The sequence below is a fragment of the Micropterus salmoides genome, unplaced genomic scaffold, assembly GCF_014851395.1.
Source record: "Micropterus salmoides isolate LMB-PRFRI ecotype aquatic unplaced genomic scaffold, ASM1485139v1 Ms_hic_scaffold_18, whole genome shotgun sequence".
NCBI lineage: Eukaryota > Metazoa > Chordata > Actinopteri > Centrarchiformes > Centrarchidae > Micropterus > Micropterus salmoides.
Genome location: NW_024040928.1, coordinates 12,537,237 through 12,647,514, shown reverse-complemented (window position 1 = coordinate 12,647,514; position 110,278 = coordinate 12,537,237). Strand labels below are relative to the sequence as shown.

Genomic DNA, 110,278 nt, shown 5'->3' with positions numbered 1-110,278 from the left:
GAAAAAACAACAACCACCATAATATCCATGTAATCCATACAATTTATTAAAAATACAAACATTTAACCTCAAGGTTTAGTTTGTAGTTCTGTTTCAGTGCGACAGCTCTCTTAGCACTCACTATTATACTGCACTGTAGGGCTGAAACGATTCATCGATTAAATCGATAAAATCAATTAATTAAATGCTTCGACCCAAATTCTTTGCATTTGTTTAATCCATGTAACTATACAGCACAGTATTTCGCAGGGACATTTGTTACTGTCGCACATCGTGCTTACGCTGTAAACACGACGTGATTATGATGGAGCTGTTTGCAAAGTGGAGGAAGAGAGAAAAAACAGCGAGGGACAAAAAAAGAAAGTGTCCAAAGTATGGGATTATTTCAAGCTAAAGAATAAAACAACTCTGTAATGTCCGTCCACCGTAAAACAAAATTTATGTCGCCTCAGCAACAGCACGACGGTACCTGACCAGAAAGAAGCCGGTGTTCTGCCAGCGGACCACAGACAAGTTAACAGTAACAGCAACTTTAGCATTTAACTGAAATCATGACTGACTGTTGAGTTGACGCCAAAGTAACAGTGCTGACTTGGTTACGACATCAAGCAGTGGCCTGGTGGACTGGCAAGAGCTGGAAGAGGTTGTCCCCTTGGAATCAAAGTGTAGTTCAGGAGAGAGAGGGAGGAGAGAAGAAATAAACACCATTTGTTGTTTTTTTCACAACTAAAGTGTAACTGGGTCTTAGTCATAATCCATGGACTACGGTGAAAGAAATGGGAATCAAGTTTACCGTTGTCAGAGCTGATAAATACACCAGTGTTGGGTTGCTGTGCTACTTCTTCAGAGACGTCTGCATCCACATTAGTTCCCATCTCATCATAAACTCTGATGCCTCTGCTGCCAGCTGGGATGGAGAACTCGATGAAACCGTAGGGAAAAAACACAAACTGAGTCATCCCACATGCAATGCTCAACATAACCAAAGGATATACCCCGAAACACACTCAGCGATACTTTTTAACCATGATACTAATCACTGGTCACGTCAAATCAGTGGTGAAAACATGATATTGCCATATAACTCACAATTAGTGTGGGAATTATTATATTAGAACTTCATATTTAAATTTCACTGAATAAACTATTATTATATACTAATATATCACTATGTGAAAGAAATTGGGCTCTGTAACAAAACAAACATGACTTCTTAAATCTCAAGAACAAGATTTGTAGGCCAGAGCATCTCATAATGCAGTTTTTTGACATTTCACCTTTATCAAAAAAATAAAAGGGGGTGACCATGACATGAACCGAACCGTGGCTCTCTTGTTTTTTTGTTCAGCCATCCTAGCAAGCAACAGACCAAATAAGAAATTAAGCGAACGAGGGCGCGAGGAAGGCCTGAACGGTGAGAGGAAAATCTGCGATAAAATTGTTATATATTCAGATGATGATATCACTTGCCATAAATAAAAAAAACATTGAAGTGCACATATTGGCTGCCTGGTTGTTTTTAAATTCAATATAGGGTTTGTGTTGTATATTCTAAATACAACAATATACAACTAAAGAGCAGCAAAATTAATGTTAACAACAGCAAAGTCAATATAAAGCCAACATCTGACACGACAGTACTGAGTGATGTATACAAAGAATGAAGAGATCAGTCTGTTTCAGTCTTTCCTCCTGTTCTCTCTGCAGTCATTTAACGTTACTGCCAGTGTGACAGTTTAACTGGTGGAAATTAACTGGTGATAGTCGCAGGCGTGAATTTTAGGATCCACTGACTGCAAACGTCCCGAAAACTTTATCTACGTAATGTATTGTGATGTAGATATATGCTTCTGAGTGTAGTTTGTAGGCTACATCGTTGGTCACAGGGACCTGTCCCACCTGCAGATTAGTTCAAAGCGAGGACTGTGAGCGTGATCATGGAGGTAACTGTGTCGCTGTTCAAAACACTGCAAAACGTCAATAAACCGTCCAAAAGTGCAAGCTGTCTTTCTGATTTGTGCTACGGTCGGTTTACATGTGTTCTTAAAGGAAACAGGCTGAGGTGTTTTTACGCACAGATGGACCGCAAAGTGGAGACGCCGTTAGCTGCGGCAGAGCGCCCAGATTAACCTGTGGATACAGCTTCGTACTATCGATCACGTTTACATTCCGCTATCTTTGCAATCGTTACCAACATTGTCTTGCCAGTCAACATTTGTATCATGTATCGTTATTTATCTGACGTCGAGTTGATGTGAGAACAGTTTGTCAGCTGTGGCCACGGTACATGCTCAAGTTAACTTGTGATCCAACAGCTGTATCTACCGTCGCTCGTGTCCAATATCACTCCTTTCACGTTCCTTCAGCTGAGAATGTGGGCTACGAGGTAGCACGGTCTGTGCTCACTACTGGTGTGGGAGTAGGTTGAACAGTGATTACAAATACAATGCGAGTGAATCGTGTTACTGTAGCCAGACAATATAAAGATGGACAACATATTTCTACTACTGTATAAGTTGTAGGCTACACTTTGAAATACCATCAGTACATCATACAGCAATTCTCATACCTAAAATCCGCTGAGAATGTGGGCTACGATGTAGCACGGTCTGTGCTCACAGTTAATTTAGCCACCACTGTCACACCAGCAGGTAACCTTACCTGGTAAAGGAGCAGCTGGTTCGTTTCAGCCAGCAGCTGAGTTTACAACAGCGTGCCAAATTGTAGGGCAAACTAAGATAAACAGTTAGACAAATGTTACAGACAGACCGCTTTCAATTTAGCTTGTTTTTAACATTTGGCTAACTTTAATTGCCAAGCTAACGTTAGCTGTGCTTGTAACACACAAGATGACAGACTGGAGGAGAGAGCAGATTAAAATAACGCTTTCTACATTTTTACACTGCACACAGGTGGATTTGTAACGTAATATAATTTTAGTCGCGAAGGTTTTATTGCACATACTTACACTAACGAGTGTAGCAGTGGTAAACTAGTGTAGTTTAGAGCTCCCTTCCTAACACGGTGTACACCGCGGCCTCGCCCTCTGCTGGCCGCTGTGTGTGTGTGCAGGAGCCGACACAGAGCAGCAGAGGCTGCAGCCTGAACGGTAACTTACGCTGGAGCCCCGGTGCCAGTTCAAGACCGCGTTTCGGTGCCATCACTAATAATATTAGTGTTCTTATTCATCACGTTTCAAGTTAGATCAGTTTTAAATGACACTCTTGGGACATGAGGTCTGAATTAAAGCACAAGCTAGACTGGATAATGTTACCTGTATTTAATGTTATGAAATGCTCTGAAATTTTCAGGTTTTGAGAAACTTGGAACCTAAAGTCATTAAGGTCCTGCTGCTGGAGCATCAGTTGTCATGTTGCATTAAATTATTTTTTAAATTGAACTATAGTTTAGCAGGTTGGATTAAGTTAAGGCTTTTTACTTTTGCGCATCCAATAATGGCACACTGGAGCTAACATTAGCCATCAACTCTGTCAACTCTGTCAGCCCTTCGGAATTCTGTGTTTTCAGACATACAGCCAGCTGCAGTGTAGGTGGACATCAATATTCTACATTGCTGCTTCTATTGAAATGCAAAACAATGATTTAATAAGTCATTTAGAGACACTTACCACAGACATTCAATGAGGAAAATGGCGCAGTAAAAAATCCGGTTGGTTGAAGGTTGAAATCCTTCCCGGTGTAATTCTTTCACTAAGTCTTTTAACTACGAAAAACTACACCAACAGTGGAAGAATCTTAATCTAGCTGTAGTTGTAATAACCACGGAATAATCCATGTACATGGACACTGAATATGTCTGACTAAAGGAATCTACTGTGTAGCTGGCTTGTGTCATGTAGATGAATCGCTTGCTTCTGTCTGGTTTGCAATGCGGCCCCCAGCTAACCAATCCTGCTTCAGACTGATGTTGGCACCACCCACTCTATTAGCATACAGGTGCAGGGAAAAATAAATGTGGAAATGTGGAAATACAGAAATAAATAAATGTGGAAATACAGAAATAAATAAATGTGGAAATACCGAAATAAATAAATGTATAAATATATAAATAAATGTATAAATAATATATAAATAAATATATAAATAATATAAATAAATGTATAAATATATAAATAAATATAAATAAATAAATGTATAAATACAGAAATACAGAAATAAATACAGAAATAGCATTTTTTATTACTAAAATATATTTAATTTGAATTTATTTCTGCATTTATTTATTTATTTATTCATTTATAGATATGTCATTTTTAGTCCCTCATAGAAATAGTGTTGATGCATGGCTGAATGTTTCATTTTATCAGTGGTGAACCTATAAACCCCTTAGCCCTTCAATTGCAGATACAAGTTGCCTCATCTGAAGTGGATGTAATATGTTATTTATGAAGGAATATTTTTCCACTGTGGTAATGAAAGTTGGTGAGGAATGTTCAGTTTTTATTTTAATTTAATGTTATTATTTGTTCATTTAGGCAAATGTAGTTTGTGGTCTGGTGAACGATATTGCTTTATAAACAACTGAGTCTCTCTTATTTAGCATGGCCTCACTGATATAAATGGGATAGACAAAATATCAGAAACACCGGTCTATGTGATCCAAAACGATCATACCAACAAACAACAACAATGCAACAAAAACTGAACATTGTCATTTTTATGGAGGATTTATTGCAGAAATGTCTGATTAGACTGCATTCAATTTAGCTAGATGTACCAAATAAACTGGTAACTAAGTCTTAAAGACTAAATACATTTATCACAACAATAAACAATAAACCCATATCACATGTTGAGAAGTCATGTCATGAGAAGTGTTTAAATGGCCTTTATTTTGTAAACTAATCAAAAGTCGGTGTTCATACATTGTGTGCCCATTAAAGACTGTAAAGAGTGCTGCTGAAGGAATTTCATCATGCCCATAATCACCTGACTTGCAAAAACAGTTCTGATATTGGTGAGTCAGATAAATTATAAAATATAGCATTTTTTCAGAAAATCAGCATTTGATGCTCTTCTTGCAGACTGGACTAATGGGAAATCTTTATATTGTTTGTTGTTTATATTTGCTCTCGCAGGATCAAACAGAGTATTGAGTGGCACTACAGCTATCCAAGGTATGTTATCAATTTGCATATTTCTGCGTCAATTGCTGGCTTGCTAATCAGACATACTGAGGATATAAAAAATACTACATTGCTAGAACAGGAGTCAGCAACATTTCACAGTTGATGACATTTTAACATGAAAGAAGATATTTTAGCCCTGACTTGAGACATAGGGGGGATATTGTACTGTTTTTAAAAAGTGCATTAGTCCAGCTGTGACTGTGAAATTTGATAATGAATATGTATATTTAGCAATTTAAAATTCTCATAGATTTCTTTCAGAAATTATTGGCAGTGATCAAAAGCCGAGAAAACTGTAGATCTATTACAGCATTAAGGGTAAACATTTTTCACTATAGGCTCTGTTAAAGACTATTATAAATTTATGATGAGATGGTTGAATGACTCCATTATGGTTCTTAAACTATTTAGTACCTGACTGAAATTCTGTCTCAACCCTGTTCAGACCAAAAATGGCACATTTGAGAAAAAACACAAGGGTATGTGTTGGTGTGGGAATTTTGCTTCAGATAGAACCTAAATGATGACACAATACAACTAGTCTAGTTTAAATGTATATATTGATTGGCTAACTCAATTCATACCACATAATCTTTCATTTTGATGCAGCAAAATCTAAGTTAGGTTAAAGAAATTTGCAGGATGACCCTGCATTTTCTTTACTTGTCAGTGCAGTGGTCCATGTTCATTTCTCAGGTAAAAACTATATTGTTTCTGCCATATAGTCAGCCATCCAGCTTAAAACAAGTAATTAATGCATTATGTTTTTCTGTCAAGGCCCAAGTTGGAAACCGTTAATTTGCATACATTTATGTGTTTGCAGGTTTTTGCTGAGTTCATCGCTTTACAAATGTTGAACCGATGCAACCAACTCTACTGCGAGCTTAAGAGATACACACCACAACTGACTGCTCTGTACAGGCATAAGGCCAAGAGAGTAGAGGCCCTGCAGAGATCCTCAGGATTTATGACCTTCAGGTGAGTTTAAGATTACCTTTGCCATAGCAACAATGTTGATCACATAATGGTCAGTCAATACAGATTGGGACCTCTCTAATATAATAGTGAAATTTGATTATGATATTGTCTTGTGATGACTAGAAGGATAGAGCCATCTACTTTCAATTGTCATTTGCATTTATATTTGAAAGTTTTCCGGTACATGATCACTTTAAAAGCCGTTTACAAGCTTATTTAAAAATTCTTGGGCTGCCCTGAACACATAATCCAAGACAGAAAATCCTCAATTTCACTCAGATTTTATGTGCTGAGCATGAGTCTGTCCAAGAGACCAACTCCATCCATGACCGCTCGCCATACAGTCTACTGACAGTTGCAGAGACACAAACAGAGAGAGAAGTACTATAGGCCTTCTCCACAAACAGCTGACCTGTGGTTGTTACTACAGAATCGTGGGTGAAAGTTCAAAACGCAAGAAAGAAACTGAAAAAGTTGCTGACACTCCTCACTGTGGTCACTGACACTGACGCTACTGGTGCAGTCCACTTCAGCCAAAGTGAAAGGTAGCTGTGGATGGATTTGTCTGTTTGTCTGGGTGTGGTGATGGGACAGTGGATAAGACACATGCCTTTGGTGTGAGAGACCCGGGTTTAATTCCCCATTGTGACACGTCCACCAATGTGTCCCTGAGCAGGACTCTTTACCCCTAGTTGCTCCAAGGGTGTGCGACCTCTGTCATATATAGCTATTGTAAGTAGCTTTGAATAAAAGCGAAAATGTAAATGTTAATGTAACTCATGTACAAACTCCTGTAAGCACTTCTGAACTGGCCATTCAGGCCAGCTGTGACGAGGTCCACAAGATGAGGTACGCACTCACACACACACTTACGGGTGACATCACATTGGCGGCTGATGATATCACTCCCTCCTCCTGCAGGTTCAGCGACCTGTTAGCCCGGGCAGAGGAGTATGAGGATTCCCAGATCAAGCCTCCCAAGTCCCACCGTAAGGCTTCGGCCTCCTCGCCTTGCTCCTGGAAAGGAGCGGCTCCGCCCACCAACAACGAGGAGGAGAGCACCTCCAGCAGTGCCTCGGTACATAACCTCACCTCCACCTGCTCCTCTGTGTGAGGACAACCTGAATCTGTGTCTTGTTCTTTAATGTGACCCAAATATGGTTTCCAGTGGATGTTCAGTCTGTGTTCAGGACAGAGCTGAACACCTCTTTTCTCTCAGCTGGACAGGTAGGCTGGAATAAAATACAGCTGTTCGTTACTTTCTATAAATTGAAGTAAAAGACATTCAGTTAGCTTCCTGCTCAGCTTTATGGAGGGGAGATGTTTGTTAACCTGCTTCACTTCTCCAGCTGTTTGGGAACAGACTTTTGTTGGTCTGGAGAAGCTGGAGCATTTATTACCTGACACACTGACACTGTACTTTTACTGCCAGAATATTTTCCTCTGAGATTCAACGTCACTTTCTGTCACTCACACAATCAAACACTCTGAGACCTTCAGATTAAAGGAGCTCCTCTGATAACAGCACCTGTCAGGTAGACGTCCTGCAGGGTTTCTGCGGGGTCTTAAAAAGTATAAAAAAGTATAAAATTTCAAAAAACAAAATTTAAGGCCTTGAAAAAGTCTTAAATTCGCTGAAGTTTGTGTTCTAGGTCTTAAATAATTTTAAAAGGGTAACGTCCATTTAACGCTACCTCTAATGCTCATTGAAATGGCCATGCAGCGCTCAAGAATGTTTTTTCCTCCCGTGGTGTTGTAGTTCTTTCTGTCGCTAGTCAAAGTACAAAGACCAACAGGCAGCTTTCGTGTTATTGCCGCAAGTATCTTTCGGATTTTACCACATATATAAAACGGATTTATTCTTCAGCTGGGGAAGTGCAACCTTATCGATTCTTGGATGGAAAAACAGTCTCTAGCAACGTATTTGAAGCCTACTGTCGCTGCTTAATGAACGAGCGCCGCTATTAAAATTTCACACAATCGTTAATGATTTTCAGTAAACTACAGTAACACTCAACACATGGCTGTCTCCCTCTCCTCGTTCTTCAAAGGATGAGCGAATGTGACAGAGTGGCAGAAAGTGAAGGTTAGCAGACGAAAAGATCAACATTCAGTTGTAAGGTTACAGCTGTCCTCTACTGTACATCTCGATAGTTAAATTATATTAAAAAGAAAGGACGGTATTGACCACGGAGCTGAGGTTAGAAACGTAAAATTAGGGATGCAAATTAATGTTAGTCCTTTTAAGATCATGAGGGGATTATTCTATTGGATTTTGATGTAGAAATGAAATGCTTGTAATAATACACAAGGGGTGTGGTTCTCATATTGCCTATTATTTATGTTAATTTCTACAAATGTATAAAGCAGTAAATTAAGACACAAAAGGCAAACATGAATTGTCCTATCTTTAATGATTCTGGGGTCATGTGTTTTCCTGCCATTATGAAGTGGTGAGGCTCAAAACAGCTTGGTGCTGTGCAATGTAAAATCATTGTGGAGAGAATCAAAACTAATTTGAATACACTGATTTACTCTGTAAGCTGTCTTTTATTTTGCTTATGATTCCATAAAACTACACCCTTTTATATTTAAGTAAAACTGCTGCTGATGGAATAAAATTATGCAGTTGCTTTTTCCACAAAGCACAGTAAAGTAGAAAAAGGAAATTTTATTTAGCTCAAGATTCAAGTTATTATCACTTAACACCAAAAAATCTCATTAAGAATCTGGAAATAGAGAATGTTCAAAATTATCGCAAAAAAGAATGAAAACAAACTCCATCCATCCTCAACTGCTTATCCTGTGTACAGGGTCGCGGGGGGCTGGAGCCAATCCCAGCTGACATCGGGCGAAAGGCGGGGTACACCCTGGACAGGTCGCCAGTCCATCGCAGGGCCACACTGAAAACAAATTGACTATCAAAATTGTTGCTGGTTAATTATCTGATCAAGCAGTCAATTCTTAGTCTATTCAGCTTTATGCAAGATGTGCCTTATTTTGTATCAAATGTAGAAAGGATAGAAGATGTTGTGAGAAGATGATACTAATAAAGAGAACTTGAATTATAATAATGGAGTTGTATTTGTATTTTTGAAGATTACTATCTGAAAATGGGCATTTTGTAAATTTTAAGTTTACTAGTAGGCTAATAATTTTGTTGAGCGAGTTTCCATTAGTATTTGAGTCTAGCACAATTAATTTCTTTGAGTAGATTTCTCTCAGAGTATAAGTTCTGCACAATTACATTTTTTGAGTAAAGAATGGAATTTAATTTTAATGAGCATCAGTGAATCAATGTAATTTAGAATGCAGAAATTAAAGTTTAAAAAAGTATTATATTTAAGTTAAGGTTTACTCAAAAATATTACTACCACTAGCCTACTTAAAAAGTTTGAGGTAATCAGTTTCCACAAATATTTTGAGTATTCTGAACTTATTCGGATTTACAGTGTAAGAGGCAGGCAGTGCACCCGAGGGTCAGAGTGGGGATATGGCTACTGCCATGGCTCTTCTGGTAAACTGCAACCTGACCTGGCTGTTACCATGGCACTGCCGTAGAAAAGCAAAGGTTGATGGGAGTTTTGGAGCGTTAGAGGAGCATGCAGTTCGTTCGAGGCTGTTTCAACTCTGACACTAAATACTTTGTTTCTTCCTCGTGCTCTCTAGGAAACATTAACCTCGGGGCAGGGAACAAGACATGGGGGATCTAACCTTCTTTCTTAAGCGTCTGCTCATTTGTGTGCTGTTGAAGAGGGCAAGTCGGCAAGTAAAAGCCTCTGATGTAAAATATTGATGGGGCGACAGGTGTGATCCTAAACGCCCGGCAGGTCTTTGCCCATCTGATCGATGTATCACACAGCGAGGGGCTGCCAGCACCCCCACCACAGGCCGAACCACGGACCTCAGCACTGGTGAGTCTCTGGGTGGACACACTTCTCTCTAAAACTACAAAAAAAACATTTTGGACACAAATAGGTTTCTGCTTTAGAGCTTGTACTGGAACGTGCCGGAAAGGAGCACAGAATAGTGGCATTATTACACACAATGAACAGCACCATGTTGCCTTCAGGGTCCATCAATATATAATCTACCAATATACACCACAGAAGGAGCCCAGAGAAATATAATGGATAAATGTGACTGATTAAGGCGTGTGGCGCTATTTGCAGGCAAGGTCATGTGTCCTACACCAGGATAAAGTTAGTTTTAAGTTGGATACCCGACAGATATTCACTCGGGATCCAGTAGCGTCATTTTACTCAGTTTCACCCAGTGTTAACTCACCTCAGAGGGCTCACTTTTAACCACAGGGGTGTTGCTTAGGGACCATAAAAAAATTACTGCTGGAATGACAAAAAAAAAAGCAAAGTTATGGAAAAACCTTTCCAATAGCTTCCATGTCATATGACCCAGGGACTCCAAACCAAAGCCGAATTGTAGCACTACACTGGACAAATGAGACACACCTCCTTTTATTGTATTTCAGTACTTTGTCTATTTTCCATTAATATTTTTATTGTAAATCTGCTATTATATTATATTAATATTATAGGCTAATATGGAAATGCAAATAAAGGAAACTAGGAATGTCCTTTGCCCAAATAAAGGTTTCCTTTGAAATGTGCTTAATGCTGTGGGGGGAAAAAGTCTTACATTAAACTGCCTATGTGAAGTACAACTGCAGTTGTACTAAAAGTGTGTACTATTTGTCCAGGGTCGTAATATAATTTGGATTTGGTTTGGAGTCCCTAGGTCACATGACATGAAAGCTATTGCAAATAAATGCAGATTTTTCAAGCACTAAAATATAATAAAAGGAGGTGTGTCTCATTTATCCATTGTATTACTACAATTCAGGAAAGGTTTGGAGTCCCTGGATCACATGACATGAATCTATTAAAAAAAAAAAAATTCACAACATTGCTTTTTTATGTCATTCCAGCAGTAATTTATTGATGGTCCCTAAGTAAAAATCCCTGTGGTTAAAAGCGAGGTGAGCTATATGCCTTGTTCCTGCTAACAGTGGGTGAAACTGAGTAAGAAGACCCCACTGGATCCTGAGTGAATGGCTGGTGAATATCCAACTTAAAACTAACGTCACCTCGGTGAACAACCGTGTCTCCAGTTACAGGTTATCTCTTCTACAGTACATGTGTGATCGTCTTTCTTCCTCTCAGTGTTGTCTTGTGACATACTCCTATCAAGTGTAAACCCAACAGAGGTCTGTATAAATATAGGGAGAAAGGGAGGTTTTGACAGAAAAAGAGTTCCTCATTTACCCAGTAGACATTTCGAGGAGCAGGTTACATGTTCTAAGGGGAAATGAGGCTCAGATCTAAGCCATTTTTTAAAAGTAAATGGCAATGCACAAATTACCTTACAGATATGTCTACATATGTGGTCTGACAAATTTCAGTTAATAATTGGATAATTGTAAGGAGATAAAGAGAAGGGTGTCAAAAATGCAGTAGCAGATACAGATCAGTCAGATACTAACAGTGCCACCATGCTAAAGACAACAGAATGACAGTAATAGAACAAAAAACTAGCATGTGTTTAAATTGCCCCCAGATCCACCGAGCTTCACTCCTCCTGGAGGAGGAGAGGGGGGCGGTGAGCGGGCAGAAGGAGGTCAGGGAGGCCAGCCAGTCGTCCGGGAACTGTGGTTCATTGTAGTGATGGCAGGCATCGCCCTGCTGCTGCTGGCCGTCGTGTTAGGTGTCATGCTTCATAAGGTGAGAGACAGACGTCTTGTGTTATATAGTTTATCAAGAGTGACAGCCAGAAAAAGGAATGATCCCAACATCACAGGTCAGTGTCAGTGATTGGTAAAAGACTTTTGAAATTCCACTCAGGTGACATTACGTTGCACTGTAGTGCAGCATGACGTCACTTTTGGGAGCCTACAACAAGGTGAAATTTTCAACCCCAAGACAGTAGCAAAAAGCAGGACTTTCAGCTTGTATGTAATAACTCTGCCCTCTCCCTGTAAAGAAACTTCAATGAAGTTCTGTCTCTCCCTCCCACGACCCTGCATTAGGTCCTGAACAAACCGCCCTTAACCCGAGAGAGACCCCCGCTGGTGGCACTGACCATGCAGAAGAGGAGCCCCATGGCTGTTTATCCACATAGCAACTCTGTTTTGGTAAGGCATTCATTTAATAATCACTATTCATTATGTGGAGAATAAGCCTTTTTCACCTTTAACTAATAACAAGTAAACCAGAATACACAACAGTAGGGCTTCGACTGGGAATGGAATGCAGCCATCATTAATGTTATTAATTACTGCTGTGACTTTCCTGCTAACATGAATGTGAAAAGGGCCTATTCTGTGTATGCAATGATAAAGAATTCTCTTTTGAGGATAATTTAGTTGCAGTATAAATATTTGTATTATGCTGTGCAATGTGTTTTAGGCAGGTGTGGAAAAATGCAACCACACCTTGTTAGCTGAGTTTGGCTGTTCCTCACCCAGCTGTATTCCTCTTACACAGCCGTTTCTGTTTGTTAATGATTGTGTTTCAGCCTACATATTGAATTGGTGGTCATTTGCACCTGTTTGGTATAATTGTTTAATCATACACCTGACGATAGGCCTACAAAATCCCTGACTTTGTGCAAGTGTACCTAGAAGAACTGGTGCTGCATTGAAGGCAAAGTGGTCACACCAAATATTGATTTAATTTGGATTTTCCTCTTTGCATTTTGTTAATTGGTAAATATAATTTATTGACATATCTATTTTTTGAAAGCATTCTTACTTTACAGCATTATCCCCACTCCTGCGTTACACTTTTGCACAGTACTGTATATATCTTTTAATTAAAAAAAGATATGTAATATGTGTTATATACTGTGCCCAGTTTGTCATTAACTAGATTTTCAATCTCAAGGAACACTAAATGAAATTTAATATTAAATAAGATGTAGAAAATGTGTGATGCATAGTGGTTGTAGTTGGTACGTGATTATGGATCTGGTTCCGGTTTGTTAGGGTTTATTTTGAATTGTGGGATAATTAAATCATCTATATGGAGCTACATTTGTGCTTCATTCCTGAGCGCACCATAGGACATTTTGAGCACAGAAAAGATTTTTGTAAACACGGTAATTATATTTTGTTAATATAAATTATAATCATGCAAAGAATCATTTAATTTGAGCAAACGAAATTTAACTTGTGTACTTGCAAAAAATGTCCCAGGCACAAATATAATGGCATAAATTACAATTAATAAATGGTAGATAAACTAAACGATGGAATAATTAATTGTGAATAGTTTCACACTCAAAGTCTTACCCACTCTCCTTTTCAGTTTGACACTGTACCTGACACAACAGGATTCTCCAACAGTGTGACACTCAAGGCCTTCACCATGAAGATAGAGGTAAACACCCCCCCCCTCCACCCACCCACACACACACACACACACACACACACACAATGCCTCACCAGCACATACAAAAAATTTGGTTGCACTTGGGTATAGTACAATTGTCTGTCTGCCCTCTTACCAGGAGGTGCTGGATGCTAAATGTGAGCCCGTCGATGAGGTCCCACCGCAGGGTGAGCTGGGGATCCTCAGCGTGAACTCCCTGAGGCGCAGCGTCAGCCAGGTGATGGACGGGAAGTCCCTCACAGGAGATGACGAAGCGTGGGACCCAGACATCTCAGGCCATGACAGTGGGATGGTGAGAGACCCCAAAAACGTATGCTGAACCTGTTCAGTCCACTCTGGTGTCACAGTCACATCACAAAGTGGACTGTTATTGCATAGCGTTTTCTGACACTTCAGGTCTTCGAGAAAAGAATGTCTTACTAACATCGAACACAGGCATGAAACACATTTTCAAGCTGTGCACCAATATACCAACACATAGGTGAAAAAAGTAGACATCAACACAGATGCAGGGACCTATTTAACAAGCCAAAACACTTCAAAGTGACTTATCCTCCATTTAACAACCTGTTCTTCTCCCTTACAGTTTATGGACGATGAGGAATTTGTTGACACCGTCAAAGGTTTCAGCACTGTGAGGAAGGAGCACACGATGTTCACTGACACCAACGTGTGACCTGTGGATGACCTTATTTAAAAAAACAATCTGGCAGGACCACTGGCCGTGGATGTTTAACATTTTTGAAAAGCAAGGCCACTCATTCACATCAAAAAGTCCCGACCACTGTAGCTGGTCAGGAGATGTGAAGAGGTCAGAGGAGCCAAACATGACTCATTACAGGATCGGTGGAATAACTGTGGCAACGTGGAGAAGAGGTGTAGCAGGAATGTCACAGTTGTTAAACGCAACTGGACAAGATACATTTTGAGTGGGAAGGATGAAGTGTGAAAGGATATGCTTAACATTGAAATTCCTCATCAGTGACTACAGACTCAACGCACGTGTTGAGAAAAAGACAAAACAAAGATGTAGTTATCCATTTCTATCTATATTCTGTCTAAAGAGAGGACTTTAATTTGGTAATTTTGTAAGATGCATCCTTGTAACGTTTATTTTCAATCTGCTCTCTGTGACTGGAAACATCTGTAGTCTTCACGTCTTTGGAGGTTTTTTGGTTAATGGAAGAGCAAAACCTGTTGTGAACTTGCATTCTGGTGAATCCAAGGAAACACTAATTGAACTGGTGGATGCAGCTTGCAAGTGCCATTAAGTCAGTCAGCAGAGGACCATGCACAAAAAAGACTTCCTTCCCTTCTGTGTTTATCTTTTTCCCCCTCAGTACTCGATGTATTTTGAGACATTTTGCCAGAAGCTGAGTGATGAGGTTAACAAATTACAGTGAGCAGATCTGGTCTGGTCAGACTTGGTAAGATGGGAAATATTTGGTTAGCAAGGATTTCAACAAAAACCTGATGGATTGAAAATGGGGAGTGGAAATGGTTGGTTGCTACTTTATTAAATAGAGTAAATGATTCACACCACCTGCTTCAGGCCTCATCGTCCTCACTGCAGAAGTTTAACCTCAACATCCAAACAGTCTGGGGAATTCTGCAAATATTCACAAGTAGTTATCAAGACACACTTACATATTAATGTATTTGAGTTTTAGCAAAGGGAAATATATCAGAATCATTATCACATTTAATTTTTCCATGTTCTTGTAAGGTATGTGAGACTTTGTTGTAGGAGGTACGAAAATAAACTTTTAACCCTTTCATGCATGGTGCCCACATCTGTGGACAGTTATTTTAACTCCAATTTGGGTTACTATATCATTGTTATGTTTTCCAAGTCATTTGAGGACAGCATCAGTTGACTGATAGCAACATGGATACTCTGTTGTTACTCTCTGTGAAAAACTTCTTCAAAGAGGTCAATCAAGGTAAAAAACAAAAAATATTACAGTAACATATTAGTTTATGTTTTATAAATTAAAATTTTTAGTAAAATGTAGTTTTTGTACACCAAAATCCAACTGTCCACATATGTAGACATCATGCAACAGTGGAGTCAGATTGCATTATGTCTGATTTCTGTAACATGCTAGTATATCTATTCTACTTTTTCCAAGGATGTGATGAACTGTATATTATTTATAAAACAGACATTTAACAATTATATACACATAAATATAACAATGCAAAAGTGCATATTACAGCATTAAATAGTAACTTTTGACTTTTGTGGCCTTTAAGAAATAATAAGTATTGTACTCACATAATGTAAAGAAATCAATTTTAACAAGAACCATCTAATCTGTTACATGTTGGATGTTGATATGATAAAACAGACAATTCAACATGAAGTTAGATAAGGATAAAAACATGCAACTGGGTTTCCGCATACATCTAACTATAGTTATAAATACCACCATGAGTGATTTTCCTCAGTTTGTTCCTAAAATGTGTTTTATTGTTAATTTTCAACTATTCAGCTTAAATACATAGCATAGCATGACATAAACATATCCCACATTGTCAGGTGCGGCATTTTACTCCTCAGTTGCATGTTGTCTACATACGTGGACAGTCAAATAATTTCAAAATATGTAAATGGATTTGTATTTTAGCCCAATTTTGAGTAAATAAAAGAATCTTAAAAAAAAATCTATATAATATTAAATAATTCATGCATGAGAGGTTACTACTGGTTTTATATTGTACGTTTGTAATCGCTGTAAATATTTAATTCAAATACCTGCAGTATCAATTTCACTGTTGCACAACTTTGATGATTTTGTTTTGGCAGGATTCCTTTATAGGTTCAGACAAAGATTAACTAACCATAATAAAACCTATAGACAATGTTTTTTTTTGATATGAATGTTTGCGGGCACAGAATGGATTTAATGAAACAACAAAAAATGATGCGTTTTACAATTTCTGCACACACATACACACCCCCTCACACTGAGCCGAAACCACATAAAAATCTTCACATATTAATTTATTTAAAATGAGTTGCAATGCAATGTGGGCACAAAACACTTGTACCATTACAGTCAAATAATATGGTTACAAAACAAACATATACATAATAAATTAATATACTGTACTGCAGTACCACGTGAGACCGTAAACATAAAACCCCAAACTTGGGAATTATAATGCATTAAAAACAAAAGGAGTTGGTTTAATGTACAAAAAAAAAAAAAAGTCAGGCATTTACAAAGGCAGCCTCTTTTCCTGTTGCTCGTTTTGTTGCACATATATAAATATAAATCTCTACTGATATGTCTGCTAAGAGACCAGAGGAGGGGCTCTGGACTGAGACGAGATCCTCCAGCAACCGCCATTTCATTATTAAACAAAATAAGGTTTACATGGTTGCTGTCGTGACCATTTTCATTTAACCTTTTGTAAGACTATTTTTGATTATTTAAGGGATGTTTTCTTAAGGTGGCTCATGTGTTTCACTGCCACAAGACTTCTGATGTTGGCCCATTTGATATCTTTAACAGTTAAATTTTTTATTTTTATTTTTTTAAATTAAGTACTCATTTGCTTTGAGTTTTCTGGTTTCCATTGCAACATGCACTCGTCCCTTTAGTGTGATATAAATCTGTCAGTAAACAAACAGATTTTTCATTATTAGAAATGTGTTTGCAGCAGTAAAGTGCCTGTAGCACATGCTAGGTTGTGTACGTTTTCACAGCTGGGAACAGTAAAAATAACAGTTACATATAAATAGTTAAATATAGCACTAAAAGCTTTTGAAAGGATAAATAGACCCCTCAAATTTAAGCAACCTTTTGTGCAATTTTCCCCAACTTTATCACACCCCTTTTATTCCTCCAATGCTCGTTTTCTTCTAGCCATACGCATAAGAGACATGCTTAAACAATGTAACCAGTAAAAGTTATTTCCTTTTTCTCAACTGCATCTACATTATCGTCACTAGACTGCTACACCGAGCGGATGCTACTGCAGCCTCTACAGAGGGTTTCGCCCATACCATTTCATTGCTAGCTACTCCTACTACCATTAGTGGCGTCTCAGACTTTAAACATCAAATTGTGTTTTCAAAAAAGTCACGACATTATCAACATCTGTAATGCTACCCTGATTTAGTCAAGAGGCTACCATTTTTACCTCCACCGGCTCGTCCGGGTTTAAGAGAAATTTGTAAAAAGATAAAAGTGCAGCAAGTTGAAGTCTAGCTGATAAAAATGTTACCAGAAACATACAAAGACTCAGGAATGTCAGTACCTTTCAGGACAAGATTTTAAACTACTAACACTGATGAGCGTACCTGAGAGCTAGACTAGACCTGATCCGACAGAATGTGGTGCACCTGTGGTCGCTGGTGATCTGAAAGTTAAGTGTACCAACTTGGCGACAACGTGTAGTGTTAGATTGGGGGTGTGTGGTTTTAAAGGGATGCTCCAGTGATTTAGCATTGCATTGCAGGCAGACTCTGACATATTCTGACTTGGGCCCTCTGGTGCGGGGTAAGCTCTAAAACCACCGGGGCCCGGGCCATGCCTCGAGTCTGAACAGGCTTTCTCTGTCTTAAATGTATAGTCTCAAGCCCAAACCGAGATGACCATGACATCATCAGGGTGATTCTCTCAACTTTGACAAAGCTGCTGCAGGGCTTAGATCACAAAGTGTATTTTACAGCATGACAACAATCCTACATGTTGGCGTGCTTTTGGCACCACTAGCTTAAGCTCCACTACGCTAATCTAGTGAAGACGGACTCTTAAGTACATCCACCACCACATATTCCACTACTACATGACCAGATCACCGACAGACTAAAATGCTACCACAAAAATTACGCGACAGTTGAAGGATGAACGGATAGAGAAAACCCACATCTTATAACAGAAGCTTAACCACACAATTATCAAATCTAACATAATCTTAACGACACTATTTATCTAACGATAAGACCAGTTCAGTCATTTTCTACTGGTGCAAAGAAGTTATGCAAGGTATTTGCAGACTCGGGCAATGATGACTCCCGGGGAAGTGATAAAGTTGCTGGGGATGGCGGTCACTATTCGAAGGTTCAGAGGTCAATGGACAGCATTTACAAAACGATGTTGCAGTGTGGTCACAAAACTGGCAATTCCCTAATCTCACAAAAAAAACCTCCAAATATATTCTTTTGTTCATCCAGCTATTACTTTCTCATGTCATTACACTTTTTTTCCCCCCTTCCCTTTTTCAAAAAGTAAAAAGTTCCCAAAATCTTGCAATTTCTGTTCGTATACAAAATATTTCATTTTAACATTCAACTAATGGCAAATATTGAGCATAAATCCAAAAGCAACATGCAAAGAGCGGTGGGCCTATGACTTTGGATTTTAAAATTAAAGGGTTTTCAACCCCAAATGCATTATTATATGCAACTAATCAACACATGCCATCAAAGCAAAGGTTTCCCTACAGGAAAAACAGGATTTATGCTCAATACCACAACCAGCCTGGCACTATCAGATTCAGAGATTCCGCCAGGATTTGTTTATTCTGTCAGGCATGAACTACAAGGATGCAAATGCGTTTGATTTACAAAAACAGACAGATGGGACTGCATCTCCCTCTCATGGACCTGCCAATGAAGCCTGTGGAATCAAAATACACCTCACCCTTCTGCATTCAAGAGCCACTAATCAGGAAGGTAGGTGTTTGGACTAATACTGATTACAGGCATCCATAGACGAGTTATCATGCAGTCAGGATATACAGGGTTTTAGCATTCGGGCATTAAAAAATTAAAACATTACAAATGAGAAGAACTATACAGACTGAGGAGTTATAGCTAGAGTTAGTGGAGTAAACAAAAAAAAATGCCACGAGGAGAGAAGTCTATGTGTTGAAAAATAGAGAGGAAGGAAGATTTGGAGATATCCGGGTTTTTCCGGATTACCAGAACCCTCTTCTGATAGTCCAATGGATGGTTCTGGAAACAGGAGGCTCGCCTTTGGCTTTACGTGGGACAAAGAACTGTGGAGACAAGAGCAGATCAGCTGGTTACCAATGCTGTTTTGATCCCCAGCCGTGGCACAATGAAGATAGAGCTGTCAATGATGGAAGAGCAACTACCACGGGGAAGAATGTGGGGTGAGAGAAGAGAGAGAGAAAAAAAAAAACAGGTGAGAAGCAGACACGTGAACAGCTGCTACTACAAGCTGGCAGTAAAAGGGGAGCGTGTTGCATGTGTTTCAGGGTAGGTGTAGTGCAGCCACAAGCACTGCACAGCACAATGGGCACTACAGCGCACAGCGAGCTGGGGGAAGCTGCTGTTGTTGTTTGGGGGAAGAGTGTGACACTACGTGAGCGTACTAAGAGAAAGAGAAAGAGAGAGGGGCGTTTGACAGGGCTCAGAAGAAGAAGGCTGGAGGTGAAGATTCTGTGTTAATGTGTCAGTGCCTCACGAACCTCAGTTTCCACTGTTCTCATACCAGAGCTACCCAAAGGGCAATGCAGCACAGACGAAAGACAAGGAAGGTACAGGTCAACAGTGTAGGCTGGCAAGAAAAGCACTTTCCCACTTCCCTTTATTTAATATAAGTGCTACTGTTTTCTTTTCTCTGCAGCATCCTGTATTTCTACTATCAGCTCCCCTTAAAAAGAGGAGAAATTAATTTTGTACTTCCTCTTTCAAGCAACAGGGGGGAGTGTGACTGACTAATTTTTGTTCCTCCCAGAGTTTCAGCATCTCTCATATGACAGACACCAGCTCTGCGGCAAGTCCTGCCCCCTACTCTTCCTCTGATTGGCTAACGCTAACCCCAATCCCACCCTTTCCCTCACCTTAACCAATCAGAGGCAGAGTTGTTGAAACCCTGGCAGGAAAACTAAAATTAAAAAAAAAAAAAAAAACTAAATACATAAGTCACTTTTGGGACGCGGTTAGAAAAATCATCTTTCAGGCTTCTTACATCACTGCAATAAACTTGATATGACTAATGTTGCCGTTCACTTAAATCAAACGTGTGGGAAAGCAGATAAAAGTGATCAGAGGAAAGGCTGTGCGTTTACCTTTGAGAATGTAGTCTGTTAGCAGGGCAGGGACCTTCTCGCTGTCATCCCTCATGGCGTGGAGGACTAGCAGGGAGAGAGCAGCACATTGCATTGTGAAAATACAAAGAAAACTGCTACAAACCCAAAAAAAGCTACAAGCTGCAGAGAATACCATATCTAATTGTGTCATTAATGGTCCACTTTGTGTGTGTGTGTTGATACACTCACTCTTTGTGAGGATCTGGAGGTCTTCTACAGGCGGGGAGCCCGCTTTCTTCTCATAAGGGATTACCGTGGTCAGGTACTGAAAAAGAAAGGATCATGTAAGACACAATGGGAAAACACTGACACATGCAGGTGGATAATTATATTAAAAAGCAATTATTGCCAAATTTCTTTGCATTGTACAGTCTCCTACTTTGATATTAGATGAAATCAACTTCAGCGTTGTGATTAAATATGATGTCGACATGTGAAAATAGGATAAGCAAGCATAGACTTGTATGCAACTGGTTTCAACCTTTCAGACTTACTAGAGTAAATGTAAATGTTTATGATCATCTTGGCTTAAAACTAAATAGACAAGCTGCAAAATATGATCAAGTAAAATAAATAAGATGACAAGTGAAGGACAGAAATCAAGTTAAGAAAAAAAAAGATAAGACATATCTGAAGAAAAAGAGACAATTCAAATCAACCACAAAGAGAAAAAATAAGTGACCAAACACCAGTGGTGGCTGTTGAGGAGGAAACGGACATGCCCGTGGTAAAAAGATGAAATAAATAAGAAGACAGAAAAGAGGACAGAAAAATGTCTGCAAAGAAAAAAAAAAAAAAGTAAAAAAAAAAAGATGCGAGTTGAAAGAAAGAGCAGGGGCACCTGTTTGTCCCCTTCTGTGTTGCCAAAGGTTTGACGGAGGCCATTTTGAATGACATTGGAGAGTCCCTCCAGAGTGAGGAGCTAAAAGGAGTGAGAGGAAGGAGGAAAAAGAGCAGAGTAAAGACAGATACAGAAGTTTCTATATTAAAGGGAAGGAAGGAAAAAAGGTTTGGCACAAACCCTTGGTGCTAGTATAAAAGCAGCTCCCCCATCAAACCATCTTGTCATGCATTTCCGCTTATAAAGTGCATGTCTACCTCACTGACAGTCATTAGAAACATGCTTACAGGGCGTGTGTGTGTTTGTTGTTGTTTATGCCTCCCACACCGTGTCACCACATGACTCACCGTGCCCGGTATGTGTGTGCTGGCTGTCCTCTGGCCATTGGGCCCGGTTGTAGTTGTACTTCTGATTTTCTTCTTCTTCCGCAGCAGCTCTCGGTGCTCCTTCTGTCTGTTCTGCACCTCGATCAACAGCGAGATGAAGCTGTTCTTCACCTGTTTGATTATTTATACAAAACTTTTAGGATCAAACTGCAATTTACTTTTTTTGTATTGCTTTATTTATATTATAAATGCAATTCTCTAAGAGAAATCTATTTTTATCTACTGTTAAAAATAGACAGAGACAGAGTCATGACATTGAAGCAAATTACATTGTGAAAATAAAGCTGCAAGCGATTCACTGCGCACACACACACACTCTCTCTCTCTCTCTCTCAGGCCTACAGAACACTGTGACCGCTGCAGTCTGTTTGCTCACAACTAAAGCCTGTGATTGGGGGTACATCAGTGGTCGATCGGCGGTTGCCAGTTCTTATGTGTGAACTACACAAGGACGCATCAAAATGGCTCCCCGACACATTTCTGACACATCACCGACATTTGCCAGATATCTAGCATGCCAAATATCTGGAAGAGTTGGCCGAATCGATGTCCACATCCAGCCAATGAGAGCAGGCAGCTACTTTTTCAACTGCAAAACACATTTTACTCACCTCCAGCTCTCTGTAGCTCAGACAATCCGTGCTACCTGCGTGTGTTAATCCATTCTGTCACCCATATTCTGTCTTTATAATTGGTATCTCTATAATAACAAACAACAGCTGTTTCGTGTGTAGGTTCGCGTTATTTCCCGTTTCATGTGTGTTTTCTTGACAAAATGTGGTTTGGAGACCAGCGTCGGGTGTCAGAGTTGCTGTCAGCTCGCGCAGTGTGCGACCCCCTTTCACCGATCAGTCACGCAGTGTGAACGGCTTCAAGACTCCCGTCACAAGATGGCAAGTTGTGTAGTGTGAACAGCAGGGCGATCGGCCGATGCTGAAAGTCGTGTAGTCTGCACAAGGCATAAGGATGATTCAATCGATTGGTCACCGATTGAAATTGGCCGATAATGGATTTAACTAGTTTGATCGGTGGTCTCTAAAACAGCCGATCAGAAAAGCTGATCAGATGATGCAATACTCGCCGGAAAAATTTTCAACGGCAGATACGTACGTTTTCAGTCGTTTTAATATGGACAGAGATCAACTCTGATACGCAGCTAAAACGCTGCTGTGGACGGAGAAGATCGTATTCGTTATAAAACTGTTTAAAAAAACCAGAGTAGTGTGGATGAAGCCAAGTCAATGGTGACAGTTATGACTCTGTTTTCATGTTCAAAGTCAGCTGGATGGAACTTAACTTGGTCATTTTTGGACTGGTTCTTAACTTTTCACAAACTCGGCAGGCACAGATGCAGTATATACTGAGGGAAAGAAAAAACATAACAAAACAACACAAATAAGAAAGTACCTCCTTTTCATAGTCCAGTTCGTCTCGCAGGGCCAGAGCTTGGATCAGCTCCTCGCTGTAACGGCGAATGGCTGTCTCCACTTCCTCCAGACTCTCGGTCAGCTCAGATACAGACAGCTGACGCAGCCCTGAGGATGGGGTGTAGATATATTAGAAAGAAGTAAAGTGACGTAGAGTATATTTATGTGTTGTGCGTACGGGTTTGTGTGGAAGCACGGTAGAGTTGCACATGTGAAAATCTTCTTTTAAAAGTGACAGAAATTTATTGTCCATTCACGGCAATCTTGTTTGGTAACATACAAGCAAGTACACATTCAAGGTAAATAAGATTAGAATAGGTAAAGACATCACATTAAAGTGCATCCTAAGGTAAGGCAAAGAGCAAAGATGATGTAAATTTAAGATGCCAGTACCCATTTTTTTCCCCCCCATTTTGTTTTGTCATTGTTGTGGTTGTTTTTGTACCGAAATTGCTCTTAATGTTTCTGTGATGGACTGTAAACTGCCTTTGAGTCCTCTTTAAAGAGCTATACAAAAAATAAGTATCATTATTATTATTATTATTATTGTGCACACACTTTGAGACACTCATTACGCGCTGTCTAAAATGTTAAACACACTACAGTTAATATATGCAGATATCTGAAACTAAATCTATAGCCTTACGGCAAAGCTCAATACCAGTCTGGCATTAGAAATTGTGTTCAAACCAAATCTATGCTGTTATTATATAACATGTATAACGTAATTGCTGTCTTTTTACATTTGTTACACATTACATAAGAATGCGCGCACGTGTGTGTGAGTAGCCGTTTATTCATGTGCCAGACTGTGCGACCTATTACACTTCATTAAGGGATGGAGAGAACTGTCAAATGGCAGTAGAGAGTGAAAAAGCACCGCTGTCTCACAAGGGGAGGGGTGAGCACAGTGACATTCAAAGCTTTATCCGTTATCCATTCTCTTCTTGTAAATGTACCCCAACCAAAGCGGTACTCACGATCCTCGTAGCTAGTGTTCGAGCCGGAGCGTTTCAGGGCATGGAGGTCCTGAGACAGCATGGACAGGTCGGACTGTGAGGGACTCTGGTCATCCTCTGGGTCGGGAGACTCCTGCATCATCTCCTCTATCTCCTCTATCACCTAAAAAAAATAAATAAAAAAAATAGACAAATCACAACATGCTCACAATTTTCTGTGCTATTTTTGTGGCTATAGAGGAGGAAGGTTTGTCATTTCCCAGCTGGTTTTGCAGTTTAAAACAATGATTCCCGGTTTAATATATTACCTTTGGTGCCTGCTAAGCTACTAGCCCCCTTGCCAGAGTTCCACATTAATGTAAAGATCAAAGGCCTTCAGGTTTAACAAACAACAGGGCAGTCAGGCAGATCACTCCAGCTGCTGTGACACAAGATTAAGGTTGTTTCCAGTCTGATCTGTATGTCTCGCCACAGCTGACGTATGCGAAAGCCACATAAGCAATATCAGGGTCAAACCAAATGTATCTGTGGCACTGCAGCACAAGAGTCTGTTGTGAGTTGCTATTTTATTAGAGGTTTAGAGATTCAACATAGTAAGCTGTAATCTCAACTGGAATATGACCAGCAAACAAAGTCATTTGTCAGTTGTTCCAGGTCTGTTAGGTCTGTAGTTTGCCTCTCTGAAAACTATTTTAGATCATCACAAGATTTATAACAGCCTCTGAGGAAGAAATATCCCGACCAGAACGTTACATTTGTGTGTATGTGTGTGTATGCATGAAGCAAACAAAAAGGAACTGAACATGCTCTCAATATAATGTCGTGCTAAACAGAAAACATCAGTGAACAGGATGGGCTTTTATTTGCCTAAGATTAGGCTAGATTTGTTGTTTTTACATGAACCAGGAATCTGCATATTATGTAAATATGTTGCACAAAGGAAAGGCCCCCAAAACAGGAAACAAAGCAGCTTCCAGTAAAACCTGGAATTTGCAGTGCAAACATTTGAATTCAACAATTGAACTTTCAGCCCTCAAACAGCCCAAAATTCTGTGAAAAACACCGAGCACTGTGCTGCATTAACCACCAGTTTTTCCCTCTTGCTTAAACTTTATTAACAACACAGTTATTTTACAATATACCACCAGTTTTAGACATGAGCCACACCTAAATTAATAACCATTATTGGTATTGCTGCTTTTTTAAATAACATTATATTGACTTAATGCAAACCAAAGACATACTGCACACATGAAAAAAAAGCTAAATGTGAAAATGTTTTCTCTATTAAAAATGTCAAAGCATTACACAATTAAAAGATTTGATTATAGGCCAACTTAATTTTATCAGCATTTGCATTAAAATCTAAAGGTATCTAAGTAATTTAAGTTTTTCATCCAGACCTAACAGTGAATTAATAAAATATTTACTGCTATCTATATTCAATACCACTGGGGAAAATTAAAACGACATTGATTAAATTACTGAATTATCTTATCAACTTATCTTAGTAAGTTAAGTTAATAATACTGTGTGTTAAGCAGAACAGCACGAGTTAATTTACTTTCCTATTTCCTGTCAACTGAAACTCTGCTGTATGAGATTCCTCAGGTCCGATAGCTCTGAGGGGGATTAGTTTAATTTTGAGAATTATAAATGTCTGTTGGGCAAACAACAGGACAACTATCTTAACAACAGTTTACTGCCCTTCTTGTTTAATATTTTAGTGTTGTTGACAGGAGAGATGTCTCCAACCTCTCCCTGTTCTTTATAGAGGGCGGCGTGTCGGTCCTGCAGGTGCTTTGCTCTTTTGTTAGCACCACTCTGTGCCGTCACTTTCATATGGGCTTGCTTGTATCCTCTGCCAGCATCCAATCACAAGTGAAGAGTACTAGCCAATCACAGGACAAGTTTGACGTGGTGTGCTTTCTTATAAAATATACTTAACATGATCTATGAAATCGTGGAGTAACGTTAGATTACAAAAGATTTATTCTTCTGTGGTTGCAGGATAAGGCTCTGGCAGAGATGGATAAGGAGGAAAGTCCTGCAGAGTCAAATGAGTCCGACTCCGAGGAAGCTGCAGTTGATAAGGAAAAAGCACTGGCTGAGAAAGATAAGTTCAATACTCTGAGACATACTGCAACATAACAAACAAAAAAAGAAGAAGGCTTTCCTAAAGCTGTTTGCGCTTTTATTTTTCAGGGAAACACGTTTTTCAAAGCTGGGAAGTATGATGACGTAGGGCAGGACTTATCGAAACTGGCAGGGGGGAAAAAACGCCTATTTAAAACGGAGCGAATGAGACAAGAAGAAAGCGACAGATGACAGGAGGCGGGGCTGTGTGGGCACAGCTGCGGTGTGTGTATCAGCTCGCTGTCGCGGAGAAGAGAAGCGCATTTTCAGGATCGATACTGTGGAAAATGAGTACTAAAACCGTTTGAAATATTCACAATCGATATGTATCAAAAAAATCAATATTTTTAACAACACTAATCAGAACGTTGAGATTAAAACTCAAATTGACATCTTGTTAGGTCTAACCAGTGCTGTTCAGAGTTTACATGGCTCTGGGTATAATCTTGTCACAGACTGAGACTGTGGGGCTGGAAATGCTGCATCTAGAACTTGGGGGGTTCTCGGGCTCTGATGGGATGAATGGTTGTTGAGAAAATCGACACACGTACAGACAGAGACTCCGTCCTTTTTAGTTTTCCAAATGATGGGTTCCAAAACAACCCACGTGAATGCACCACAAACCGCTGTGAGCATGAAGAGTTACCTGCTCAGCTGTGAAGAGCGGCTCATCGTTGATGCAGGACACGATGATCGAGTGCATATCCATCTGCTCCCTCAGCTCCTCGTCGTCCGACAGATCCAGAGACTGGTTATCCAACTTCTGTCCATCGGGGGAGGGAGGGGAGAGATTTTGAGAAGGAGAGAAAGAAAGAGACAGAGACAACTTGGATGAGACAGCAAACAGGTGGTTAAGCAGATTGAAGGCTGTGGAGCAAACTGCTTACATTTGTGTCTCTTCTCCTGCAAGGTGACCTTTCAAAAACAGTGCAGAATTATGAACGCACAGGCTGCAGAGCGCACACTGTGTGTCTGAAACATCAGACAAGAGGACTCGTGTGTGTGTGTGTGTGTGTGTGTGTCTGTGGTACCTCGAGCTCAGTGAGGTTGAGGGTGGGCAGGTGTAGGGAGCGAGTGTGCGATGTCTTCCAGTCCACAGCCATCACGTTGCCATAATTATCTGTCAGAGCATTCCACACCCTGGAGGAAAGCAAAGAGGAGTTCATGACATAATTGGGATTGAAGAATAATATAATGAGCGAAAGGACAAACGATAAGTGAAGCGTTTCGCACTCACAGGAGATAAGACAAACCCTGTTTCCTTCTCTTTTTACAGTGACACTGCATTACTTGGCAGCGTTACAGCGGGTCCTGCAGTGGGACCACCCCCTCACCACCTCACTGTGTTCTTGCATCTCACAGCAGCCGCCTGAAAACACTGACGAATTCAACAACTCCTCAATCACGTGTCATTTATACCAATTTAAGTACCATATGTTTAGATCATCAGATTATTTTCTAAGTTTACTGATAATATCAGCAGAGTGATGTATGTTTACAATTCTCTGCTGCATGCAAGTTGGCAGAGAGCACGTCACAGCCGAGCAGATGGTGGCGTGGAGTCTGTTAAACAAACAAGATTACTGTTCAACTGTGAAAGCTGCCATCTTATTCTTTTTTTAAAACTTACTGGTTGCCAGATTTGAAGGGTCATTGCAAAAGGTGTGCATGTATGTGTACACCAAATTTGAAATAAAATCTCCCGCATCACGTTTTGGAAAACAGCAGAGAGAGACAGTTTTATGGCTTATATGCACCGCACATCGCCAGAAACATTTGAACATTTGTCATAAATCAGAAGAAATACAGGAAATACGTGAGGAAACCGGCAGCGGGAAATAATAAAAAAAAAAGGTAGTCTCCCGTGAAAGGTTGTCAAGTATGCTGGTGAATTGAAGTCATTGTAGCACTTATAGCATGTAACTTAATTAGACATGTCTAGCTGGGTTTAAATACTTATGGCCCATAGAATAATGAACGTATCGGGGAAAAGCGCCTTCTTCCACAGATTCTTGCTGCAATTGTTGCCGCGGCAGACACCGACACAGAGATGATGTGCACACAGCTTCATCCGTGTTGGCTGACTCAACTTTATCAGGGCTAAACCCAAATTTTTTTTGTTTACTAGTCCTGCTAGCTCTTAGCTCCTTTTAGTGGGCGGTGTGAGTAGGGCTGCAACTAACAGTTAATTTCATTGTTGAGTAATCTGTCGATTATTTTCTTAATTAATCGATTAGTTATTTGGTCTATAAAATGGCAGGAAAGGTGAAAAGGGCCCCATAGCCCAAAATGACGTCCTCAAATGTCTTGTTTTGTCCACAACCCAAAGATATTCAGTTTATGCTCATATAGGAGCAAAGAAACCTGAAAATATTAAACATTTAAGAAGCTGGAATCAAATACAAAAAACAGAAAAATAACTCAAACCGATTATCCAAATAGTTGCTTTTTAACATAATGGTCGTCAAATAATCGTTAATTCGATTAATGACTCACGCCATGTTGAAGTGCTTCGTCATACTCGACGTGCTTCCTCCCTTGCACAAAATATCCTTACTGCAGGTGTTGCACTTTGCTTTGTTGTTATCTTTTCAGCACTTTTTCAGCGTTGATGCAAAAAGTTAGGAACCGATAAGCAGAATCAAAATGCACGTGTCTTAACGAATGCATGGTTGTTAAAAACTGGTTCACGACACCTAACCCTACTCGCCTGCCTACATTGAGGGTGTACACTACTGTACAATACATCAGCTCAATACAGCATCTCCGTATCATTTTCATAGAAAGGAACGCCTGTATTTTGACGGTATTGAAAGTCATACTGCCAGGATTTCTAAATACCCTGATACTGCCCAAGCCTATGAGGCGCTCTAACCTCCTGTTTCACAGCTCACTATTGTTGGCATTACGCACATTTTCAAACACCGAAAATCAAATCTGTGCAGAAAATAAAAACTCAAAGTGCACACGCAAGTCACTATGTTCCCGGCCCTGCGAGCAGAGCGAGGGTTGATGCTGTGAACCCATGTGTCAGAGTGGCTCTGCATCGTCATACCCTCTCTCACACCCACACACACATGCAGGGATGTGTTTATGTAACTTGCATGTTTCCCCCTGAAGTGCTCATGCACAGCTTGGGGTGGGGGGTTGTGAGGGTTTTTTCTAAATAGGGCGAAGGCTGTCAGGAATTGTTTTTTTTTCCCTCTGCCTCAAGCAAAGACACTGTCTCAAACATGTGCCAAAATACACAATTAGCTTCAGTTCCGCTGACAGCATTTACATTCAGACCCAAGGCCAGTCAAGATTTCAGGGGACCAGTTTTCTTGTTTCTACTTCAACACCGTGCCAATTTGTCTGAATCTCTTGCTTGAATATATTTATGCGGATGTTGTTTGATCTTGCACACAGTGGGCACACATAATTCCACATGCACAACTTGGCTTTAACACAAACACATTTTGCTTTTTCAGCCCCCCCCCCCCCCTCACACACACACACACACACACACACACACACACACACACACACACACATTTCGTCCCTGTCACCCCCGTTGTTCGTCTGAGCCCTGGTCTTGCTGGAGAACTTGTTAAGCGCCTAGGCACGTCTTGCAAAGTGCAGTCATCCAGAAAAGACTCTCACTGAGCCTGGCACTGCTCTTTGGGCTTCACGGGGCTGCTGTCCAATTATTCTATTTCCTCTTTCCACTGTTTCTTTACCTACAGCAACCATAGATGATCTTCTCCCTGTCTGAGATGCCTGTCTACATTCCCCTAAACATTTAGTGAACCATTAGCTGCATTAGATGTTGCTACTCTTTGCTGTGACAAGCTCTCCCCGCTGTATTTATAATTGTCAGTGTGTATGTCTGTGGCAAAGTTGCAAATAGGTTACAAAATGTCAAGGTAAAAACCCAATGTCCAAGGACTTGTTCTAGTCCATTCCCAAGTCCTCAGTTCTCATGTCCAAGTGGCTAATATCTGTGATGTAACCTGCTAGATATTTATCTAATATTAGCTTCAATGTTACCACCATACAGCTGAAACAATTTTGATAAAAGGGTTAATTGTTCAAATCAGTTTTCAAGCAAAAATACCAAACCTGCACTAGTTCCTTGTGTCAAAATGTGCTGTTTGTCAGATAAACTTCTTTTGGTTTTGGAGTGTTGGTTGAGCAAGCAATAATCATCTTGGACATTAGGAAATTGTCTTTTCCATTTTTCCCATTTTTCTTTGACATTTTAGAGACCAGCTGACATTTAATCCATCAGTTGAGAAAATAGCTGCCTGATCTGCTGAAAACTGTCAAGTCTAATTGAATCTATTAATCATTTGGTCAATGAATAGTAGGGGAAAAAATGGACCTTCCAAGATGACCTCCTCAAATGTCTTATATTGTCCAACCAACAGTGCAAAGCGCAAAGATTTTCAATTTACAATGATATAAAGCAAGAAACAAGCTATATAAATGTAGAAAAGCAGAAAATCCTCACATTTAATAAGTTGAAATTAGAAAATGTTTGGCAGTTTGCTAAATTAACTAACATGATGAATCAATTATCTAAATAGTTGCTGATTCATTTTCTGCTCATCAACATAATGCTGATCAGCAGCTGCAGCCCTAAACTACTGCTTTTAAAGAACATTTTCATCGTCAACGTCAGCATAGGTCTATATTGACAACCAATTACACAATCCTGTGATAACATAGGACAAAGCTGTCTACAGTGATGGGACTCCCACACCTAAGTCCTAATTCAGTCATGTCCAAATCTCAAGTGAAGAAATACTTGTGTGTGGTGCATACATGACTAAGTTCCCTTTTGGTAAAGCAGGGGAAGCGCACACACACAATATGTGATCAGAAGAAGAGGAAGAAGGTGAGAGGAGGGTGATTAATGCAGCCTTCGCAGCTCTGTAGTTGCAGTGATGTCTATGCTTGGTGTGGGATTGATGCGAATAGCTGCTGGGAAGTAAGAGCATGGTGTCATGTGAATGTGTTGTTGTAACATTTGAGTGTATATAAGATACAACAACTGCTGAGGACCTCCGGCTGTGATAACAAGAGCTGCATCTGACAGTGTAACCTTTCAGAAAGTAACGATTACATGTATGAAACATGACATATTGTGTCTGTTTGCAGTAAGAGGGGACAACAGGGCTCCTAAAGGTCAAGTCCAAAGGTAATTTAAATACAGGATAAAGGGCAAGTGTGCAGGGGTCAACAGCCAATCACTTGCTCTCAATATCCACTTTATGGATCAGTGGCTTAATAGCTAAAATCAACCAATCTAGCATGCAATCAAGTATTGGTAACGTGGCATGATCCCTCCTCTCTCTCACATACACACACACACACACGTGCGCCCAACATTACTAATGTAGGAGAATTCAAACTCTTGCTTCATCCCTTCTGGACCAAACAGTCAAAAAATGTATTGAATTTGTCATTTGTAAGACTGTAACGTGTTTCTGCTTCTCCGCTTCTGAATTGTTATATTACGACAAGACAGGCAATTTCGTTTCACAAACATGCACTAGCTGAATAAACTTTGGACACTGATTGCAGCTAAGCTAATATCCTTCACTGGGTTACCTCAACGTTAGGTTAGCCTGGTGAGGCTAACGTGGCTAGCTAGCAAAGAGATTAAAAGTTAGCGTAAAAAACAAAAGCCCGCACAAAATGCACACTCACTCGTCGTCTTTCAAGTAAGTTTCCTCTGTGATGGGTTTAATGGGGGCGATGTTTTCCGTCGTGGTGTTGTAGTTTCGGAAACACACTGTCAGCTTCTCGTCGAAGTCATGAACGAGGTCCTCCATCGACTTGAAGCTGCAGATCTCCCCTGAGAAACTGTTGTCCAGGTCTGAGAAATCGTCTAGGCCCGACGTCGACTCCACATTTGAGTTCAGCTGGTCGGCCGACGCCGAGGACGGCTTGAATTCGTTAAATTCCTGCCAGTCCTCATCGAAGTGTGCTAACGGCGCCGCCATGACTACCGTGGGAGCTCGGATGACAGCCAGTTAGACCCCCTCGATGGTACTCTGGTTCTTGGCTTGTAGACACTGAGCGAGATTGTGAGACAGGGGGGGGGGGGGGGGGGGGGGGGGGGGGGGAGCAGTATGACGTCAGTGTGGACGCCCCTCCCCTTTCAGATACAGCAAAACAAACACATGTCAGCTGGGTTTCCATAATGGCTATGTTGTGCTGTGTATGTTAGCCTTATCAGTCAGAAGAGACCTGCACGCTAACTATAAATTCATAAAGCCAGCAGCCTATAGGAAAACAGCCCACACATCTTGCGTCTCTTCTGCTGTAAAGGCAAAATGCTTTCCTACTTCTCAGGAGGTTCCTAAATCCATAACAGCATAGAGGTCAGTAAAAAAGGCCTTTAAATGCTTCAGATAAACTGATTAAATGTTTCTTCACCATTTACTATAATGGTTGGATCTGAGTGAAGTGCAGATCTTGACTGCAGAATAAATACAACATTATGAAATAAAAAAGTCTAATATTTATTATAACAAAATAGTACAACTTAAAAACCTAATGTCATTATTATGAAATGTTCTTTCATTATGTAGTTTTTCCGCAATAACAGACTTTATTGCAGATCATTTTTATTTCAGTCCAGTAACTTTTATTTCAAAAGGTAATTTTTCCAAATTCTTCTTTTAATTTGATAACAATTTCCACCCAATGTGCCTTTTTTATTTCATAAAACCACTCTTTATCTCAAAGCCATTATTGGTCAGTCAAGACAAACAAGGCAGAGCTAGTTATGCTGTCTGCAAAGCAACAACCAGGTTAAAAAAAGTGTTGGATTATTTCACATTTTTAAGGTTTTATTATATATTTTGTCCATATCAATTCACAGGATTATTTACTTCATAATTGTTTTGGTTGATTTTTAATATTGAACACCTTGGGTTTACAAAGTAGATATTCTAACACATTTTACAAGCACCCATGCCTTGTGCACCTACTCCCTAAAGTAAATGTCAGGTTTTGTACAAAAATGTACAGACAACAACAAAGCTTACTCAAAATAACGTCACTTTATTGGCAACTGTTTTTATTATTCCTAATGGCATTGAAGTTGCCCTCTTACCAGATGGTCTGGCTCCAGACATCGCTTTCAAGAAATAAATGTCTGAATACAAAGTACAATTTCAACCCAGTGTCCTCCACTACAGACCTTGCTTTGCCAAAAGCAGTGATTTAGGGCCAACCTGGATCCCCTTTTTGTGTTTAAGGGTGGCAGAGATGAGTTTTCTGGGTATCTCAAACGTTGTTCTGGGGGCCTTCACAACCTCTTGCCCCATCAAACTTCCATGTGCCTTTTTTTTTTTCCAAAACCCTGAATGCTTTATTGAAAATATGCATACATAACACTTTTCCTACACAACAATACAAAACAGTACAATCACTTTTGTAAATAACACATTGAACGCAAAGCCACACATCACCCCCTCCCACCCTAGTCCAAGGAGCTTAGAGATGCTACAGTAATCCCTTAGTATTCCCCCACCCAGCCCCCTACCCAGCACCACCACCACCACCTCCGAGAGAGAAATAAGACAGTTAAATCAGAAACAACTCCCTTGGTAAACTCAGACAAAAGAAGGGTAGACACCAGGTTGCATATGAACATAGCATTTGCCACCAGCAGGTGAATGATGGGCTCTACTGGGCTTACTGGGTTCTATGTGTGTATGATTTGCCTCAGGTCTTCTAACACAATGTCGGGTGTGGAAGGAGGAGTCCAGTTTGCAGTCCAGGAGTTGAGGACAGATGTTTCCAGAGTGTGAATATCAGACCATGACACAGTAACCTACAGAAAACACCAGTGTGCCTCAAGGGATTTGGCTTTGATAGGGGTCAGAGAAGTGGCAACCGGCGACCAACGATGGCACACCGAGAGAGAAGAGATATTTCGGTCAATTACACAGACATGCGATGAAGTAGATTTTCACATGAAGCAAACTCTTTAAAGGCGAGGGGTGGATAGTTCAAACCTGATTTGATTGTAGGTAACACACTTCCTAAAAACTCTTCCCACTCCAATTGGCATGGGTGTTACTGTGCATATTCATTTGTAATAGTAGTGGTAGATAAAATGCAAATGAATACAAACAACAAAATTTATATATATGAATAAAAGAAAGATTACAGGGCTCAAAGATAAAAAACAAAAAGAGGACTCCAAATGTCTGGTTATATTTTAATATGATCATACAGGGATAGAGGTCAACCAAAAAATGATATAATGTGAACAAAAAATTTAAGTAACAAAAAAGTTCAATAAAAACAGACAGAAAAGCAATGATTTTAAACATGTTTTACTGTATATCAGTCTGTAGCAAATAGTCATTACATACCCTGAAAAAGGAAGGAAGAAAGCTCTGAATGGTGCACTGACCACTGAATAACTTGGCAGGAGAGCAAAGGGGGTGTTAATGCTGAATTCTCTCTACACTCCAAGAGTGGTAGGTTCGAGATGAGGCAGCCATGCCATAAATGTGCGAGGTTCAGTTTTATAATGTCTAAAATCATCATCAGTCACTGCTTTTGGGTGCATAGAGGCATACTAAGGGCTCAAATCCTTTAGCAATCTCCTGTTAAGGTTTTTGAGTCTTTGCCAATGCAACCTTTCAAGCCATCAGAACGGCAAGTGTGGTGACACTGCACTTTGAGTGCAGTGTGGGGTGGTGTCATACATACTGAAGATGTGTGTACAACCGTATGAACAGGAAGGCAGTTTTGTGTTTGTGTTTGTGTGTGTGTGTGTGTTGGTTGTGTGTGTGTGTGTGTGTGTGTGTGTGTGTGTGTGTGTGTGTGTGAGGACTGCAACAACACTAACACTGTAGGCTCAGAGAGTGGTTCTGGTTATTGGTGCCTCTTCTCTCTAACTACTCAGCCAATAATTACAATCATTAACTTCTCATATGAAATGACCCTTTGCTAACAACACAACACTTTACAGCTTTTTGAAACATGCCTCTTTTTAAATGTCTTTTTCTTCTCCCCAGAAAGATGATTCATTGTTGATAACTCCGTGCCGTTTGAATGCCGTGTGGTTAGGAGAAAAAAAAAATTCAAATGTAAAAATTAAAGCCCCAGATTAAAGAAAAGTTTTTCTTTTACAAAATGGCTCTCAAATAGTCTTTGTTCCACAGATAGAGGTCCCTATGGGGCTTTGGATAACTTAGAATTGGTTTAAAATCCTCTTTACAATTTTACTATGGGATTAGGAGCGCAGGGGAAGGGGAGTGGGGTGGATCTTCTGCTGGTGTGAATTGAGCACACATACAAAAACACGCGCCGATTAAACCTGCACCCACAAATGTCAGCTCTCACACCAATATGCGCATGCATAACCACTTTCACTCTCTCTCTCTCACACACACACACACACACACACACGGAGGAGGGACAGCAGTCAACGGTGTGCAATCCAAGTTGCACTTGAACTCTTTCACATCTGAAAGCATGTCTTTTGAGAAAGGTCACAGTACGTGTCCTGACAGAGGAAACCCCACCTCACCAACAACGTCTGACCCCCTCACCGTTGATGTGTGACCTGTGAATCCCTCTGTCCTTCCCCTCTTAGGCAGATGTAAATGGAGTTGTGCGGTAGCTAGCTCGACAGAGGGGTTTGGGGGCTGTCAGTTGGAAACATTTTAGCGACTGTCCTTGTTAGAAGTTAAATTAAGGAATAAAAAGTTTTGTTTTCCTAATGTCGAGAAACAGAAAGTGGAGTCTTCACGCTAAAGATTTCCACGGGAACTACTTGAGCTAAGATTCACCTTTTAAATGAGAATTACGCTATGACTATTATAAAAAAATTCCGACATTTAGCATAGCCTTTTTTTTTGTGTTCTTTATCAGCTGGTCGGACAGTGTTTTTATGGTGGATTTTCAGCCTTTGTCCAACAGATCAAATGCGAAGAACATAGCAGGAGAGTGGTGAAGAGGAAAACATACATACAGAAGAGTTGCTATATTCCCCTGTGCACCATCCTCCCGCAACAACACCCCACCCATGTCCATGGAGACATTTTACAGGTAATGTGAGAGACAAACAGGCAGACAGATGTAGTCCAATGAGTAGACGGCTAGTCTGCGGTGTTTGTCTGGAGGCATCACAGGGTTTTGATGTGCTCCAAGCTCAAGGTGGAAGTGGGTTTCCTGGGAAACTCTGCAAAGGACCTGGCATGGCTGGTGACCATGCAGCAAGATGGGGGAAGAAGGATCAGTTGGAGGAGGAGAACAGCCGTTACAGCTCACCATGTGGATGGCGGTCGTGTCCCGCTGGGTGTTGATTGGTTTTTCCTCTGGGTCAGGATCAGGTTTTGAATGAGTACCTGAATTTTCAGAGGGTACATCATCAACTCCACCGTTTTGTCTAGGCCAGTCAGGAGACAACATTATCTCACTTTTGTTTTCTCTTTTGTCTTGGTGGCTTCTGTTTGTTATTCTTCACTTGCTTTAGGGTTGCCGTTAGATTTTGTTCGCCCGTTTAGATTTTGTTTTATTGTGGGATTCTTGGATTCTTGTTAAAGAGAGATGTCATCTGGTCCATAAAGTGACCATCAACTGTCCATGTTACTGCAGTTCTCTAAGGAGAAAAAAAAATCTTTTTTTATAAATGTAACACCATATAATTTAAAAAGCATTCAACACATCAGTGACGCTTTACCAAAAAGCTCTCCCATAACTCTGCAGAACGAGTTTTAAATAGTGAGCATAAAGATGCAGATAATTTTGATGGTTAAAAATGTAGTAGTTACAATAATATCAACCAGCAAAAGAAACATTTTTTATGTGTAAAACCATCTGAGTACCAAGTTTCATGTATCATTAAAAGTATCATGTATGACCATTTCTGAGCTAACAAAGCTTACTTGCACTATGGTAAATACAGATTAGGCCATTACCATTGAGTCCGTCCGCCTCTTGTGTGTCGAGGAAGGGCGCAGGACCCCATACACGCACTGTGCCGTCATCTGAGGCAGAAGCCATGAGTCCTGGGATGGCCGGGTTCCAGCTCACGCAGTTAACAGTGCGTGTGTGGCCTGTTAGCTCAGCGATGGGAAGTTCACCGCGCCTGTGCCAGATGTACACTTTGTGGTCTGTGGAGAAGGGATGACAAACAAAAACAGGTGGGAGTAAAGATATTCAGTGCACGGAAGGCAATATGAAAACACAGATTTATAAAGTCTGTTCACATGAGTAGTATTACTGCACTCATCAGCAGTGATTCTGTGCAACAAGCAGTTTAATCACCACAAAACTGCACTATAATCACACCACACTGAGAGAAGACACGACAGTCACAGCAAGATTCTTGACTCCCTACAAAGTCCACAAAATTTTATGAAAATGTTATGTTTGCAGGGCAGTCGAAGAACTACAAGTTATCACAAAGAACAGCCGAATATTAACATTATTCTTGTTAATATTTTTGATCTGCAATACTCTGACTGTACCTTCACTGCCACTAGCAATGAAGTCTTCGTTGTGTCCTCCAAAGCAGGAGTGGATGGTGTAGAAGCCCTGGGTCACGCCCTGGTATTTCCTCACCAGCACCCGGTCCTGAAGGTCCCACAGGTGCACTCCCTGCAAAAGGTTGTAGATATACAGCCTATAACTTGTGTAATGCACTGCATAGTGTTTGTCAAAACAAAGTGGCAATGTGCTTTGGAAGCAAACAAACTGATACTGACACTGAGTTGGTCAAAAAGCTTACCTGAGTTGCTACATTTAACAAAGCTAATCTTCCGTTCTTTGAAACAGTAAAAGACATGATAGGGTGGTCCTCCTGAACTCTGTAAAGGACATGTGAACAAAACACAGGCAGTCAGGCACCATATCGACTAATGCAAATATTCATTACAATATAAACAAGCAATATACAAATAAAGCTGATATGGAAATCTTGGTAGCTTGACGACATGATACTAACAGTTCAATAGTACACAACCATTTGTACAGACCTTGACTCATTGCTCAATTGGTTGTGCTAGACATTTATCTCCCAATGAAACTGTAGCTTACGCTGAACGTTGTGGGCAAACTTCACTGAAGTCTGCCTTTTTTGGTAGCAGAGAACAAGAACTCCACTGAAAGTACATACACACGCATATCCACTACTTTTGATTTTTAGATCATGTTAAAGAGCAACACATCAAGCCGAGGCGTGCCCAAACCCTTGTGTAGCACTCTATGTATTGGCAATATGACAGCTGCACTCAAAATGCTATTAATAAAGGTCCTGCACACCCATACATGTGTTTTCAACTGATTAGACGTGTGCTTAGGTTGATGTTGGGCAGAGCTCTGCTGGAAATGACATGAGGTCATCAAACTCTAATGATAAAGCTGTGAATTGTTTTGCCCCAACAGATGCCACAAAGCTAAGAAGAGGAACTTTCTCTACACACCCAACCAGTCCGGAGATGAGCTCTGATAAGGTAGATTAAATGAAAACACATAAGTGGTTGGACAGTGACTAGGAAGGGGCTTTAAATAACAAACTCATTTGGCTGGCTTTCAGAAGCAAAATGCTTAGATACACAACAGTACAGGAACAATTAGGGCTTACACATACATGTTTCTGTCCGTAAGGTCCTCGAAGTTGTACCCCCGTATACGCTGGTGGGTGTCTGAGGCCAACACTGCTCTGCCATCACCCAGGCACCACAGACACTGCACTCTCACGCCCTCCCAGGAGTCCAACAAGTTACCGTCCAGGTCCTGACAACAGAGACAGACGCCTAGTTGCTCCAGAGGCGTGCAACCTCTGACATTCATAGCAATTGTAAGTCGCTTTGGATAAAAGCGTCAGCTAAATGAATAAATGTAATGTACCCCTAATCCTTGACACAGCAATGAAAACACGGACAAAGCATAGTGTAGCATAGAAACCATTATGTAACAAGAGGATGCTCTTTCTTTCTGCTCAGACACATTTAAGAACAGAGAGGAATGTGTGGCTCATACGTCAAACTGCTTTCCTTCCTCTCAACAACATGTGATTTAATAGTGGATAACTGGCAAATATAGGCTCATCTATTTTGAAATAACATGGCCAGTCACTCACAACATCAATGAAAAAAGCTGTATATTTTGGAGGCATTTGCTAGTACAAACACATTGAAACGATACTCAGTAAATAAAGCAGAAAATGTATCAATCTACTTACACATTGATAAAACTGTCCTCTCTGTCCTCCAGTGACAAAGCGTTTGCCATCAGGGTTCCAGGCCACACTGGTCAGACTGTCTTCATGGGACTGGGACATTTTGGTCCGCAGCTCCCCCGTCTGGTCATGGAGGGGATTGGCAGACACGGTGGAAAAATAGAGGAGGAGAGAAAAATAGGGGGGGAGGGGAAGCAGCAAGAAGAAACATTAAGTAATAGAAGGGGAGGGGTGGAAAAAAAGGAAAAGAAAGGGAGGGGAAGGATGGGAGAAGAGGAGAGGTCATTGAGTACACACAGCATACACAATATCTTAAAGCATGTTTTTGTTTTCCACTTGTTTTTATTTTAATGAGATATCTCAAGTCTTTGACATCACCGATCAAATCTTTAGTACAAACTTTCACTGTCATGTTCAGATGTAAAAATGGGGCTGGCATATGGAAACAATTAGTTGGTCTCCCAAGTACAGGATTATGCAAAGCTAAAAGCAGTGGGGGTCTGAAGTCACCTGAACATTCCACAGCCACAACTCAGAGCAGTCGTCAGGCCCACAGGCGATCAGGTAGGTGTCATCGGGACTCCAGGCTAAGTAGGAGACACCGTATGCGTGACCCTCCAGGGTTCGCAGCAGCTTCAGCTGGTGGCTTTCCTACATGAAGATAAGATGAAGAGGATTATGATGGAATTAATTTCACAGAGGGTTGGGCCATCGTTTGGTTTGAAAACTTGTAATCCTAGTACCACTGCAAAATCAAACAGGTGCACATTGGTTAGGGATGGATATCGCTACTCGGTACCTTTATGGTATTGTCCGAAACAGCCCAGTAGAACCAAAACGTCTCCAGTCAAACCAGTACTTCAATCGATACCTAGGCCTATTTTTTGTAACCAGATCGCAGCAAAAAATGACCATTTTTATGGTTTTGCTTGCATCCAAACACGCAAGCAACACACCAAAAGAAAGAGAAGAGCATGCCTTTTTTTCCCCTTCCGTAAACTGTACAAAAAAGGCCAGCACACGCGGAGTCCAAGCATGATTTAAGCAGCCGCTCACCTTTGGCTGTGTCTCAGGCATGTTCGTCACTGTTGCAGGTTTATCACCACAAGCTTGGCTTTCAGTTGGTTTCATCTTCTGGTAACATTTAACACTTCTCTGTACATTTTTATTTGCTATTCACATCACTTGTCACAGATTGATCATTGTGTTCCATCACATCAATTAAATGCTTTTGTGGAGCAGCAGCAATCAGCTGATTTTACTCACGAAGCCTCTGTCTGCAGCTGCTTCAGGTGTAGCTAGGTTGATCAGCTGGACGTGCAGCCTCTCTTTTCCTCTGTTTGTGAGTCCTTTAGTGTAGTTTAGCGACTTGTTTAAACAGACTGCTTTCTCATTTTCTACTTCTGACTGTCGTCTTTTCAGAGGTTTGGGACTCACCACTAAAGGAAAAAGTGCTCGCGGAGATGTTTCAATTCAGTTTATTGATCGAAAGTTAATAAAATAATCTTCCGTTCTTAACTTTCAACACACGTATCAAAACAATACCTTAAATTAATTTCCCACAACTTATTTGGTCACTAAACTATTTCACTCCTCCTCTCTCATTCAAATATAAAATATCTCCCAAGCTGTCTTTCCTCTTATAATACTACCAGTAAGGATGACCGAATTAGGATGAGGAACAATCTGATACAATTTCCCAATACTTTTTATGTAGCAGTTATCTGAAACAAGAAAAATAAAATCGATAACCTTGCTTGTCCATAACAACAATAAAAATAACAATAAGCTACCATTCAACTACTATGGCTTGAACAGGTGGCATTTTATGCAAGGTATCGAATGAAGTACTCAATTGGTATCGATATCACTTTAAGGGTACTGGTTTTGGTACTGGTATCGTAAAATTTTAAATGATACCCAACCCTAACATTAGTTGGCAAGAAGTCACATGACATTTACGAATTTCTCTCATTCTATGTCAAAGTGGCACTAAACTACAACAAATCTTTAAAAAAAGTAAAGGTATTTCCTAAGTCTGACCCCACTTAAAAGAACCTGGAGGACAAGTGACTTTCTGTGAATCAATGCGGTTTGTCCCAGGGTTCTTATCTAGCAGACATAACGTAAACCGTTACACAGGCTTCCCAGTATTATATATATATATATATATATATATATATATATATAATATATATATTTGTTTTTTTTTGTTTACACTCACCGGGTCCACTTGCCAAATTATGACAGTAGTATCTTTAGAGCCTGTGGCTAGTTTGGTGCCGTCATTTGAGAATTTGCAGAACCACACTTCGTTACAGTGCTCTGTCAGGATCTGTTGGGTGTAACAGGGGAACTGCTTCCTGTGACATGGAAAAAGACCAAAGGTTAAAATTTTCAGTGTGTCAGTCAGCAATTTTTTACCTTATATTGTCTATATCTCCACATGTGGCAATCACAGTAAAACTAAATATGCAATATAGGGCATGGACAGGAGGAAGCCAAATAAAAAGGTTAAACTTATGAAACAATAAGAGTAGTGTAGCCATGACAGGATTTTAAGATGAGACAAGACAGGGACAAGATATAAGATATAATAATATACAAGAGATGGTAAATGGGCTGAGATCTACTAATGCAGAACTCAACATTTGGAAACACAAATCAAGGTTTTTCCAAGATATGTGTCAACATTATAGTTTTATAACAAGAGGTCAAATGTTACATAAATATCAGATGCTGCAGTATGATCATATAACACTGAGGTCTCGAGAGGCCTGAGCAGCATGCTAGCTGTGCCGCACCAACCTGCTGCAGACATGATCGAGGAGGAGAGAGACTGAGTCCAGACTACTGTCCAGCTTGGTGTTGTGATAGAGGCAGCGGTCCCTCTGCAGCTCCACTGCTTGCCGCAGCAGGGTCTGCAGCCGCCGAGGGGGCAGCATCACAGAAGGTGGCAGGTATGCTAAAAGGAGAGATAAAAGCAGCCAAATTGACACCGCATATTGGTCACGTGTTGTTGTCATGCAATGTGTGTGCCAGCTCTACAGAGTCAGTGTATAGACACGCTTCCTCACTCTGCAATTTGTCCAGCAGTCGGCAGCGTGAGGCGGTTCCCTTGCCCTCCCACTCTGCCTTTGCCCTCAGATCCTCAGCATGGCTACACATTAGGTACCTGCAGGAAGACACAAGCACAGAGCTCATGCATAACAAAACACGCCGGAAATGATGACACACACACAGCCTGATTATCACAATAAAAATACAACAACAAAAAAATTGTCTACAAGTTGCCAGCAAGAGCAAAAAACAGATACAGTATGCTATAGAACCTGAAATTAAGTAAATGTCAGTGTCTGTAACGCAGGTCAGAGAATGAGCTGACGGATACAGCCAATGACTGACCTAAATTAAGACAAAGACTGTTAGGGCAAACAGGCTTGTCGGCAGTGTGGAGGGATCAATGCACACAAATTGATTAGGTAATGGATCAGAGGAGTGTGTTTGCTGAGAGCGTAGGCACTGTGCATTGATCTGACTGTGGATTAGATTATCCTATAGCTACTGACAGCCTTTTACTATATGTCAAAATAAAATAATATTTGTAGCATAATATGTATATTGGAGAACAAAATTAATAACAAACTAGAGGTCACTGAAGAATATTGATTTTAACATGCTGTTCAATCTACACATTAGAGCAATCTACATTAGAGCAGCCTAGGACTCAAATCTAAATATGGGGTAAATACTGAAACTATTGTTAAAGGCCTCATGATAGCTGTCAATAGTCATGCTTTCCCTGACTATTCAAGATAAATATACATCTCTACCAATCATCCTACCTACAATTTATTGTGTTACTTGATAAACAGGAGCTCTGTGACAAAACGTAACCGTAAAAAATACTTACATCATTTAATATATCAATTTCATAGTAGTAAAAGTCTGGCTCTCTAGTTGGCTCACCACCAGCGGTGGGAGCTGTATCATTACTGATTACAGAGCTATCAAAAATTCAAATTAGCTTTATTGGCATGAATGTATAGCAGCAATATTGCCAAAGCTATATATAAAGTACATAAGGACAATTAATTTCATACATTTCAATATTATCTAAGAGCTACCTGATACATGGCTGTTTGTAGATGTGCATTTCTGTAGACAGGGTGAGCTGGCTGATGACTGCTATGAGACAGATGCAATATTAAACTTGCTACAGTACCCGCTAAGTACGTGGATGCGATCCGTGTTGTACTTGAGTGGTGTCAGCTCTCCCCGAAGCACCTGCAGAGCCTCCAGGACTTTGCCATCCTCCAGATACTCTAGGTACTTCTGCTGCAGCAGTAGGAACTTCATACGCTGAGTAGAAGAAGAGAGACATAGGCACAGAAAAGAAATTTTATAAAAGCTGAAAAGAGTAGAGAAGGAAGATAAGAATGGCAAATAAGCTTAAACTACTACATCGGGTTTCCCTACAACAAGAAGCGATGTCAACCACTGATCCAGATGGTCTGCAAGGACATAAAACTCCTTAAATCTAAGGGTACAGCCAGTAAAAATAAATCACTATAGTAAAAAAAATAAATCCCTGTATGAAATGTATGCTGTCATTTGCCATCAAAACTCAAAATGGCAGTAGCACATTGCAAGGCAGCATTTTGTCATTATCAGAACATATTCATAGATGTGCCCCAGACATATGGTAATCAACATCAATAGCCTACTTCCTTCAGACTGAAGACCACCCCCGGCAAGTGTTTAGCAGTCACTGCGAAGAGTCTTATCTGAGCTATGCAGTAGGAGCCGCCCTGACAACTTGTACAAGCACAGTTAAACCTGCTACACATAAATTCAGGAAAACATCCACCCACAAAAGCCTACACATAAAGGAGTGCAAAAACACACCTCACCTAACTCCCCAACTAGGCCTGTGATAAACCACCTACTGGAACTGCAGTGAAAATCAGGTTGACAATGACAACACTAACCTGCTAAACTGCTACAACTCAAGACCTAAAATGGCTACCCACATTGTACATACAGCTAAAAATTAACAGCTACAGGCATTATCTCAATAACGCCACTGGTAATGGCAGTTAGACAGATTTCTGAAACAGAGCAGGCAGCACTTGACTGAGACATGCGGGACCATTTTTTGAAGCTCATCTTGTCTGCTAATTTGCATGCTAGCTGGGGCTAATTAGCCAGAGTGAATTCCCATTTCCATGCTGCAAAGTATACAGTTTCTCAATAAAGTGAGTACACCCAGGGTACCACCAGGATTCTCCAAGTTAAATTTAAGACTTTAAAACCTTTTTAATACCATTTTTCATAAAATATTTTAAAAAATACAATATTATACAATATTAGTGGCACTAACAACTCTTATAGTGTGAAAACAAAAATACAAAATAAATTGTGCAGTTTGAGTTGTTACAATTAGTTACTCCTCGGCTAGATAAGGTAATGTAATGTTGCCTAATATGCCTATGTAAAAGCCAATTGCTTCAATGATTATTAATCCTGTTCTGTTTTTGCATCTAAAGGCTGCTTGAAATACAGCAGTATTGACTTGCAAGCAGCGGGGATAAAGAGTTGGGCTCCGGTTTGTTTTTCCTCTTCCCGGTTATCGGCTCATATGGGTGATGTAAGTTTAATGTGCGTGAGCTTGTGGATGTTTCCAATCACATAAGGTCACCCTACAATACTGGCGCAAGGCCAACACGGTCCTTGTCTCAAGCACAACTGTCTTTCCGTTGCTGTTATAACATTCACTGACTAAACTGCAGCGGGTCTTCCAGCTCCGCTGTTTCATTAGCGCTCGCCATAGTGTGACTGACTCGCACGCCGATCCGCTCGTTGTGCTAACCTCAGCGCCGCTGCCCTCAGCCTCGTCCACAAACGTGTGCGTATCTCTGGCCTTCTGAACTTCAGACAATTGCCCATTCTGAGTCGACGAGCCAACGTTAGCTTGATAGTAGCCCGTCAGAGACGTTTTGTTTTCTTTCCCAACAACTGACTGATTCACGCCAGAGCCGGATGCCAGAGCTCATGCAACGCGAACAGTCCAGAGCGAAGCTAATCACTGACGTAAACAGTAACGTTATGACATCTAAGTCATACCAAATAGAGTAAATTGTCACACACACAAACGTGTTTATTTATGACGTTACGCCATTTATTTGATCCTACGAAAGGACACGAAAAAAATTAAGACCTTTGTCAACGAAATTGAATGCTTTGTTAATGAAATTTAATACTTTTAAGGTCTTATTTTTAGAACATGAAATGTAAGACTTAAAAACACTTTTAAGACCAAGCGGGTACCCTGTAAATCTCTTTGTCTGTAGCTTGTTTAGCGGAGATGCTACGTATCTTAAAATTGAGCAACTCCTTGCAAAGGGGGGAGGAGGACATGAGAACTGATAATGATGTCTTCGCTCTTCTTTCTAAACTTCACTCAGCATTTTGATGTCAGGAATATAGTTTAACATTTGTTTCCGACGAGATATTGATTTTATATTGTTATTTTGCTGCTGTAAACTTTACTTTTGTTGCTGCTCTGAAAACAGTTAGTTATAATAATATATTAAATTTGATTTCTGTTCTGAATTTATTCTTTTTTAATAACATTTTTAAAAGGCAATTAATTAAATGAAAAACCTATAAGAGTACAGATAAAGAACAGAACCAATAAATAGTATCAATAAATGTATCAATGATATTCTAACAATATAAAATAAATACAATATAAATGGCAGCTGGTAAAGACAAAGTTTATATTTTATCACTCATAGTTAACAAGTCCATCTCTGAGATGGATCTCTCATTCATTTAATTTACTATTTATAAAGATTAAACATGACAATTAACTTTAATCTTGTTATTTTCAACACAGTTTTGTGTTGGAGTTTGTGTTTTTGACACAAAGATTAAAAATTCGGTTCCACATATCGATCTAATTGGTTACTAATAATCTGTATCGCCCCGGAAAAAAAACGTATAGGTCCATCCCTAAATCAAATATTTACAAAAATGTGAGGGGTGTACTCACTTTTGTGAGATAATGTATATTAGATTTTACTCTACCTGGACTAATGGCATTTTACACGACTTTTCTTTGTTTTGATATTGGCATTCTCTCTAAATATCGGCCATTGAAAAACCCGTATCGGTCAACCACTACTTTTAACATTTTGTATTAACCAAAAATAATATAAGACATACAAGACATTAATAATACTGCCAATGTCAAGTTTGCAAACTTGAAAAATGTAATAACCCACCGAAGCCCCCTCAAGAATGTCCCTTGAGCTATCTTTCCACCATCCATATTAATTTTTACTTATCTTTTTCCTGATGTGTGTGGCTCCTTTATTTCCAGAGGGCAATGCATTGTCAACATCACACTCAAAAAATCAAGCAACAAAACTCTCTGAGTAGTGATTACAGCACATATCCAAGAAATTGTCAGTTACTATGTAGTGTGGAAATGGGACACATCTATAGTTTTGCTCTTGCAGTGACATCTGAATTTAAATAATTTTTAAAGCAGACATGAAATATTTCAGCTTTAAACAGAAGTCCAATATATTGGCTTATAAACATTCACACATACCATAAATGAACATTTTCAATGTGTATCCTTTGTTTAATTTGTTAAAGTAATTGTGACAATGATATGTATTAAATAAGATATTTTAAATGTGATGTTAATAACTGATATTTTACTGAAGTAGCTAAAAGAACAGGACAAGAAAACAAGAATCATGCTTGCTAAGTTGAACCACATTTTTTTCCTAAAAACAACCGATTCATGCACTCATACCCTAAATCTAATGGGATGTCTATTCCTGCCGCTACACTTTCCGAAGTGTCATCCAGAACATTTTAGCTTTCAGTGTTCCACAACAAGAACCCGTAAACCTGCATTTAAATGGTACCATTCTAGAACCTCCAGTTGTGCCTCCTAACTGACTGGCTGCCATTCAGCCCAGCTCAGGTTTGGGAAAGGGGAGCTTACCACAATAGCATTGGGAGAATGCATCAGTGCTCTCAGCTCATTGAGATCATTCTCAGCCTGGATAAAAACAAAGGGAGGGTGATGGAGGGGAGAGACAGAGAGAAAGAGAGAAATGGTAAGCTCAGCAGTTTCCATGCATGCACAGGAAAAATATAATCACATGAGCAGTAATATAGATCTTATGGACACTTTCCTGTTTAAGATGAGTAAACTGAGGTTTTAACAATATAGCCGATGACCATGTGCTGTGTTCAAAATTATAAAACACCTTTATGTTTCTCAAAAAAATACTGGCCTCTTTTATAACTTTTGCCAGTAAAACAAAACAGATTTCTAGATTTAAAACAAATGTCAAATGAGTGACTGGTTTATGGTGGGTTTGTAGAGAGTACAAACCTACTTGCCACATCCAGAAATTGACCACCGTTTGGCTCAAGGTTGGTGTTAAATTTCCATCCTGCAGTTCTTACATAGGGCCATTATTTCAGAAGAGCCACAAAGCCAATTTAATAAGATGTGCTTTTATGAGTCTCAGCTCTAAAATGTTGTTATTCTGCAGTGAGAACAGGGTAATACAGCCGAGACTGCTGATTTAAAAACTCCTTAATTATAAACCTAATGTTTTCAAAGTCCTCATTACAGGGCCTAATGGAGCCCTCAACATCCTGCAATAAAGCTCCACTATGCTTTTGTTCTGATAAACCTTAGTTTTGATATTTTAATATAATACTGGGCACATAGTGTGGCAAGTGCCTTGCTATAAAAATGACAGAAACTAGACTTTGCATTAAGCATAGTAGTAATAATAATAATGAGCAGTTTTATTTTTACCAAATACTCTTGTTTAAAAATTTAAGACCAGTTCACTGACCAACCATTCTTCTCAACTACCGGAAGTCAGATTTTTCTCTCCACAATAATAATTATAGGCATTATTATGAAATATTGTTCGGAAAAACAAAATCCATGACATGAAATTCATTCACTATATTCAATAAACCTATGTGGCCTAAAACTGTCAGTTCTGAAGTCAAGTAGCACTTTAACAGTAAGCTCATTTGGTCGAGAAAATAATTTAATTGGTACTTGTAAGGAATGTGTATAAGGCTTGTACAACATGTAACAAATAATAGTATGAGCTTGTGCAACTGGGGCCCAAATGCAGACCACTTTAAGTACTTTGCTTATGCTTTCTTCAACAATTTCTACTAGGAATCATGCTTGTTTTTGTCAATAAGTCATACGAGATGATTTGCAAAGATATATGTCTGCTGGTGTCTTGACCACATGAGCTCTTCACCTTCAAGCACAATATGGAGAACACTTCACTAAGAAGGTCACAAATTCCCAGTCTATCAAAGTGCTTGCCATTATGTAACCATGTTAACCCTAAGACCAACCTTGTCCCACTCCCCCTCCATGACATGGTTGCGGAACTTGGTAGCTGAGGAGTGCTCCAGTCTGCAGCCTGATTCCTGCATCAGCAGGTCCACTGTCTGACTACAGAGACACAGAGCGAGAGCCAAAGTTAGTCTGACATATAGACACAAGACAGATGGAAGAAAAGAAAAGGAGAGGCTAACTTTAAAATGTATTAAAATTGACAAATTACACTTATGAAAGATAGATAATATTTTTAGAGCCCAATCAGCTCATCAGTATGATGTTGAAAATGACCACGTGAATAAATTACGTGGCATTTCCAAGCAGATTATTCAACTCTTCTTGATTATCTAATCGCCTATGGCATTTCATTCATCCCTTTGTGACTGCCATGTTCACAAGGATAGCAAATAGGTGATTGGGGGCTCTCTAACAATAATCTTAGCACAGGGACAATATTAACATCATTGGCCAACAATAGGATGAAGCCAATTTCTTAGTGAACAATGTCTGGAGGCGGCCGGCTCAGAGCAGTTGTGTCACCGGAGAATTATTTGTGGACAGTAGGAGGTTGAACCGAGCTTCCTCTGCAGTTGACATCATCCTCTCAGCCTGTCAACCATGAACCATGACCATCTGTCCCAAAACCACCTCTTTGCTAAACAAACTCCACCACCAGGTCCGCTGAGAGGCATGTGTGTTAATGAGAGTGGGCTGGGGATGGGGGTGGCGGACACCTTCAGCATGATGACATCATTCTCAGGTATCAATGGAGTGGCGCAGCAGTGTTGAGCCTCTGATCCAGCTGGCTGCTACACTGATTTCTCCTGCATTCCCCCAGCTGAAACGTAGGGGCTCTGTTTTATACCAGGCAATGCCATGTACCCCGACCCACCCTTCGTGTAAACATAGCGATGTAAGTCTGTCGTTTATAATGCCTTGTAATGGCAGCTGCACTTTCTCAGCTGGATACCAGAGATCTGCAGATGTCTAGCTATCCAACAGTGGCTACCACATGCACTGTGAAAAAGAGGGCCAGACATATGCATTTCTTGAAAACCCCACTACGCTATAATTAGAGTCAAACAGCAAAAAGCTTCTATCTAACACAGCTGATAGAAAGCGCATTCTTCAGCCGCCATGGAACCAACCGATTTTGTTCAGTTCAGGACGAACTGTCGCCCACGGTACTGACTGTTGTCTTTAAATAAATACATGCACGCCACCGTTGACACATTGCTCTCACAAAAATGAAGACATTCATGTAGAACTTAGGTTATCATGTTCATGATCTAGCCGTTTAAACTCGTGATTCATCTGATAAATAAAAGACTTGCTCGAAATGACAGCTCAAGACTTGCAAAGGGTGCGCTCGGAATACCAAAATAACCAGAGCCGTTTTCATAACCATAATAGTTATTACAATGTGGCCGACCTATTAATGTTCTTCCCGCACCGTCTTGCAAAAATCACGTTATTTTTCCCGAGACAGCCGAGCTAGAAAATGTAGAAAACCACTAACCATCCTGGCGAAAAAAAACGAGGTTGACAGCCCGCACATTAACATTTCCTCCGCATTTATTCTCGCAATGGCCTTGAAACGCAAACGCAACACTGCAAACTCAATAACCCTGCTTGTGTACTTAATTAAGGAGCTAAATCAAGTTTCTCCATTCTCGTAACATTTTATGCTGTGCAAACCACAACAAGTCAGAGGATCTCTAAGTAAACGTTACCAACGTTAGATGATGTAATGCCTTTTATTCAGTACGAAATTTATAACATTAACTTAATTAACACATCTTGGCGCTACTGGCATTAAAAATATACATCCACTCATGACGGACGTAAAGCAACCAAATGTTTTAGACTGTGTTTTAATTGTTTGTACGAAGGTTTAATGTCAAGACAAACCAGCTCAGCGCAGGCTAGTGCTTTTAGCCGTCAAGCTAACTGTTATTGTGCAAGATGGACCCCTTCTTTCTACCAACTGCCGAGCTCACAGGCTAACTACCCCATCCCCCCATGTTTGTGTCTGTCAAGCGCACTAATAGCGCTTTTACCAACTGCTGTTTGGCAGTTTCAAGCGAAACACCAGTAATACAGATTACACGTCATAAATTCAACGCCACATTAGATGTATTTGTAGCTTTTCCCCCGACTTTGAATAAACTTACTTCAGCCCTAGTCCGTGGAGATGTTGCCCTATTAATCGTATGACATCTTCCTCCGCCTGCGATAGTCGTTTTTTCTTTTTCAACGAGCCGACCTCCGAGCCCGAAGCCGTAGAGGCAGCCGAAGTCCCCGAACCGGGCCCGCTTGAAGACCCGTTACTGGTACCGACACTATTTCCGTTGTCTGTGCTGGAGAGAAGCCCATTCGAGTGGGTTCCGCCGGCCGAGGATGACTCCCCGTTTTGTGCGCTGTTCAGGCAGGAGAGCTCTGAGGATTCTTGTCCCTGTCCTGCCCCCGTTTGCCTGCATACTGCTGCTGAGGTTGTTGACTACACTTCGGTTAAAGTGGATGGCAGAGGTGGCTTGAGAGTGTGTAGTAAGTCCTAAGACAACTGCGGACAGGCCTGTTACAACTGCTGAAGCCCCGGGCTCTCCTGCTCCCTCCGCCGCCGAGGCTCGGTGCTTCTTCCGCGGGGGCGGCGACGCTCCGCCGGTGTCCGAGTCGGAGGAGGAGGAAGCGGAGGCCAGAGTTTCCTCACCGAGAGCGGCCGTGGTTAGAAGCCGGCGGAGCTCCGGGTGGGAAATTTAGGTTAAGCTTCCAGGTTCGAGGCCTCGTTGTCGGGCTCAGAGCGGACTGTCAATATGGAAATGCTGTCAGTTAGCCCGTTTTTGTTGTTGTTTCTCTCAAAACAGCTGCAGCTCTAATGGAGTCCTGACGCCCTGACGTAACCGGAAATTCCTACACTACCAGGCTTCCGGGTAGAATTATAATCCATGGGTGGCGCATGAGAACCTAGTTAGCATAATAATCAACTCACAACAATAACACACCAAATTAAAATTCATTTGAATGTCTCCACAGACTCGACTTTATTCGAATTTCAAATTAGCAAAATGTGTGAACCTCGTATTGACGTTTATTACATCATTACATTTCTAACTAAACCACTCACATCTCATCATGTTGCCCCACATTAATTATCTACAAGATAATCTACAAGAATAGGCCTCGATAGAAGGTTTTTGAGTTTGGCTAAAAGTTAAAAAATCTTGAAATCATCACTGTCATCATCATTATTCTTAATAATATTCAATTATATAATATATTATTATTTTAATTTGGCTAATAATTAATATAGACTGTATAACTGTCCTTGTAATCTCTTCTAGTAGGTCAGGATTCAACTGTTTGGATTTTTTCATAGTGTGGGCCATGCTCTTGTAGAGGGTTCAAGGATTCAAGGGGATTTAATTGTTGTTTTACAACATGGTTGTAAAAAGAAATTCTGTCTGGATGCCATCTCCACTTCCCTCCCTCAGCCCTCACACACCTTGAGAAAGACAACTACATCAGACTGCTGTTTGATTTCAACTCAGTTCAACACATTCTCTCCCATGAAGCTGATCAAACTTACCACTCTGGGCTTGAGTACCATACTCTGCAAATGGATACTGGACATACTCACCAACAGACAGTTGAGATTGGCAGGCAAACCTCCTCCACTCAAACACAGACTGTGATGTACCTGATCAATCCAACCCCATTTTTCATCTGGAAAACAAGCTGATGAAGGCTGTTGCCACCACATATACTTATTAATTAATTAGTGAATGACATAAATAAACACAGTCACACTTGATTAGATCACTGATCAGTTCTAATTACCAATCAGACTAAATGAATGAGTCGAAAATGAATATATCCAGCACTGTTAACCTTCCTTTATCTTGTAGCAGTTCACCTTTAGTATGGTAATATATCAACATTAGCATTCTAACATGCTAACATTAAGCATGTAACATTAGGCATTGTTAATGAATTCTTATTTTACTACAAAAAAGTGAGTCTGACATCATCATGTAAAATAAAAATTGGAATTACCTCTTTATTTGAATTGTTTGTATGTGTCTGGAAATAATTAGCAACTATAAAATTCAACCCACAAGTAATTTTCCTCATTTTGGCTGATTAGCATACTTCATGTGGACAGACTACGCTGCGGTTAAGGTGGGATGACCTTCTACTGGTTCATTGTTCACATTGGCGGTCTAATCAGTTAGAATAATATAATATAATATAATATAATATATTAATATAACACCTGTGTAACATATTACACAGTGTGGGTGTGCAGGGCATTTAAACCCACTATTTGCTCATTTATCTAATCAAACCAGATCCCTCCCCACAAAAGCTGCATGTGCATGTTGTGCAGATGGCTTGTGTAAAATCCAGTTCAAGCGCTGCTCTCAACAACGTGTTCGACCAAGAGAGGCCAACGCTGCAGCTCAAGATTCACAAAATAATCTCAAAAACCCAAAGATGTTTTATTAACCTAAATACAGTGCAAACACACTACATTGTCTTATAAAACCTGAGCTCAAGGTAAAACAAAAGAAGAAAGTAATTTATATGTCTGTTACAAGCTTGTAATTCTCATAGCACTCTATGAATCAAGAGCAACGTTATAATATCTTTGATGCAGGAGCTCTGTGAGATCGTCAACTATTCCTGAATTATGTACAAATATACAGAATCAAATTCCTTTGTCGATAAATGGTATTTCACAGTTGTAACGGAATTACTTTTCTTGTGTTGGTCTACTTCCATATGCTTTACATTTCTAAGAGCGTATGAAAAAGATCTAGCCTGTGTATATGAGAGAGATATCCTAATCCTTGTGTTAATGGCATTTCATCAGGAAAAATATTCAAGGGAAGTCCCAACTTGGTGTGGTAAGGCAGTGGTCACTGGAGCAAGATTACAATTGGGTTTATCTTTTCCTTTCATGAAGAAGGTAAGCAGCTCCCTTTTCCTTTGACAGATATGGGCCCTCTTCGGATAAAACGGAAGCCATACCACTTCAGGATATCATAGCAGTCTTCCACCACCTGAGGGCAGAGCAGGACATTTAAGAAGTTGAAAATGAGCATGAAACAAGAAAAAGGGGAGTAATAAGAGGAGACATTTCAGTGTGTTGTAGTATATCTGCTCTTGTGTTTGTGCTACCTGGATGTTTCCCATCACTCCGGTGGACTCCATTCTGCTGGCTACATTGACCGTGTTGCCCCAGATATCATAGTGAGGTTTACGAGCTCCAATCACTCCAGCCAAAACTCCCCCCTTATTCAGACCTGGATGGGATCAACATGGAAACATGAACATACACATCCAAAGAAGGGCAAGGGCAACTGGACTTGGTTGAAGATACTAGAAGACGTTTCCTCCCTCATCCAAAGGACTTCTTCAGTTCTCACTGACTGGTACGGAAACTAAGCTAACACATGCTTACCAATTCGGAGCATGAAGTTGTTGAAGGACTGTTTGTTGAGATTGTTGAGGGTGACTTTCATAGCCAAGGCAAAGTCTGCCAGGTCGGCGAGGTGCTGCCAGCGCTCAATAAGTGACTGGTCCTCTGGCTGTGGAACAACAGGACAATTGTCACAGTTACTATCTACAACAGATCTTTGTAACTAGTTATATTTGTAGTATCACACCTTGCAGCTGCTGTATCCGTTTGTATTGCTCTCTGGAGTGAGGCCTGAGGCGGCCATGTAGGTGCTTCCTATTGTCTTGATCTTAGTGATGCAGCAGAACTCATCCCTGTCTAGTAACTGGCAGAGAAAGCGCATACGGTTTTAGTCAAGAGGAGTCATTTACAACCCCTGCAGGCTGTTCACACCGTGATGTCACACGCGAGTGGTACCATTAGTTACCAATGTATCCAATCAGCTGTGCAAACACTGCTGGGACTCACGCTGTCAAAGTCAGAGATGATCTCATTGAGAATCCTGAGACACTCGATTCCTCCATTGTTGATGCTCTCTTCAGTGTAGAAATCAGAAAAGTTGGGGATGGAAGCAAACATCACCCCTATTTCATTGTAAGACTGACTGTACAGCTCCTACAAATGACAAATGACATGATTTTAGTGTGCTCTGATGTTATATTGCAATTTATTATTTTTTATTCCAACAAAAAGCTAATTGATTAAAGAATAGACCACTAGATGGCAATGATACTGTACATACTTTAGTGATACAATTAACAAAGGTACATCAAGTTGCTTTTGACAAGTTTTAGATCATCATGCTGTTTGACATTCCTCATCTGCCTCCTTCCTGACACTGTTTTCTTCTTCTGTACTTACTGCCCCCAAACACACACGTATCTAAATGATACTGTAACTTGGCACACGCTCACATGTACCTCATCTCTCTTCTTAGAGCCCAGGAAGTGTTGGGCCACATGCTCCGGCAGCATGTTGGTGACCAGCGCTTCGTTCCAGCGTCTCATCTCAAACACCTTCTCCTTTTGCTCGTGCACACCGATCTTCCACAGGAACAGCTTCCTTGACTGACGCTCCAACTACAGACAGACACACATACACACACACACACACACACACACACACACACACACAGACAGAGCAGGAATAAAAGTCAGATAATATTAAGATTTTAAGAGTTATTTGGAGAGAAAAAAATACCAGTCAAGAAATGTGATCAATATTTCAGGAAGCTTTCATCTGTAGGTGCTGACATTGACGGTTGTAGCAGACAGGCTGCCGGTCAGTGTGATACAGTGTGGGTGCACAGGAGAAAGTGACTCACATGGCGAGCAAAGAAGTAGAAGCCAATCATCATGACTATGATCATCATGGTCATGAGGTATTTGGATGGCACTATGGATGTTCTGGAAGATGGAGGCAGAATAAATTATAATACATACAGACCTACTAACAAACATTAATGTACACTGGACTTATAAAGCAACTAAAGATAGTAGAATGTTTCTCTATTGGCTTATCACACTATTTATGTATTTTCAATAAAACTGCATAAAAATACACTGTTCATTGAACTGTTTTCTCACCTGTATGAGGTAAACCGTATATAGTCATACAGGTCATATATGTCCTGCCAGCTGTAGATATTAACAGCTCCAGTTGCTGTGACGACCAGCACCATGAGGCCCAGTTTAATCAGGTGGCTGACCTGCACCAACATGGCGGTGGCGATGAGAGACATCACAGCCATGAAGCTGTAGTGCTTCGGATTCTCTGCACAGCCTCGGTCCCGAACGACTCCAACATGGATCCAGAGGTACTGTTGAAGACGCGGAGGGATGGTGGAACACAGCTAAGCTGCAACATCACAGATGAAGTGCATGAATCATTTTCAAGAAACACTTTCCCAGTATTAAATAGCCAGGACATGATTTGAGACTTTTTATGAAGCTCAAATAATCAAAGTCCACTGGAAGTTGCCTTTATTATAGTTCAACAAATTCAACAAATAAACATATTAATTTTATTGTGTTTAAACATGAACCTGGCACTGCTGGCACTTACAACTGTACATGTAGTGCAAACAAGTTATTATCTAGCTACATGAAATACACCGTAACTATATATATATAACTTTATGTTGAGAATAACCCTGTTGCAATAGTATTAATCAAAACAGTAAAACATTAATGTACAACACTTGTTTCCCTTTTTGTCCAAGTGTGACTGTCACTTCCACATGACAGCTAAGACAGAAAAAAAAGTTCACTTTAGCGTCTTCTATTCCTGTCAGACCTTGAAAGCAGCAGTGTGTATAGCAGGTTGCTCCTCTGGGGCCGCGACAAATGAGCCAACAGGCAGTGAGACAGACAACTAATGGACCCCGCTGGGAACATGTAGTCAGACACATACAAGGCAGAGATAGTTTGATGAGGACAAAGTGGAAACACGAAAACGGAGAGACGCGCACACAGTAGGGTTGGGTGATATGACAATACAGTGATGGCAACATTCGATTAACTTGATAAAGTACCTTGATTTTTCTGATATTTAATTTACTGGATGGGTCAAGTCCAGATGTATGTGTATTTTACTTTTGTGTAATAAAATTAGATACACTGGGAGAGAAAACATTAATCATATTGCCCACCCTTACCACACACACATACACACACAATGTATTAGAGATGTGTTAAAGTGTCTTGCAGTTGTACCATGTCAGCGATCACTGCCATGGTAAGCACAAATATGGCTGCCATGGCCCATGTGTTTCTCGCCCAGCGTGTGCGATCAATCCACATTGAGAAAGACACCAACCTCTCGGGGAATATCTGTGACAAGAAACATTGATGTCATTATACCTCCCTAATGTTTTACTTCATCTAACATCTCTACATCCTTTAAAAGATCCCATCAGTCTCGTGTCACAAATTATATTTTTAATAATCAGTAGAGTTTGACACATTGAAAATGAAAACTAAGACTTTCTCTGCGGACAAGGTTTTTGTTGTTAAAGGTTGGTGCTGATCAAAGACATTGTTCAGTAGATTCTGTTTCCCATCACCACAACCATGGATACTAATTTTTTTTTCTCACCCTGGGGAAGATGGCAGCCAGGGAACACACTGCGAGGACAAGCAACAATACCTCTCCTATTGCGAAAGTCACATAGTTCACAGTCAACCTAAAACAAGAACATACATCCCCAAGTCAATTGTGTCAATCTTGGTTCAACCTTGTTATTTTTAGAGCACAGTTATTCCATATATGAATTCCTAAGTGTGTATAAAATGCATTTTAATAGATGTAGTAAGACAAAGTAATACATGTGAACTCACAGTGGGTCTACGAACACCTCCATTGCTGTAATGAAGAAGAGCACTATGATGCAGCAGCTGAAGGCCGCTCCACTTAGCTTCTCCTTCTCTGAGGAGTAGTGCTCCTCCAACTTCCCATCCAGAAAACGCAAAGACAAAGGGTTGATCTTATGATCTTTCATTCTGTGAGGAACATAGAGAGATATGGCAATAGGAAAATGAGTACAGGGGGGGAAAAGCTGTTGATGTTGGTGATGGAATGTCCGTGTCTTTTAATTTACAAATTAATACATTAATTCTTTGCCATCTCAGTTTAACACACAAAATCAGCAATTTGTTCTCTTTAGTGTTCAAACTGCACACGCAAATTAGACTAAAAATGTATTATTAATTCTCCATTCATCACAAAACATACCAAATCGACCATTAGGGGGCACTATAACTGCAAAAAAACTGAAAACTGAATCAGGCTACAAACCAGAAAATGTTTGTCCAGTCAACACAAAACTTCCAGGATGTGTCCTCACACTCACACTAAAAGGTTTCATTCATATCAACCACTAGGGGGGTGCTATAAATGTGAGAAATGGGCATGGCATTACACAAATCAGACTATAAATCAGAAATTGTTTGTCCAGTTGTTACAAAACTCGTATTTTTTGGAACACACTCACAGGATGTGTTCCATAGCAATGTTAAATGTTTCTATGGTGTAAAAAGGTATGAACTCGCAATCATCGCTTGCGGCTATATTTTTTTCTTACATTTGATGAGTTTCTCTCTCCAGCAGCTCCTGCTGCAGTCGTCTGTTGATCACTTGTTCCTCAACCATCTTGTTACTCTGATGTTTTCAGCAAGACAAAAGAGATCACATAGTTATGATTATCAAGTGCATCAATATACTCTTGACCCATCTGTACTGTTATGAAGACATTTATCATAATTCACCTCCTGTTTAGACTCAGTGGGCATGGATTGTGGTGACGCTGCATTCCCATTGGTTGCTTTGGTGTCAATCAACTGGTTTGAATTTCTATTGGACAGTGTTCCTGGTTTCTGAGGGGAGGAGAAGCAGAGAAAAATCTGTTAATGAGATAAATAAAAATAAATAAAAACATGTCTCCCTGAAAACAGGAAGTACTTTTTATGTAGCAAAATCTAGGTTTGAGCTTTATAAAACTCATGTCCAATAAAATGAGAAATGTCTTGAAACACACAAGTCACTCACATTTGCCTCGTTTTTAGGCACTAAAACCAGGTAAGTGTCAATGCCTTTCTCCAGCAGGTACTCGCACCTCTCGCCACCATCACCTGGCTCCAGTTCAAATTCTCCGTGCAGACTGTCCTTCGTGCTCTGGGAAATATGCACCCTCCTGTGTGGCTCACAAACCATTTGAAATAAGATGCATGAATAATTGGATTTCTCAGCATGACAGGTAAATCAAGTATTGTTCTCTTACCCAGGAATCCCTCCGGATTCCATCTTATTGGCCACAGTGACATCTGTGGACCAGACGTCAAACTGCCACCTCTTCTGGCCCAGTACTCCTCCCAGCACGGTGCCCGTGTGAACGCCCACACGCATGTCCACTTCGGTTTTGGTCTTCTCTCGCACGTACCTGGAGCAAAAAGGAAGTCAAAAAGGTTGCTCTGTGACATGATGTATTCTGATGTATTCTTGGCTTCTTCCATATTCATAATAGACAATTTTAAGATGTAGGCAGAATGTTTTTCTTTTCTTTATTGTGATTCCCTGTTGCCTGAAACACAAGCTATACAAATAAACTACTACCTCTACATTGTCATTATCCATTCCCCCCACTCTATGCTATGTCTTTGTTTTAGTTCAGTACTTACGAGATGGCGTCCACCATGGCTAGACCCATCATTATGGAGCAGGCGGCATGGTCGTCTCTGAAGTCAGGAAGACCACAGATGCAGTAGTAACAGTCTCCCAGATCTTAATCCTCAGTTGGTGATATTGCTGCAAGATGAGGCCAGGTTATAAAGTTTAGCAAAGCAAATATTTTAGAAAACAATTGTAACTATAAAACCATCCGCTGTATAAAACTTTACCAGTTCTCCTTCCAACAATACACTGTACAGTACATCTGAGTTATGGTTTCAGTGATTTGATAGAGGAATAGAAACAAGCACACGTAGTAAAAATTTAAACCAGTAAACCACAACAGAGACAGAGGAAGACACTCACTGCTGCCAGTTTATCGAAGCGGGCAAACAGTTCATTAAGCAGCTTTACGAGCTCCTGGGCACTACAGGTGGAGGACAGCTGGGTGAAGCCCACTATGTCAGCAAACAGGATACTGGAACAGAAGTAAAGAGGTTGCAAAGTAACTTTTAGCAGGCTGTAAAAACCTACCTGCAACAATTACATTTTGTAATACAATTATTGTTCTGGTTTGTAAGTGTTATTTCCTAAATGCTCATTGGAAATAGGTAAATTTCAAAATATCACTGTCCTGGTCACAAACGTTTGTGGGGAATAATAGCCATTTCCTATACATTTTAAGCATAAGATATTAGGAAATAACACTTGCTACACCTGTGTTATCATTGTGATTCATAACAGAAACTCCCCCTAAAACAGGCGGATTTTGTGATCCTGACCTGACGTTTTCATGGCGGTACATGTACATGGTGTTGAACTGCTGCTGCTGGCCCTCGTTCTCATTGGCCTGCTTCTTCATGCCCTGCAGCATCTCATCTGCAATGTGTTTGGGCAGGATGGACAACAATAGTTCCTCCTACATGGAGATGCAGACAGACGAAAGTGAGTTTTGTCATGTTCTGTAATGAACAAACATTATGAAAAAAAAAATAAGTTGCTCCTACGTGAATGTGTGTGCGTGTGTTCATCGAGTGACTGAGGCAGTAAAGAGATGCTTGCAGCCCTCAAGAGACCGTGTCAGCTGGTCAGGTGTGTTCTGGTTGGCTGGTTATACCTGTCTTCTACAAAATCCCCACCTGAAAAGCACTTTGGGAATTCAATATCCCCATTCTTTTCTCTGTCTGTTTCTGTTTCTCCAGCCTACATGTCACCACTATTCACCATATTTTCCACCCCTCTTTAACTCTCACAGGGCAGCGCTCCTTTTTTTCACATTGTCACAGTCAGAATCGAAGATAGGACGTGAAGAAAGTGAGAGTGGAAGAGAAGAAATAAATGAATGACATCAAGGTTGAACACAGTATGGGTTACATTATCTTTGATTAGACTGAAGTTTTGGTTTAGCATCATCTTTCAAATTCTGGCCCTCTTGTGACATGAGAAGAAATACAAAATATCATGATATGGCTTGGAAGGAACGCTGTATCATTGCCATCTTATCCCTTTAAAGTCCTCACCAAGGAAAAAGTGATGGAAAAATTATTTCTTTACATTTTTTATTTCATTAGGGCAATAACAACAATAATCCCAAAAATATTTTTTAACAGACCCAATAGTTTTCGGATATACTGCTCTTCCAAACGGTTGAGATGGCTCTTCATGGTAATACTTAAATATGCATTTTAATACCAACAAACCTTAGAAAACATCATATAAAATGACAGTTAACAACAGAGAAGGCAACTTCAGCACTTCATCCCTAATTGTGAAGACAGGGTTTATAGTGGAGTTCATACAAAACAGCACTACACAGTAACATCATTGATTTTTGAACATTTTGAATATTACCAACATAGTATTTCTGTTTTTTGAGTATTTCAGAAGAACACATCTGTATGTACTCTCAACCTTTTAGACAGACTTAGATACTGAGACAACATATCAATGTCTAGATCACTGCAAAATACAGTATTTACTTAATTTAGTGTGGCTGTTTTTCAATAATCAATGAAGTTACTGTGTAGTGCATACAGTTTGGTATGAACTCTACTGTAAACCCTAGATACACAATAAGGGATGAAATGCTTAAGTCGCCTTCTCTGCTGTTGACTGTGAAACAGATTTATTTCTGCAACAACTTAGAATTTTATATGATGTTTTCTAAAGTTTGTTGGTATTAAAATGCATGAAGAGCCAGTCGGGACTGTCTTTGTCCTGCTGATTATCAGTAAAATTAATAATCTGGCGTAACGGATTGAATCTCTTTACGTCTTGAGATGTGACTGGCGGTGCCAGTAGTCATCCATGGCTGGGAAGTTGAAAACACCTATGACAGGTTGTACTGCCAGGAAATAGTCAATCTCTTCTGAGCTAGTTTTGATCGGATCCCCCAACTCCTGCGCAGAGTACAGATTGATATGTTCTGATATGTTGATGATCAGGAGGCTCTATTTGGTTGTTATCATCATCACTCAGAAAAATGGCAGAGTCTTGAGGATTTTCTGGTACAAGGGCTGGAAAATTCTGTGGCCTTGCACCATAATATGTTTTAGTGTCCTCTATTATTTGTGAAACAGAAAAGAGAAATCACACTTACAAACCATGTACTCTTATGATGCTAGTAATGTGAATACCAACACATGTCTATTTTGTCTAGATAGTTATTTGGTTTTCAAGATATTTATTTGTTTTTAAGTTTTTTATTCCATAAAAACTATAATATATATAATAAAATATTTTTATTGTTATTTAGGTATAGCATGATTTCACCATTATAAAGACATATTTATGAAATTAATTCAACATATATATAATAGAAACACATTATATATGTCATGTTAACAATAATGAAAGTTCAGAAGTTTTCAATTTCATAGCAAGCAGTCAATTTGTATTATATTAGCTAGTAAATTTGTATTACATTAGCTTAGCCAACCTTTACCATGAAGTGCCAACTCTACCGTTTGGTAGAGCATGTAGCATACCTACACTGAATGGTAGAGATGGCTTAAACAAGTTGAATTAAGTTCAGTACATTTTTCAGTGAGATACAGTGACTTAAAATGTGGTCTTCCAAATGGTTGAGAGGACGTCACAATTTGATTGCACTTTTTTCCTCCACTATTGGAGCCCAAACTGTTTCCTTAATATTTTTTATGTGTCACTCCTTCACCTTCCAGTCCTAATATTTGAGCACTAGCTTGCTATATACTACTACTCTATTAAGGTAATTATCTTCAAAGCAAATGGACCATAAACAACATTCTCAATATAGAGAAAGAGCAGGGTCTCTGCAAAGGACTACAACAGAAAAAAGCAATACTATGAGATAAAATGGTAATAGAAAGGAAAGGAACACTAAGAGCAGTTCAGAGGCTAATCAAATACACTAAAGAGTAAAAAACCCAAATCATAACATCCCATAATTTTGGTAAAGGTTCTGTTGGTTGTCACAGAGTTTAATCGGACAGTATTGTGTCAGGTCACGGACAGTGGCTCAGCTGGTGAACAACAGTCTCTCTAATTAACCTAACAAACAAACATTATACAGTAATTAGGAACCACAGTTCTACCTAACAGGTGCATTTGTGTGTTTGTACATGTATTTGTGTGCTTGACCCTAATAAGAAAATGTATTACCTCATTAAGCAAAATCTGCCTGTGATTGTGTGTATGTGTGTGTGTGCTCTTCTTACCTGCTGGGTGCTCTGCTCCTCCAGAGTGAGTTTGACCTCTAGTGACTGACGAGCCTCCAAAAAAGCTGTCCTGTACTTCCTGTCCGCCATGTAGTATGACATCACACCCACTGTGGTTGCGCACAGGTACAGCATCACATTGGCTAGGAGCTGAAAAGAGGTGACATGTGTTTGCATATATTTCCTCATCCTGCCACTCTGTAACCATCGTCTGTAATCCTCAGTGAACTCGTGGATCCACGTGGGAACAGACAGGTCAAACCCTGCTATCCCTTCACCCTGCCCTGCCCCCCCCCCCCCCCCCCCAACTCCTTCCCATCGCCCTCCACACCTGCGTGACCATCTGTGACACCTGTGGCCAACTTTAATCCATTTTAATTGCAGGTGCTTTGTCATTCATCACTTTACTGAGGGCCATATTTACCTGTCTCGCCAGCATGGGCGCCTGCACGTTATCCAGAAACCTTTGCGCCACAGTCACCCCCAGTACAAGGGTGTGTATCCCACAGGACACGGCCGTGAGGAGGAGCAGCGGCACCAGGTTCAGCGGGAGTGTCAGAAAGCTGGAGAAACTGAAAAAGGCCTGCCAGCCCACAGAGTCACTGACGTGGGGGAAACGCTCGTAGTTCAGTCCCATGTAACACAAAACGTGCGCGGTGATCATCAGCCACAGTATGTACGGCACTGCACCGCGTGAGACTGGCGACGCAGGGAGCTTCTGTAGCCAGCACAGCACGTAGAGCACCGCGTCCGCAGCCAGCCCCACAGCAGCGACCACCACCATCGCCAGTTTGTCCTCAGAGTACACCACCGCGCACATGATAATGATGAAGCTGTTGAAAAGAGCAGCAAACATCGCCAACACCAGCAAGTTATCTTGTCTCTGTCGGCGGAAGTAGTTCTGGTAAAGCCTCTCCAGTGACTCTGGCGTAAAAGTCAGACGCACTGCGCGCGGCAGGCAGCGGCAGCAGCTCGACTGACGCACGGTCACTTCCCGCGTCCGACCGGCTTCATGACCCGGGTCATAGGGACCTGCCCCGAATACTCCACTGAGTACTCGGCGGACTGCTCTGTGTTTGTTGCGTGGACCCGGCTCAGAGACATGTTGGTTTAATAAAGGCAATTCTCTGGGTTCACGAAGTAGCGAATACGGTTCATTATTCCTGAAGTGCACAGAACGCCAAAACCCTTGGTTCTTTTGGAGATAATTACATGGTCAAACTTTAGATTTAGTGCACTTAAGTGCTGAAAACAATTTCTCCCCACTGGGTGTCAAGTAACAAAGGCTGTTTCAACGACTAGTTTCACCATAGGCTATATCCACCACGAAAACGCGCTTATCGTTTTCAAATTAGTTCCATGTTTTATCATTTTACGGTTGTATTAAATTCCTGAAAAGTGTATTGGATTCTCAGAGCTTACAGTCTTGGAGCTGCTGCTCCATCCCAAGGCTGTTTCAGTGGAAAAACCTCTTCTTTCTTGCTGAAGTCCTGTGCGCTGCCATGGCAAAACCCTGAGCCACAGGTTAATATCCATTTGTATGCAACATATCATCATTTTCAGAGAGGTTGACATGAGTAGGCAGAAAGTATTTTGATGTATAAATCCATATTTCTCTTTATCATGCACAACACACTCTGTTTGAAGATGTTTTTCGGTCATTCTGTGCTTCTCTCTCTCCTCCCACTCCTCCCTTCCTTTTCTAAGTAGCAAGTCCTCTGTTACTGTTGCTAAGATGAAACCAAAGTAACTGCCAGCTTGCAATCATGTCTTGGGAAATGTAGCAATGGTGGTGTGAAGAAGTGAGGAAAAGGGACCCTTAAAGCTGATCTGCAAAATGTCAAACAGCTGACCATTTCTTTGATCCTATGGTGTTTTATGGTAATCACTCCTCATTTTTCCCAGAGAACAATAAGATATCTGTGAATAAATACACAAACATGGGCTTGGTTAACATTTATCATCCATTTTATTCAACACTGGTAGCCACAGTAATACGTTTTTAACATGACTGTCATGTTTGGTCAAAGGTCAAAATCTGTAATTTTGAAAAATGGCATCACATTGTATCACATAATTAGCTCAGTATGAGTTCTATGTCAGTGTTGATTTGCCATAATGCAAACACATCAATCTACTGGACTGATAGTTGACAGTATCTTCAACCAAGTCCAGTTGCCCTCGATTCAAACCTCCTTGGATAACTATGACCTGGATGACTGAGAATCTTCGCAGACATCTCTCTACTCACATACACACACACACGCAGATGCACACAAATCGTCTCTCTTCCGTGTTTGGTATTTGTTCTGACACACTGGTGACCAGCAGAAGACAGAGATACAAACTCAGGGGTCAATCAGTCTCTGTGTGAGCTTGTTGTCGGTGGTGACTTTCCTATCATGCCACTAAGAGTACTTCCCAAAGCCAACAATATAGCCACCAGAACTCCCACAGTTCCCAGTCTCCCCAGAGCTGCGGTACCCAGCACTGCGGCCCCTAGTGCCCCGGCTCCAATAGGCGCTGCTGCTGCGGTGACCGTCTCCATGCCGATTCCTTTAATTAGCTCTGGACCGGTGAGAGGGCCCCTTCGTAGATTCACGTCAGTGTGGAACGGGCTCTTTGGTGCACCCAGAACAAATGCCCCTGCTCCAACAAGGGTGATTGTTATAAGTTCTGATGTTGTCAGCAGAGTTGCTGTCAGTGCTACACCTCGCATTGCCAGAATTGCACCGACAACAACTGGACCTAAAACTATTAAAGCTGAATTTCTAGATCCGAACACTTGTTTTGCTGCAACACTTGCAGCGCCGAGTGACACCCCTGCGGCTGTGGCTGCTCCTAACGCTCCCCCCATGCTGCTTCGGTCCCCAGAGAAACGCTCCATTGCAGAACGGCTCTCAGGGCAAGTGATGACATTATAGCAGCTCCCACAGCGACCTTTCCAGCCACCTCTTGGCCCAGCCCGACTGTGGCCACTGTTCCCAGGCCAGCTCCTAGCAGACCTGCAGACAGAAACGCCACCCAGAGGACCGACTGCAGCATCAAAACCACCTCAGCTTTAGACCCCTCTCCTGCTTCTCCTGCCCCCAAACCTACTGAAAATCCCAGTATCCCCACAAAAACAGAGTAGAAGAATATCCTCTCCAAAAGCTGGCACCCGGTTTTAGATTTTGGTCTTTGTGTCAGCCTCTCTGTCAGAGCCTTTCGCAGGGCACAAAGCACACAGATTGTCAATCCGGTGACAAAGAGTCCAACTATGGCACCCATTCTTCCATATACTACACTGAGGTAGAGCGTGGTGAAGATGATTAGCAGAGCCATGGTCATGTCGTTAATATTGGAGTATGAGTAGACTATAAGGACCAGAAAGCCTTGGGCTGCGATGTAGATGAATGGTGGAAGGATGCCCGCTAACACTCCAGTAGAGACAGCACCTACCACAACAGAGGCTCCTGTCATGGCCCCCACTAACCACGGCAACCTCACTCCAACTTTAGTCCAGAGCTTCATCACCATGGCAGCTAGGAGTAAACCACTTCCCAGAGAAATGAGCACTGAGGTGAACACGAGGCAAGCCGCCACCACTCCGACACCTGTGGAACCAGCTCGTCCAGAAGCCACAGTCGCAGCAGTTAGCAAGATGGCATCTTCAGTCAGTGAGGGCCCAACTGCAAATAATGCAGCTTCTCCAAATGCAAAACCTGCTGCTGTGCTTGGTAGGAAAGTCTTCACCACACCCAAAACACCTAAGAGGGGTGAAAACACAAAGGATTTAAGTTGAATATTTTCAACTATTCCAGTGCAGTTCAGTAGTCCTGTATTACATACTGTGGCATGGAGCTTGAAAGATGTGCGCTTTCCGCAGATTATTATTATAATTATTTGATTTCCTTATGAATGCCTTTTGAAAAGCACCCTACATGTGTAATCACTGATTTTTATTTGTGCTATATAAATAAATGTTATGATTATTACGCTATTATGTAGCATGCTAGGAACTAAAAGTGTATATCCATTTTGTGCTTCTTTCATTTCTACTTCACTACATTTCAGATGGAAATATTGCACTTACTCCACTACATTTATCTGACAGCTATAGTTACTAGATACTTTGTAAATTAAGATTTTTAAAAGAAAACACATGATCAAGTGATAAAATATGAAGCCTTGCTATAAATCAAACTACCCAAATGTATATAAATGAGCTGCAGCTCCACCTGCCACAATAAATAGCTGCTTATATGCCAAAGCATCAATAACAACCCAATAATATAAATAGTATTACAGTATAAAACTCTGAAAGGTGCCATTCTGCATTAGGAGTACCTCTACGCTTGGTATAATACATCTGTACTTTTACTAACTAAATTTTGAATGTAGTTTTTTTTCTTGTAATGGATTACTTTTATATTGTGGTATTGCTACTTTTACATCTGAACACTTCTTCCTCCACTTGTGGTCACAGACTGTTTTCCACCATTTTCATCATAATATAAAATGCTCCTGTGACTTTAAGAGGAAAGTGAAACCACTTGAATGGGTCCATGCTGAAACGTAAAACCAGGAAGCCTGACTGAAATACTAAAGAACAACAAACATTTCAGCAGACCGTCACACAACCTACATACCCGAGTCAGTGCAAGTTGAGTATCAAAATCAAGCTGTCAAAAATAGTTGTTAGCTGTTTATGCTCTGCCTGTTACTCTACTAGGCTATTAACTATAACAGCAGCAACTCTGTGACATGGCTGCAGCTTTTAGATCCTGTTCAGATATCAACTAGCCTATGAGTGTTCTGTCCATCCCATGAAAGCAGCTGCATGGGTATCTGATACAGTGTGCCCATTATAGCAGTCTCTAAAACCATCTTACCAAGGCTCGTCTCTGCCATGGCTCCGTGCGGCTCCCTGCGAATCGACCTCATAAGTTCCACCTTTTCCTGTTTGAAGTCACTTTTGACCCACAGTGGGCGGAACCAACCGGTTAAATATCTTCGGCCGCGGTCGAAAAGTTAAAAGAATTTCCTTTCCTAAGCACTTTTCATTGAAGGACCTTTCCATAGCTTTTAGACAATTCGACCAGGTCTTGTCATAGCAGCCACTTAAATACAGTGCCTCATTTCACTTGGTTAGAAACCTTCCTAAGCAAAAAAGACAATTCGACCGCAGCCTTAGCGTGTACCAGAGTGGCAGTGAGACAGCCTATATTGACCTATTCTGTCAGGTTATAGACAGTGGTGGAAAGTAGGGACATTTACTCAAGTAGGCTACTAAGTAGCCCGCAAGGTATATTTTGATACAAAACTACTAAGTAAAATGTTGAATTTTGCACTGTGGTATTTGTGGTAGCCTAATTCTTCTGCCACTTTGCAGGTTTTGTAGTATAAACATTTAACAGCTCAGAAAGACAATATAAAACAGTAACAAATTGTAATGCATGATTTGAGTTATTTTCTGTGCTATGTTAATGAGATAAACAGTGAATTCAGGTTATAGTATGAATAGGGTACAACCGTTTGCAATGGTTGAAATGACTTTTTCTAGTCTTAATGCGCCTCCTGCTGGACTCAACTGTAATCTGCTAAATACTGGGAGTTCCTCTGATCAAATTCAGTAGAAAACACTCTAGTGCAATGGAGACCTCAATACATCAAGCATGAGTGTGCTTTTCAGCTATTAACCTTTCAAAGTTTACCATAGGTGTGGAAGTTTTTTTTATTTTTTTGAAAAGATACTATCCAGATAGAGCTTAAATTATTTTAATTCACGTCATCTTGATTCTTGCCATTACCTTAAGAAAATTACACGTAGTCTCTATACAAAAGTAAAAGGTTCCTTCTTTTCACACAAAAGAGGCCACTCTTTAAAGTATCCAAGATAAATTAGAGGAACATTTGGCTGAAAAGATGTACATATATTGAGTGCCAGAATCTCCTGACATCAGTCTTGTTAACAGTCATGGAAAGCAGCATAAATATATCAAATTTGGGAAGTTACATAAAGAACTGATGTCTATGTTTAACATGGGGATGCCCCAGCATTCACACATTACACCCAGATGATACTTAGCAGGGACTCACCGAGCGTCCATTTTACATTGTACATTACTAATAAGCTACCCTATTATTTGAGGCTACTTAAGTAAAACTTTGAAGTAGGCCTAATTGTATTATATTTTCTGCTACTTTATACTTCTAGCTAATCCACTACATAATAATAATAATCTTTATTTGTAGAGCACTTTTCAAAAAGAAGTTACAAAGTGCTTTAACAAGTGTAAAGACAATAATACCCAAAAGACAATAATACAAAAACAATACAAGATAAAAACAAAGCAAGAAAACATTGAAAAATAAGTAAAATAGAATAAAATAAAAGGGATAAAATAAAGTCAAATAAGATCGGGAAAGGCTCTCCTATAAAAGTATGTATTAAGAAGGGACTTAAAAGAGTTCACTGACTCAGCCAACCTGATCTCCTCGGGCAGGCTGTTCCAGAGCCTCGGGGCCCTGACTGCAAACGCTCTGTCCCCTTTAGTTTTCTGTCGAGACTCTGGAGCAGATAGCAGACTTCTGCCCGAGGAGCTCAAGGTACATGCTGGTGTGTATGGGACTAAAAGTTCAGAAATATAACAAGGCGAGAGGCCATGAAGAGCTTTAAAAGTGATCAATAAAATTTCAAAGTCAATTCTGAAACCACACTGGGATCCCGGCGTGATGAGATGAAGGCGTGTAAAATGGTCTCGGTGTCCTTAAAAGTTAACATAGATCGAATTTTAGCTATATTTCTAAGTTGATAAAAACATGATTGAACAAGCTTTGTGCTGTGCTGCTCGAAACTGAAATTACTATCAAACCAAACACCAAGGTTCTTTGCCACAGGCTTAATGTGATTTACTAGGGAACCAGCAGTATTGGCAGTATTTGATTTGCCATCTGCTGAGACCCAATGACCAGGATTTCTGTTTTGTCTGAGTTCAGCTGGAGGAAATTATTTGACATCCATTTTTTAACTTCACAAAGGCAGTTGTTAAGTGAACTCAGCATTCCAGGGTCTGTGGATCTGACGGGCAAGTATATTTGTGTGTCATCAGCATAAATATGAAAAGAAATGCCATGTTTATGGATATATGTCCAAGGGGAAGCAGATACAAGAAAAACAAAATGGATCCTAAGACCGACCCCTGAGGCACATCATATTTAACTGGACAGAACGAAGAGACATAGTCGTTTACAGACACGCAAAACTTTCTATTTATATTTTCTAGAATCTTTGCAATAAAAGGCAGTTTTGAAATTGGTCTAAAAGTTTGTGGGAGGGAGGGATCTAAACCAGGTTTCTTTAAAAGTGGGTTCACGCAAGCCGATTTAAAATATTTAGGGACACAACCAGTAGATAGGGAGCTGTTGAAAACAGAGATCAAATGGGGCCCAACTGACTTTGTAGGTATTACATCAAGTGGGCTGGAGGACACTTTGTTCATTAAAGATGCGAGAACACACGGAGCTTGGTGAGGCGGCATGAGTAACAGGCGAATCACAGCTAAAAACAATACATCTGTGGTCAGATATGGTCATGTCCACCAATTCCACAGAGGAAATGCTGACACCCAGGGTAAAAACCAAGTCCAGTGTATGACCACGGTTATGTGTTTGCCCTTTGACATGTTGTTTGAAGTTAAAAGAAGTGGCCATATTTAAAAAGTCAACTGCATTAACATTGGTGGGGTCATCAACATGAATATTAAAATTGCCACAAAGAACAATTCTGACATAATTTAAAACCAGAGTAGATAAAAATTCAGGAAGTTCTGATAAAAATCCTCCAGGCGGTTTTGGGGGGCGATAAATTATAACAAATATGATAGGTTGCAGCCCTCCAAGTTTAAGAGTGAGAACTTCAAAGGAGTTAAATTCATCACAGCGTACTTGATGACATTTAAATTTTTTTTTTTAAATGTTAGAGAAAACATTGTACTTTTTACTCCACTACATGTAGGCCTGTTTGAAAGCTTATAGTTAGCGTAACATGGGGTAAGACGCCCCACCATGGTAATTCTAAAATGCCTTTCTACTAAAATTTACATTTGATTAAATTCTAATTAATTTCTCAACTGTAGGTATTTATTTTACTTTGCATTATGTTACCCTGAGCATGGCCATCTCCAAGATACAAATAAACCCTATAAAATATTTTATGTGTCAGCAAATAAACATTGAGTTTAGGGGGGGGGCGTCGTACCGCACTCTACCCTACTAGTTACTTTCCAGATTAAGATTTTACATAAAAAAACATATAACATGCTTAGAAATAGGCTACAATACATTGTTACAATGTAAACCAGTGATTCCATCCATTTTTGGCTTCTGCACCTTTTATTAAAAAAGTAAAGTTTACTTGTGGCCCCTTGTCATTAGTTGTTCCACCAAAGAGTCATTTTCCCTCTAGACTTCTCAGATGGCTTCATTGAGACCCAAACAGATAGAAGTATCCAATACACAAAACAAAACAGGTAAGGGAAACGTCGAGACAATTAACCGAAGTGGGATGAGACCCGATATAAAAAAATGAGGAGCACCCTGCTCACAGGTTGTCAGTTGTAATTCATTGTTATTTGGGCATCTCAAAGGCAGGTTTTTCCTGATAGAAGCCTGCCAGGTGGAAAACACGGAATAGAGGGGGTGGAGTAAGAAGAAGGCGGGTTGGGGTAACCATACAACTCCCTGCCGACACAACTACGCAACGCGAGCAGTGCTGCGGGGATGATTGAAGCGACTGTGGAAAGCTTGTCGAGTTCACCGGTGTTCTGTCGATTTATGCTACCTATCGAGATGTGCTACTTACAGGTTATGCGCATGCGTATGACCCACAAGCGTGGTCTGTTTCCACGCCCATAAATCTGTGCAACCTTGCTGTTGGGCATGCTGTCAACACAGTGGCTGATCGTCGGCACTATCAAAAAAGAAAATCATTATTAGTCTATCGGAATATGCAACCCCTGATGTCTTAAATAAAGATGCCATAATATCGTTATTCAACATGCTCCCCATCTCCTTACAGTAGGCTAGGCTACACATGGAGTGAGTAGTGGTGCAATATAAAATGATTCTGTAGTGGGAGCATTAGGCCTATTTATAGGGGATATTAGTCTATCAGAATACGCTACCTCTGAAATGATGTTATAATATATTCAAAAAACAGAAGATGTCATAATACTGTGAGAGTTATAACTTTATGGGATAGAAAAAGGGAACACATAAGGTAGCATTTTTCGATAGGGCAGCAAATCGTCAGAACACCGGCAGGGGCAGGGACTGGAGGGTCAAAGGGGACTGAGCATGCCTGGAATAATAGCCATGGATTCGGGGAGGGGCCCGTAGAGAATGCCTAGTACAAGGTCTATTGTAGGCTAAATGATTTATCAACCCTGCTACACACCTTATAAACCGTCTATATGGGGCCTTAATCAGAAAGTGGTACCACGACTTATTTTTGTATGACTATGAAAATTGCTAATGTTAACTGCCATTCATTGCTCTTGTGTTTGCAAGAACAAAGCAGGGAACGGACTGATTGAAGGCAAAGAACTGAGGTGTTAAAAACGTAAATGGGACGCGGCCCTGGCCTTTCCCCTCCACGTTGCCGCTCAGCTCTGCAGTCAGCTGACTGCACCGCTGTGTCATGTGACTGTCGCTTCCTATCCCATAGAAGAAACCATAGACTGTACAGAAGCAACTCAGTTTGAGTTTGAGTGTTTACCTATGGCCTTTACAGTCGGCCTGGGATGTGTTTATCACAGAATTTGTTTAAAAATCTGAGCGGAGTGAAAATAACAGCAGATATTCGGAACTGAGGAAACTTGTTCGCTTTCGTCTTCCTTCCCATACCTGAGAGGCCGTCAGTGATTTCCAGTAAGTAGCCTATATTTATTTTTTGACGATGGTGAGTAAGTAGGCTATGTAATCTATAGCCTACCAGAAAACACTGGTTGACAAACTTTTTCAAAATAATGTTTCAAGCTTTATGTTAAATACAATTAATATAAGTCAATTAAGGGATCCTCCATGTAACAGAACGCGTTCCAGGTGCATGGTGGTGCCTGACGACGAAAGTGAACGAAATGCATGGCTAAATATATGCTTCCATGGGAGATGCCATTTCCCCTTGCCAGATTAATAAAGTATATGTTATTATCCAATTGTTGTGTGACATCATTCAGCTGCTACTGGTGAAGTCCGGTTACATATTTCCCTTTTCTTCAAGTTCACATATAGGAAATCTGACTTCAGGTGGCATTCTATGGTACTGTTTGTAGTTGGGAAGTCGGAGATTTCCCGGTTTGATTTGGTCAGCTGACTAAAGACTGTAGAGTGGTGGGAGAAGTCACCTGGCAGGTTGTTGCTGCTTTCAATCAGACCACACCCAATCAGGTGAGACTCAGGAGAGGTAGGCATGTCAGACATGCCTTTTATTTGTCACTCAGAGTATGTATTGGCAGTACTTAACGTTGTTGTTATCCAGCATATAGCACTGACATCTGATTCAACTTTATGGTTTTTCCTCTGCAGGAATGCATGTGGCAGTGCTTGTCTTTGCCTCTGCGCTCTCTGCGACCACCTTCGCCCTCAACAATGGCGTGATGAGGACCCCTCCCATGGGCTGGCTGGCCTGGGAACGATTCCGCTGTGACATTGACTGTGACAACGACCCTAAAAACTGCATCAGGCAAGGCAACATTATATGAACATTACACACTGTGATCTCACAGATAAATGTGTTACTTAAAAGAACATGAGTTCTTGGGGTGGATTTAGCTATAAAAGATATTAATGATTAAGATATAGGATTTTTAAGACCAATACTGATTTTTGATGTTTCAGAATTTTAAATTCTTATATTCTAATATATCGGCGATATTGTTTTTTCCCCACTAACATAAACAAAGATTATCCCCGACATTGTTATGAGACTTCATAAAAATAAACTTTTTTGTATCGTTATAAAGAGTACTTTGAGAAAGTACAGCTGATTATGTCAGGTGATGGCTGTGTTTTGCCAACAGGGGAATTTAAGAGTGCCCTCTGGTGGACAAACTATGTAATGACAACACTCTTAATGTGATTGAAAGATCCATCTCTCTGATTCTTTTTGAAGGGTCATTTATGAGCTGTTTACAAATACAGATACCAGTTTATCTGCAATTCGCTCATATCGGCTAATAACATCTGCACGCCAATTTATCGGTTGAAATCTATAAATGAGTAATGCTTCAAGTATGTTAGTTGTGTGCAAACATCCTGTTTAATATAGCTGAGTGTGGAGCTTTGGAAACACAGTTTTTGCCACTCTCACTGCTTACATAGCATCAAACAACATACAGATACAGTTAGCGAGTAGATGGTGAACATTGTGGTGCATTTAGCTGCTAAAGCCAGATATTTCCCTCAGGAGTTGGTGGAGACCAAAAATAGAACTGAAAGAGAGTGAAGGCTGCACTTACATTTGTCAGGGTGGCCAGGAACTCTTCTCCAAATGAATGCTAATGTTTATCCGTAACTGCTGGATATGTAAATAAGAAACTGTTTGCTAACAGGTTAACCAAATGAAATTAAAAGGTGATGACATGTCAATATTGCTTTTCTGACTTCTTTTTACTGTCCCCAAATGTCCAGAAAAGTATGTTATTGCAAGTTAAAATATTTGCTAAGCAGATGTTTATTCTACTGTCGAATTCACCATTTCTGTCCTTCTTCCAGTGAGAATTTGTTCATTGACATGGCAGACAGACTGTCAGAGGACGGCTGGAGGGAACTTGGCTACGTCTATGTGAACATAGATGACTGCTGGTCCTCCATGGAGCGAGACAAGAAGGGGCGGCTGCAACCTGACCCTAAAAGGTAATGGTATAATATATACTTCATGCTCAGAGACACACACACACACACAGAAGCTGTTGTCTCAGGGCAAACACTCATCTGTAACTTCTAAGACTGTAAATCAATATAATGGTTAAACAAGATGATGAGTGTGACAGTATATGCAATCATATGACTAACAGTAGACATAAGTCAGTAGCTTCGCTAGTGTGCAGTGTACACTATATTGATCTTTATTTCTCTTTAATTTCCCTGGAAGGTGAAAGTGTGAACCAAATCCAACAACTGAGTACACAGACACACAGAGTATACTCCACTAACTGCTCTTTTCCCTCAGGTTCCCAGGAGGCATCCCAAGACTGGCGCGCTACATGCATGACAGGGGTCTCAAGTTGGGGATCTATGGGGACATGGGCACACACACCTGTGGGGGCTACCCCGGAACCACACTGGACAAGATTGAGATAGACGCTCAGACCTTTGCTGACTGGGAGGTGGATATGTTTAAATTTGATGGCTGTTATTCTAATGCCACAGATCAAGAGCAGGGTAAGAAATGAAGAAGTGACTTTAACATTGTGGTTAGAGAGATGTTGCTGACTTTGATCTTGTTTGACTCTTGCTCCTCTCTTGGACAGGTTACCCTCTAATGGCAAAGGCTTTAAATGCTACCGGCCGTCCCATTGGCTATTCTTGCAGTTGGCCTGCCTACCAGGGCGGCTTGCCACCTAAGGTATAATCGGGATGTCTTCAAGTTCATATTGTCCACATGATGCTTTAGGCCTGATAGTTTTTACATATTTCATCATTGGAAAAGGTTGTTTATTTTAGAAGTGGAAGTAGACTGTAGATCAATTTATATTTTTTCTTTTTCACCATGTGAAACTGATTTATGTTTTAAGGTAAACTACACTCAGCTGGGCGAGATCTGCAACCTGTGGCGTAACTATGGCGACATCCAGGACTCTTGGGACAGTGTCCTTAACATTATTGACTGGTTCTCTAAGAACCAGGATGTCCTGATACCTGCAGCTGGACCTGGAAGGTGGAACGACCCAGATATGGTTTGTTTAATTGACATTATTTGACACTATAGTCACATGTTTACTAAGCCCTAAGGGAATGAAGGAAAATAAATTCTGAGTTATTTCTTCTCCTGTGTTTGACTTAAGAACAGGGTTAGGTTAGGTAAATGTTGCCACGATAACTTTTCTGCTAAGTTACTTTTTTTATTTTGTGAAAATAGGTGGAAAAGGTTTTGGTCTGTGAGGTTCATTTTTTTTTTTAGTGTTTGTTGTTGTAAAACTCATTTTGCCCACAAGAGGCTTAAATGCACCACTACTCCACATTGTAAATAGGACTAAAAGTTTTCTTTTAGGTGAAGCGCTGATTAAAATAAATTTCTAGCCAAAAGATAGACTTGACAGTAATGTTATGTAACATGCTTATATACGTTATATGTACTTGTTTAGAGTGCATGGAAAAATTAAAACTGACTTTTTCAACTAGCAAAATGTTTTCCCCACACGTGTTCTTAAGTCATAAACACAGTTTTTGTTCTCACTTGCCTCTCAGGGGGCTTCCATAATATGGTGTGTAAATAAGGGTAGGATCCTAGAAATAATCCTTCAGCATATGGCCAAGGACCTCATTACTATAGAAAAATAAGCAAACTAACATCAAATATCAAATTCTGACAGGTAATAAATTAAAGGATAAAAATATAATTTGGGTCATTTACTGGAGACTAAATTGTGCTAGACTTACTTCCTTGTGAGGACCCTCAATTCATAGCAGAACCCATTTTGACATCTAAAATACAGAAAATACACCTTGACTGTGTGATTTTTATCCTCCACAGCTGCTTGCTGGCAACTTTGGCCTCAGCATGGACCAGTCTCGAGCTCAGATGGCTCTCTGGGCCATCATGGCTGCTCCTCTTTTCATGTCCAATGACCTGCGCACCATCAGCAGCGGGGCTCGCACCATCCTGCAGAATAAAATGGCCATCAGCATCAACCAGGACCCCATGGGCATACAGGGAAGACGCATCGTAAAGGTGACTGTTGCATGGATCTTCCAGCTTCTTGCAAGTTCTCCAGATGAAATTAAATGCACATTCACATTTTCTTGTCCATTTCTTTCTGCCAGGAGAAGTTTGGCATTGAAGTGTTCTGGCGCCCCCTGTCACGCAATGCAAGTGCATTAGTATTTTTCAGTCGTCGTAATGACATGCCCTACCGCTACAAGACTTCGCTCAGCAAACTCAACTACACCACTGGCAGCTACAAGGTATGTCTTTAAAAGTCTTGCAGACATTATTCTATTATCAATGTCCACTCCTCTCCACTATATTTAGCCGTGGTATGTCTGCATAGGCATAGTAGTAGACCTAATGGTGACCTTATATAGCCTCCCATGTCTGTTTTTACTACAGCCACAGTAGTCTGTTTGAACAGGTCACAGCACAATTGCTGAGTCAAGTCTTCTTACCATCAGTAATGGGGTGCCTCAGGGGTCTAATTACATGACACATAAATAACATTATCTTCAAAGTGCATTTGTATGCAGATGATAACTTTTATATGCCCCAAATTCCACCCCACCCTAACCCAGGCTCTGACTCCTCTTCAGCCTGCCTTTAGTGCTTTCCAGTTATCACTTCTTATTCATAGTGATGATGTAAGGCTCGTGCAGACTACATGACTTTCAGCGTTGGCAGATCGCCGTGCTGTTCACACTACACAACTTGCCGTCTTGTGACAGGAGTCTTGAAGTCGTTGTGGCGTTCACAAAACGTGACTGATCGGTGACAGGGAGTCACACAGAGCTGACAGCGGCTCTGTCACCCGACGGCTGGTCTCCAAACCACAGTTTGTCAAGAAAACACATGTGAAACGGGAAATGACGCAAACCTACACATGAAACAGCTGTTTGTTATTAGAAAGATACCTATTATAAAGACAGAATATGGATGCAGGGACGCAGGGAGCAGGGAATGTCTGAGCTACAGAGAGCTGGAGGGGAGTATAAAGGGTTTTGTGGTGGAAAAAGCAGCTGCTTGCTCTCATTGGATGGATGTAGATGTTGAGTCGGCTGACTCCTCCAGATATAATGCTAGATATCTGGCTGCCGTCTGCGATGTGTCAGCGATGCGTCAGGGAGCCGTCATGATGTGTCGTTGAGTAGTTCACACATAACGTCAACCGCTGATTTACCCCTGATCACAGCCTGACGGTTGCCGAGTTTACCGACCGGCAAATCGGACTTAAAATCGTGTAGTGTGAACAAGCTTTAAATGCAGATAAGACATATGTACATAAATGCATGGTATTCTCCACATTCACAACAGTCTCTTACTATCCTGCCTCTACACTTAGGAATTTGGCTTGACAGCTTGACAGTCATTCAAGATTCATTTTCAACACTAAAACATTTCAATTCAAACTAGACTTTCAGTATGGAATTAAAGGCTGTCTGTCTGTTGTAAACCTTAAATTCACATGATTACGGATATATCCTGCACATTGCCCCATTATTACTTCAGCAGCTGAGCGTTATACTTTATCACTAATGACACATTTCGCACACATCATTGCGCTCTCTATCACAAAGTTGGATGGACTATAAAGTTCTTCTGTCAAAACTCCAATCTCATCTCTCCTAAATGATTTAACTACAGTACACCATTACCTAACCTGGTAATCTGTATGCTGGTTGTGTTCTTTTTTTTATTACGAATGCTTCTGGTTTTCAGGTGTCTTGAAAAAGTGAATTCATGCCCAGTGAGACGTAAAGTTTGATTCAATTAATTGATGGCTGAGTTGATTTGATCCACTGGGCAAGTGATTAATAAAACCTTTTTTATTTTGGAGTTTGCTAACTAAATGTGCATGGTTATGGCTGGAGAATCACTCACATTTTCTCTTTTACTTTCCCTCAGCTGTTTGATGTCTTCACTGGGAAAATCACGGTGCTGAATGACAAAACTAACTTTGTGGTGTCGGTGAACCCCACTGGTGTGGTCATGTGGTACGTCTCTGAACCTGCAAAACTGGACCTCCACCGGTTCTATAAAGGTGGCAGACTTCGGGGATCTGCCTACGACGATAATGAAAACACTATTCCTCATGTCTTCCTCTGACCGCTCACAGATTGAAAAAGAACACAGCTGTTACTGCCTCAGTGCAGTGGTTCTTGATAAAATGTTAATTTACCTTACATGTACATCGTCAGATGCAGGTGCATGACTTACGTCTGATGTGGCAATGAATAGTTCTTAAATTGTGTTATCTTAAAAGCATGGCACTATCTGTTCCAGGTAATGAAATCTTTGCTTAGAGACTGCCATTTTGCATCTGGCTATGCCATTAATCTGAAATTCTTTGTGATCCTTCTCACAAGTTCTGCTCTTGCAGAATCAAAGGGTTAAAAGCGTACTTCACAGCTCACGAGAGCTGCAGCTGATAAACTGATCATACATCAGAATTTCCACTCAAGTCTTCACTTCTCGTAAGGGCTCTTTTTAAGGAAGCAGGATAGTCTGTTTTTAGGTGAATGGTGTTTACATTTATATTGTGCTTTTTAAAAGGATTGTTGTTTTAGTCTTGTCAAGATCTGGATGTTGAATTGCTCAGGATGATTGTCATGAATATGTGTGTAAGGAATGAAGAACTTAAAAAAAAATAGAAATGATTTAGTGAATTATGTGTTTTTATCTTGGAATCTACAGAAATAAATTATACATTTAACTCTTCAATCAGACAAAAGTTTGTGGTTCATTATGTTTGCAATCATTTAGATGCTGCAGTGCTCATTAGGCGATGGGCCATGTTGATTTACAGTGGCCTCATCAGACTAAAAATGTTGTTCTGGGATCACATGTGTTCTTCTGGCTTTTAAAAAACATATACCTGCTGCTATAGGACTTGTACTACAGACAAATAAATGTTAAGGTGTGCCCAAAAACATGGTAAAAAAAACCTAATAACACTGAGGGATCCTGCTGAGGTTGAATAAGTGGGGCTTTAAGCTTTCTCCAAGCAAGTCATATCATATTTACCAGGAAGAAAGGGTTCGACAACCAGACCCTGATATGTTAAATGGCCATTAGATGGAAACAGTAGATCATCTTAAATATCTGGGTATGTAATTAGCCCAAATGGAACATACATATTGAAAAGGTGGAATCAAGTTCAAGAAAGTAATAAATCTAATGAGAGCAGTAGTGGGGAAACACCGGGGAGCAAATAGACAAACATTGATGTATATTTATAGGGCTCTAATGAGGTCAACAACAGATTTTGGATGTTATGTATTTGGAACAGCAGCTAAAACACATTTAATGAAAATGGATAGAGTTATTAATAAAGCATTTGTGCTGATGCAATGAGATGCAAACCAACTAAGGCAATCCAGGTTGAGTTAGGAGAAGTGCCCTCGGACCTAAGAAGAGACAAACTCATGCCTACATCGTGGTGGACGTGGCAATAAAAACCCTGCAAATAGTGTTATTCAGGAATGTTGGGAGTATAATTGTTTTAAAGGTAATGGCTTTGGCTGGGTAACAAAGGCTAAATCAGAGGATAGATAAGAGAATGCCCAGTTTAACTCCCCTACAAATATTAGTAATATCCTTATTTGGTTGTTTCCAAAAATTGAGACAGACTTAAATATAATGGAACTAAAGAGAGAATGGAAAGAGAGTGGGAAAGGACATTTGGCAAGTCAGTATATACTATAAGAAGCAAGTATTACAGTTATTTAGATATTTATACAGACAGGTCTAATGATAAAGAGGACAAGGTAGGAATTGGAATATATATACCAAGAATGAATGCAAGCATTGGGAAAAGATTAAGGTGTCAGTGTACACGGCAGAGATGATGGTGATTGTTGTATGGTTGCAGTGGGTAGAGGAAGTTAGACCAAACAGAGTGCTACAGAATCAACACTGTTGATGTAGCAGCTCTTTATAGTATTCAAAATATGCAATCTAATAGAGAAGATTAAATGCTAGAAATCCATCAAGCTTTATTTAGATTACAGAGGGTTCGGATAGATGTGACATTCTGCTGGGTACCTGCCATGTAGGTACTGTATTAAAGGGAAAGATGGAGCAGACAAAATAGCTAACAAAAGTTATAAATATACCCTTTGGAAAAGGAGAACCTAAGGTGATAATCAAAAAAGAAATGATGAAGAAATGGCAGGACAGGTGAGGCAAGGATAATAATGGAAGGAAATATTACAGTGTGCAGAAACATATCAGTGCTCATGGTGTGACTAGAAGGTACCGAAGAGAGGAGAGCATTTTAACCAGACTCCAGTTTGATCCTACAGGGATAAATAAAACATTGTTTTTATTAGGTAAAAATCAATCAGATGAGTATTTGGAATGTAAATCCACAGAAACTATTACATTGTAGGAAATATGGGAATGAGAGTATAGGGCTAAATCACCAAGATAGGTAATGCAGGAAGTAAATGGAAACTTGAAGGTTTACTAGAAAAAACAGGAGATGGGGTAAAGGACACTCAGAAAGCTATTGTGCAATATCTGAAGAATATAGAGAGATATAATAGGATTTAGTTGTTTTTTTATATAATATGCACTTTCAGCAGTTTATAAGGATGTGGACAACATGGTTTCAGTTCACTTTTAGCTTTCACTTCCAAGTTTTGGTTCTGTATCAGACACATTTATCAGTACCATGGCATTAACACAGTTACACTTAAGTGCACTTAATATTAGTACTATCCTAGACAAGTTATGTGCACTAAACTCAAGTGCACTGTACATTTGTTCATAATAAGTAGTTTGTAGATTTATTGTAACAGCCTGTTGGGAATGATGCCATGTGAGGAGTGGCTGATTATATACTTTTCAGACAAAGATACATAATGATTTGAGTGGGTAGCCCCTTGAATCGCACATTAGTTTGCATAATGTACAGATCCACATTGAGCCAATAGAGGTCAGTGCTGTTCTTCAGGCTGTATGTACTTAACAACACGGGCCTTCCAGTCCCATCCACTGCCAAAACGTGCACCTGCTGAAGAGCACAAGAACAGTCAGCCCATTGAGCTCAGTCCTTTATCTCTCTGTTATGATTGAGCCATCTCTGACTTCACCTCCCATTTTCACACACAACAATGTATAAACTTTTTATACTTTCTTTTGTCTCTTGTTCCAATGCTTTATCCATCATCTACAAATTCTTCATTATATTAATTCTGCCTTCTCATCTTCATTACTCCCTCCTCCTCCTTGTCTCATTCTGATAGTATCACCTCTGACCTTGGCCTTAAAGCCCTTTGTTTGCAGTAGTAGTCACATGAGTGTGTGCATTGCCATGCATGCAGCATGCCCGTACGTATGACATGGGTAAACTTTATTTTGCATGGCAAACACTCTCTCTGTCTGTCGTCTCTCTCTCTCTCAATGTCACACACACACACACACCTCATATTGTAGTTCATTTCAGGCTAAATCAGCTGTGTGTGTGTGTGTGTGTGTGTGTGTGGGAAGAGAACCTTTGCCTTCCTTTCTTTCCCTTTCAGACGTTTCAGATATCTCTTGGCTGGCCGAACACGACACATCTTTCACTGTCAAGGTCCCCGCCATTTGGGAACATGATGTGGGAGAGAAAAGAGGGAGTTATGATAGAGAAAAAAAGAGAAGAAGGATTCGGAGTGTTGTCGAAAGTCTATTAGAAGCAGCGAATGTGCAAAGGAGGGGGGGGGGACTGTGAGAGATGAGAGAGAGCTAGGGAACGAGTATGGGAGGGGGGTGAGACGAGGAGCAAGAGCGTTCCTGCTGGTGCTCACGTAGGCCCACAGCTGCAGAGAGGCGCATTTGCCACTCGTCTTTGTACCCCCCCAACACCAGCTCACCCCTGATTCAAATCAGGGGTTGATCCCCCCCTCCTTCTGCCAACACGCGCTGCTGGTCACACTCTTTGCCTCGCGCCTCTAAAATCCAACCCAGATGAAGGGGGGACCGAACAGTCATGGCGGGGGATAGGATTCACATATAGGTCAGAATTTGTGCATGGTCTCAAAGGAGGCCATACACTGTCCAAACCCCTAAGGTGCTGCCACAGAAAAATAAAAATAATTGAGCTGTGTCTCTTTTGTGCCTGTCTGGTATCTAAGATTTTCACTCATGTTGGTGCATTGTCACAAAAACTGCAGCTTTGCAGAAAAACCTGTCTGCATTTAGGTCTTAAGGTTTGTGTGTGTTGTTAGTAGCACAATTTCTTGCTTGCACAGACAATAACAATTGAAACGGTGCTCTTCAGCTCATCCTGGTGATGTCGTCACTTACTCCAGTGCTTCCTGACTGCATTAATCATTGCTGACCCATGACATCCCCATCCCAAAATGTGATCTAAAGCAGAAAAGGTGTTATGTCATCCCTCTGTAAGCTAAGGTACTGTAGGCTACTTATATTTTAGTAGAACTAGTTAATGTGGCGTTACTGTTTTTAAAAAAAAATACATAATGACTTGATTTAGCTCCTGCCTTATTCATGTGGTCTAACAAACCAAATTTCCTGTCTGTGGAGATTTCCTGCAGCGGCCCAGACCAGACACCCACACTTTACTTCAAGCAAACATGGAAGGTCTGCGAGGTATTACTTAACAGGGACTTCTCTGTTGCCTTCTCTTGTCTCTCCCATTAAAGCAAAGGACTGTGTCCTTGTTGCCAACTCACTGTGTGATCTCTCCTTTAATCCAGAAGTACTGGGGCATTAAATTGATTTGGGTTCGGACTCTGGACGTGTGCTGGAGGTCGTTATGTCCTGTTCTGCCCTATAGGCTGTTACAGCAGAGGATGTCCTGCTGGCTGTGAGGAGACACTGTTATTTCAGCTGGTGTGAGGATGTGTAGATACATCTGCTGGTTTATTACCATGACGCGTATAGCCAGGGAAATGAGGAAACGTGTGCGTGGCGGGAATAAACGGGTTATATCTGCAATTACTGATTCATCTCTGTCTCATCCCTGATTAAAACTGACATGACGTCAATGCAAAATCTTTTAATGTACAAGCAGTTCATACCTCCATGTCTGTAACCACTAAACGTCATGTGAAATGCATCTGTGGTCGAGATTTTTATGAATGAATGTCTGGATTTGTCCACGAGTGGCTGCTGTTGACTCAGTAAAACAGACGCGCCCGGTAACTGTTTCCACAACGCTGCTGTGTACGAGTCAGGCTGCACGTTGCCGAGGCGTTGGGTTCGCATGGCAACCTGCCAAGCTGTCAGCTGCCTGCTTACTGGTAGCCTGTGTGGGTCAAAGTCAGAGACTGCAGCCAATACCGCTCCCCCCCCCCCCACTGCTCTCATACACATTTAGACAGACACTTTGACCACACACTGTCATGGTCTCATTCTTTCCCTGTAACTTTGCACACACACACACACACACACACACACACACACACACTGGTCTCATTTTCTCTCTCTCTTTCTTTGCATTTCACTCTCCTCTCCTGTACAGACAAATTCTCTTTATCCTGGATTCAACAGGTTCCTGTGAACACATTTGCCTTTGAGTAGAAATTATGTGCATCGTTGAATGTGAGTGTGTGTATGTGTGTGTGTGTGAGGTCACCCCATTCCTTCACTGTATTTCTCAGTTCCAGTGTATTCCCTTTTTTTTCTTTTTTTCTGTGTCAGATCCCAAAGCCTTTCTTGGAAACAAAACACCTTCCCTCTAGCTGGCTAGAGCAAAGCACAGCCAACACAGCAGCAGGATTTGGCTCGATTCTGCTTCAAGGAGAATGGTTGGAAGGGACTGGAAAGAGCAGGTGGAGATCTTTGGCAAGTGATTTTTGCTGATATGCATGTGTGTGTAGTCAGGGTCACACACTACTAGAGACTTGTCAGATTTCCAGCAGATATTTCATAGGCCTTCACACAGCAACAATTTTGTAGGTAACGTGATGCCATTTGAGCCGCTGTTGATAATGCGTCTATTTTTGGGTAAAGCCCCATAATGAAACACAGCATGATGCTGTAGAAACTGTGACTGACAAGATTAGTTTGCAAAAAGGAGCCGTGTGTGGGGGCGGCCAATAAAAATAGAGGCGTGATCGGTCAACAATGCTTCTCATAACCTTCAGTCTAGTCCGTGAATACACATGTGCATTGTTTTCCGTGCTATTTTTGTTCGTGTCTATCAGCACGTTCTCTTTTTTTATAAGGCCCAAATTTTCTTCTTACTGTCTGTCATTAATGTCACCCCTTCTTTCTCAGCTTGTCAGGCTGTCTGTCACCAAGACCACTTTCGCCTGCTTGTCTGTCAATCTGTCACTTGTTTGTACAGTAGCACTGTGATTAACTGTGCCTGTCTCTAAGTAAAGGTATCCTGAAGAGGTCGTACCTTGACAATGTTGCTTTCAGTGAAATCACAGCGGCTTGATTTCTGTTCCTTTTAGTCCTGCTAAACCAGAGTGGCTGTTTCGCTCGATTATTAGCCATGACAGCATGGCCAAAGTTTGTACAGATTTTCATGGTTCCCAGTTAATCATAAAGACTTCTGACTTTCTCTATAGCGGCACTGGCAGGCCAAAATATAAAATCGTTTTTGACATAATACCAACATAACAAATTATCAACCTCTGCTGAAGTTTTGTCTTTAGCATTAAGCTTATTAGCATATTAGCATGCTCACTTTAACCTTAAGTTCAAAGCACTGCTATGCCCAAACCTTTTAGCACAGCGGTAGACTCTTTGTTCTGTTTATTCATTCATTACGTTTTCACTACAAGATTTTCAACTGCCAGTGATGACACGTTTCACACCACAGGATGTGAAGTTACTGACAGCTCCAGATATTTAGCATGCTAGATATCTGTCAAGCATCGGGATGCCTCTTTGATGCGTTAGCGAGCCTCTTTGGTGCTTCATTGAGTAGTTCACACATAAGGATTGGGCGGCGCCAATTGACAAGCACTGATCACTTGCAAATTTGCCCTGATCAAGGGTTTTTCTGTAGGCAGGCTCGGCGACTTGCAAATCAGGCTTAAAATCGTGTAGTGTGAACTAGGCTTAAAGTGATTGCCGTGAAAGAGGCTTTATATTACGAACACTGGAAAACAAAAAATATTAATGTTACATGAATAGAAAAGGTAATGTTTTATTACTATAGACTAAAATACATAATGTAAACACCCACTCTTAAATGGGCTATATGTAATTTTTTAACGAAATGAATTACTTTTTTTATTGCCCGTGTGTGAAGAGGTTGTAACATCACATACAAATGATCCACCTGCTGGGTTACTTCTGTCGGGCGGTCTGCCTAATCCTATGTGAAGACTCCGGGTAGAATTTTCCCGAAAGTCCATTAGCTGTCACGTGCATGCAATGTCTGGCCTGCTGTTTCTGTAACATATACACAGCAACAACACCAAGTCAAATGTGCAATATACTACAGTTGTTTAGCTTGCCACATTACTTCACCAGCTAAAGCTCTGGTGAAACACAAATAATAACGTTAGCAACTGAAAAGCAGGCAGGCAAGCTTACGCCAATGTATCACATTGCTAAATGCAGTCATGATAATGTAACGTTATCATACAACCAGCATGGATTACTTCAACGTCAAGCTGATGAAAATATTACTGTTACTGTCCAGTGAGAGTTTACCTGAATTTCACGCATGTTGTGTGAAACTGTCTCCCAGTGTGTCGGATTTTGCTCACTCATGAGTTTGAGCACACACCAGGTGGCAATCTAAAAACTGCACTGTTAGTAGCAGCTGAAAACTACATATAGCTCCTTTAACTGCTTCACTGCATTTTTTTGTGAAGAGGACAAAATATTCTTACAGCTGGAACACCATATTTATATTGGATTGGAAACGATTAACTGTTATTGTCTTGTCTTTATAACATGATGACTTGATTATTACTTTATTACACACACAGACAAATATCCTGAATATCCTGTGGATACATGCCAAACTGATTTTATACTGCCTGTCTATCCTCCCTCTCCCTCTTTCTTTTACATAAAATCATTGTGTCAGGTAGGTCAGTCATAGTCCCCCCCCCCCCCCCCCCAGGTTCTTAAATCCATGTCATTTGGCTCACTGTTGGCAAAAGATCAAACAGCACATGTAGGGCTGACCTTCAGCCTAGCGTCCCATCTGCCTGCTGCGTATATCTCAGCAGGCATAGTGCGTCTAAACATTAACCCTGGGGACAGGGCATAGTTTAGTCTAATGGAGCTGGTTGGAGTGTGTGTGTACTTGTGTGTGGTCTTAGTTCCCTGATCTGTAAGTGTATATGAAGACATCTGAAAAGATATAAAGGGAAATTTTGAGTGGAAGTTTTGAGTGGCAAGAAAGTGGCAGAAAGAAGAACATGTTACTGCCTTAAGTCCACAATCTTTGTCATAATCACAGACTGGCAGCGTTGGTGAGAAATAGAGTTCAGGGTGCACTAAGCACCTGCTGTACTGGGACTGCCTGACCAAAGTCCTTCTGGCATTAATGGGGTTGATGTGCACCTGCACCAGGGAGCCCACCTATGCTGCGGGGCTCACATCCACACTGGGACCTTGCTGCCACCTGCAGCATTGGGCCTTTTTCACGAGTCAGCATGGTTCACTGTCTTGGAGCAGACATGTGAGCAGCTATTCTTTCAGTCCATTATGAGCACAGTTGAGGCATTGTGCGTGGCGAAGAAAAGATCTGCTTGTCAAAACTGTGACGTAAAAGTCCCCTACTCTGTGTCACAGTGTCAAGGGAGGTTTTGGGCCAAGTAATAGTTATGTGTGAATGTTGTCACGTACAGCATTGTAAATGACTCATGGTAGTGCTGTGCTGATGACCCTGTCCACAGCTGAAGGTTGCTTTGCATCCATGCTGATACTCCTGTCCAAGGCTCGTGTTAACCAAATATTCTCTGTCATTGACTGAATTTTTTAAACAATGACGTTAAAAACCGAATGTCGTCCATCATTTCTATCTACTACATCTCCTGTAATGTTAAGTAATTTACATGCAAAAAACACCATATTTTTCTCACACTGCACATTGCTGCAGCTCCTCTTTTCACCCTATGTGTTGTACGCTCCGCTCTTGAGCTACAGAGTGATGCATCTTACTTGTACAAAATCTTTGTTGAGAGTTGCACATGGACTACTAGCCAATCAGAAGCAGAGAAGGGCGGGTCGTAAGAAACAAGGTAGTGTGATCCAAATCAAAGCCGCTTCAGACTGCGACCGTAACCTAGCAGATGGTATAAGTTACTCTCAAGTCCACAACATCATTGTTCCACATCTTACCATCAGGACTAAACGGTAAACTTATGCCGGTGTTCTGACAATCTATGCTGCCTTGCCTGCCTTACCATAGCGCAAATCAATAGACTCGACTCTACTCGGCCCTGCACAGTTTTCCATTGCAGACAGTACCCAGAGATAGTACGTAGCTTGTCGTCATAGCGATGCCACACACAACTGCCGCAACGTAATGTTCAATGTGACACACACCAGCTCTTAAAATATATCTACGGTTAAAACGTTTCAACATTCCTCAGAATGTAAAGACAGATAAGCGGTACGAAAACCTTCTAGCTGTGTTTTCCTCTGCGGTTGTTGCTGCAGCGGTCTGTGTGACGGCGGGAGCAGAGGGAAACCCAAACAAAGGTGAGTCGAGCCAAAGGGCCTCCGCTCAGACTAGCTTGGTTTGAAGGCGTGCCTGACCCCCTAGCCGCTTGGCAAGCTTTATGACGTGTTGTCATTGTGACGTCACAAGTAAAGGAATTGAAGGGCTGGCCTACAAACGAGCTGTTTTCAAGCGGTTCAGATAATTGCTTTCTGTGGGAGATGGGAACTCCCTTTGGGCTGGACTTTGGGCTTTTTCACTTTGCAAACCTGTTACATGCACAAAACAGATATATAACTCAATAAAGGAGAGGGAAAAAGCATAATACTACCACTTTAAATGGTATTGCGATTGAGTTGTTTTTTAAAAATTAAATGGTATCAATTAGGCTGTTTGTCTAATTATCATAAAAAATTAAATGACAGTTAATAATAGATTATGATGGAATTCTTATGACCCTGTCTGTCAAACGCAACCTGCTTTGCAAACTGGGGGTGAGTTGACCACCATACTGTATTACATTATGGATAACTACCACAAACAACCCCACTTAAAAAAAATTTACTTTACCTTTAAAGTGTCATTAAGAAGATTTACGTTACTCATTAACAATAATTCTTATTATAATATACTGTATTTAGATATTGTTTTATCATATAAATTCAACAGGTTGTATGCATTGATATGACCTCCAAGGCAGAGATGCTCACAAATCTTTGAGCTAGAGTCCAAGTCAAGTTTCAAGTCACTGGTGCTTATAATGAATGTTGTATCACCTGCTGCATTCAATCCAGGCTGCTTATAAAACTGCATAGCTATAAGGAATTCTGTAACTATAACCTGTTTTTTACTTACAGAGCTCAACCATGTAATGTGCAATGCAACTAATAACAGCTTATAAACTACTGTAAGTCAACATTTTGCATTCAGCGCTTCTTTCTTGTTGTATGAAGTTTAAAGCCAAAGTTTATGATGAATGGCACAGCAGCTGACACTGGTGTTTGTGGTCCTCTCTCACGTGTGGCCGCGCACAGCTGACACTACGTGTTACGTAGGCAGGTTATAGGTAATGGAGGGAGGGGAATAACAGCCTCATCAGATGTTTCCTAAAAATAAACATTTTTCAGTCCCGCACCTCGAGTCTCAAGTTGAATCTGAAGTCACTGTCTGTGTGACTTAACTTGGACTGGACCCCGATTCTGAAACTCGAGTCCCCATCTCTGCTCCAAGGTCATTTGCATTTGCCCCATGACCACTGGGGGTGGTAGGGTATTGCCTGACCCATGATGGGGCATTTGATCCCCAATAACTCAGGTGCTTTCCCACAGAGCTACAGTCTGCTCGCAGGCTGATCTAAACCTTTATGAATGAATGGCATTTGAAGTCACGTCAGTTTTAGCTGACCTTGTCTCCAATGTCCCGTGCTTATGAATCACACCGGAAACTCCTTCAAAGATTACAACAACAACAATGTTTTGAGATGACTTTGTCTTCTTTGTCCCTCTGCCATATTGTTCCAGAAGCTGTGGTGATAAAACAGGTATGGTGATGTGTGAAATGATTGATTCCTGGAAAGTCAACGCTCGCCTGTAATTTGGCTTTTCTGGCCTGAGGGTACATTCGGTCAAACACACAAAGAGGAAAAGAGCGGCAGAAATGAAAGGTAGAGATTTAGAGAGCTAAAGAGGACAACATGTGGAGATCTTAGCCTTAGTGCTGTTGTTTACAGTCTTCATCCTAGGACTCAATAAATCACCGGCAGTTGAACCTCTGACCCTGTCTAACACATGGACACCTTTTCCACTTCCACTGGTTGCTGTTCAGTCAAGCAGTAGCCACAGGGAGAAACATTCTTCCTCAAAAGGAAATCTCTGATAAACCCTAATCTCTCACCTTGATATTTTATGCCACCCATTCTCACCCCCTTTAGCACTTTGAAGTCCTGAAAAGCAGGCATTGTTTATTTCAGAGAGGGGAAAAAGCTGCTGAACTGCTGCCACTCATGTGAATGATATGGAAATTTGGGACATGGGAATTTGACTTTGAGAATGCCACAGAAAGAAATAATAGCTTGGAAAAGCGTGACTTTCATGACTGTGATTTGTGGTGGCATGAATGGAAATATTGTTGTTGGAGGATTTATTGTTGGGAATTTAAAAACCGGGGGCTGAGAGAGAGAATGAGAAAAAATATGATAGATTTCATTTTTATCTGATGAGTTATCTGAGTTTCCTGATGTTATGGTCTGCTTACTGATTATACATGAACATACACACCACATGTGCTGCCAGTATGATTACATTAATTTGAACATAAGTACAGAATAAAAGCTTTGTTTCAACACCTATGGAAAATATGACAGCATGAAGTCACAAGACTACCTTTGCAATTAGCCAGTGACAAATATTTGACTTTGTCGTTACAACCACCTGTCTCTCTCAGTCCCTCTCTCTCTCTCTCTCTCTCTCACACACACACACACACGCACACACACACAAACTGGTTTCTGTCACGTAGGAGGACACTGCATTGAATCACATTAATTCCCAGGTGACCCAGGGGCTATCAAGCTTCTCTACTGTGGAATCAGGTTAAAGTTTGCTTTTTGCAGGTATTCCAGGCTCCAGAGCTATGAAGTCTGGGTCTGTGTGGCGGGCTTCCTACTGCCACCATGTACCTGCTTGACACCCGCCGCTACAATTATTTATAGTCCTACTACTATTACTATTATTTATTTTTTGTTTATTTATTATTATTATTATTATTATTATTGCTATTATAATGATTTATTTTTTATTTCCATTTTATTATCACCACTACCATTAGAATTATTTGACTCTATCTTTGTGTTGGGCTACTGTCCGTTCTCTTTCCTCCTGCGCTCTCTCTCTCTCTCTCTCTCTCACTCTCTCCTCCCTCTCCGAACTGAACCACTTAAAGCAGATAGCTGCCCATTCAGAGTCTAGTTTTCCTTGCCACTATCACCAAGTACTCGCTCATGGTGGGAATTGTTGGGTCTGTAAATAATACTACAAAAAGTATTGTCTAGACCTGCTCTATATGAAAAGTTCAATGAGATAACTTCTGTTATGAATTGGCGCTGTATAAATGCATTTAATTAAATGGAATTGAATTTAAATTGTACTTTGGTTTAATATTCATGTTTTAACCTATCAGACATTAGATTTATTTCCATCATTGCCCTCAAATTCATACAGACCTTTATCATAATGAAGATTCTTTTCAGGGAGCAGACAAGGTATCAAAGACACATCTTCCTAGTTTAAAGGAGGTAACTTAAAGTCATTCCATGCACAGGATACAGATGGGAATTCTTACCCAGTGTCTATAAAGATTTAAGTTTACAACACTGGATATTACCCCACCTCCTTTAAAGGTTGTGCTTTCTGGCTTTTTCCCTCTCCTTTATTGAGTTATATACCTTATTTGTCCATGTAACAGGTTTGCAAAGTGAAAAAGTCCACCCCAAAGGGAGTTACCATCTCCCATAGAAAACTCTACTCTGAACTGACTGAAAACAGCTCGTTTGTAGTCCAGCCTTTACTTCCGCTTTCTTGTGATGTCACAAGAAAATACGTGTCATAATGCTCACCGAGCGACTAGTCTGACACGCCCTCAAAAACACCGGTGGGAAAACACTGAGCTGCAGCACACACCTCTCTTCTCCCTTCCAAACACTAGCTACCCTCCAGGCAGTCAATGGACATAAAGTTGTTACTGTGATGTAGAGACAGAGCTCAGTTACAACTTTAAGGATGAAAGACACTTTTGTTACAGATTAATAACTCACCACTCTGAAACTCTTTCTCCAGTCCATATTGCCAAGCTGGTCGGCAACATGTAGCCTACAGCTGAATCAAAGCTGTTTACCGTCTTTTGGCTGACCCGCCTTTCTCTGCTTCTGATTGGCTATTACCAGCCGTACACTGACCTGCCCTTCTCTGCTTCTGATTGGCTAATAGTCCTTAACTAGGAACTGCACATGTGCAACTCCTAACAAAGATCATTAGAGACAAGATGTATCACTCCATAGCTAAAACGAAGCCTTCAACAAAGGGTGAAAAGAGGAGCTGCAGCAATGTGCAGTATGACAAAAAATATGGTGTTTTTTTGAAAATTAAACCATGTAAATCTGTTCTGGTACAACCTCTAAATAGGATTTTGAACCTGAAAATGAGCATAATACCACCTCTTTAAATAATTGTGAAAGTAGCTGGGGGCACTTCCCTGTATAATCCTAAAAACAATATGAGGACCTCTGCCTGGCACTGGAATCCAGCGTAGCTGTAAGAACCAGCACAATACTCAACAGTTTGTTTTGTGCTACTTTAAATTTCAGTTTCAAAGCTTTTTTAAGGGTCCAGTACCATTAACTTATGGCAGAGGGAAAATAACCTCTGCTAATAGTTTCAGACTGTCTCTGTCCAATCCATTTGTCTTCCAAGCCAGATATCTAGTTCTGGCCTTAACTTTGCTCAGTAGTAATCTTAAACTTAGAGAAACCCGTACCATACACCTAAACCAAAAACCAAGTCTACAGCCCCAACATTTAATGGTTTTTCCTGTGGGGATTTACCACATGTAACCTGCCATTATTGTAGACAGAAGCTGAAGCTAAATAGATGATACTTAAACAAACATTACACAATCAAAAGGGACACATGTGCATGACATAGCTTCATATTTATGTCCAACATCCTCCTACTGAGGCAGTAACACACAAGAGAAGATGCCAGTTACAGTGATGATGATGACTATGACCACTGAACTTTATAGCCTCGGCCAACACCATTACAGAGAACCTGCTGGATATTTTAGATGGGAACTCTCACCACTGCAGAATGTAGATAAACACATACCATTTAAGCTCCCTGTCATAATCCTACAGTCAACAAACCTTCCCTGGCAACACTGCCCCGCCAGTTTACAATAAGTCACAATTACAGCTCCTCTAATTACTGGGTTACCTCTGTGTATGTATACGTGTGAGTGTGCATATCTGTGTTTCTGCCTAGCTATGCCAGTGTCTGCAAGTGAAAGAGGGTTGAGGATGTGGGTGCGGGTAGGTGGAATCCCTCAGCATGCGAATAAAAGGAGATGGGGACACATTCGTAGAGTTAAGAGCTGAACAATCGATTCAAGATGAGCAAGGTTTAAAAATGTTAGGTAGCCTGTCCTACTGTAGTCGTCTTTCTAAGAAACAGCTTTATGCTCCTCTCACTCCATTTTCACTGCCACAGCTCAGAGATATATTTGGCCTGTGCTGCTCTCCTCTGCCTTTCTTTGTAACAGGCCTTTTCCTCCTGCCTTGCCAAGGGATGGAGAGAGAAACAAGAGTCTTACAGCCAGGCTTGTGGCTATGTGAGGCTGCACTTACCTCAGTAGTTATTTGAGCTAAATGCCAATGTCATCATGCAAACATGCTAGAAGTGGCGATTAAAACATGCAGATGTGTAGCAGGTATAATGTTTATCACCTTAGTTTAGCATGCTAACATTTCATAATAAGCGCAAGCACAAAGTGCAGCTGGGGTTGATGGGAATAATTAGTTTCGCAGGTCATAAACTAAATTGAAATATTGACCAGATGATGGCGCTAGATGAAAAGTTAGGGGATCACCAAAGCTATAACAATATATCCTGAGGGGGGCATGTGTACCACATTTAATGACAATCCATTTGGTATTTGTTGAGATATTTCAAAACCACAAATGTTTCATGGTAGTGCTAAAGGGAAAGTCAGGTTATCAGCAAAGTCAGTAGGCTTTCAGACCATGAATTTCTTTTGAAAAAATTAATGGCAATCCATCAAATGGTTGTTTAGATATGATAAAGTGGTGGATCAACCAACATTGATTTGTTTGGCTGAACACTTCAACACATAATTTCATTCTCAAAAACGAGGTGACCACAAATTAGAAGGTTGTAGTGAGCGTGGAACAGAGTGAACACAGAGGACAAGAGGAGGATGGAGAAACTGAATTATTGCTCAATGAGCGGGGTGGAGACATTATGTGATTAATGAATCGATAAAGAACAGAACAAAAGCGGACAATGACAGGACTCTAGAGCAATAAAGTAAACTGAAAATCTTCTTGCAGGAAGTGGGTTGAAGAATGAACAAATCTAAGATGACTCAGCCAAAAAAGAGATGTGTTTTCAGTACATTGAGAGGAAAAGGAAGAGAAAAGTAATGATGATGCATTTTCATGTTCCTGCTCTTATCTCACCTTGACCTTTCACTGTATATTCCCTCTTTGTGTTGCCACTCCCAGTGACCTTCTGTGACACAGACTCATGGTGCCAAGGCTATAAATTGTGCGTGTTTATTTCTTTTTTCAAATCTTGCTCTGTGTGCTGGGGAAAAAATGTAAATGAAAAAGTTTGCACGACAAAGATGCTTTTAATTTGTCACGCATAAAGGCACTGCGGGTGTGCTGTACACATGCTCGTCATACACTGAAACATACATCATAGACATGCACACAATCACACCCACATATGCGCCATACACAGAAGCTGGTGATGGTAGTTGGTAGGGCAGAGGCTATCATGACTGCCAAGAAACGTCTGGTTCCCCCTGTGCCGCTTTCTGCTGAAACTAGAGAAGCAACATTGACATTATCTGCGTGCAGAAGTGTCGGAAAGGAGTTATAGGGAGGTTGCAGAAAATCCAAAGCAGTAACACCAGTCCAACACAAGACTGTGGATGAACCTGTGTGCACCTGTTTGATACAGTTGCCTCGTAATGACAGATGTACCAATTCCTTGTCTCATACAGTCAGAAATCTCGGGGAACTGCCTCTGTGGGAATCCTGACCTTAAATTTGAGAGTTTGACAAGCCACGATCTGTAGCTCACCCACCTTGGCCTCCAGAAACCCCCATGGGTTGTAGTCGTGTGGTCGGCATCCGTTAAGCCGCCAAGTGGGAACACATGCCATTCCTAAGAACTCTGCGGGAGTTGGGGATCTGGTGACAGCAGCTCTTGGCTTACAGATAGTCGATGCTAAAATGAGATACACTTGCGGGGGTGGGGTGGGGGGTGGGGGAGTATGGAGTATGGAGTGTGGGAGGTATGAGATGGAGGGAAAAGGACACAGTGGGATAGAAGTGTAATGAGGGGCTGCAATGACCACGTGTTAATGAGTTCATGTTTATCACTTCACCTCTTGATTTACTAAATCCACTGTACACTCTTAACTTTTTTATACTGTCTCCCTGTCATAGAAAGACTTAATGTTAGGCTGCGGCCTTTCATCTCCACTTGATTTAACATTGTTTATACAGTCTGTGTACACACCGCAGGAAGTGAAATCCCATTAGGATTCGCTGACTTGTTGATAGGTCACAGCACCTGACATGCATTCTTAATGGGAACTTGTTTTTACTGAAAATGCCTTGAAAAGATCATATAGGTACACCAGACACTGTTCAAGGGTATCATATATATGTTATATACAGTATATATATATGGATGGAGAACATTGGCTTTAATGAATACTGTGTGTATTATACACACTGTTTCTCTCTTCAGCAGGAATTTATATATTGGGGCAATGTTTCTTTCTTTTCTAACTTTTCCCTGAATTTGAAAAATATTTGATTTAGTCTTGTGTGTGTATGTGTGCTCAGTGAGTATGTTTGTGTGTCCTCTTATTTGTCTGTCCTTGATCTTGAGGCTGCCAGACAAACGCCTGCAAACAGTGAGTATACAAGCAGTCATGCTTTTCCAAAGTAAGAAATTCTGCAGTATTTCTTAGATATTTCTCCCACACATGTCCAGGTGAAATCCGAAAGCTGAAATAAGACGTTTCACTGTGCTTGGCACCCGTATCTAGCAGGCTTTCAAAATCACAGGTTACTACAACTGTAATAGAAGGGTTTCAAACTGTTTCAAATCACTGTTTCAAAAATAAAACTTTGTCTTTTCTGATCTTACATGGGTTAAAGTTTGGTTGGGTTTATGCTTTAAAAACAGCTTTGTCAGGGAAAGAGCATCATTTGGGTTAACATGACTTCAATAGGGGTAGGAGACCTTCGTCGTGGTGGTCTCCAGTTTTTGCTTGACCCATCCTACCACCCAGACTGCCTCCCTCTGCATGCGGACTTTGTGGCTCTATAACAATGTCACATTACTTCCTCCTTTACTCCAGACTGACAAAAGTCATAATTACTCTGGCTGCTTGAGGGCTTTGTCTCGTAAACATATGTTCTTGGGCATATGCTGAAACAACTGATGCTTCTTTGGGAGTAGTTTTCGGTAATAGCTGTTTATTTATGTCATGGCCAGATAGACACAGACTTGTAAGGCACCAAAAAGACTGCTGCAGTGATGAAACAACATTTGTCAGAAACATTGCTTATTACATATGTCATTACATTGCTCTGTCTTTCTCTCAAGCTCTACAAATAAATAATGACAACCAGAAGAAATCTCTAAAGATAAGACATTTTATTAGAAAGTATAGTCTTTAAATCGTCATGCAATGAGCAATAAAACTAAAAAATGGATTTTAAGTGTGTTTTCACACACCTGTTTTTAAAAAATGTGTTAAATATGGATGGAAACTTGGCTTCTTTCTTCAGTCTCACCTAAATCACATATCAAATTAGGTGTATCTTCTTCAGGGAGAACATCTGACTTTCCTGTTTCCAATGCTAATGATAGTGTTCCTAAACACAACAGTGTTCATAGAGATCTGTTATACTGTATCAACACCACAGAAAATGTGTTTGTGTTCTGCATCAAACATAACTCCAGTTTTAAGTTTTAACCAGCGCTGATAAACTGCAGGTAACCATATCAACAGAACATCTGCTAGATTTCCAGTTAACTCCCACTGGTAAAACATATCTAATCGCGGGTAAAACTGAGTCCAAGTCCTGTGATGCAACAGTTTACTCTGCAACTGTTACTGTGATTTAACAGTTGGTTGCATGCTGCAACAGTTCACTTGGCGAGGTTGCTTTGCGACCTGTGATACAGTTGTTTGTGCTATCTTGCAGTGCTTAGTTGTACACCAGTTTCCTCTTTGGGTCCTCTCGTGCCGTAGTTGTTCCTGTGATGCAGGTGTGTGTTTTGTGATGCAACAGTGAGCTTTACAATTTAGCACCGCTTTGAGTGATAGGGTGCTACATTTCGGAACGGATAGCTATCAATCCCTGTACGTAAAAATCCTTAAATATGGCACAGTAAGCGGATTACACCTAATCCACTTAGGGTTTTAGATTATTATCCTAATGCATATGCAATATACTGTGTGATCACACCATAAGACATAATGCGACAAGGTCACACATTATGTTAGTTGAACTGAGAAACAACAGAGCTTGTGTTAAATTGTGAATATCAACATGAGACTTGTGGTGGTTCTACTATTTCAAGTATTAGTTGTGGTTTGGTGGGTTTTGTAGGTACATAGGAACAAAAACAGCTACACACACATATATACAAACCAATCTTTATAGCTGAGCATATCCCTTACAACAACATATACATACATGTTGACAAGTTGACTATTAACAGCTGCCAACAAAGTTCACTACACTCACGCAAGTCAAGTCAAGTCAAGTCAAATCAAGTCAAATCAGTTTCATTTGTATAGCCCAATATCACAAATCACAAATCTGCCTCAAGGGCTTTACAATCTGTAGAAATGGAAAAACTCCCCTAAAAACCCCTTTCACAGGAAAAAAGAAAAACCGGAAGAGCAACAGAGGAGGACTCTCCTAGGACTGACAGACATGCAATACATGTTGTGTGTACAGAACAACAAAATAATAGATTGATCAAAAACATATACACACAGACAGGATTCAGATTACTATTGGGGGCACACTAAAAATAGAGACCTGGACCAGATCTTACATTTGAACATGAATGAGTTTGCTATGTTTCATTTTTAGATGTCATGACTTCTACACAACACTTGACCACATTAAAATGAACCCACCATTTCCCTTTCCCCTAACATGCAATTCGCTCGACAGGCAAGCCTCAGCAAAGTGAAAGTAATCACATGTCAATGATTTAAGTGGTCAAACTGGCGGATTTCACAGAGAACATGCAGGGAATGTTTTAATCTCATCTTTTACTAGCCTCTCAAACTGCTAATCTCTCAGAAATATCTACAGCCCCTGGACTCCGTGTCTCTGTGCTACACATTACCAACAGTAGTGTTGTAGTCAAGACCACCCAAACCGAGACCAAGTCATGACCCAGACCAGTGTTCGAGATCGTGACAAGACCAAGACTTTGAGGGGTTGAGACCAAGGGAGGGCGAGACCTAGTCAAGACATCACACACAATAACTTTTAAACATAATCATAGGCACTTCTCAAAATGATCTGAAAGATCCAGATTCCTATAAGAATGCCCACATACAAACACTAAGAGCTGAAAACTTAACCATCTTTATTCAACACTCCTTTTCCATGTTTTACCATCCACCTAACTAGGGATGAGCGAGTACACTATTATCTGTATCTGTTCAACCAAATAAATTATCTGTATTCATATCTGTACTGAGAATGGGGCTTAATCAGGAAATGGGTGAGGATAACTGGGAGTTGTTAATTTAAGACATTGAAATTGATATGGTTGATCATTCATGAGCAACTGTGTATTCAAACTCAAAATCAGCAATATGTGGCCATACATGTGGCCATACAGTGCTACTTATTTAATATGTAATTTTTGTCATAGAAGTGGAGGTGCATTACTTGGGCTCCACTGTCTGCTGTCACGTCTTAAGTTAGCTCTCTCTCACCCAAATGAGGGAGTGGTAACGCAGTGCATTTAATGTTGGGAGTTGTATGCTGCTGATGTTAGCTAATGGCGATGTAACTTAACTTACACATTAGCTACATAGCTTTATGTGGCCTGTTTCGTCTTTTCACAAGCAAAAATGTAACCTAGGAACAAGTTTCCACCACATGCCCTGCCCCCTTAATCTCTCACACTGCATTAGCTACTATCCTCAATATGTTAACTAAATTAGGTAGCTTGTGCACCTAGCTAGGTGGTAAATAGTGGGCAAGCAACTGAAACTACTGACCTGAAACATACAGTATATACATAAGTAAGATTGTAGGTGAGGTAACCGTGGCGGCTCCTGCCAAATCTCTCAGGGGGGGGCACTATTAATATTCTTTTACAGTCACAGTTATTAGCTTAGCCTCTGGTATTTTACGGAACATGAATTAGCCTTGTGGCTAGCGGACTTTTCCTCTCCTCATAGCTTAACAAATTAAATGTATTAGGCATTATTTATACTGTGTCTTACTCACCGCTGGTAAAGTCACTGCATCTCGCGACACAACATCACAGTTGAATTTTCACCCTGAACGTACGTTTTGTACAGCAGCTGCTCGTAGTGAGAGCAACAAGCTGGAGGACCGCCGAGTCGTTTTCAGGTGGCATAAGCGTAGCTCTGCTGCTGGGCGCATGACGTAAACACGTAAGTGCGAGCCCTCCCGAAATCCATAGAGATTACATTGCAGCACCTGCAGCTCGAAAAAAACTGCCTTTACATGAAAGTCTATGAGAGTGATCTGGGCGAATTACAAACACACTGAATTCGCCCCAAAAGAGGCGGGACTCCACGGAACACGACTTGACGCTGATTGGTCAGCGATATTCAGAGACAAACTGTCTCTGATATAAAAAATTCTACTTTAATGCTGTTCCCCCTATATTCAGTGCATCACTGCAGCTGAATGAATGAGCACTGCTACTAAAATTTCACACGATCTTTAATATTAATGAGAAACTAATTATTTTTACTCGCACACTGTGCGAGCATGGAAACACTCTACGCTCGGCTCGCTTCCTCTCCTCATTCATCAAAGGACATCTACTTGACAGGTGCTGTTGTAAGAGCAGCGGGGTTAGGTCATTTAAGGGCAGTGCAATGTGTGTGCGTAGCAAGTGTGTGGGTGAACAGATGTGAGAGTGCAAGTGGTAGACAGTGACGGTGAAAGCTTGCATAGCAGAGGAAAACTTTAGTGGTGAGTAAATATAAGCGTAGCTCACAGTAGGTTTGTTATTGAAAGTCTGTCTGTTATTTCCCGAACTGGTGGAAAGTGAAGGCCGTCAGCGCTGGCTAACATCTCCCTGTGCTTCAGACTTCGGTCTGCAAGCTGAGCAGGACTGGACAGGGCAGAGTCATGTGACAACACAGGTAGGATGCCTTTAAGGGGAAAGTACATGAACACACATGGCGGGGAAAATATTAACAGGATTTAAAAAACTGATTGTTTCTGATCGGTGCTAAAGAGGCTGGCTGCCCCTGCATTGCGTCACTTTAGGCTAGTATAAACAAATCCCCACATTTGCTTTGTATGGTTACATAATTTCTTGGGGGCTAAAATCAACACTCTGACATAATACTGGTGGTACACAGGATAGTAATATGGGTTGTGTTAGCTGGTGAAGTGTGGAAAGCCATAACTTTACATTTTGTTACAGTATTTTGCACCTGATAATGTTAGCAACTGTTCACTATTAGCTGGCAAGCTGACATAATCTAACTTGGGCCAACTAAAGCACAAAATCACAAAATATTCCACATGCTTTAGTTGACCTGTCCGGAAGAAAGCCAACCCTGGGTCGGTTTTGTTGGTTCCTCTCTGATGTTAAACATGCTTTCTCCCGAAGCTGATTTGATTCTTGTTTGGCCTGATGGCTTCAGCACCTTTATTTTTGTTTTTTATCCTTATGTGGAGTTTGTGTTGGAGTCTATGTTGTGCTGGGAGCCAGTCATTTTTGGCGTTAGTGGTTGTTAGCTGTTGTTTAAAATCAGTAGGTAAGAGGCTCCTTTGCATGTAACGCAGATTAGTGCCTCTTCGAAGCAACAAAAGCAGGGGTGTAATTCATTTTTTACATGGGGTTACAACCCATTCACAAACAGGCAGTAAAAAAGTGAATTACTGATAAGTGATTTCATTTCAAAAACGACATATAGCCCCTTTAATGTAACATTATTCTTGATTATTTGACAATTCATGTGTTTATTGTTGTTGTTGGACAGGAACTCCAGCCAAGTATGGTTCCCCCAGTACCACGTGGTCATTTCCTCCACTGGTTACCAACAATTAGACTAAGCAGCACCACCAGTCAATGTGTACAATAAAACAATGAGACGGAGTGACATTGCTTCATGCTGTTATACACATTGGTGTCTCACATTTTTAAATGCAGCCATTAATCATGGATAACTACTGTACCAGCAGATAACTTGTCTGAAGCCGGAAACTGACTTTATTGTCATATCATGATGCAAATGCCTGTGTGTGCAATAGTTTCCACTACATAGACACAAGCCTAGGGTTGGGAATCACTTTTTACCCCAACAGTGAACTCCATACCAGAATAGTGAGTAAACTATCGGTGAAATGTTATCCTGTGAGAGCAGTATGCAAGAGGGACTGGAGTCTGGCTCTTCATGGGAAAAGTCAAGGAGACACTGCACAGCATGTTTATTGTCTTGGGCAGCTGATGCCAGTGAAATGTTCTGGTCAAAGTTTGTTGTGGTCATTCAGAGGATAAAAAAAAAGCTGCCTGAGGGAGTGAGATCAGAGAACTGAGTCATAGAGGAGGGAGCAAAAGATCAAGAAGCGGAGTGAATAAAGTATATACGGAGAGAAAGGTTGACAAAGAGACGGCATCAACTTTGACCGAATGACTGCAGCAAAAGCTCAACTGCTGTGACGTGGCAGTATGACTGGTATCAAAAGACAAGTCAATAAATTTTTATTTGTATAGCACATAAGATACACAGGTAAACTCAATATGCTTTACAGTGAAACATGGAAACATTAAACAAATGAGATAGATACTGCTAACTAATAGTAAGACTACTAATAATTCTCCACATAAATACAATAACCTTTTAGCTACCCATACAACGCACACACGTATAAAATAAAGTTTTTATAACCCCTATCCTATTTCTATTACAGCACACACACACACACACACACACACACACACACACACACACACACTGTTGACAACACTGTCAAACACAGAAGAAAATCTGGAAGATGTAACCTCTATTAGGAGTCACCTTGAAAATAGATGACACCGTTATTAGGGAGAAGGCAATCTAAATGTAAGATAAGAGACACACATCACATCATTTGTCATTTATATGGTTCTATAAAGCACCTTGTAAATGGGTCAACGTATAGGTCAAAAGTTATTGAGGGTAGAGATGTTAGATTTACAGGGTATGGGGGAGAAAGAGCAAAGTGTTTACATTATGGAGGGGTCTGCCGTATAGAACTGATGAGTATTTATACAGGGCTGTTATGTACATTTTCTTATTTAAAACAAAGTCAAGCAAACTGTTATTTATAGTTCAGAAATAAGCAAGTTGCACTAAAACTCTATGGAAAGGATGAATATAAAGGCTGCTTATTTTCAACGTTTCCAAATTTGTAGACGAGCGAAAGAATAACAAATATACCCTGTTTGTTAAAATAAACTGCAGAGTTGTTATTGCATGTCATTATGATTACAGTTCTATGATACTTCAATTTGACTGGAGAGTGAATATTAGACACATAGCAGAGGATGGATGTCAATTTTCATATAGTATATAGATATATTTAATACATATACATTTTCATATTTGATGTATGTTCTTTAATGGTTTTATTCAACAAAAAAATGCACACTGAGTAAGATAGATAAGAAGTCAAACAATAAATTGCATGCACGCACATGCACAGAGATGCAATCAGAAATATCTTTTGGACTTTGGGATTATAAGAGTCAAGTTTCACTATCACACTTGTATTCTTTTCTGACCTTCAACAAAATGCCTCATTTGCCAGCATCCATGAACCCTTTAATTATTGGTTGACGTTTGGGTGAATGAAAGAGCAAATCAGTGTTATTTATCTTAATCCTAAAATTTTATGCTCTTTCAAGTCAGCTTCCTCTCCTGTTTTCTGAGTGATTTGTGGCTGATCAGGAGTTGGATCGTTCTGCCAGATTTTAACACTGAGCCCTTGTGGATTCTCTAACAAGGCCGGGCCTGTCTAATACAAAAACACACCACAAATCCAGCTCCTTTCTGCCTGATCTGCAGTAATTCCCCCAGCTCACATCACTTCCGCACTTGCAGATCACGCAGATATACAGCAGAAGCAGTTTGAACTACAATGCCTTCAAATTACTTTACAAAACAGCTGAAAATTGGCATTGCAAAGGTCTTACAATACTTACTTGGCCTGTGTCCTGCAGTGTTTTTCAGCAATCCCCTGAATCCATTGCTGTTGTTAGTGAAACAACACCAGTGTTTGTAAGGATTAATCAAACAATATATAATGTGTTAATTAGTGAGCTTAGAAGTGCACAAATTTGTAGTGGGCACTGAAGTTGAGAGTACGACTTGAATATAGGACGCAAAGAAAGATACACAGACAAAATTAGAGGGGGACTTTTAGTATTAAAGATTTTTTTACGGTGTCCAACTGATTAATGAACTCTACCATTGGCCAGTACATGAGAAAATACACACATAAATACACGCGCAAACACGAGCACACTAACGGATATGCCCGGTGAATGGTAATGCTGTGGTAATGAGTGTAAGCTGGACTGCACCCATGTGATGGGTGAGTGGGTTGCAGGTTGTAGCTGGCAACACCAAAAATTGACCGGCCATCTTCTGTGCTACAAAAATGTTGTGCAGATTCAGCATGTTTGAAGATGTTTTACATTTACGCTGTTAAATAACCTAATAATAATAATAATTTCCTTCTGCGTTGAGTTTACGGCAGTTTTGAATGACGCAGGAGAAAGTCACACGTTATCATATCAGTTTCTCTCTGCCCTCACTCCATATTCTGTATCACTCATTTTCTTTTTCTTTCTTTTCACACACACACACACACACACACACACATACACGCACACACGCACACCGATGAATGAGGAGACCCTCCATTAGTGCAATTCCCTCTCAGTTCTCCCTTCCTCCACCTTATTCCTTCTCAATCATGCTCTCCTCCATCGCGGTTTTATCCGCTTTTCTTCTCCCCCCTTCAGCTCAATTAGTCTCTTTTCCACCCTGCTCCACTGATCCCTCTTTAAACTGATTTCAGTCTCATTCACATTCCCTCCCTCCTTCCCTCTCCGGTTCCCTGCCCCATGACTCATAGCATATTTTTCAGTGTCACAATCAGTCGGAAACTTGGGTAAATATAGATCAGAAGCCTTAAAGACGTAGTACGTGTGAGTGAGCACATATCGCGCCTCACTACACTGCAGACACCACATCAGGGAGGGGTTTTTGCCGAGTCGTGATTTCTTTCGGTTTTCATCAGCAGTGTGAGGTGTATTACCTGCCTGAGAGCACGTTCGCCTGCCTCAGGTCTTAAAGCTGGCAGGATCTTTAATCACACCTGCTTCCACTGTTCTACATTTCAACTGAATCCTTCTGCTCTCAGAGTATATTAAATCTTATCCCATGTCAGCTTTAACCTCAAATCTCTATTACATTTCTCTGTCAAAGAGACAGAATGTTGAGCATTACACGTTCATTTTGACTTGCATCCCTTTTGTTTGTTAAACCTTTTATGACCCGTATGGGGAGACAAGGCTGGGCTGTGGCATGGGCAGCAAAATGCTAACTGACATATGGGCAAATTAATTAGTGCAAATTAAAAAGGACTTGTGGAAAGCACTTGTATGGTCACTTTTTCTATTTTAAAGCTTTAATTAATATCTATGATCAATAACTATGTCTAGTGTAAGATGTTGCTTGTAGTGACAAAGCCCATAGATAACAGTTCCTTCAGTTTTATGGAGTGTTTTAGCATCTTAAAGCTCACTGTTTTGGTTCACTCTAACCTCTCTCATTGCTGTCGTTTCCAGCCGCAGCAGGCAGCTAGTTTCAGCTTTAAAAATCCAGTGTACGACATACAACAGACATGACAATGTTAGTGTCTAGCTGGTGAACATACAGTAGTGCAGCATTTAGCAGCTAAAGAGACAGACGTTTTGGCCGTATAGGCTGCCTCATTCATTCGAGTATTGTAACCTGCCTACAGTGGTTCTCAAACTGGGCGGGAGCAGAGGGCTGTGTGAGTGGGCAGCTGGCCGGCCTCACACGCTCCTCCCGCGGGTTGGTACAGACTTCCCCTGCAGCCACTTGCGGAGCTCCTCAACTCCGAAAATATTTAAGCATTTTTGTTCCACCATGACTTCTCGTAAAACTGTCAATATTCGAAATCTACACAGCTGATTTCTCACCTCAAAACTTCTCAGAAGTGGATTTAGTGATGAAATTTCATACGAAAACTGTAAAATATAAAACTTCTGTTGCTGGCCTCGGTCTGGTGCAGCAATGACGATGCAGTGAATAGTGGATATTCTCTCTGACCAATCAGCAGTCTGTCGTGTTTTCACATTAAGATTTAGTATCCCTCAGCTCACTTGGAACCTCACGGAAGTACAACATTTCTACAATGGAAAATCAAACAAAGCTGAGTCAAGCCAAAGGGCTTCCGCTCAGACTAGCTTGGTTTGAGGGAGTGGCTGACCCCGCTAGCCACTTGGCAAGCTTTATGACGCATTTTCATTGTGGTGTCACAAGTAAAGGAAGTGAAGGGCTGGACTACAAACGAGCTGTTTTCAAGCAAATGTTTCGTGCATAAGACCTAATCGTGTGTATGACTTGGGAGGAATGGGTTGTCTCAGTGAGTAATTCGTTCATTTTCATGCATGCGTGAAGGATCTTGGAATCTTACGTTAACTCGTCACACGGCAGCTGCATGGGCTCCATCAGCACAGGAAACAGAATTGATTAGTTCACGTCTCTCAACTGTGGGTCTCTAGGTTTGAGTCATTCATTTGTCACGGGACAGCTCAACTACAGGGCGGTAAGCAGGCAGCACAGGAAACACTACTGATTAGTTCACAACTCTCAACTGTGGGTCTCTAGGTCTGAGTCATTCATTTGTCACATGACAGCTACTGTGGAGCAGGAATGAACGACTCGTTCACCGCTCACATGCGCCCTCCTCAGTCTTTCGTTCACTCGGCAGGCTGAGTGACTGCCAGCGCTGGACAATGAGAGGCAGGTCGGCTGTCTGGTAACAGTCATTTAATAGGCAACAGACATTTAATAAAGCACAACATTATTACAGCGCAGTGACGTTAAGTTATAGTTTTAACACAGCCGCACCGTAACTTTAGTCCTGCTAGTGTTTACAGCTAACGGCTGATGAGAGTTGTTCTGGGTCCACTTCAGAGCCCTGACAGAGTTCTGCAGGGAGCCAAATTACCTCAGAGGTCGTCTCCTCTCCAAAACAAACAGACCTGGTCATTAAAACATTAAAACACTAAAACACAGCCACGTAGCAACGTTAGCGTTAGCCCTGTGATGTGTTACAGCTAACAGCTGATCCGGGTCTGGATCCGGGCAACGTAACTTTTACTTTTTATTTATCGACAGAGCCGTGCTGTTGTTTCACAGCTGCTGATTGGGACACAACCTGCAGTGTTTGAGTGCGATGAGATCATGTGTGTTTCTCTGTCTGCAGAATCAGGACCTGATGTTGCCCATTCTGTGTCCAGAACTGCCAGACTGCTGCATTTATATAATGTAATCTTTGTTCCTCTCTCTGTGCTGGAGTTCTTTTAAGAATTTGGTGGCTTGATCCAGATTATTATTAAATTGGTTGAAATTTAATAAGAGTTATTAATATTTTACTCACAGATCAGGATGTTAGGCTACTGTATGAATGAGATCCATCGTCTACCGCTTACAGGGTAGCGGGGGGCTGGAGCCAATCCCCCCCAGCCAATTCCAGCTGACATCGGACAGATCGCAGGGCCACATATAGACAGACAACCACTCACACCTAAGGACAATTTAGGGTCAACCTAGACATGTCTTTGGATGGTGGGAGGAAGCCGGAGCACCTGTAGAGAACACGCAAACTCCACAGGTTTTCAGGTTCTGAACCCACGACCTTCTTGCAGTGAGGCAACAGTGCTAACCACAGCACCACCATGCATTATTTGTATAGAGATAATGATAGTAATTATATACATAAGTCTTTATATGGCTGGTCTGGTTGTATACTCAGGAGTGACAATGGAAGGATTTAGTCTGATTGGATTTAGAAGGATTGAGTCTGTCACAAGAGTCGAACTTGCCATCACTACTTTCTGTGGGAGATGGGAACTCCCTTTGGGCTGGACTTTGGGCTTTTTCACTTTGCAAACCTGTTACATACACAAAAAAGATATATAACTCAATAAAGGAGAGGGAAAAAGCCAAAAAGCATAATACCACCTCTTTAAAAAAAGGTTTCAATTTTCAATTCCAGAGTAAATCTGAAAAAATGATGATGCAATGACTCGATGACAAAATCAACAGCATTACTATGTTTTGTTAGTCACTCTGATTGTGCAATGACTTAAGAGAAGGGTTAGTTGCATCAACAGTATGATAGTGGCATATGACTGCAGATTACATTAAAATATATTCAATTAAACATTTGCCAGATAAGAACACAGACTCTGTTAAACCTTCAATCACGTTTTTCAACCCTGTTCTCTTTATAACCAACCAAAAGTGAAAAAAACTGTCCAACGTCCAGATGGGACTCTCGGAATGATAAGACTCTTTTAAATTGTAATTGAAAGGAAAGACAGTCACACACAAAAGGTACGCTTGCCACTGCAATTTTTGATGTGTGATATGTGTGAATATTTTCTCTTTACTCTCAAGGGTCAGAATAGGTTTTAAATGTTACATAAAATAAGGTTTAATATACTTCTTAGTTTTCCATTATAACACTCTAACCCCTTTAAAGATGTGAAAGCTATTAATTAATTAAAATGATTTTGTGTTTTAAAGCCTCTTGGTGGCGTCAGACTTGCATGCTGACAAACTGGACAGGCTGCTAGCTTGCTCGCTTGGTTCTCAGATCCTGGTAAATCACAGATTAGATGGTTTATAACATTCTTTGGGGTGTTTTACCCGGTGAAGGGGGCCCCACAGTTTACTGGGATTATTTGGTATGCTTTACATTTAGGTATGCACATAAACAGCATGAATCAGAAAGGGCAGAGCAGAGCATTAACGCCGTGAGGAGCTAATCTAGTGGGAAGTAGCAAGCAATGGGGATAGCCAGTTTCAATACAAACATGGCCACAATGTGGGACTGTGGAAAAAAAAAACAGGTCTAGTGAGGGCAGTTGGTGCAGCCCGTGCCAAAACTGGAAACATCATCTTTGTTCCAGGTAATGTTTCTTGGGACCACCATGTTCATTCCATTCTAATGAGGCTAGATGCATTGTTTCTTGATGAAAGTAAATATTGCCTCGCGCCGAGTTAGTCTAGCTGAGTGTTCACTTTCAAAACGACTCACCATTTACGACGCGGTGAGACTGACTTCTCATTCTGGAAGTGGTGCGTTGCTAGACATAAAGCTCTACTGGGGCACAGACCCCCTCACTCCTGTGTGCCTTAGGCTGGCCACAATAATTGGCCACTTGAAAAGGTGCAGTTCTATCACACAACACAATGCCACAGATGTCACAAGGTTAGCCTCCTTTGTGTTGGTGCGACGTAACAAACTGTGGCGTTTCATATGGACGCTGAAGTGTACCTTTAGTGTCAAATAATTATGCTTTGTCACGCTGTCTGAAAGTGTCCGTAATGACGCACTGAGATGAGAACACGTTTGCTGCTCCTGAAAGTCGCTCTCATTTTTTGTGACGTTTCATATCATTAACAATGTGCCTTTTCACATCAACCAGTAATTATATTTTGAAATTGTAACCGGATGTTGCATATATATTATTGCTAACTTGACCGCGAAGCTCTACACGTCCTTGACAATTTTACTGGGGCACAGCACATGGATACAGGGGCACGTACCCCAGTAAAAAGGGTCTAGTAACACCTATGGTTTGATGGCTTATCAAATGCCAAAGCACGGTGCAGTATTATTATTGTAGTATACATTTTATCCTTCGTCTTGACCATTATAATCTACTAGAATGCAATATTTTCATAGATGATGTTGCTTTGTGTTGTGGCAAAACTTGACCCAGTTCAACCTTTTTACTGTAGCAAAAGTATTTTTGGGCTGGAGCCGTCTGGGCAGTGGAGGTGCTGACTCAGTGGTTTCATTGAACTTAATGTGGGGGTTGCATTTTTTAGGACAGTGCAAATCTCAGTAATGTAATGTACTGTGATGCTAAAATAACGTTAATGAGCATTCAATGCGGATAGAATTATGTGTTTTTATGCAATTATGGGCAGAGATGGTCCTACCCAAATTCTTACCCTAACTTTAACCACGCCAAGCTGTTCCTCAAGTCCAACTATCTCTTAGGTTAACTGTTTTCAACTTGGTCTTAAGGCTTATATCTAAAAATAACTTTTTTTAAAAATCCAATGGGAGGCCGATCAAAGGTGCTTCTGC

General features: G+C 40.7%; 4 protein-coding genes and 1 pseudogene across 7 annotated transcripts; 1 reads left to right on the top strand and 4 right to left on the bottom strand.

The window, feature by feature from the left end:
• Nucleotides 1–16,522: 16,522 nt before the first annotated feature.
• On the bottom strand, nt 16,523–32,432 carry LOC119908794 (fasciculation and elongation protein zeta-2-like). 2 transcript variants are annotated; one of them, XM_038726660.1, is made up of 10 exons: nt 32,052–32,432; nt 27,389–27,497; nt 27,004–27,120; nt 24,243–24,384; nt 23,243–23,370; nt 21,797–21,946; nt 21,450–21,530; nt 20,798–20,873; nt 20,588–20,653; nt 16,523–19,549 (listed from the first exon to the last, which is right to left on the bottom strand). In XM_038726660.1, exons 1-10 carry the CDS (start codon nt 32,345–32,347, stop codon nt 19,533–19,535), a joined length of 1,182 nt encoding a protein of 393 aa, XP_038582588.1. In that variant the 5' UTR covers nt 32,348–32,432; the 3' UTR covers nt 16,523–19,532. The 2 variants fall into 2 exon arrangements, with proteins under 2 accessions (XP_038582588.1, XP_038582589.1); XM_038726661.1 differs by lacking the exon at nt 21,450–21,530 and having other exon boundaries at nt 32,052–32,429.
• A 2,132-nt stretch (nt 32,433–34,564) lies between these two features.
• On the bottom strand, nt 34,565–51,470 carry wdr26b (WD repeat domain 26b). The gene is made up of 14 exons (XM_038727814.1): nt 51,145–51,470; nt 48,985–49,084; nt 47,585–47,641; nt 43,784–43,920; nt 42,636–42,733; nt 42,367–42,523; nt 41,783–41,921; nt 40,069–40,209; nt 39,562–39,681; nt 38,968–39,113; nt 38,107–38,185; nt 37,847–37,976; nt 37,295–37,489; nt 34,565–36,975 (listed from the first exon to the last, which is right to left on the bottom strand). Exons 2-14 carry the CDS (start codon nt 49,063–49,065, stop codon nt 36,950–36,952), a joined length of 1,506 nt encoding a protein of 501 aa, XP_038583742.1. The 5' UTR covers nt 49,066–49,084; nt 51,145–51,470; the 3' UTR covers nt 34,565–36,949.
• A 1,975-nt stretch (nt 51,471–53,445) lies between these two features.
• Nucleotides 53,446–64,396, bottom strand: LOC119909557 (annotated as a pseudogene).
• A 932-nt stretch (nt 64,397–65,328) lies between these two features.
• LOC119909556 lies at nt 65,329–68,262 on the bottom strand. Its single transcript, XM_038727812.1, has 2 exons — nt 68,167–68,262; nt 65,329–67,041 (listed from the first exon to the last, which is right to left on the bottom strand). The coding sequence occupies exons 1-2, from the start codon at nt 68,216–68,218 to the stop codon at nt 66,134–66,136; spliced, it is 960 nt and encodes a 319-aa protein (XP_038583740.1). The 5' UTR covers nt 68,219–68,262; the 3' UTR covers nt 65,329–66,133.
• A 4,713-nt stretch (nt 68,263–72,975) lies between these two features.
• On the top strand, nt 72,976–79,868 carry LOC119909038 (alpha-N-acetylgalactosaminidase-like). 3 transcript variants are annotated; one of them, XM_038727068.1, is made up of 10 exons: nt 72,977–73,204; nt 73,609–73,723; nt 73,862–74,018; nt 75,050–75,190; nt 75,507–75,718; nt 75,808–75,902; nt 76,072–76,233; nt 77,031–77,228; nt 77,321–77,461; nt 79,113–79,868. In XM_038727068.1, the coding sequence occupies exons 3-10, from the start codon at nt 73,864–73,866 to the stop codon at nt 79,311–79,313; spliced, it is 1,305 nt and encodes a 434-aa protein (XP_038582996.1). In that variant the 5' UTR covers nt 72,977–73,204; nt 73,609–73,723; nt 73,862–73,863; the 3' UTR covers nt 79,314–79,868. The 3 variants fall into 3 exon arrangements, with proteins under 3 accessions (XP_038582998.1, XP_038582996.1, XP_038582995.1); XM_038727067.1 differs by having other exon boundaries at nt 73,557–73,723; XM_038727070.1 differs by lacking the exon at nt 73,609–73,723 and having other exon boundaries at nt 72,976–73,204.
• The last annotated feature ends 30,410 nt before the right edge of the window (nt 79,869–110,278 follow it).

What these genes read in the sequence shown, in the direction of transcription:
- LOC119908794 (XM_038726660.1), bottom strand. Translation starts at nt 32,347, where the DNA reads ATGGCGGCGCCGTTAGCACACTTCGATGAGGACTGGCAGGAATTTAAC. An exon ending in GAACACTAGCTACGAGGATC is followed by an intron (nt 23,371 to 24,242) that starts GTGAGTACCGCT and finishes CCCCATCCTCAG; the next exon opens with GGCTGCGTCAGCTGTCTGTA. An exon ending in GCACACACATACCGGGCACG is followed by an intron (nt 21,531 to 21,796) that starts GTGAGTCATGTG and finishes CACTCCTTTTAG; the next exon opens with CTCCTCACTCTGGAGGGACT.
- wdr26b (XM_038727814.1), bottom strand. Translation starts at nt 49,065, where the DNA reads ATGCAGGAATCAGGCTGCAGACTGGAGCACTCCTCAGCTACCAAGTTC. An exon ending in CTCGATCATGTCTGCAGCAG is followed by an intron (nt 41,922 to 42,366) that starts GTTGGTGCGGCA and finishes TCCATGTCACAG; the next exon opens with GAAGCAGTTCCCCTGTTACA. An exon ending in AGAGGCGGACGGACTCAATG is followed by an intron (nt 36,976 to 37,294) that starts GTAATGGCCTAA and finishes TTTTCTCCTTAG; the next exon opens with AGAACTGCAGTAACATGGAC.
- LOC119909556 (XM_038727812.1), bottom strand. Translation starts at nt 68,218, where the DNA reads ATGAGGTCGATTCGCAGGGAGCCGCACGGAGCCATGGCAGAGACGAGC. An exon ending in CATGGCAGAGACGAGCCTTG is followed by an intron (nt 67,042 to 68,166) that starts GTAAGATGGTTT and finishes CACCCCTCTTAG; the next exon opens with GTGTTTTGGGTGTGGTGAAG.
- LOC119909038 (XM_038727070.1), top strand. Translation starts at nt 73,864, where the DNA reads ATGCATGTGGCAGTGCTTGTCTTTGCCTCTGCGCTCTCTGCGACCACC. An exon ending in CTGCAACCTGACCCTAAAAG is followed by an intron (nt 75,191 to 75,506) that starts GTAATGGTATAA and finishes CTTTTCCCTCAG; the next exon opens with GTTCCCAGGAGGCATCCCAA. An exon ending in ACACCACTGGCAGCTACAAG is followed by an intron (nt 77,462 to 79,112) that starts GTATGTCTTTAA and finishes ACTTTCCCTCAG; the next exon opens with CTGTTTGATGTCTTCACTGG.